This window comes from Brachyistius frenatus, unplaced genomic scaffold (assembly GCF_029030835.1).
Source record: "Brachyistius frenatus isolate BFR_SWC_R1_liver_20210118 unplaced genomic scaffold, ASM2903083v1 Contig_2, whole genome shotgun sequence".
Lineage (NCBI taxonomy): Eukaryota > Metazoa > Chordata > Actinopteri > Embiotocidae > Brachyistius > Brachyistius frenatus.
In genome coordinates, this window is record NW_027210601.1 from 3,237,260 (window position 1) to 3,374,984 (window position 137,725).

General features: G+C 41.5%; 13 protein-coding genes and 1 non-coding gene across 27 annotated transcripts in view; 8 read left to right on the forward strand and 6 right to left on the reverse strand.

Moving 5' to 3' along the window:
* The first annotated feature begins 1,718 nt into the window (after positions 1-1,718).
* Positions 1,719-19,875, forward strand: tuft1b (tuftelin 1b). Of its 2 annotated transcripts, none has more exons than XM_069693595.1 (12): positions 1,719-1,896; positions 12,468-12,545; positions 12,660-12,755; positions 12,890-12,964; positions 13,048-13,110; positions 14,098-14,172; positions 15,122-15,232; positions 16,590-16,813; positions 17,184-17,289; positions 17,664-17,747; positions 18,495-18,586; positions 18,686-19,875. In XM_069693595.1, the coding sequence occupies exons 1-12, from the start codon at positions 1,840-1,842 to the stop codon at positions 18,756-18,758; spliced, it is 1,134 nt and encodes a 377-aa protein (XP_069549696.1). In that variant the 5' UTR covers positions 1,719-1,839; the 3' UTR covers positions 18,759-19,875. The 2 variants fall into 2 exon arrangements, with proteins under 2 accessions (XP_069549696.1, XP_069549704.1); XM_069693603.1 differs by lacking the exon at positions 1,719-1,896 and adding an exon at positions 6,126-6,193.
* A 114-nt stretch (positions 19,876-19,989) lies between these two features.
* On the reverse strand, positions 19,990-22,996 carry LOC138618102 (protein C1orf43 homolog). The gene is made up of 7 exons (XM_069693615.1): positions 22,491-22,996; positions 22,293-22,394; positions 22,088-22,196; positions 21,945-21,998; positions 21,167-21,333; positions 21,019-21,077; positions 19,990-20,759 (listed from the first exon to the last, which is right to left on the reverse strand). Exons 1-7 carry the CDS (start codon positions 22,551-22,553, stop codon positions 20,552-20,554), a joined length of 762 nt encoding a protein of 253 aa, XP_069549716.1. The 5' UTR covers positions 22,554-22,996; the 3' UTR covers positions 19,990-20,551.
* Positions 22,997-23,986: 990 nt separating this feature from the next.
* ubap2l (ubiquitin associated protein 2-like) lies at positions 23,987-48,374 on the forward strand. 5 transcript variants are annotated; one of them, XM_069693636.1, is made up of 30 exons: positions 23,987-24,120; positions 25,695-25,832; positions 27,140-27,217; positions 28,339-28,449; positions 29,398-29,572; positions 30,460-30,561; positions 30,699-30,744; positions 34,626-34,670; positions 35,454-35,560; positions 35,941-36,000; positions 36,106-36,158; positions 36,352-36,437; positions 36,809-36,989; positions 37,206-37,404; positions 37,563-37,903; positions 38,122-38,294; positions 38,512-38,602; positions 38,862-38,901; positions 39,057-39,255; positions 39,390-39,456; positions 39,699-40,023; positions 41,097-41,185; positions 41,272-41,325; positions 41,437-41,518; positions 41,853-42,070; positions 42,444-42,549; positions 43,913-44,038; positions 46,498-46,565; positions 46,694-46,888; positions 47,717-48,374. In XM_069693636.1, exons 2-30 carry the CDS (start codon positions 25,737-25,739, stop codon positions 47,810-47,812), a joined length of 3,609 nt encoding a protein of 1,202 aa, XP_069549737.1. In that variant the 5' UTR covers positions 23,987-24,120; positions 25,695-25,736; the 3' UTR covers positions 47,813-48,374. The 5 variants fall into 5 exon arrangements, with proteins under 5 accessions (XP_069549737.1, XP_069549728.1, XP_069549756.1 ...); XM_069693627.1 differs by having other exon boundaries at positions 23,988-24,120; positions 38,482-38,602; XM_069693655.1 differs by lacking the exon at positions 43,913-44,038 and having other exon boundaries at positions 23,988-24,120; positions 38,482-38,602.
* A 1,990-nt stretch (positions 48,375-50,364) lies between these two features.
* hax1 (HCLS1 associated protein X-1) lies at positions 50,365-53,146 on the forward strand. 4 transcript variants are annotated; one of them, XM_069693684.1, is made up of 7 exons: positions 50,365-50,572; positions 50,952-51,217; positions 51,320-51,519; positions 51,631-51,694; positions 51,811-51,944; positions 52,162-52,283; positions 52,515-53,146. In XM_069693684.1, the coding sequence occupies exons 1-7, from the start codon at positions 50,508-50,510 to the stop codon at positions 52,516-52,518; spliced, it is 855 nt and encodes a 284-aa protein (XP_069549785.1). In that variant the 5' UTR covers positions 50,365-50,507; the 3' UTR covers positions 52,519-53,146. The 4 variants fall into 4 exon arrangements, with proteins under 4 accessions (XP_069549785.1, XP_069549775.1, XP_069549803.1 ...); XM_069693674.1 differs by having other exon boundaries at positions 50,367-50,572; positions 52,162-52,279; XM_069693702.1 differs by having other exon boundaries at positions 50,405-50,426; positions 52,162-52,279.
* A 3,447-nt stretch (positions 53,147-56,593) lies between these two features.
* On the forward strand, positions 56,594-59,918 carry aqp10b (aquaporin 10b). The gene is made up of 6 exons (XM_069693751.1): positions 56,594-56,689; positions 57,313-57,439; positions 58,353-58,490; positions 58,811-58,929; positions 59,382-59,599; positions 59,727-59,918. Exons 1-6 carry the CDS (start codon positions 56,603-56,605, stop codon positions 59,905-59,907), a joined length of 870 nt encoding a protein of 289 aa, XP_069549852.1. The 5' UTR covers positions 56,594-56,602; the 3' UTR covers positions 59,908-59,918.
* A 469-nt stretch (positions 59,919-60,387) lies between these two features.
* znf687b (zinc finger protein 687b) lies at positions 60,388-70,012 on the reverse strand. Of its 4 annotated transcripts, none has more exons than XM_069693737.1 (10): positions 69,918-70,012; positions 66,768-69,107; positions 65,972-66,237; positions 65,697-65,881; positions 65,221-65,397; positions 64,912-65,074; positions 64,197-64,550; positions 63,898-63,998; positions 63,600-63,687; positions 60,388-63,414 (listed from the first exon to the last, which is right to left on the reverse strand). In XM_069693737.1, the coding sequence occupies exons 2-10, from the start codon at positions 69,091-69,093 to the stop codon at positions 62,815-62,817; spliced, it is 4,260 nt and encodes a 1,419-aa protein (XP_069549838.1). In that variant the 5' UTR covers positions 69,094-69,107; positions 69,918-70,012; the 3' UTR covers positions 60,388-62,814. The 4 variants fall into 4 exon arrangements, with proteins under 4 accessions (XP_069549838.1, XP_069549832.1, XP_069549823.1 ...); XM_069693731.1 differs by lacking the exon at positions 69,918-70,012 and adding an exon at positions 69,428-69,633; XM_069693722.1 differs by lacking the exon at positions 69,918-70,012 and adding an exon at positions 69,207-69,378.
* Positions 64,722-64,856, reverse strand: LOC138621971 (small nucleolar RNA SNORA13). The gene has a single exon (XR_011310981.1). It is a non-coding gene; the product is annotated as a small nucleolar RNA SNORA13 (small nucleolar RNA).
* Positions 70,013-70,299: 287 nt separating the features above from the next.
* psmd4a (proteasome 26S subunit ubiquitin receptor, non-ATPase 4a) lies at positions 70,300-75,475 on the reverse strand. 2 transcript variants are annotated; one of them, XM_069693786.1, is made up of 10 exons: positions 75,405-75,475; positions 74,573-74,713; positions 74,322-74,436; positions 74,123-74,209; positions 73,919-73,987; positions 73,290-73,505; positions 72,205-72,313; positions 71,966-72,097; positions 71,811-71,863; positions 70,300-70,873 (listed from the first exon to the last, which is right to left on the reverse strand). In XM_069693786.1, exons 1-10 carry the CDS (start codon positions 75,428-75,430, stop codon positions 70,703-70,705), a joined length of 1,119 nt encoding a protein of 372 aa, XP_069549887.1. In that variant the 5' UTR covers positions 75,431-75,475; the 3' UTR covers positions 70,300-70,702. The 2 variants fall into 2 exon arrangements, with proteins under 2 accessions (XP_069549887.1, XP_069549893.1); XM_069693792.1 differs by lacking the exon at positions 75,405-75,475 and adding an exon at positions 74,825-74,933.
* A 1,484-nt stretch (positions 75,476-76,959) lies between these two features.
* LOC138618187 (phosphatidylinositol 4-phosphate 5-kinase type-1 alpha-like) lies at positions 76,960-87,507 on the reverse strand. Of its 2 annotated transcripts, XM_069693763.1 has the most exons (17): positions 87,375-87,507; positions 86,749-86,907; positions 85,091-85,132; positions 84,865-84,899; positions 84,610-84,696; positions 83,471-83,601; positions 83,205-83,322; positions 82,772-82,924; positions 82,069-82,368; positions 81,693-81,901; positions 81,486-81,569; positions 81,058-81,106; positions 80,892-80,976; positions 80,629-80,796; positions 80,242-80,458; positions 79,437-79,522; positions 76,960-79,330 (listed from the first exon to the last, which is right to left on the reverse strand). In XM_069693763.1, coding segments are annotated over exons 2-17 (1,815 nt in total). In that variant the 5' UTR covers positions 86,798-86,907; positions 87,375-87,507; the 3' UTR covers positions 76,960-79,328. The 2 variants fall into 2 exon arrangements, with proteins under 2 accessions (XP_069549864.1, XP_069549875.1); XM_069693774.1 differs by lacking the exon at positions 85,091-85,132.
* Positions 87,508-88,902: 1,395 nt separating this feature from the next.
* ecm1a (extracellular matrix protein 1a) lies at positions 88,903-93,941 on the reverse strand. Its single transcript, XM_069693802.1, has 4 exons — positions 93,863-93,941; positions 93,511-93,764; positions 89,150-89,355; positions 88,903-89,032 (listed from the first exon to the last, which is right to left on the reverse strand). Exons 1-4 carry the CDS (start codon positions 93,933-93,935, stop codon positions 89,005-89,007), a joined length of 561 nt encoding a protein of 186 aa, XP_069549903.1. The 5' UTR covers positions 93,936-93,941; the 3' UTR covers positions 88,903-89,004.
* A 9,542-nt stretch (positions 93,942-103,483) lies between these two features.
* On the forward strand, positions 103,484-113,183 carry hcn3 (hyperpolarization activated cyclic nucleotide-gated potassium channel 3). Its single transcript, XM_069699640.1, has 7 exons — positions 103,484-103,926; positions 108,358-108,787; positions 108,896-109,057; positions 110,012-110,230; positions 110,752-110,898; positions 111,787-112,027; positions 112,617-113,183. The coding sequence occupies exons 1-7, from the start codon at positions 103,484-103,486 to the stop codon at positions 112,817-112,819; spliced, it is 1,845 nt and encodes a 614-aa protein (XP_069555741.1). The 3' UTR covers positions 112,820-113,183.
* A 1,795-nt stretch (positions 113,184-114,978) lies between these two features.
* Positions 114,979-121,206, forward strand: ndufv1 (NADH:ubiquinone oxidoreductase core subunit V1). The gene is made up of 11 exons (XM_069693833.1): positions 114,979-115,027; positions 116,011-116,120; positions 116,205-116,287; positions 116,410-116,580; positions 117,630-117,813; positions 118,649-118,838; positions 119,031-119,243; positions 119,572-119,738; positions 119,820-119,901; positions 120,056-120,201; positions 120,935-121,206. Exons 2-11 carry the CDS (start codon positions 116,016-116,018, stop codon positions 121,010-121,012), a joined length of 1,419 nt encoding a protein of 472 aa, XP_069549934.1. The 5' UTR covers positions 114,979-115,027; positions 116,011-116,015; the 3' UTR covers positions 121,013-121,206.
* Positions 121,207-121,685: 479 nt separating this feature from the next.
* On the forward strand, positions 121,686-124,977 carry LOC138618245 (oocyte zinc finger protein XlCOF22-like). The gene is made up of 5 exons (XM_069693845.1): positions 121,686-121,730; positions 122,198-122,332; positions 122,481-122,596; positions 123,515-123,658; positions 123,768-124,977. The coding sequence occupies exons 2-5, from the start codon at positions 122,233-122,235 to the stop codon at positions 124,431-124,433; spliced, it is 1,026 nt and encodes a 341-aa protein (XP_069549946.1). The 5' UTR covers positions 121,686-121,730; positions 122,198-122,232; the 3' UTR covers positions 124,434-124,977.
* An 840-nt stretch (positions 124,978-125,817) lies between these two features.
* kmt2ba (lysine (K)-specific methyltransferase 2Ba) overlaps positions 125,818-137,725 on the forward strand; it is a 30,113-nt gene continuing 18,205 nt past the window's right edge. Inside the window, exons 1-7 of the mRNA XM_069693859.1 lie at positions 125,818-126,176; positions 129,538-131,008; positions 131,336-131,496; positions 132,622-132,705; positions 133,250-133,406; positions 136,199-136,526; positions 137,595-137,656. Of these exons, the coding sequence (XP_069549960.1) occupies positions 125,874-126,176; positions 129,538-131,008; positions 131,336-131,496; positions 132,622-132,705; positions 133,250-133,406; positions 136,199-136,526; positions 137,595-137,656 (2,566 nt within the window). The 5' untranslated portion in view covers positions 125,818-125,873. The remainder of the gene's footprint in view (positions 126,177-129,537; positions 131,009-131,335; positions 131,497-132,621; positions 132,706-133,249; positions 133,407-136,198; positions 136,527-137,594; positions 137,657-137,725) is intronic.

Below are 137,725 nucleotides of genomic sequence, written 5' to 3' on the forward strand. Positions count from 1 at the left end.
CCTGATTTGGAGATTAGAGTCTAGTCTTTATGTCTATGGCCCTTCATTTGATACAAGACCACACCTTCCTGATGGCAAGGAAAACCAGGAAAATAGAGAAGGTCTTTCCTTAAGTTAAAACTTGACAACAGGATGTTTCTTTAATTGCGTTTTATATGAATTTATGCTCTTAACATATTAATGGATAACTTTAATAAGTAACAACCGGATAAAATGAGTCCTCCTCTAGTAATCTATGTTTAATGCACTGCTTATCTCACACTGTTTTGATCCATTATTCAACAAACATCACAATGTTCTCACATTGTCACAGCTACATTTCCAGATGATGAAAGTAGGACACTTTTCTGGGCTGATGTGTCAGGCTTCATGTCACCAATAGTTTCTAGCCATATATGCAACCAAAGGTAACTGTGTTTAGCCGCAGGCCAAGAGGTGACAACGGAGCCACCTGACATGTGACAGGACAGTAATCAAACAGGACTCTATCCTATTTGCAGTCCTGGCCCAGAATTAGCTGCACTGCGACGAAGCAGATCACAGTTCCTCAAAAGGTTCTCTGTGCTGGTGTGTTACTATAAGGGACATTACTGGAAAATAGGTAAGAAGTTGAACAAAATTTGCTAAAACAAGACAGATGAAGAGAGACGACATATGGGATCCTTCTGGAAAAAGATCAGGCAGGTGACTGAATGCAAAATGCGGTGGTTCAGCAGCACCCACACCAAACGTCTGCCGGATGGAGGTGCCATCAACTTCTCTGAGGTCAGACACGATCTATTTCATGTGTTATCACCATTCCTGTGCTGTAAAATAAATATGACATTTGAAAGCAATTCGTGGGACTATTTAGCATGAATTTACAGCTTGTGCCATTAATGTCAACTGAGCTCTTCTGATAGACAGTCTTGTAAGACTTGTATAAGTACATTTATTTGTATAGCACATTTCAACAACTATCAAATTGCTTTACGTACGATATAAATGGCATCAAGACAAAATGTAAGCTATATAAGACAAAAAGATTTAAAACAGCATTAAATTAAATTAAATTAAATTAATGAGGGTGAAAAATTTAAGGAAAATACAAGAGTTAAAATTCATGTTCAGTGTAAGAAGTGAGCAAATATTTGATTTGATAAAAGGCTGTAGCAAACAGAAAAGTCTTCAGCTTTAGATGATAGCCTTGTTATAAACTTCAGAAATAAACTTTAAAAATTACAACAAAAAGCGGGTCGGACGTGTAGGCTTCTGTAGACAGGAAGGGTTGTAAGTAAATCATAAGTGAAAACTATGATTAGATTTTGGTTTTAAACCAAAAATGTAGATTAAAACACCTAAAAACAAAACAAATGTGCAACGATAACAATCACTATCGTCGTCGTCACCATCATCACTATAAGAGGAGGATATGTAGGCTAATACACATTAGTAGACCTATAGACTATATGGAAATTACTAAAGACGGCAACAAAAACGGACAACATTATGATTAACAAAGACACAAAAACACAGTCAAAGTGAGAATTACGAGACTTGACATGGCTTGACATGTCAGTTATGATTTGTGCGTCCTGCCTCCTGGTTAATGGTTTAGTACATTCCTCCTCTGAGGTGCGGGTTGGCAGACCGGCAGGTCTCCAGTTTACCACCTGGACAGACAGAGGAGACAGAGGACAGCTGAACCGGGCCCAGGTGTCTCTTCACTTCTCCTCAACAGTTGTTTTGCGAAGAGAAGTCGTAAGGGACACATAAGCAAAGGAAATTGTGTTCAGAAAGTTTGGGCGGCTACAGTTTCATATTCATTTTTATGCCTTGGCTTCACTTTCCTCGCAGAAGATGAGCGGAGCCGCGACGCGGACGGTGGGAAATGGAGGAGAGGACAACACCACTAATGTGAGTGATACGACACGAGCTTATTGTTTTAGAAGCCTCGTTAGAAATATAACATATGTAGTGATTTAACTTAACCGGTCTCTCCAGGGCTGACTTTGATCGCTTTGATCACACGGCTGTAATAGATAACGTTAACTAATTGAACTGTGCTTTTACTTTGCGGCATATTTTCAGTTTCCCATACGACCATATTTATCCGTAACTTTTACCGGTAAAAAAAAAAAAAAAAAAAGAACAAACATATTGTCTACACGGGACATTTTGAATTAGATATTTATGTGACATTAAAAGCCGAAAATACACTTTTCCCCAGTCACAGGACAAACCGAACGTGTCCATAAAGCGCATGCGCTGTAAAATCATCCTGCATATTTTGACCTAAAGTGGTCCTGAAGTCTGATGCTTTTAATTGTACCATTTCTCGCAGGGGCACCATGCAGTCAGCTTCCACACTCACAATCCCGTGGCATGGTCATGAACATTTTTATCACAACACATTTATTTGACATCAGGATTATATCTATATTTATTCTTTCTCCAGTTAAAAAAAAATAAAAGATCTTAAATTATTTATTGCAAATTATTGCAATATTGAACGAGAAAAAAATTAGTGAAAGACTTCGCTTCTTGACAGTATGGACAGTTTAGCTATCCAACACGGTTTAGTATTTAGGGTAAGTCACTTTTATAGGTAGATACAAGCTTTACTTAAACTACCTTTGTAAAAAAAATAATCTACTTATGTCCTTCTCCTGTACTGTAGGATTTTTTTCAATTATGTTGTGGTGTTTTTTTTTATTAACATCAAAAGCTGACAATAATGTTAGCCTACTTGTGAGTTTACCACTTATAAAGTCACCTAAATAGGAAAATACTGAAGCTATTAGTAATTTTCAATTGTATTAAAGACAGAGATTTGTTATTAATCCCCCAAACTGCTGTTAACATAACAGTTTACAACACTTTTACACTCCTGATGCTGCTGAGAGGCTTTAGAGCTCCACTGTTACTGCAGAGCTCAACGGTGGAAACAAATAGTTTAAAAATGGGGGTGGTATTTGTGCAACACCCAGACATAGATACAAATATAAACATACACAAAAGCACCTTTGATTCCTAAATTTGATCATATTAAGCTAAAATAAAGTAAGTGTTTATTACTGTGAAAATAGAATCGAATGATATCTTTAACCATCCAATTGGAAAAGTTGTATGGGGCATGTACCCCCTCAAGTTAAATGGATAGGACAACGTTTTAATCAAGTGACTGCAATTTACAAGTTAGTTAAGTTTTCTTGTTATTCTCTCAAAGTGATAAAAGTCATGCCAAACTGTCTCTAAATTCAATATTTGAAAGGACAAAAGCAAATACCTCTTGCATGTTATTTATTACATATCTTAAAAGACTGATCAAACAGCAAGTGTATTGCCCTGTTACTTGTTGGATGAGTTGAACTTAATTTACACTTCATCAGTAACTTCCCCTGGAGAGTTTACACAGAAAAGTAAGAACAGATCACTCTTTGTCAGCGAACTACACCTTGTTCTACCTTGTGATGTGTTCAAACAAGTGAAGGTTGACGCTACTTCGAACGTCATTACAAGTCAATGAACAAGCACACCCTCAAGCCATGTTTTATTGCTTAAAAATAATTGCAATGTTTTAAGTCATGCAAGATCATTACATAAATCATTTGTTAAGACACTACTCCCGGTGTTGACTGCACACCTTTGTTGCTGCATTAGCATTTCCCAGCATGCCTTAGTTATTTCTTCATAACTTTTGGGAATAAAGTAACCAAATTAAATCAAAGTGATGGGCAGAAATTACATTTAGTTTTGTTAAAACTTGCTATTTATTGATATTTCAATGAAGACATAAACTCCATGAAAAGAGTTACTTTCACTCTGCTTGAGAGTGTATTCGATGGTCTCACATGTACAAGCAAAAAGAGTTGATTTGAACTCAGAGAGTTTATTCCGAGGATGTGAATTTACTGTGTGCAGAGAATTCTGCATCAGGAGTTCTGGAACTCATTAAGAATGAGCCTCGACTTGTTAGTTTGGTAATTCAATAGAAATGACCTCATTTCATTGGGAATCAAACAATGTTTGTTTTTTTCCCCTAGCCCTCTCTTGTGCAAAAAATATTGGCAGATCTGTTATTGATTGCTGTAATGATGTGGATTGTTGTGAGGTGCTTTGAAACTAACATGGAGTAAGAAGATATCCCTACAAATAAAACTGACTTGTGTTGTTGTGACACTGTTTAAGTGGACGAAAGAGCATTTTTTTTTATTTTTTTTTTATCTCTGGTCAGAGAGGAATGTGTTGGTTTTTTGTCCATGAGTCCTGTGATCTCACTGTAAACATGAGCTTTGACTTCCTTTGCAAACTGTACATCTTGTCTGTCTCCATTGAAAACCTACTTCATCCACCTAAACACATTTAGGAGTTTAATGAGGAGTTTTCCTCCTCATCTTGACAAATGGCACTTATTGTGTGTTCTGTCATGGCGTGAGAACATGCTGGGAAGAGTGAGAACGATGCGGCCAAGTATGTTATTAAAATAGCTTAGCTGGAGTGTATATTTTGTCAACTCAACAGTATACTTAAGTGTCTCCATAAGAGACAGCCACTCTAATCCTTGTGTGTGATACAAACATTCTTAAATGGCTTGTTTAAACTACTCACATGTCAACAAAATTAAAAGCACCTACAAATATACAGCATAACATCTTCACTAATTACAGGGTAGTACACTCCGGCACAAATTGAGAGACACGCAGACACAAAAATAAATGTGACTCATAATATCATACATTTAGAATGTAATGCACTCGTACTGAAATTAACAATTTTAATAATCCATTAGCAAATGAAGTCATTAAAAATATCAATAATTGGGGATTTTACCAATTTTTACGTCATTGTGAATCTAATACGTTTTGTTAAATAAAAAGCATTTTTCATTCATTTTTTTTGATATTTTAAAGTAATTCTAGGACTGCAACTAATGGTCATTTTCACTATTACAGTGTCTTCTTGATTAAGAAAATTGTGACAAATGCCCAGTACAATCTCCTAAAGCCATCCAGCAGTCCAAAACCAAAAGACATTCAGTTTACACTCATAAAAGACTGAGGAAACCATAAAATATACAAATTTGAGAATATGGAATTGGAATTATAGAAATTTCTTCAAAAACATCAACTCAAATTGATTAAGCGGTTATCAAAATAGTTGCTAAATATTTTCTAGGGGATCCACTCACCTGCTTTTTCAGCTCTAAATCAAACATTGATTAACTCGTCCATTAAAATGGAAATAATCATCAGTTGCCATCATGCACTTAAAAGGGTGATCAAAATTAAAACTGCAAGCAGTGATATGCGGGCCCTCGCACGCTGCACGTCGAGGATCCAGCGGGTCGGGGCGGTAGTTTAAAGTTGAGACAAGTAAGCATGAACATATTTGGACTGCGCAGCATTTGACTTTTGTTTGCGCAGTTTTATTTACTCTACACACACTCAGCGCGCCAGTGACTGTTATATAAAGACCCTTCATTAATCTCTCACATAACTCACAACACACATTCCTCAGGGTGCTGCTACCTACCACTGTCATCATGTGGCAGATAAATGAGGCCTCGGCCACAGTTGTATCTGTTCTTACCGTCCTCGCTAACTTTGAGTATATTTGCACAGTTAGGCTCAGCACTCTGCGTTAACCAAGTCACTCAATTGACTGTTTGATGATCGTGATGGTTTTATTTATATCGCACATTCAAACACAACTTACGTTGACCAAAGTGCTGCACAACATCACCAAACTCATAAAAACATATTAAAGACAATTATTAAAGAATTTATAGAAACTGAATTGGTGCTCAAAGCTAAAAACAAATTATATTTCTAAAATAAAATCTGAAAACAAAATGGTAGGTGAGTCTTATTATAGCTCAGTGACAGTCAAACTGTTTAGATTCACACAAACCTTTCTTTGTCGGCGACTGTGCACAATCTAAATAGTGGAAATGTTCCCTTCAGTTCTTTCCATTGTGTATTTGGCACCACAGTCCTGCAGGGGAGGCTAACAGCTGTGTGTCTCCATGAAAGTGGCACTGTAGCTGTGTGACTAGAGGAAGGAGGGTTGGGCAGCTGGCGGAGCCTCACCCTGCCATGTAAGGCAAGACAGCCGTGGCTTCCCACACACTTAGTGTTAGACAGACTGTCTGGATCGCAGCTGGCTGATCATCACCGGGGAGAGTCCCCCACAACTTTGTCTGCAAACAAAGGTAGATACCAGAGGGATTTTTTGTGAGGTTAAGTAAAGGATTTGCTTGATGATGATGAGAGAGTGAAGAGCATGATGGTACTTGTGGTTATAGTTTTGGTTGCGAAATGAATTACAGAGAATTGTTTGGTTATGTGCTTCCTTTTTCTTTATCTTATCGTGAACTTGTCGATAAGATATTATCAGAATGAGAAAACCTTATTGATCTCTGTAGGGAAATGGCTTAAATTAACAGCTCTGTTATGTTAGCAGGCGAGGCATTAAAGAGAAAATTATTTTATTCAATCTGAATTTATGAGTTCACCTTTATCATTTATTATTTGTGACATATTTATTTTACACCTGATTATACTCACATTAAGTTAATCTCGTAAAAGCAACTTTAAAAGTGTATAAAGGCCCGTCCTATTTGTCAGTTACTTCTTGGCCATGAAAAAATGATTCCGTTTTGTCGTATTGGTGACACATACATTTGGTATTGAGCAAAGTGGACAGTTTGTTACTAACGCGTGGCGTGTAATTGGGTGGAGCAGTATTTGCAAATATCAACCGTTCAACGTGTCAAAGTGTTTTATGACTTCTCTAAGCGTTCATAAGGCATGTAGTCGAGTTGCTTGGTAATAAAAACGTATTTCTTTTGACGGCAGGTAGATATGGATGGATTTCACACATGGTATTGAACTCTGGGTGGTCCTGCAGTGGGCAAATTTACTGCCTCTGGTTCATCAGTTTCTCAGCTGGTTAGCAGGATCTAGATCTAAAGCTGTGTGGCTGATCCTTTATTCACTGTTGTTCTTTATCATCTGTCAGCCTGGACGGCTGATTATAGCAGTGACATCATCCCCAAATCAGTGAGCAGCAGTCAGGCAGGACTTTGTTGCCTGATAGCTGGGATCGGACGGTCGTATATTGATTGTGAGAGGTCACGGGCAATTTGAGGACCGTCTGGGGGCAAAGATATCACCTACATATCAGTATGGGTGAGTCAGGCTGGGCTTGTTTGAAACCAGCTGTTTTCATACCTTCTACAAGTCTCATCAAGATGACGTGATGTGCTGTGAATTTTTCTCACCTGAGTGTCGGTGATAATGACACAATCTTATGTTTTCTTAGCTTTTTATACTTAAAATCAACTCAGTTTTAAGTCCCTGCCGATTAATTGTTAAAATTATTACTTTATTCTAGTTCTAGTTAATTGTAAGGATTTACTGAAAACTCATGTCTCTTGTGTTTGGACTGTTGGTTAAAAAAAAAAAAAGACATTTAAACATGTAATGTTGGGCTTTAAAAATTAAAAAAAAAATAAAAAAGATATTATGAACAACTTTTACCATCTCTGGAAGTTTATAAATAAAATAACAGAGTTCATAAAAAAAAAAAAAAAAAAGGGAGATTGTACTTCACTTTGAATTCTTAATGGTAGTCCTGAGCAGGAGGCACGGACAAGTAGAAATGTATACAGTAGCTGTAGCACTGCTCCATCCTCCTGCTCCATTGTCTGGTACAATAAAAGCAGGACACTGGAGACAGAAAACAGATTCCCCCTTGAGGCCTCACTGCTGCTGCTCAGCTGAAAAAGCTGACCTGTACTGAATAGATGCCTTCAATGGCAAATTATTGAGCAGAGGGCTTTTTTCAACACTTTATTTACACCTTTGCTTTTTTTCCTCTACAGTGATAGTTTCACACTTGTGTTTTTTAGGTGTGAGTGTATATCTACTGGTAAATAAAAAAAAATGTATCATGGTTATAACCGGCAGCACAGAACAATACTAATAAGATCAAAATTACTTAACAAAATTGTTTAATTGTTTTTGAGTCATTTATTACCTCAAAGAAACAGTTTTAATTTCTTGCAGCGCCGAGATAGCATTAGGCTGACCAGATGTACTAGATGTGCTTTATATATTACTGCACAAACAACCGTGCTGGTGATTAGTTTGTTTTACATTTCTTTGATGTCACATGGTTTTAATACCTTGGAGGGAAAATTTTGCATCTGTAACAAAACAACACCTCAATAGGTGGAACTGATATTCTCAGTTAAGCTACTTTCATTAGATTCACTCAACCTGGAAGTTGCCTGCCCTGAAATTACTTTGTACTTAAACATGCACGATCATGCAAGAGATACCCAGAGGTACCGTTTAACTTTGCAGACTCAATTTTTTCTGTTTCAAAGTGAAATTGAGGTCAAGTCCTCTCAGGCTGGGAACCAATGCAGAAATGAAAATTAAGCATTCCCTGAGCTGCACGGACAAGCCTAGAGCAACAGCACGCACATGTTTCTCCCTCTTTGCCTTAATAATGGAGCCAGACATAAATGGATGCAGAAGATAAAAGGGTAGATCACATTATGTACAACAGAAAAGTGTGAGTTTGCGTTTGCCCGTGCCGTGGAGAGAACAAATAGATGAGGACAAAGCTAAAGAATTGTTAAGCTGTGGTGATATAACAGAATACTTTACTGTAACCTGCAGTGCAACTTCTTTACTTAGAAAAACCTCATATCGTCATGTCTCTCACTGAAGTCTGCTGCGTTTTGTCAATACCTGCATGTCTGGGTTGTGACATAAGGGCTGAACCACAGGTAACATTTGCTTACATGCAAATTGGGCGAGTCAGGGCGGCAAAAGTATGCGGTGGCACAGTATTTAATTTTATTGGGGAACAAGATCACAAAAACAGGCAATTTGGTCTGTTATGACACATAATAAGCACTTTTTCTGGGAGTGGTTTTTCATCTGTCTTGCTTTCATCCACAATCATCACATATTGGGGCTATTTTGGTGGTGTTGTTGACCTCTCCAACACATGGCCACTCCAGTTTATGCAGTCAAGTAATTTGAGGAAAGTCTCTGGAATTCAGTGACACATTTTGGTGGTGTTGGTGTTCAGTACTCTGTATATAATCTTCTTGCAGTTTCTGTAGTTTTCCTTTTTTTTGAAGAGCTGGACACGACACTACAAGGAAGGACGACACACCCCTTAAGCTTTTGAACAGCACCTGAGCAAGCCTAAACAAACTTAGATTAAGTCAAAGAAGATGGATTAATTTTGAGTACCAAAAATAACCTCCTAACAGTTTATTCTTATGAAGAAATTCTAATCATTTAGTTTATTACTGATGTATTTATTTTGAAGTCCTGTAGTTGCCAAATGTTTGAAATGTGTTTTAGAGAGTTGCTCTCTCAGAAACACAGAGGAATAGCGTGAGATGAGGTGTGGAGCAGTCATGTTTCGGTGTACTGTCATGGCCTCCCTGGGTGTGTCTGCCCAACGATCTTCTCTGGGCGTCTGGCAGAGAGAAGCCCTTGAGCTGTCGCTCCCTCTGATCACAGAGTGAAATGTTGGCTCGCCCGTCACCGCCTCGGCGCTGATGGTTTTCAGACAACGCAATTAGACACAAAGAGCTGCCAGTCACGACAAACCATTTAGCCTTTGTTACAATAGAAAAGTAGAGAACTGGTACTTACTTACGTAAGTAACCAAATGTGTTCCCCAAATTTTGCATGCTGGGTTGGCCGTATTTGTTCTTTATGTGTCTACACGGCTTATGGCAGGCATGTTCACACACACACACTCAAAAACCCCAACTCTCTTTCCACCCATTCACACACAGTTATTTTGTGACACATAAAGAACAAAACAACTGAACGCATACATTCTCTCATCAACAACATTGATCTATTTCCGTGATCAGAGTTAATAAATGCTAAACAGGAGGAGTTGACCGACATGTTGTGAAAGCATGAGGCTGTTAGGTTTCTTTCTCCAATTGATATGATCTGATGACAATTCAAATAAGCGTCTGGCACAAGTGCACCTGACTGTATTTGTCGTGGTGTTACTTGGTAGTCAGACATAGTTAATGGTTTTTCCCAGGAAAGGAGGACTGGTTGATAAATCAAATTTGGCAGTTGGTGCTCCCATCTATCAAGTGTGGAACAAAAGCTGTCAGGAAACGTTGCAAAATGTTTTCTCCCGGTCTCCTGGAGACTTTTCTACATTCTCAAAATCATTTGATTGTGATTATTTTTCATAATAATTATAAAAATTATTTCATTATTATGATTATTTTTCTTGATTCAAAGTGCCTCTTAAAGTATAAACTCTGAGTTAGATGAAGTCCATATTATGTCAGAGGTGGTGTCACAGATATGTGTGTACATTTGCATACCGTTGAAGTTATTGTTGCAGCATTGCCTTAAAGCTGACAACAGACTGTGGTATGTAGCGAACGTGCCATTGCCTCTCGGGTGTCATTCTCACAGCGAGCAATTAAAGGTGTTTAAGTTGGCTTTGTCAAGTGTGAATTTAACTTGGAGCATCACTGCACTGTGTGACAAAATGCTTCAGGAGTTCACTGGATGACCAAACAGGGTGATGTTACAGAGCAGAGAGAGTGTGAACGTTAAATATATCGCAGGTATAAGATTCATAGAAGCCGAGGAGGGAAAACATCTGGATGTTTTTCTCTCTTTTAATTTTATGTTACATGCAAGAGTCACACCTGCCTGTGAGACTTGTAAAAATACCTCGCTGACAGAAAATAAGAAGCTGCAAAACGAGATTTTATGAGTGAAGTCAGCTTCTACCAGCATGACCAACATACACAAGCTGTAGACACCTGGTATTTTACTGCACAGCTTCATTCTATACATGGAAACAAATCAACAGTCAATATTGTCATCAACTATATCTTCTCAACTAACTTCTGAGAATTTAGTGGAATTTTGCTTCTGTATTTTGGCTTATCAATGTTAATATTGGTTATCATAAAAGTAGCAGAGTAAGTAAAATCATCAAAGAACATAATTACACTAAAAACATCCACAGGGCATTTTGCTTTTATTTCTTAGGCTAATTAAATTATGTGTCCTATGTGCTTTTGTCTAAGTTACTCTGTAGCACACACCTACGCAAAGTTTGATTAAGACCACTAATGAGTCCACTCACAGCAGAATCACAACAACAACACCATTTTTCATTCATCCAGAAAAAACAATGACTGAGAACATTAGTTCAGTTTTTACCTTATTAACCCGAGGGCGGAGGCATGTTGTTCACACGAGTTACCGTATGCTGCGTTGTAAATACATAAACACGCATGTACTTATACCTGGGTACTCACAAACACCTGGCACAACACGGAGGCAGGGATTAAGCATGTTTTAGTTGGTGATAAGACGTTGTTATGCAACTCTCCTGCAGTTGGACTGTTCTCCACCTGAGAGTGGATTTCACTTGTCAAACGGCCAGGTGGTTTGTTTTCTTTGCACATTCAGAGGAAAAAGCAACACAATTAACGTGGAATCATTCCTTCGCTTACTTAAATGGGTGTTCCCCAGGAGGATTATGTGAAGTCAAAGGGATCGTATTTGTTTGCTTTTGAGGGGAGATCGAAGCGTTGAGAGTTTTTAGGGGATTTTTACTGCCATCTCTTTTTTTATTTTCATTGTACAGTCCAATCATGTCATCAAATTATTCACTATCAATTACATTATTTGTCTCTTGAACATTGTTGCACAGCGTTTTGTCTCTTTAATAAAGTAGGCTACTCATTAACAGCAACAATATAATATAATATAATAGACATGACCACAACAGAATACACATCTGCAGAATAGAATAGAATAGAATAGAATAGAATAGAATAGAATAGAATAGAATAGAATAGAATAGAATAGAATAATCAATTAGATGCCCACAAGTAAGTAAAATCATCTGGATCTTTCCAGAATTGCCACTCTGTGTGTGGCGGTGTTGCTGCTGGTTCAAACTATTTTCTATAAATACTCACTTCGAACTGAAGTTATAAAAGCGTACTTGACCAGTAACTCCCATATTGTCTGTTTTTTTTTGTTGCCATGGCAACAAAATTGAGTGCAACTAAGAATTCATGGGTGTTTTGAGTGTTGATATTTTTGGCCCTGACGGGACTGGTTTCATTTTCTCCAGTGAGCAGTTGAGTGTTTGGTCATAATCACCAGACCTGACCACGAGGACTCGTGGAAACGTCTCGTCAGTGTGGGTTGCTAGGTTTTTATAGCCAAACTGTGTGGCATCCACAGAGGAAACACAGTAATGGGGAAGTTTGATGGGAAAAACTACCCGTCTCTGTCTCTTTCTGCTCCACCCTCTTTTACTGAGGACTTTCAATTTGCGCCCCTCTCTCTCTCTCTCTCTCTCTCTTCATTGGTTGCATTTTCTCACAATCCCCAGTGATCCGTTTACTAACGTAGTTCCTTTTATCCTCTCATCTTTCATTTCAGGACCGTTGCAGGCGGCTGAGACTCACCCTTCAAGGTCAGAATCAGTCCAACTACTCGTCAGAACGGCCCAGCAGCAAGGTACAAATTCAAAGAGGAAAACCGTTTTCTTAGTTGTTTACTGTAAGAAAGACAAAAAATATGGGACGGGGCATTTGCTCATTTTATTTTTATTTTTTCCTTTTCTGAATGTAGGAGAGCAGCATAGCTGTAGTTCTGCCACAGAAACTTGAAGAGCAGGAAGAAATACTTACCATCCCTCCCACAGAGGAAAAGGTCGAAGTCATCAAGGTATGCGAGCTTTGTTTTGCTGTACTGTTTTGTTTGTATAGTTGAATGCGTGTGCGAGACACTCCACTCTTCACTCTCATGTGAACTATTCTCATCGGTATTATCTAACACACTCCTGTTGCCGTGTTACCAAGGTTTACCTGAAAGCTCGCCCAGAGCCAGCGGAGAGTGTCAGGATGCTGACGGATGAGGTGTCGCAGATTCAGGAGGTCAGTGAGTGACGGAGCTGAACATCGTCGTGTTTCTGTTTAATAAACACATTTTACCTCAATGATGTGCTTTTGTTCTTTAGGTGAGGTACTGTCTGAAGACGCTGAGAGAGCAGATGGCAGCCAGGCAGAACAGTAACAACAAGGTACATACCCTCTGCTGTAAATTTAACGAGTGTAGAGCTTCTGTAATGTGAAGATCTGCTGCTTTCCTGTTGTATTTGTTACTGTAAACTGACTATTTTGGGTTTTAGTCAGACAGAACAAGCAGTTTGAAGAAAAGGCCTTGGATTTTGAGGAAATTATGATCAATGTTTATTGAAATTTTGAGGACCAAACAGTTTGTTTGATTATTGGAAAACATGTGACAGGTACATCAATGAGTAAAATAATCTTTAGTTACTTAATTGCAGCCCTGATTGAGTTTATTTGAAAGGCTATGTATATAAAGATAATAAAGAAAATACACAAATCACGAGCAAATAAAATAAATGGCTTTATCCACTATGATAAAATATATCAATTAAAAAAAAAATGTTTTAAACCTGACAAATAATCCAAGTTAATAAAACAATGGTTACAAAAGAAAGAAAATAACAAGCAATTCAATCAATATTGAAATCAAGCAAAAGAAACTTGTCAGGGGAGGAAAGTGTCAATAAAATGCCTTGAAGAATAAATAGAGATTTGAGATGAGTTTTTAAAAGCCTCAGCAGATTTTGCTGATATCACTTCCAAATGGGGCCAGGGCAGAAAAAGCCTTAGTGGGGGCCAACCAGGAGCCCCTTCTAGTGACCAGAGAAGCCATAGTGGAATTGTATGGCCTCAGCAGCTGCATGGTGAAGCCAAATGATATAATGTCTTAAAAGTAATCAAATATACTGTAGACATGTTACAGACTCTTGGCTTAAACAAGAATACAGTGTATTATAACAGCGATTGTGTAGAACCTAAAGTGTTTCTTAATGTATGTGCTGTCGAAGGGATCTTTTCTGCATTTCCTTGTGTTTTTTCAAGTTGATCAGTTTTGAGCTTCCTCTGCCACTGTGGTGTTTTTGCACATTTCAGGAGTAAAAGGATAAATAAAGCACCAACTGCACTAATTAGTCCCTGCTTTTTTATTTTCTACACAGTATCTACCCAATGGCTTCAGAGTGGACGTGCCCAACAGCCAACCACCTATCGCCAACGGCAACACCGACCATCATGTAAGTTCATCACATTTCAGTCTTCTCTATCGTCCTCTGAAGGATGCCCGCATGGCTTTTATGATCTGGTTATTCATCCGTTTAATATGAATGAACCATGGGAAATGGCAGAAGTCGATTTCAGTTGCAGCTGGCTTGAATGAATTGAAAATCGTATTCAAATAACAGACATATAATTCATAATGGGAATAATATGTTGGACCTCCAGCTGCTCCCTAACTCACACCAGCCAGCTGCCTGCTGCTGCAAAGAAAATGTTGCCAGGCTCTCTGAAGCTCATGACAGAGCTTTACCACTCACACAGCGCCAGGGCTCACTTACTTCCTCACTAATGGCACAAACACTCTGCTCTCGTTCACACACACACACACACACACACACACACACACACACACACACACACACACACACACACACACACACACACACACACACACACACACACACACACACACACACACACACACACACACACATACAGTATTATATTTCGCATGCATTATTATAGACTCAGCACATCATAACATCGACTGTAATGCAACACCACTATCTACCAGGAAAGTAGTGTCGGAGCAGGGAGGGAATGTGCGCGCGGTCCATTCCCAGTGACTCATATGTGTGGCATATAGGTAAGCTGTGGGTCAGTTTACGCTGCCCTCCCTTCTAAGTGGTGCCAGATTATATGGCAAATTCAAAGTGAAATATTTGTCTGGGAGGGGGAACTGTTCTGTCGACCGTAGCAACAGCCCCAACATAAAAGATTATCTGTGCCACAGTTTAACAGCTTCTTGACTAGATGCTTTTGTTATCTCAGGCTGGACCAAGCAACCTTTTAAACCCCGCCAGCAAATGGCCTGTTTTATCTGTTTGTTAGGTCCTTATCTTGCCCCCACGTCCGTGAGCTTAAGCCTAATTGAGCATGTCACTTTCTGTCTGCCTGCACTCTTAGGTTGGGGATAATCAGGAGGAGAGCGTGAGGCTCAGGGAGGCGACCCGGCGCCTGTACACTCAGCTGCAGGAGCTGGAGAAGCGGCATCAGGAGGAGAGGGGCAGACTGCAGGTTCGTCTCAGGATATGAGTAACATGACACGACTTCCTGTCTGCAGCTATGACTCATCCCTCTGCTGCTCTCTCTGTTCCTTTAATCACCCCCATTATCTGTCAGTGTTGTCATTGGATTTCATCCCTCATCCTGTGATCCTCCACTGTTTGGGTCTATGCTCTGCTGTACACTCATCTGTCAGGGCATGTAGGGACACCACCCGCAGACGAACATTTTACCACAAGCTGATCTGCCATGTGTTGTCTCCATAGTCTTTGTTGTGTTGGAGGCACACACTAAAGGGATTTGATGCAACAGGCAGCATGTTGTTTGCAGCTTTACTCATCTAAAGTTATTTTGTCTTAATTTGTAGTCAACATCATGTCCTGAGTTAGACAGAATTTGGACATTTATCAGGTTAGCACTGGCAAGAGAAATTAATAAATCTCTTTACTCTGGCTGATTTTACCTCTAACGGTACCTGTGAATATTTTTTTATTTTTTTAAAGGCTTATTTTTTTCTTCTGGGGTGTCCCTGAAGCTGTTTCACTTTCATCTGAAAAAACGTCAGATTTATTTCAACTGTGAGTAGGTGGCAATCCACGGTGACGTCACCTATTGTTCTGTGAACTGCCGTTTTGAAGCCTTGTGTTCACCATCTGGGTTTTTGAAGCCAGAAGTGACCATATTTAGATGAGAGGGTGGAGCTGTGGAGGAGTGAGAGGTGGATCTGACTCAACTTGATTAAGAACCCGAGGACACTATTCCCGCCCTCCTAATTCTGGCAACATGGCTGCACTCCAGGCATGCCAGTAAAACCAAGCACACCCCCAAACATACCTCTCTTTTAGGCCTAATGTCTCAATAATGATCAAACTATTTTCAGGAGGACCACCAGAACAACACACCTCCTATCTAAGGACACCTTAATGACTTGTGGAAAAAATTTATTGACATTGTATTTCATGACAGAAGTTGATGCTTTTTGAGTGAGAGTCTAATGGAGCCAGAGGATTTTTGGTGCCAGCCCCTGGTGGCCCTTAGTGGTATTGCACTTAAAAGCACTTATACACTTTTACACTTAATGAATATGAGCTGTCCTTCTGTTTCCTTTTTGCACTGCATTCTGGGAGCACAGTGCACTAAAATGAATAGTGATTTTGATAATCTGGCTAAACTGTTAGCATATCCACTCAACAGACCACTTGTATCTTGCCCCATTGATTTTGTTTTAGCAATTTTGTTGGGTTCTCAAAAGTGTAAAAACAATAAGTCGTAGTAAAACTGGACCATCCTTAAATTGTCTATCTGTCACTAGCTAACAAATCATAATACACAAAGAAAAGCAGTTCTCACTGTGTTGTTCCCCTCGCAGGCAGAGTCAAATGAGTATCGCCTTCATCTGGCTGAGCAGTCGGAGCGGCTTCAGAAGGCCGAGAAGCAGTCGGACAAGAGAGGCCAGCAGGTGGAGGAGCTACAGAGGCTGCTGGGAAACATGGATACTGAGAGCAGCATCCTCAAAGACAAGATGGCTGCAGGCGAGGCAGAGCTGCTGCAGCTCAAAGCAGACAGAGAGGAAGGGGGGGAGAAAGAGCAAAGGTGAGATTATACACATACTGATGAGCCACAGTACAAGAAGGAAAGTAGAAGTTGTTTTTGTGTTTTTAACAGGCCAGATGATGAGGAAAAAAAAAATCAGTTTACACTATTTTATATAAACTTATTTTCTTCAATGTTAGGTGAAATTACCTTTTATATCCACTTATATAAGATTATACAAAAATAAATATAATCTTTTCAGTCAATAATAATGCAAGATCTTGCTCCCCCAGCTGCAAAATACACATGCCACGAATACCATGACCTCCTCTAGTCAAAATTGCAAAATAACCTTTTCAGTAATTATTGTGGTAGTGGATAGTTTTATGTTTAATAAGAATCTAAACAGAATTTTCTCATTTATTTCCAGGTGTACAGAGCTGGAGAAGGAGTTGGCTGTCCTGAAGGAAAAGATACATCACCTTGACGACATGTTAAAGAGTCAGCAGAGGAAAGTCCGCCACATGATTGAACAGGTATTTATGCACACGAGCAGGTCGCCTGGGAGTGCAAATTGCACACACACACACACACACACACACACACACACACACACACACACACACACACACACACACACACACACACACACACACACACGCAAACAATACAAATGAGCTCTCCAGTGCCCACAAACACGCAGGAAGCCATTAATGCGGAAATTAGATTTTGAGGAGGCGGACACATGAAGCAGAATTGATGTTCGGGGAGCAGAGCCAAGCGGAAACGTGCTGTGAAACAAAACTCACTCGCCATAAATAAGTGATGCTGCATCTGCTTCAGTTGGAAAAGTGACATGTGTTTCTCCTGGGCATCACCCACTGTTTGTTTTTGTTTGTTTTGTTTATAGCTGCAGAACTCCAGGACAGTCCTCCAAGAGAGAGATCGAGTCATCAGGGATCTGGAGGAGAAGGTGGCCTTCCTGGAAGCAGAGGTCAGCACACTCATATTCCTGCACTCATAAAAGATATGAACAAATTCATTAAAGGCTCGTTCCTACTTAGGCTTGTTATTTATCTTTCTGCATTGTCTTTTCATGATTTATTTATTCATTTGTATTTGATCTTATTTTCTAAACTCTTTTTATACCAAAACGATTAACAAATCTTCATAGACCAAAAAAGCCTGATAAAGCTTATTTTTATTAAAGCTTTATTTATTCTTATTATCTGCTGGGTGACATGTTCTTTAACCATGAGGGACATGAGCGCGCAAAAAATGTGTATTAATCTACAGGTGAAAACCAAACATGTCTTTTTTTTCTCCTGTTTGAGTAACTTTTGTTGAGAACTACAGAGCCCAGCTGTGTTACGAAACTACTTTGCCTTTTCTTTTTTTAAATGAAAGTATACATTTTTGCCATATTTTAAGATTTTCATCTTCAGTGGAATCAAATAGGCCTGAGGCAGGGAGCCTTAAATAGTCAGATGAATGTTGGGAAGAACTGAGAGATTTAAGAAAGCATTGCTGGTTTTTGTCTTTTCTTTGATGACAGTAAGAAAATATAGAATAACCCAGGGCTCATCCTTTAAGCTAAAAGCAACACACTTTTCCAAGTCGATGAAAAGCTCTAATGTTACCCTGAATACCAGATACTGTAAAACTGTACCTGCATCTGTGCCCCACAAATAGAAGTAAAGAAGAAACATAAGTGAATTATTTGACCCCTTCCTGTTTGCAGAACAGAGAAATGCATGACCACATGGAGTACTTCCTGGCAGGCCAGGAACCTCTGCCTCTGTCCACTGACAACAAACCAGAGGTTGTTTACAGGTGAGCAATCACTTCCTGATTTCCAGTTCGGCTCGTTTTTTTATTTCATTTACAACAAATCTGATTAACTTTTCATTTCTTATTTTCCCTTTTGTGCAGCAAACCATTGACACCAATGACGCACACCAACAAAGCTCTCCCGTTCATCAAAGTCATTGAGATCAAATCGTGAACAGCGCTACAGCCAAAGGATTGACCAGACATTAAAAACAACGTTTTTGAAATGAACACGATTCATTAGGTCCATATATTGACACAATATATATGTGTAAATATATATTTAACCACCTGCCATTGTGTTAAACGTAGATTTGCAGTGATTTTAAAAGCCTATTTTAATAGACTTCACACACAGAGGTCTTTTGTTAGTACCTCCTGGGGCTCTTCTGCGAACCTTTTTTGGGGGGTTTCTCAGTGTCAAACCGAATTTAAACAGGGATCCACTGGTGCGAGAAGTCCTCGAAAGGAAACAAGAAAAGAGCTGTGCAATGTACCGAATTTTACTGAAAGTCTTAGATGGTAAATCTAATCTGTGCAGTATGTATGTTGTTGTCAGCAAGTCTTCAGGATGCAATGGCAGTAGTCAGAAGTTCAGTGAAGCACCAGTTCTTTCCCGAACAGAATCTGGGTCAGTACTTTCAGCAGTTCAACGTAAAAGACGACTCGATCTAAATTATTATAACTGCAGGTCAAATGTACAAATAATCACGATGTGTGTGTGTGTGTATAGATGTTTTCAGCTATTCTTCAACTTCCGGCCTGTTTGACCACAATCCCTCAGGGTTCAAGGTCAAATTCCTCAGTGCTTTGCACCGCTTTGCCAATGGCAGGCAAGCAGTTGTTAATGTTAAAACATGATTTATGTTCAACTTAAACATATTTCTCCGAGTAGGTTAAATGTAATCAAATTCATAATGCGGTTTTATATATTAGAATTGTGACCGTCCTTGTAAAATGCTTGCTGGAGGCTTATTTAAATTCTTGTCTGCCAAGTGCCGCCTCAACATGCTTACTGTACAGCTTATCCTGCTTTGTGCTAAAATGTTATATATTTAATAACACAAATTGAACTGATAAACGTATTCAATTACATAATTATGTATTATTTACGTAGACTTTGCTGTTTCTTTCTGTAAAATACTTTGTTGCAGTCCAGGATGAATGTTTTACAAAGAATAGTACCATTTACTGTGAACATTGTAGATAAATACACTGAAGTTCAGTTTGTCCTTTTATTGTAGACTTTGTCCAGTTTTATTTAAATGTAATAAAAGAACTGGTTAATCTGACTCTTGTTGTACTTTGTTTTACAACCTAACGTTTAGCAAGTGTTGCTTCATCTTTACTCCTTGTAACCTTGTACTGCCACCTAGTGGAGATATTAATGGCAATGAATATAAGGATGAGGGTTGAAAGGTTTTTATCTCAAACCACAAAAGAGTACAACCTTCACATAAATACAAATCAAACAGTATCCATTAAATAAGTTATCATGGTCCCTATAAATATCTTACAGCTGTACAAATGCAAAATTAATCAAAAGGAACATTTGAAGTTGCATTTGGACTTGATCCAGGTGACCTACGACTAACTTTACAGATTTTACAAAAATGGCAATGAAATCTTTGCCGAGTCGGCAACAATCATATTTGTCCTCTGAACACGATTCATTGGATCCAAAAAGAGACCAAAGGCCTCGGCGTAACGTGCACATCAGGGTTTCACCATTATAAGAGAAAAATTGTAACATCTGTTATTGAAAGGGCTTTTTCTACATCAGACCAGAGTGGGTAAGTTGCTACACTAGACGGTATCCTGTCTCACCTTACTATAAGGAGTGCTTTTCCTACACTTATTTCTCTGGTTTGGACTCTGTAGGTTTTAGTTTCCCAGTAGACCGCGTAACTGTCACGCACACATGCTCACACGCCACGTCACACATTTATCGGACAGTCGGCCAGTGTTTCACAGCGTGCTCTCCAGTGTGTTGTAGTTGTCTTTGAAACTTTTGAGCTCCAGGAAGTGTTTGGGCCTCTTGCTGCGCTGGCCGGTGGAGGGCAGGTAGGTGACCTGGATGGTGGAGGGAGTGCTGCGGACCGGAGAGCCTGTCAAGTCCTTGGCTGCAGACTGGTGGTGCTGGTCCAGGCTGGTGGTGCTGGAATAGGCCTTCACACTGACAAGAGGTGAGAGAATTGTTTTGTTTTTTGTTTTTTTACAATACAGAGATCATTTTACATACAAATAATATATTCGGCTGATAAACGTATATTTACATGTACTTTTCAAAAAATGATTAATAGATAAATTTGCCAATGATTTTGTTGGAAAGGTTTTGAAAGCCTTGCCCTGTCGCTGTGCACAAAGCAGACTGGAATACTTGTTCCAACAATGTTACAAGAACTTCATGTCTGGACCGGCACGGCAGTACTTACACGTCAGCCAGCTCGTTGAGAGCTTGTTGGTATTCAAGAAACTCAGCTTCCCCAAATACCTGAAACAAAGCCAAATCACGAATGTTACAATGGCTCATGATGACATATTCCTCTTTTTTTTCTTTCTCATCAGCACACTTGTACGTACTCCGGTCCCGTGACGAGCGCTGTCGTAGCCTTCAAGCAGACGGTCGATGAGCGCGCTGCGGCTGCTCTTGATCAGAGAGTGAGAGTTACGCAGCTCCAGTAACCAGCTCCTGAAGCTGCGTCCGGTGAATGCACTGGGACTGCGACTTATCTCCTGCAGAGGGATTCCTGAGGTCCGAACAGAAAACGAAGGGTTAGAAAGGATTGCAGGAAGGGGACAGCCATAGCGAGAGCGATGGTACATCTGCCACATGCTGTCGTGATGAACTCCACAACTTAATCCCGTTGTCAAGAAGTAGAAATGGTGGAGAAACAGTCGGAGAGGATAAAACTGATAAACAATTTTTTTTTTTTTAAAGTAGTTTCTGAGGCTTTCCAACGGTGGAGAGACCCTCAAGAGGTGAAAGGCATGAAGGGTGATTGACAGGTGGTAACATTAGTTTTACTAGGCAGGTACCCGTGTCACATTTGTAATGTTAATAACCTGCCCACAGACATTCAGCTTAATATTTAGTTTGCCAGGTGTAGCACAGTTGTGATTATCGCAGTGTGTAGCTGTCCTGCCCTGGCAATGTTTGTATGTGAATATGAGGGAGCAAAATTTCAAAAGGAGCCCTGAAGGGAGGGGTGGGTTTGTTAAATTCAAACATCTCCAATGTTTCTTCACAAAAACCCCCCCCCCCCCCCCCCTTTAATGGAATCAGCCGGATGGTAATGAAAATATTAATGCCACCACTGTGAGGATCAATATGTTTGAGCCTCAAATTTTGATGTCTCACCTGAGTCACGGATGGCATCCAGAGCTTTCATTCTGTACAGGTAGTTGTAGCAACCTTTGAAACATAAACAGGTTTTTATTACATTATAAGGAGACAGAAACGGTTCAAGACATTGAACTAGATGAGTTGGAAAGGTGACTGACTGATCTGTGATGCCCGCCTGAGCCTGTCGTCCTCTTCTGACAGGAGACGAGGCTCGAAACGGATCTCCTGGACTCTGGACAGCCTGGAGTCAATCTTTTCCCTCAAACCCTGTAAATGAATTCATGAAGAGAGAACACGGGACTGGTGAGCAGCTGCTGCAGGTTTACACATAACCTGCATAATAACAGTGAGGATTAAGCCTACCTTTGGTGCATTGTGGCCAATAGGCGCATGGGGTCCCCGGCGGGATCTCATTGCAAACCTCATGATTTGCCTTTTGACAAAGATAAACAGCAGCACGAACACCTGCAAAGGAAACCAAACGTGACAGTATTGCGGTTAAAAGGCGTAATAATTACACGATTTAGCTGGCGTTATAAATCACACCTGTGGCTTACTTACCAAGCTGCCGTAGGCCATAACCAGAACAACATTAACCCCCGATAGGGGCGACGAGTCGGCCATCCTGTCTGACAGCGTGTACAGTTCATCCACAGGTCGATCAGCTCGCCAGCGACGACTCCAAAGCGTTGTGTCGCTACGTTTGCTCGGCGGCTAAATGTCGGCTGTCCATTTTCTTTCAAGGATCGCCATTCCAGCAGCACAGACGAGAAGTTGCTGATCACGTGGGATCTTTAAAAGGGTGTTGTTTTTAGAAAAATAAAAAACAACTATGCAGTGACTAAGCTGATACAAATCTTTATGTTTATCGGCAACATGCGTGATATAACGCACTTTGGCTTGTGCTAGCTTTACGCAGAGAGGACGGCAGTGAAGGCTGATTTACGGCCTTTAAATTACCGTAATAGCTGTATTATAAGGACATTAAAAGTTAAACTGTATTGTTTATTTTACCTGTGGTACACTATATACAGTTAAACCCCAAGACCTCACGAGACTCTGAAACCTGGTAAGATCTTCTTTTTTTTTTTTTATAATATAGTGGGAATTTTCACTATATACTGTTTGTGATGAGCAAAACTGGATAAAAACATGATCATTTTGAAAACTGTTTCAAAGTTTCAAAATTAACTTTACGTCCATTTAATTGCCTTTTACTTGACAATTATGACATTATTGTCATCGTAATATGTAGTAGTGACAAAAAAATTAACATGATCTTATTTTGTTATTATCAAGATATACTATTTATAGTACTTTTACTACCAGTTTCATTACGTTTTTATAAAGAAATCACAAAACTTCAATTATAAATGAATATATTACATATTATTGTATCATTACAGTATAATGTGCATATACATAATATATATATAGCATACACTACACAATTATATATTTTAATTCATTTTTGCGTATTGTATTATTATCCATACTTGTGCATGCACTTAGGCTACGTCATATTTCTAATATACATCCATATACTACATGTTATTTTAGCATTATAGGATAGTGTGTATATGCATAGTGTATATTGCATACACTATAATGTCATATAGTTTAATAGATTTTTGTCCACATTGCATTTATTATTCATAGTTGTACATGCACTTACAATATTTAAAGTACACACAACGTGGATTTCTGTTTTTATCACTTTTAACAAGCGCCTGCCTCAGTAATAATTCCAGAGTTGCACAATCGCGCAAATATTTGCACAATTCATAAAGTCTTGGGTATTTCAACGTACATAATAGCATCGGATAGTCTTCAACGTACGTGATTCCAGTTTTAAGAGGTCGATTCAATAATTCGCGCAGCTTCTTGTTATGATCTTGACTTAACCAAACAAATCTGTCGTGCCGCGTAAAGATTGAACGCGCAAATATTTACGCAATCGAACATGCAAAAATCGCTGCCTTCACATGGTTCAATCATCGCCTCGCTTTGTCTTGTGCGCTGCGCAATCCTTGGGGCCGCTGAACAACGTGCCCTTTACAGTCAGTCGGGTCGATGCTATAGAACTTGTATATGAGTGGAGCGGTCACGTGGTGCGGGTCCAGTTTCCTCGAAGCGCTGTTGTGAACCACGTGACGCAGCTCTCCGTGGTGTCAGAGTGGAAAAGAAACAGGTAAATTCAGAGTCTCTCGTTTATTGTGCGAACGAGTCCGCTCGTCTTATTTTCTTCTATTTTTAGTTGTGTAAAAAAAAAAAGAAATTTTTTTTTAGGAAGAAGGAGGAGGAGGAGGAGGAGGAGGAGGAAAGGGTTCGTGGATTATATTTCGTCCTGAATCCGACTAGAAGGCCGACAGCGAAGCCCCACTTGTCGGCCCGTTTTTTTCTTTTTTTTGTAGCAGTGTCTTAATATTGAGCCGGTTGTTTTTTTTTGTTGTTGTGGTTAGTATGTTATTTATTTTTCATTTTCTCTCGGGGGAGGGAGGGAGGGAGGGGGGGGCCCTGCGGGCCTAAACCTTTCAGCCGCGGTGTTTTCTGTGTTACCAGCCCGGGAATCAGACTCTACCGGAGGGGGGGGGGGGTTTGTTTTGTAACTCGCAGCAGAAGAAGCCGCTAATTTGCTAACAGCTATGCGTAAACGACGGTAGTTCGTTACGTTAGCATTGGCTACTAGTCGTTAGCTGCCAAACGAAAGGAGGGGGTGGGTGGGTGGGGAGGGGCGAGGGGGGCATGGGCGTTTTTGTGTGTGTGGTGGTGGTGGTGGTTCGTCTGGGGGGGTGGAAACACGAAAAGCCTCTCGTTTGCCCGTAAACTAGTTGGTGAGTTTGTTGGCTACCAAGCTAAGCTAAGTCAGCTAACACATTAGCAAACCGCAGCCCTCGTCGCTGAGTTAGCTGGCTGGCTAGCTTAGCGGGCTGTTAAAGTTAGCCTCGTCGCCATGAGGTGAAGCCGTGATAAGCGGAAGCCCGTCGAGACCTCCAAAAGCTGGAGGCTTTTTTTTTTTTTTTTTTTTTTTCTTCTTCTTCCTCTTCTTCTTCTTCCTCCCCCACCACCTCCCCTCTCAAGTGTTAGCTGGTTGGTTAGCTCTTTTTTTGGGGGGGGGGGCCATGTGGCTGTCTTTAGTGGGGTCGGTTATGTCCGACGGGCCCTTTCAGGCTTCAGGCTCGTTTGTGGGCTCGTCAAAAACAGGGTTTTACGTAACGTATGTGAGATTAAGGAAGCTGCACGATTACGAGGTTTAAACACGTTTGCAATTGAGCCGGTGTGAACTTGACAGCCTTCGCTATGTTGTTCATACCTTTCTCCATTTTTAATATTCAATTCAATGTAGATCTTGTGTGTGTTATGGGATTAGTAGTCATATCCGGATATCGGAGGTGGGGGGGGATACACGTTTAACTACACACCATCGAGGGTATTTTTTTTTAATTATTATGTGGAAAGGTTTGCATCATGTTTTGGAGAGGTAAATAAGTTGGCCAACGTTGTGTGTGTGTGTGTGTGTGTGTGTGTGTGCGTGCAGCACTCTTGTTTCCCGGGTCAAACCCGCGCCTAGCCCTGGTTTTAGACGTGGTCGTGGATAGGCCAGATAAAACACCCATTGTCAACGTGTTCAGGCGTCCAAATCTAATACCCACTGCCAGCTTCCTCACCACTACATAATTAGTGTACCAGATCACGTATATGTCAGAAATAGGTCATTGTCACAGATCTGTGTAACGCCTCTCTCCCCATCCCCTCTCTCCTCAGGTGTTATTCCTTTGTAAATACTGTTATTTGTATATACTGTAAATGATGACGTCCATGGGCGGGAATCGAGCCCGGGGCAGCTGGGAGCAGACACAGGGCCAGACACAGAGCCAGACACAGCACAAGCAGAGGCCTCAGGTACTCTCACACCCACCGCCTGTCACTTTGCCCAAATGCACTATGATTTGCACCAGGGCTGAATAAAGGCAGATACCAGCAGGCCTCTACTAAACATCACTTGGTTTGTTTTGCATAGTCTCTGGCTTCAAAATTTCATAATACACACCTCAACAGTTGGGACAATAACAGTCAATATAACTTCAAATATAATTTACATAGCTCGACATAATATTTTTTTTGTAAGGGGCTGTGATGGATGATGCCAGCCTTATTATAAAGCCTTTTTTTTTTTTTATCAAATTCAAGTTGACTAAAGTTAGGAATTTGCTACAAGATGATCACAAGTGTTGACACCATCATTTTACAGTCGTGAAGGAAATCCCTGATTTTAGGCTTAAGGCATTACAACTTCAGTCTGAACTACACTGATGAGCTCCATCAGTGATCTAAGTTTGGCAGTTAACATCACGCGAGTTTAATAGTTGCAGTAGTAAACTATTTGGGCAGTTTCTCATAAATGCACAAGACTTTTAGTAGCCCGTGCTTACTCTTTGATGAGATGTAATCATTGCTTGAAAGAGTTTTTGTAATGCTGATTATGAATACAAGTGCTGCAATAATATTATGATAAAATCTGTCCTGTTGTAAATAAAAAGCCCAACTCCTCGCTTTATGAAGAAGCCTACTCATCCAACTCCCAGAGAAAATATCTCATGTAAACTGCACCTCTCCAGCACTTGGTCCATTCGTTTGATGTTGTCCATGATTTTATTTGCCTGATATTAAGTTAATGGGTAGTTAACAGGCATAATATCAAAAATTAGTTCGTATGAGATCCATTAACCTCCTATGAGATATTAGTCAGAGGCAACATGAAACAATCAAGAGGACTGGGAATCACACACTTTTCATATTGGGCCTATTTTTGCCAGTGACAATAATTGTGATGCACTACGGTTTAAAAATTTGCAATGTTAATGAGGTTCAAAGTAGAAGATATTTTCAGTTTACAATACTAACTATATAGGGCAACAAAGCAGGTTCTTTCAGTGCTTTTATGTGCACAACGAGAATTTTTTTTTTGTTTTGATTAAAAACCAAAAACAAAGAGTAAAGTTGTAACTACTTCTGACAGCCCGAAGTGGACCCAGTGTTTGTACCAAATCTGTTATTGAATTTTGTTCTCTCATAGTTACTTTAGAGCTAGGCCGAGAGATTTTATAAATGGCTAAATATGAGTTTCTCTTCATGTTTGTACAAGAATGCAAATCTTGTGCTTCTGTTTGTCGGTGCAAATATTAAAAGTTGGCATCCTCTTGGAACAGGCTACCGCAGAGCAGATCCGGCTCGCGCAGATGATTTCGGACCACAATGATGCAGACTTTGAAGAGAAGGTCAAGCAGGTCAGCAGCTGTACATCATTGTGTCCTAAGTGTATTTTTCCTACTTCTTTGTACAGTAGCAATTTGATTTATTGGTATTGTATTACATCTGTTATGTTTTACTTTGTATGCGTATTGTGTGTCTCTTATGCTTTGTGCTTTATACTGTTTGACAAACCAGTGAACTGCTCAGTCTTAATTCTGTTGCACACTTCATTACTTATCTGCACAGCCGCCAGATAACATTTTGTTGGAAAAATTACTCAAGAGGCTTGGTTCAAAATCAAACATATCGGACATTTTATTCTTGCAAGAAGGAGCAAATACATGCACCCTCAAAGAGAGGTGTCCAGCAGTGCTCCCCCCAGCAGTCCTCTGTAGCAGGGCTCCAGAAGTTCTATACAGCAGGGCTCTCCCCAGCAGTTCTCCAGCATGGTTCTCCAGCAGTCCTCCCCCAACAGTCCTCGCCCCAGCCAGGCTCTACCCAGCCTGGTTTCCCCCAGCAGTCCTCTTTAGCAGGGCTTTCCTTAGGGCAGCTTTTATACAGTTGACAAACAGTAGACCATCACCCCCATTCCCTCTGTATCTGATTTCGTATGGTAATACAGAGTTGGTTGTAGGTCACAAGATAAGGACACAGGGGAGTCGTCAATTAGATGCAGAAAGAATCACTTGCAAATAAGACAGAAAACAAAGGAAACTTTTCGGAGCCTTATTGACAAAGAGACTTTCCGGAGCCACAATGCAAACAAGAGGAAGAGACAAATTATTTTTTTCCATCATATTTCTATCTTATTCATGTAACAAACATTTTTTTTAGATTTAGATTTTTCATAATTTAAAAGAATAGTGCTTGCTGTCACAGCCTTTATAGAAAATGATCCTCATGTTCAAACTTCTGGTTAATACTACTCTTGTTAATGTCCTTACAAAGATGCTGAAACTTCTTCACACCTGAACACACAATTTTTACATTCTTTTTCAATAGAATTACACTTTATTTGACTTATTTTCTACAAATATAATGTACTTTTTTTTTTTTTTTTTTTAAAGCTTAAAAAAAACCAACCACCAAATAAGATGTCACGAATGTGAACCAGGTATTACCTCTGTGTCTCATCTTGATACTTCTACTTTTCCAGCTGATTGACATCACAGGCAAGGACCAGGATGAGTCTATGATCGCACTGCATGATTGCAACGGGGATGTCAACAGAGCCATTAACGTGTTGCTGGAGGGGAGCCCAGACACTGTGAGTATTGGCTTTGTGTAAAGGCTTAGCGCTGTGAGGGCTAGATTCTGGAGAAATCAGTGCAAGACCGGATTAGATAACTATTATTGGACAAACTTTACAAGTTTGTTTGGAGGTATAGGATAGTATGAGCACAGAGAAGGTTCTCCTACTTAAAACAAAGCAACATGTAAATATACAAAGGTGCATGTTAATTTATTTTCTGTGCTTATCCTTTTGGTCAGTTTGTCTCTTTTGAATACCGGTTGTAGGTTTGTACTGACCCAGTAAGAAAAATGTGTGCTTTCACAAAGTTATTGTCACACATCAGTTATGTATTAGGAAGATTGATATTTTTCGTGTATGGACAGATATTAAAGTTTGCTACTGTACGAATTGGGGTTGTGACACAACTACAGCAACAACCCACCTAATAAGCCCTCGTAGTTACAGGTTTGGATATTAAAATGTAACTCGTAGAACATGGGCTGAAACTGAAACCATATAAAAGGTGAACTGCATCTTACCAGCATATTAATCACACCTGATAAGAGGTTATCAGTTCCTTCTATTGTCAAGATTGCGGCTGGTTGGAAAAAGACTTTAAAATGAGCTGATCAATACGGGAATTAACAGCAAGAGGAGCAAGATTTGCGTTCCCATAATAATTTAATGTAGCTGCGCCCACAGCTTTCCCCCTCAACTTCAGTTTGTACCGTCTGTCACAAACTAAGTAGTCAGATGTATCCTTAATAACCCATCTGGTAAGAAACCATAATCTTATCAGAAGCTTTATTTAAAAACATTTTTTTATACCAAGTTGAGTTTCCAACTGACCAATCAGTATTTCCAAATATATGGCGTATTGACTCCAGACCATCGGACAAACCTTTACTGACCTTCCCTATTTTCCATGCGTGTATTCTATCTACAAAATTAAAGGAGCCAACACTGTATTCATTTCTCCAGGACTCCTGGGAAATGGTGGGGAAGAAGAAAGGGGTGTCAGGACAGAAGGAGACCAGCCAGGCAGAAACCGGAGAGGAAGGAAAAGAGAACAGAGAGAAAGGAGGAGAGAAAGATGCGGCACGTCGTCGAGGTGGACCTCCACGTAAGGGCCGTGGAGCCAGCAGGGGACGAGAGTGTAAGTGTTCACCACATCGTTACTGTGGTTTTACTCGTGTCCTTCCAGATATAAACAGTTGATTCCCCAAACTAATTACTTATCATACTGTTTAAGAGTTATGTAATTTAATTCTTGAGTGCTATCACTATATTGTTACTCTGACTGTCATTTTGGCTCGCGTTATCTCTGAAAAGAATCAAAGTGAACACGTAGTTTGCACTCGATCACTTACCGCGGGCCCGCTTTATCAAATTGCATACTTGTGTGTGCAGCATGAGATAATATCCTCCTATAAATTTAGAGAAGTGAAAACAAAGGCTTTATTTGTGATTCATAAATGAGCAAACACTGTCCCTGCAGGGCTCATAAATTTCACTGCAATTTGTGAGTAGCCATCATTAGTTAAATTGGGCTTCTTGGTACTACTTTTAGTGACTTCAAAATAAAAGTCCCTTAGTGGTTTATCCATGCAACACTTTGAAGTAAAGAAGTGTTTGGTGTGCATGAACGATAGCCTGTTATTTTGTGCCCTCTATCTATCAGATTATCTACTGCCTTGATGCAGCTGTAGGTTGCTGCTGTCTGTGGTAGTAGCAGCCTGTTTAGTAGCTGTATGTCAAAGCTCTTGTTTCCTCACGCGTTTTTTGTTATGATTTAGTCATTCACAGAACATCAGTAGATGTTATTTTGGTCTAGCTGAAGGTTTTAGGGGGGGGGGGGACAGTGTGAGCCACTTAAGATTAGTCATTCATCTTGATTTTGAATTAAGGGCGACTTTGTTCTCATACAATATCACTGTCAACAGAATTTCTGTAAATTATTACACATTTTACTTTTAAGTGATTTATCTGCATGCAGCGGGGGGGGTCTTAATCTGATGTCATTGTTTCTCTTTGTAATTTAAGTCCGTGGCCAGGAGAATGGCTTGGATGGAGGCAAAGCTGGAATAGCTGGAAGAGGGGCAGAGCGAGGCCGAAGGGGAAGAGGCAGAGGAAGGGGAGCTGTCGGTAAGTAATCCCTTTTAGTGGAAGTGTATCTAATCAAAACGCGGGAGATCTTGTGTTTTTATTTGCTCTTAATCTGCTGCCGCTCTCTCTTGTGAAAGCAGTTGTCAAACTAAGAAACTGACTCTTATTGTCTTCAGGAGTATCTGGACGGCGAGGAGGCAGGTTTTCGGCGCAGGGCATGGGGTAAGGGAATACCTGTGTTGCCTAAATCCAGAGGGCCTTTTGTTCCACTTTTACCTGTTGCCATGGTCACCAGAGAGCAGGACCCCAGCCTATTGTTAAGGCTTAATCTAAAGGAGGGAGGACATGCGTCAGCCAATGGGATGGAACAACGTGGGCTGAATATCTCTCTTCAGAGATTGCAGAGTCTAAACATTTTATTTAGAGTTAAATTTGAATAGAACCAGTGCTTGAAGAGGGAAAAACACATTTGCCAGTACTCCCTTTATTCACATGTTAGCATGTTTATCAGGTGCTATTAGCAAGTCATTAAGTATTACATTCAGAATTTCTACCGCAAATAAAATATATGAGGAAATATTGCTGATATTTACAACACAAATCTATTTGATCAAGGGGACAGATGTTTTAATTATTAGTGTAACAGTATAAGAGTAAACCCAGTACATGGCAGGAATGTTTATTAAAACGCCAGAGGGCTTTTCATCTGAAACCGATACAGGAAGTCACAGTATTCAGTTGACTGGGTAACTAACTGTTTTCTCTTATTAATTATGAGTAAGTTCATAGGAAGCAGTAGATAAATAGGTCAGATTATCTGATATCTCATATTTGATGGCAAAATAAATTTAGCAAGCAGAGACATTTTTGGGAAGACAAATGGCACTGTTATTCCTCATAGATAAGATTTACTTATCTATTTATTTTACTTATTTATTTTATTTAATTTACTTTTAAGTTCTGAGTTAAAATTTAATATTTGATGACGCGGCCATAACATCAGCAGGCCTTTTCCTGCTAGGAGTGACGGCCTGCATTCAGTACTGGTTGGGTAAGATTTGACTTTCGAAGCTCTGCTGTGTCATCGTCTGACTCCGTTTGATTTGTCTTTGTGCCCTTTTGGAGCCAGGCCAACAATAATGTAAAGTTAATAGAACATTGTTCAGACTATCTGCCAAGAGAAAATTAGGCAGCGAGAACGGGAGCAGTTGGGCGTCACGTGGTGCTCACTGGGTAATGCAGAGCATTTAGGGTCATTATGAATCCCCCAGAAGACCCTGATATGTAGAGGGAAGGAAAGGGTATTGGCAGCTTGTGAGGGGAAAAAGAAAGAAAAAAAAAAAAGTCACAGCACACCGAAGTCTTAACATGTAGATGTGCTGCTTACTGGTGAGTATTGGCCCATTTCAAGCACTGCGTAGAACCACTGAGGGGCATCTGAGGGACCCGACAGGTTAATATTACAGTCTCTGCTCTCTGGTTTGGTGTTGTGGCATTCTTGAGTTTGTGTTTTGCCTGCTCTGTCCCATCAGTTTCTGTGTGTGTGTGTGTGTGTGTGTGTGTGTGTGCGCGTGTGTGCGTGCGTGCGCACACATGAGTGCAGTTAATTGCATGTCAGTTGATCAGTTGGCATCTTACAATGCCAGTTAGATGTCATAATAGAGGAAGTAATTTTCCTCGCCTTTTAATGGCATTATTGTCACATTTCATTGTCATTTTACAGACAACATCGCAGTAGGAAGCGTGTATTTCCTGGATTTGATAATGGGTCGTGAAGTCACCCTGCAGATACAGATTTTTAAGTCTTCTCTGGTCTGCTGAAGCGCCGCATGTGACATGGCGTGGCTTTTCGTTAGCGAGTTCAGGAGCTTAGTGACTTCCTCCCCTGAGAAGCCTGAAGTATTAAATGTGTACTTCAAAGCTTCTGCAATAATGCCATAGATATGTATTTGAATACAGAGGTTTCGAGGCTAAGGGAATAGCTAGAGAGCTTTCTTGCAATGCAGAGATGTTTGTTCAAGTTGTGGTGCAAACCGTAGCAATGAGATTACATAACCACATGCCAGATCTTTAGGGTGCGTGTTCTTTCACCCTGGGAAAATGTCTGACAACTTCAGGCATATTTATCTTGGTGTTTTAGGCATTCATATCCACTTGCATATCTCAAACGCCGTAATATGTTTTTCATACGGCTTCTAAACTGAGGTTGTTTTAGGTGAATTGAGTGATGGGAGATGTTTTCATGTTACCTAACCCCCACCCCCACCCCACATATTACGCCACACAGCAGTTCTGTTATTGCTTTTGCTTGTTGTTGCTGGCACACAGTTTACCAGCGTGGTGTCCATGTCGGTTTAACACATTGACTTAAAGGAGCAGGCGTGATTATAAAGGAAGCAGATAAGCTCCTTGGTCAGGTTTTTACTGAGTATTAGGTGATAGTGATCAGGTTGCATGTGCGTATGTGTCACTGATATTTTGTGCTTTTAAGATGAGCCAAGGCAACTCACGCTATTCACCTCACATACACATCTCCTGCTTTAAAATACATTGGCGTGTACTGAAGCAAATAAATGAATAATGTGAGCTCACAAGGGACACGAGTACCACACTTCATTACTGATGAATAAACGGATGAAAGAGATTTGTTCCAAACTTCATGTAAAACTTAAATGACTCGGATGATGGGAGCAAAATTGCCAAATGAATTCAACAGTATCCTCAAGTGTATGTCATAGCCAAATAAAGCAGGTTATGTTATTATTTTCAGAGAGAATTTTAAACGGCAACTTGCAGATGCAGAAGACTGCATTTTGCCAACAAACTCATGAACTCAGTCTTTCCTTTCAGTGAGCAGTAGGAGGAATGAGGAGATATTGGGTAATTAATCTGATGGATAGCGCTGTCACGATAACTCAGCCAAAATAGCGCACTAAATAAGAAATGGAAGTTGCAACAATATATGTCATGAATCAGTGTTATTACTACCTCACATAGGCCAAATCTAACTGTTGGTAGATTCAGACCGGATGAATTGCTGATGTAACCTGGTGTAAAGATGCTCAACACTACGAGGAGATATTGCTAAGAATGAGAGAACACGGCTCCATTCATTATGTAGCCAGTTGTTTTCATTTGTATCACAGCATTGGCTCACACTGTTTACACTGCTGCCTCTTTGAGATATCTGTGAGCTGCCTTTGTATTTGAATTCTCTTGTCGCGTTTGCGGAAAAGGAACCGAGTGAAGAGAGCATTTCTGATTGGTCAAATACTTGCAGCATTTTATATCAACTGCCATTTTAAAACATCTGCAGCCGCAAGCCAGGTTGTCTTTTTTTTGTTCATTGTGCTTGTACAAATAAACATGGAGTTAGAGAAGAACTCGTACAAACAAATGGAACAGCGATAGTCCAGGTTTTATTTTGTGCATTCATCAGCAAAATCTACCCTGCCACACCTAATGTACCTTTAAGCTGGCATGCCAACCACCATTAAAATATGAAGAAAAACACGTCCGTGTACTAATTTGCCTGATCTGTGAAAAAGCACACAACGATGAGCTGAAGCAACCTTTTAGTTCATGGAACTGGGTGGAAATGCGGCTTTATTCAGTAAATAACAGCGAGACCAAATACGAGACTGTGAGATGTAGATTTCTTTCAATGGTAGAGTTATTGAATGCTGAGTGATGCATTGACAGCAGCATCTTGAGTGCCTGTTCAGAAGTAACTTTGAGCTTTGTACCATTGAAAGTTCAGAGATTTGTTTTTTAGGCATAAACCGAATTAATGAAAAGGATTATTTCATTTAGTCTTGCAGAATTACTCTCTAGCAACAGTTTGTGTGTCTGTGGCTGCATTATTTAGGCTATAATTCTGGTTATCTTGGTTTCTCGGACCATATCTAAAAGCACATTGCCTTGCTTTGCATCGTAGAGTGAGTGATCAGTGTAGAGGGGTTATTACAGTACTGGTACAGGTAGCTTGAAGGCATTTTGCTTATGCTGCTGCTCTGGTTTGTGGTGTGAAAAACAAAAGCTTTATCTTCTACTTATGATTTGTTGTTCGTCTTGTAATTGTTGCCATTATTTTTCCTCTAAAGCCAGATTGATAAGGGGCCCAGATATGATATTGCAGGAGGTGAGAGGTGAGTGCATCGCCTCTGGTGTGTCTGTTATTCTTGCTTTCTGTAGGGAGACTTTTGAGTGCCATAAAACGGGATGATGTAATGAAAGACATTTTCAAAAAAGAAAATTCTGCTCCTCATTCGGATATGAATGACCTTCCTGGAGTTATTTGACATTAAATATGTTCAGGCAAGCCATAAACACATCTTAATTTGCACAAGAAGGATCATAGACAAATAATGAAAGTAGCTAGGCTTGGCTTGACTCAAAAGAAAAGTGTTGCACTTGATCATGTTGCTTGGTTGCATCAGCTGCAATTTTCTTAACATACATGGATGTGTCAAATTAATGAAACACATGCAGTACCAGGAAAGGGAAGTTGAGTAACTACTAAAAGAGAATTTAAATGCTTACTCCCTGCTACTTATTTGTATATACTATGCAAACTCTCAAAGAGTCATCTAAGTTTCTTCTCATTTCCTCTTCTATATTTTCCTGCTATTACTTCAGTTTTGCTGTTAAGCCTAATGATAACAGCAGTATTGAGGATTTATTCAAACTGTCTTAAAAATGCAATGTGCAAGTTGAAAACCAGCTAAATTAGTGACGGTTTGGACCCTTTACAAACTGAATGGGGCTCTGCTTCTGCCTAACGCACACAATTTGACCTGTCGTAGGTAAGTTCTAAGATTTGTTTCTCTGCCATCACCCAGCTGTGGCTAATGTTGTTGACACTCCTTCAGCTGTTTGGGAATGGTCAGTGCATGCACTCGGTTCTCAACTCTTATCTCTGTCTTTCCCAGAACATTCAACCCTGCCGACTACGCTGAGCCAGCCCAGACAGAAGAAAATTATGGAGGCGGCAGTACCTGGAACAACACAGGAAGCATGGAGCAAGAGGAGGGAGCTAGTAAGTTAATTTATTAAGACGGTTTGCCCTCCAATAAGTGAGGTTAATCTTATCCATTCAGCATCTGTTTGCCATCAAAACGGTTTTGAAAATCATGTTCAGCATCCCAAAGAAGCTCCTGCAGTAAAGAGGAAAGGACAGTTCTCTTGTGTTCAAAGGATGCATACTTTTTGATGCCTGGTGTTGGAGGTGTTCTTCTTGAACCATGCTCACCGTTTACAAATACCTGAAACCCTGAAATACTGTATTCCTTTCAGATCTTTATGTCTGGGTGAAGAATCAACACCTCTTTTTGTTACACTAGCCGTTTAGTAAAACACACTACATCAGCTCTGATTTCTCCCCCCCCCTCTCCCCCCACCTCTTGTCTTTGTCTCCAGGGTTGGAATACTCTGCAGGAGAGGGAACAAATTACCCACCCAAGTTCGACTCTGCCCCTGGTAAACCTCTCTCCACTTCCCTCTTGTTTTTATTTATTCTCTATTCTGTTTGAAGCTCTTTTTGCCCAACGTGATAGTATTGAACTGCTTCTCTTTGACTCTCAGGTGCTTGGAGGTCTGCTGCAGAGGAGTGGGGCACTGAGGACTGGAATGAGGATGTGAGTGTTTCAGGGCTTGACCTCATTCACATGTTCCAAATATAAAGTTCTTTGAGCACTTTTGGAGAATAAATTCATCTATAACATTTTATTGCTGTATTAACAATATATGACATATTTCTTTAGTTTTGCATGTTCACTTTTGTTCTTCCAAATACAATTTCTTAAATCCTCTTTATCCCTTCCTCTGCAGCTTTCAGAGACCAAGATATTCACAGCTTCCAGTGTGGCGTCGATGCCTCTTCCTCAGGAGAATGTGACCATCACCAAAGGACAGAGGTGGGTCACTTATGCAGTTTATTAGTCTGACTCTCGCTTTGCAGCAAATCGCTTCTGTGAGAATTGGTCGAGAGGAAAATTCTATTTCTTGGTTTCACCGTTTACTTTCTTTACTGTTACTGTTGGTTGGATTAAAACATACAATACCATTTGCAAGATGCCACCTTGGAAAGTTATGATTGCTATTTTTTCACAAATTTCTGATGTTTTATTGACCAAACGATCAATTGAGAAAATAAGCTGCAGAATAAGTAGTAATAAAAATGACTTGCAGCTGCCACAGTCAAATAAGAGGTTTTAACCTGAGATGCTAATAAAAAAAATAACATTTTAAATGTCTTATCATAATTCCTTTTTCCGCCTTTCTATAGGATTGACCTTGCGGTGCTGCTGGGGAAGACTCCCCCATCTTCCTCCTCTGAGACCGAAAATGCCCCCATGGACGCCACCCAGCCCCCCTCCTTGTCCCAATCACTGGTTTTCAGCAACTCCAAGCAAGGGGTGCCACTCTCCCAAACATCCTCCAGCACCCCTTATACCCAGCACAGCATGGTAAGACTCTTTTAAAATAAATATAAAAAAAAAAAAAAAACTGCATCATTCTCTAACTTGCAGCTACATACACTTTGGCTCATAGAGCGCTGACAGAGGACATCTCGACCACTTCCTAACCACATAGAAAAAGGAAGGCACTATTGACATTGTGTCAGAACTACTTCAGTACAGCACCATGGTTACAATATGTGTTGTATTCTACCAACACTGCAGGTCAGCATGCTGAGCAAGGGTTTCGGGGAAGTGGGGGATCCTAAAGGAGCGAGCACAGGGACCACTGGTTCCCAGTTCCTGGAGCAGTATAAAACGGCCCAGGCATTGGCCCAGCTGGCAGCCCAGCACTCCCAGACTGGACCTCCCAACACAACCCCTTCATCCTGGGACACCAGTGCCACCTCACTGGGACAATACGGTAAGATTACTTTTAAAATTAAAAATGCTTTTCTTTTGTCTGTAAATTGGTATATTTTATAACGGAGATCTTTTTTTTACCCATTGTAGGATAATCAATACTGCTCTCAGGGTTTTCTGTTTTTCTAACTTTAAAATGTTTCCCTCATCATGGTCCAGATATGAAGACTCAGCCGGAGTCTGCGATCCATACGCCCTTTACAAAGCGGCAGCCCTACCAGGCCGCCACTTCAACCTCGTCCATGTTGGATGTTTTCCTGCAGGACAAAGGCCTGCCTCCTTCCTCCTCTGTCTCTTCGTCTGCTTCCTTACCGCAACAAACAACATCCTCGTCCCATGTGGTGCCCCCGCCTGCTTCCTCCCTTCCCAAAATGGTAGCAGTCACTTCTCTAGGACAGCAAGTTTCCCCAAGTTCCTCAGATGCCCATGGTTCAAGTCCACTGCCTTTGCAGCAACACAAACTCAAACAGCAGAAGAAGAGGGCCTCCATTACAACAAAGGTAACATTTAGATTATTATAAATATTTTGTGTTCTAAGTGATTTTTTTTTTTTTTTTTTTTTTTTTTTTTAAGCTTTCAAATGCTACAATTTTTATTTTTGTATTATGTTGGGACCAAAGTAACATGGTTTCATGGATGCCATTTTTACGAAACAATACCAATAACGGACTCTTGAGAATTTGGGACAACTCTGACAAATCCTTACGGTCTTCCTCAGATTCCAGCATTGGCGGTGGAAATGCCCGGCTCAACAGACATCTCAGGCCTCAATCTTCAGTTTGGAGCGCTGCAGTTTGGGTCAGAACCAGTTCTGCCAGAGTACGAGTCCGCCCCTACCACCACGACACCCGGCAACCAGGTTCAGAACAGTCTCTACACCACTCCCAGCAGGTTGGTACATGCCGAAACACAACTCATTCTTATGCAGCTCCAAATACTGGGTTGCGTTGACTTGATTTTTAAATGCGTGTTCTAGTTTTTAAAAGCGATTTTAAATTCTAATTATCATCAGTATTTCAAATTTAAAAAAAAAAAAAAAAAATCAAAAGTGGTCTTGTCAATTTATTACAATCTGCAGTGAGTCGACTCCAGCTCTCTCCAACTCTAGCCAGATGGACCTGTATGATCAGAGGGCATCTCAGACACGTCGTTACCCTCCTTCAGTCTCCTCCTCCCCTCAGAAGGATATGCAGCCCAAGGTGAGGCCAAAGCTTCCTTCTTTCACTTTAGTCGATTAATTATTTAATAAGGCATTGTTAGTGTAGTGCTTAAAGGAGGACCCTTTGGGTTGTTTATATTGTAAAACACAGCTAGGATAAAAACGTTACCTGTAATTAAAACGCTCTGCAGATTAACGCTTCTTGATGATTGTTTCTAAGAGCTCAACACCCTTCAACTTTTATCAATGGCCGGTTTCTGTAGAAACCTGTGAGCTCACCTTCATTGTTGGTTTTACAGAATGGCTTCAGTTCAATACAAGCAACGCAATCTGTGGAAGGTACGCGTCTTATTTACTACTTTTTTTTTTTTTTTTTTTTCTGAAACATATTGTTCAAACTGTCAGATTATATCAGCCACATACAGTACACCTTTTTTCCTGATTATTCTTTGTTGGAATTTGTTCTTGAAATCTCTTCTCCTCCCCCTCCACAGCTGCAGCAGGCTCTGCAGTATCAGTCAAGCCGGCCACTGATTCGGTCACGCCAGCATCTGTCTCCAGCATGAGCACCATGTCGGACAGCAGCTCAGGCCCTGCTTCCTTGTTGACAACATCCAATCAGACGTCCCTCAGCGCTCTGGGTCACAATGAAGACATGCCTCCAAGCACCATCCCCCCTCCTCAGCACAACAAGTACGATGCGGCTAAATAACACACAACTATTAGTACCTGAAGTTGGGACCTGCATGTGAACCCAAGTATCGGTAAATGTGCTGATTTGGCGATAAATGAAATGTGCTCTGAATCTTCCTGTCATGTTTTTGCAGCTCTCACCCGTCACAACAGAACAGCCTTGCTCCATCTTCAGTCCGGACATCCAACTCAAGCTTACTGGTGAGCTCTTTATATGCTCATATCCGTTTCTGTATCGGAAGCAGTCAAATGGCTCTAGCAACCACTGGCATGGCAGAGTAGCATGAGTTGCTTTATGCGGGAGAGTTTATCTCCCTTCTCTGTGAGCCTTTTCAGAACTGAATTTCCTGTGGTGGAAGATGGACACATTAGATGTCCACTCAGTCTAATGGAAATGTAATCTCATCAATCTTAACCGCATCTTCCTCCCTCCGTCTCCACAGCATCCCAGCGTAGACGGTGACTCGAGCCTGCACTCGTCATCCTTCCCTTCCTCTGTCTCAGCCGTGCCATCTTCATCAGTCCCCTCCTCCTCTTCCTCCGTGGCCGCGGCACAGGTGTCCCTCGGGGCTCCTCAGGCTTCCTCGGTGGGCTCCGCCACGGTTTCAGCTCCCTCCGGCCTAGGCGCCGTCAGCAGTCTGGCCATGGGCCTCAACACCGTCTCCATGGGCGTCCCAGCTGCAGCGGGCGCCATTGTTTCAATGTCGACAACGGTATCGACCATTCCCTCTTCAGCCTCATCCACACGCAGCTCTGCAGCATCCTCAGGTTGGACAACACAAAACATATCAGTAAAATATACACTTTGTGTTTGGCATCCACTTCTCTGCAGATAGTTTTGCATCCAAATTATGCACGTGTGAATACTTTTTATTTTGTCCTTGCCCTTCACATTGTCTGCATAGCTTACTTTGAACTATGCTGTCAATATGCAGGAGATTTTACAATAACTTGCTGGTACATTTTTTTTTTAATGCGAGCCTCATTCTGTATATGAATCCACCACAGCTGAAGCTGAATTTAAGAACAAAATGTAAATGCATGAAAGCATTAAGTAGCTGACCTACAGTGTTGAAACTTCTATAATCCCTCATTTTGCATTATATTGATAAAATATGTGTTTTCAACCAGAAGACAAATGATTACCCCTCTAATTGTGTCCGATCTAGAACTGGTGGTTATGTTGGGATGTCTAACTGTTTTAACATTTTGGGTGACCTTTGTGGTCAGGTAGCAGAGGGTACTATAAATACATCCTGCCTGCAGGGGTGCAGCTATGATGAAAGATTGCTCGGAAAGTTGTGTTTTGGCTTGTGATTATCTTTTGAATTCAAAAACTAGTAACGGAATTGGACTCTGTATTTGACCTGGGTACAATCTTTTGTCTGGGGCCTAATGATTTGGTTTTCATTTCCTCACGGTCACCGGTTGGTTTCCATGAGTCTGACTCATTTGAAAAAATGTTGTGCGCGTGTAAAATAGTTTTCGTCTCTGCTCCCACTGCCGGAGCACAGTTTGTCAAGTGATGTATTGCGGGCTGGTCATTTATTGATGCGGCTCAGGGAGTAATTTGTAGCACTTAGTTTCGATGCAATAGATCTGCTCTTGCTACTTAAAATGTGGTTATATTGTGTATAAGTGAGACTGCAATGGGTATGTGCTGGTAATTGTTTGTTATGATTTCACTCTGATAAGCAGAGGGAAAGCATTTTTAGTATTTGTATTTTGCTTAAATGAATGCATTTTATATATTATATATAATTCTTATATATAATATATTATATATTAATTATATATAATTATTTATTTATTTATTTTTATACATGGTTCTGTGTTTTCAGGGAAAGCACCTCCAAACCTGCCACCTGGAGTGCCCCCTCTACTGCCCAACCCATACATCATGGCCCCAGGACTACTGCACGCCTACCCTGTAAGTTCCAGCCAAAGTCACGTTTCTCTAATCTGCGTTTAACTAGATTTAAATCAAAAGTCACACGATTTCCCTCCTCCTGTCAGCCTCAGGTGTACGGCTACGACGATCTACAGATGCTGCAGACCAGAATACCGCTGGTGAGTTTTGTTTTGTAAAGACTGTTAAACTGCTGCTACAAAAACAAAAACGCAGAAGTCCTATACAAGTTTTGTATCTTGTAATTCTTTTATAATATTTTTCTCTTCCAGGATTATTACAGCATCCCATTTGCAACTCCCACGACAGCACTGACTGGCAGAGAGGGCAGCCTGACAAACAACCCCTACTCTGGTTAGCCATCATCTCACTATTGAGTTTATTACAAAACTGACCTACTCTGTGCAGCAGTTAGCTGCGGTTTGAAAAACCTCCAGGCTTACTTGAAGGAGCTATCTGTGATCTCAGACTGAATAATGTTGGGCAAATGCCTTCATAAACAGATTCAGTTAGATATACTACCAATGAATAAGGAAGATTTAAAAGTGGTACTTGTGATACCTCACAACCAGCCAAGCGTTGAGTTTTTGTTGTTGTTGTTCTTTTTGTTTTTATTCATGATGTCGATCTCGTGTGACATTTATCTCCCGACACTCAGTAATTTGTCACCTCCTCCCTCTGTTCCCAGGCGACTTATCGAAGTTTGGTCGAGGTGACGCATCGTCCCCGGCTCCAGCCACCACATTAGCTCAGACGCAACAGAATCAGACCCAAACGCATCACACCACACAGCAGCCCTTCCTCAACCCGGCGCTACCGCCTGGCTACAGCTACACAAGCCTCCCATACTACACTGGCATGCCAGGCCTGCCCAATACCTTCCAGTACGGACCTGCTGTGTTTCCGGTGAGTGAACTTGCCAACCTGCTGGCTTCCATTACAGACCTGCTCCAACCTTGAGTCTTTTTTTTTTCTTTCTTGTTTATATTATCTTCTTATATTGGGAAAATAAGCATATTACCAACAGGAACATTGGGGGTGTTGGTGAGGGGAAGGATTGTAACCGTGACGAGCAAATCAAATTGGACGTGCGCATTAATGTTCCCCAGGGGAAGAGGAGGTTTTGTTTACCTAATACAAGATTGCATTTTGGGGTTTAAGTTGTGAGTATTTGCTGAACATTCCTGTCGTCCAATCGAAATGAGAAGAAAACTGGATTTTTAGTTCCACATGTTTGTGACTTGCTGACATTACGTGCCGTGCTTCTGTTTGTCTCCAGGTGGCTCCTACCTCTTCAAAGCAGCACGGTGTGAATGTCGGCGTCAATGCATCAGCCACACCCTTCCAGCAGGCTAGTGGCTATGGTTCCCATGGATACAGCACCGGTGAGGGAATAAACAATGTCGAAGCGGCATGTTTTTAGAGCGTCATGCAGGTCCTGCTCTATACACTTGCATACCAATAACTCTGTGCCGATTCTCACAAACGAGCCCATTGATTTCCGTTTGGTGTGGAGTGTGTATTTCATTCAAGCGCTGCAGCATCTGAAAGCATAAACACGGTGCTTGTGTAAAGGCATTTGTTATGCTCGTGTCAAGACAGTTGTTCATGGTTTACGTATCATTATTGTGTGCTGATTCTGAATTGTCGACGTCAAAGTTAAACAAAATGTTTTTGACCGCGAGCATGGTTTGTTGTGTCAGAATACTTTTAAGTGCGTCTGCATCTTGTTCAGTTTCCATAGCCCGTACACACAAGGAACATGCCCGAGTAATTCATGCCTTATAAATGTCTCTTTTTATTCAATGGCTTCTCAAGATAAAGTGAATAGGATTGCCTTTTAAACAGAATGGGAAAGGGAAAAGGGGCTTGGACAGTGGCGCCTGGCTACACTTGGCTATGATTATGAAACGGAGGGGTTAGATTATTGGTTTCCTGCTGTCTTCCATGGCTTGCTTTGCTCATTTCAGAAAGTGGAGTTTGCCCTGGGGCTTAACCATCGACCACATCACCTGCACACACCTTCATCTTAAACACATCCACAAATGAAGTCATCATCTTCCCATATTTCTCAATATGACTCTCGTTTGAGCCCATATTCTTTCAGCAGCTTCACATCCCCCCCCCCTCTCCCCTACCCTGACCTTCTGATATCACTTTATACTGTTTTTTTTTGTTGTTGTTTTTTTATTTCAGTAATGCATTTTATGTTCACACTTTATTCATCACTCGGTATCCACCTTTGGTCACACGTGCAACACCTATTTGTTCTAAGCTGCACCATCCGCTGCTTTCTGCCATCACCCAACTCAAGCTCGCTCTCCCTCCCCCATCCTCTCCCCCTCACACACACACACACACACACACACACACACACACACACACACACACACACACACACACACACACACACACCCTGCCTGCCCCCTCACTTCCCTCACTCCCCTCCCCTCAGACTTGGGTCAAATAGTACTTGCAAATGATGTTAGCGTTGATTCTGACCTGCTTGTTGGACCGGACGGACAGGCTTTGCCACACGGACAGCGCAGTTGGTGTCAGAGTTCAGATGATTACAGCAGCGAGAACCCGACTCCGTCTGCATTGTCACAGATCGGTAAAGCCTGTCCGTGTGGTGCGATTTCAAACGAACGCTATGAATTATTTGCGAATACTATCTGAGGCAGGTCTGCGTCCCCCGCCTGGTGTGTCTAACGCTGTGGGCTGCGGCTGTGTGTCTGACTGTTGCAGGCTATGAGGATGTGGGCCAGGCTTCAGGGAGTGGGGATTTCTGTAAGGGCGGATACGGCACTGCCGTGGCCGCTGCCGCTTCCGCACAAAACAAGCCAGCCAGCTCTGTCACCGGGCCTGGAGTCGGTGAGTGCCGCCACATGCCAAATTAAAACGGAAAGGAAAGGAGAAAAAAACAAACCCTGTCCCTCCCGTCTTCCTCCTTGTGTCACCAACCATTCCCCCCCCCTCCTCCACCCCCTCTTTGCTCTCGTTCCTTTGCCTCATCGCTGATGAGCTGCGCCTGTGGGAAAACCCGTCACACTACATGTGCTTTTAGATAGTTTAGCGCAGCCTGCCTCTCTTTGCAAGCCTCGTTTGCCATTCTATCCGTTACCTGTTTTCTCCCAGGGTAACTCATCATCAATCCAATCTGGTGTTCATATTTTGGACGGCTGTGTTGTGTGATTCTCGGGTTTAGAGGCAAAAGCGTGGCAGGTTACAACGACCGTGGCCGCTACGCGCTGATTATGAGTTACTCTGGTCGGGCTGTCCCGTTTTCCTCCTTCGTTGCTTGCTCTCCGCTCATGTTGTCATCGCTGGTGTGCCCCGTCTCCGGAGGAACGAGTTGGCTGTCATGTGAGTGACGTAGGTTACAACCCAGGAGAGAAAGAGGGGCAAAACAAAATGTCTGCGATACTTGGTCAAAATAAGACTGTGCTTTTTAAAAGGGCTGCGTGAACGTGACGTTTTGGAGATCTTCTCATTTGGAGCCGGCTGCATCTGCGTGAACTCGGCCACACTTGGTACCTGAATGACAATCGATTTGTCCCGTTTGAGGTTGTGAAGAGGGGTTTGATCTTCAAGTATTTCTGCACTGGCCATCTTTGGAGTGTTGCATTGTGGCATTTCCATGACTGATCAGAAATACAGAATAACGGTACAGAGAAAGAGGAACTCCGGGATGTGGGCCCATCCTAACCCACCCAAGTACTTTCAATAACCACATTAGCACCTCTATTTCTTAAGAAATGTGACATTGCAAGATCAGCTCTTCGTTTCATACTGCTATAGTGTTTAAAGGTTGAATTGTTGACTCTGAAATTTCTTGCCTTGATTGTTTGGTTCTTACCTCGTGATCGCACGGGGCAGAAACTTTGGCGGTGCTTCTTGATCCTCTTTTAAACATACGACCGTGTCGGTGTAGAAGTGACTGTTTGTAACACTTCCCTTTGACACAAATCTGAATTGAATGCTGCCAGATTAACAGAAGCTCATATAGACGAGCGTCTCTGCAGCCGACAGTGGTCGTTAAATTAAAGGCTTAAAAGCAAAATAGGGCTGAGAATCCGTCCCAGATATGGGCTTTAAAAGAACACAAAATACTCCTCTTCTGCTCTATCAATAGTTTTCACCTCTGTTGTCTTCTAGGAAGGCCAGAACTTTAGATTCTAAATATTACACAGATCTGAAGATCATTGGGTAATAAACAGCCGCTGTATGTCTGAAGGACAAAGCATCACTGGAAACGGATGAATGAATTGAGGAAAATAAATATATTCATCATTGATTAATCTGCAATTTTAGGTTTATACAATTCTGAAAATTCAAGGCGATGTCTTCAGAAGTCTTCGTTTTGACAACACAATCCAATAAGAATTGTTTTGTTTTCATGGGACAAAGAAAAACAGCAAACCATCGCCTGTGAGGAAAAAGTAACTTGGGAATTTTTAGCTGTTTGTTTGGAAAACTGACTTAAAACTATCATTAAAGTATCACAGCAGTGGCACATTGGGCCATTAACTGTTGGTTGACTGATTAATTAGCCATCGCAGGTTTAAAGTGAAGGCAGAGATGCGACACATTATATGTCCGAAAAGAACTTGGTGCAGAGCTCCTCTCTGTTTACAATTGTTGTTGTAGTTGCGATCGCACTACAAAATATGGGCTGCTGCCTCCAGGATGTGAAGAGCGATGGATAAAACATGACATCTCCTTCAGTGCTGTCACGTATGATTCCTTCACATGGTCTTACTCTCAGATTCTGACCCAACATTTAGGAAACTGATGGCGTTTCAACAGCTTAGTCATGAAAATGCCACGAGAATGAAGTCCAGTTTTATTTGACTGTCCGGTGTCTGTCACCAGTTGACCTAGTTCTGCGTCTCCATGGCGATACAGGGGGGTAAGTGTGCGCCAGAACGAGCGGAGCAGTCGCCACCAGATACAGTCGGACCCGGACCGCTGTGGCTGACTGGAACTGATTCACTGCTCCACCATCTTTCTCTCATCCCTCTTCATCTCTTCATCTCTGCTGTCCTCACTGAAGGGAAATTACACTGAAATCATCTATGAACCTACGCTGACATAGATGGCCGTACCTGGAATTTCCTTGTATTCTCTTTTATTTGGATAATTTCTCCCTCATGAATAAATTCTATTTATTAATGTCCTTGTAGTTAATTGACCCAAATAACAGTGAAGTGGGTTAGAATCTGATTAAAACCATGTGGCTGGTCATGGTTTGCGTTATGGGGGTCCCCCTTGATGTGTCCAGTTGACCTGCTTTTGGACTTAAGTTTGTGCTGTGTCCTCTGTCTCTGCAGGAGTCTCTGTGACATCAAGCAACACGGGGGTACCAGACATTTCAGGCTCTGTTTATACAAAGACGCAGGTAAATTACACGATACAAGTGCTCTTTTTTTCTTTTTCTTTTTTAATTCCTGTATTAAAATTACATCAAGTAAAAGACTTGCTCTATAGTTGACAAATACTGGCCGTCCTTGTTGCGTCCTCCCTCAGTCGTTTGAGAAGCAGGCTTTCCACGCTGGCACGCCAGCGGCTTCGTTCAGTCTGCCCTCGGCGCTCGGCAGCGGGGGTCCCATCAACCCACCGGCCGCCGCCGCCTACGCTCCGGCCCCCTTCATGCACATCCTGGCACCGCACCAACAACCCCACTCTCAGATTCTGCACCACCACCTGCAGCAAGACGGGCAGGTACTGAACATGCTTCTGTTGGGGATTCTTCTTTGTTCCCTCTTTTTTTTTTTTTTTGTACTGTTTTTCTTCCATTTACACCTCAATCAGAAATATAAGGATTCATAACTGCAACTAAATCTCATCAAAGATAATGACCGTCAATAAGGAAAAGCACAAAGGAGGCATCGTGTTCCCAAAAAATTAGGGACACCCGAGTTTCACTTTTTTTTTTTTTTTAAATGAGGTACTATCAAAGCTGCATTATGTTCCGTAAAAAAAGTTTTCCTATTGATTCTTATCAGACTGCATAAGGCTGACACTGATCATCTGTGATAGGCCAACGTCGTCCGATAATATCCGCCAACCGATAAATAGGTCGGACGCTGGTGTGTTTAGCGGTGATTTAGCTTTTGACATCGAGTCCAAAATGTAAATATCTACAATCGTGAAATCGTGTGGACGGCTTTCACCACTTTTAACAGAATTCTCTTCTGGCCAGACTTCCAGTATTTTTGCCCAGCAAACCAATCGAGTTCATTTATCATCTTTTGGGAAAGATTCAAATATCAGACCCACCGAGAGTCACGTGCCTCCAGCTGCTTGTTTACTGACGGATAAATACTGCGTCATGTAGCCGAAGCCGATTTGTAGCTCCTGGTCCGGCTTTTCAGTTCAGGTTAACACAAGTAAAAGCATCACGGTAGCTGTACATTTATGTGGCAAGTAGATCCATTTTAATACTCATTTAAATGCCTGTAAAAAAAAAATATATATATATTTGAGTAAACAACGTGGCGTGAATCGACAGCTCACAGATGACGTCTGTTCTCTCCACTGTCTCGACAGAGCGGCACCGGACAGCGCAGCCAGAACGCCTCCATTCAGCAGAAGTCTCAGATCAACAAGTCGGCGTACAACAGCTACAACTGGGGGGCAAACTAACATCCGACGGCCGCCCCTCCCCCTCCTCTCACCCGCGGTGTCGACAGCCAGGGGATGGGGGAGAGGGGCGGAGGAATGGGGGGGGGGGGGGGGGCCTCGGCTCATCACTCCTTCTGCAAAACTGTCTCCACTTGTAAACTCCCCCGTCCCTCCTGTAGAGATGTCCCTCCCCGGTCTCTGGGCCCAGCACTCCTGCAGCTCTGGCCGCAGTCAGACGAGGTGCTGTGCCGAGAGAACGAGCCGCCGTTGTGATGCATGGATGGGTGGGAGGGGCTTAGAAGCGAGGGGAGACCGAGCTATAAAGGAGGTGAAATACTGAGTGTTGGGAATTTGGATCGTGTTTAAACCCCCCACCCTCTCTCTCCTCCCCCCCCCTGACCGTTTTCTTTCACTTGTATGTAACATAGAACTGTTTTCTAAAAGAATGAACATTTCCTGTATGGTCTTTTTTTTTTTTTTTTTTTTTTTGTCTTTTTCCCCTTTTTTTTTTTTTTTGTTTTTTTTTTTTTTCTTCTTGCTGAAGTGGAGGAATGAATTAATATCCGATGGTTGGGGGAGGGGGGGGGGGGGGGGGGGGGCAGGCTGGTTTTGTATTTCTCACCCTCAACTCTCCACTCCTTCATTTTGGTGGAAACTCTTCCCTCCCACACAAAATATCCAAACACAATAAATTGCTGTTGAATGTTTTTTTTTTTTGGTTTTTTTTTTATGTCATTTTAAGTTTGAAGAAACAATTCTCTAAATTGGTAGAGTTGTGAAGTTTATTTTTTACCAAATATAGATATATTATATATAAAGACATATAAGCGAGCTCACTGGCTTGGACTGTGAGGAAAGTGTGTTTGTCATGTGACTGCGTGCATGTTTGTACACACGGGGCCGTGGTTGTGTTCTGTGCTCTGTTTTTCGCCTAGCACAGGATTTTTCATTATCCAACGCTTGTACAGTAACCGTTCCCATGGATTATAAATATGTTGCATAAGGTCCCACCTATTTTGAAAAAATGTTGAGAATGATTTCCGAGGCCAATACACACCCAATCTGCCTTCCAGTGTGTTTTATTTAGTTTGAGGTCCCGTCCCTCCTCTCCACCTGCTCCCTGCTCCACCACCTGTCTCCCCCCCCCACCCAACATTGTAAGGAAATCTGCAGCATTGAATACTGATGGACAGAATTGTACTATGGGTTGTTTTTTTTTGTTGTTTTTTTTTGTTTGTTTTTTTTTGTCAGTGATTTTTTTTTCTTTCTTTTTGTACTGTGCGTTTTAAAAGATTTAAATGGATAAACTTGTCTTGTACATATATAAAAAAAACACAAGTACTGTAGTCCCCGTTTGTTCGATGGCTTTCTCCTCTTCCTTCTCAAATCTTTGCAGACTTGTTAGCTTTTTTTTCCTCTTTTTTTTTTTTTTGTCTCTTTTTTTTTTATTTTTATTTTGTAAAAATATATAAATATTAAGTAAATAAACATGAAAAAGACATTTTCATCATTTTGGATGTGAATGTCTTTGAAGAAACTGTATTTCTCGTGGCTCGTGAATGCAGCAGCATCTCTTCTTCCAGCGGGGTTGGCGGTGACTCCCAGTGTTTGCGTTTTGATTCATCTGACGGTTTGATCATCCCACACTTGATATCGGCTCAACGTTTCTTCTTTTAAGTGTTGGGGTACAACTGAAACAATGTGATTTGGAGGTCTGACTTGTAGAGCAGACTTTAGGACAATCGGCAGCACCGAATCACACCCCAAAACACAGATCTTCTCCAGACGCTTTGTTTTTTGAATTAATATGCATGTTTGCATCCTAATAACCTTTTCGATGTAATTTTTGTTTGTTTGATAGATAGCTCGCTGAACAGGGAAGATTAGGTAAATATATAGGATGTTGCTGAAATACTGCACAAAGAATTCACATTCGTGTTAAACGTTGTTACTCGTGAAGGTTTACTTTATTTAAATATATTTATTTATTCAAAAGGAAACATTTTACTTATAAAAAAAATCCAGGTAAGTCCGATAAATAAAACCACTATAGTAGAAATAATATTTACTACTTTAGCGAAAGAAAAAACGGGGGACATTTTTCGTGCAACACCGTTGCTAGGTAACGGCAGTCCGCTTGTTACAAAACGTCCCTTAAACGTGCCGCGATAGAAAAGAGTACGAGTTAATAATACGGTGTTGAATGACTCCCGTTAGATCCTGCATTCATAACTTTAGCTGATTAAACGCGTAGAAGTATTATCAGCAGTTTAATCGACGGCAACGCATTTTTTTTTTTTTTTTTTTTGCTTTGCAAGTGCAATTATAACCTGCCGTCACCACTTTTGCTGTTTAAAATGTATTCGGGGTTCGAGTAAAACGCACCTCTTCACAGCGAGTGCGTTCATTGTCCCGAGAGGTTAAGAGGTCTTTTTAAAAAAAAAATGACAGACCGGTTTCCTATTTCCTGCTGAGCGTCCGACAGCGCGCTGACTTCGGCGGCGTGTTATTTCTATTCTTTACGGTAGCGCGTCATTACGACAACATCGCGCCACCCGGAAGCATCCAGAACATTTTACGACATTGTTGACAACTGTTGCTGCTCGTCGTCGGTTGTCCAAAACTGCTGCTGATGGTAATATCTCGAGTTATGGTGGTAGTTTTCGACCAAAGCTTGTTACTTTTTTTTCTTTCTTTTTTTTAATTGTGCTTTAAAATGAGTGTTTTTGATTTATTTCGCGGGTTTTTCGGAGTTCCCGGAGGACACTACCGCGGCCGGAGGTGAGTTTTTAAAACGGCGTCGGAGAGAGACGGAGTACGCAGCTGAGCAGAAGAGTTAGTTAGGTAATGAAACGTCTCCATCAAGGACGAGATTAGTGTATTTCTGCCAGGAAAACCACAGGGGTCCCTTTATTTTTTTTTTTTTTTTTTTTTTTTACCTAGCACGGCTGATGTTTTATTTAGACTCGGTGACCTGGAAAGCAACAACACCGAGTGAGTCCTTTTTAAAGGTCCACCACGCTGGGCTTCCTGCTGCGTCTTTTATGCTCAAAACTTGAAGCTTCACAGCTGATTGTCTGTCAAAGTGTCTTTGAAGTGATGCGTTGTCTAACGGCAACACTGCGTAACTTTTCACTCGCCTTTTGTCCACTCTTATCAGGGACCCCTTCTTTGATGCCATGACTCACGATGACGATGACGATGATGATGAGGACGGTGATGAAGATGATGGCTTCCGCTATGACGGCTTCAGGGGGGACCAGCAGCAGGACCCCTTTGACGGTGCCTGGAGGTTCGGTTTCAGCTTCGGCCCGGACGGGATGAGAATCCAGGAGCCTCCGGGTTTCGGCCACGTCTTCAGGGAGATGGAGGAGATCTTCTCCCAGCTGGGCCGCTGGGACGGACCGCCGGAGTCCCGACGCCACGGTAATCGTGTTCCTCCGACTCCTGTGCAGTTTAGCGTGATCTGTTTTACCTCCATTCTGCTGCAGCTCTGGACTCGGGTCTACCGTCTCATTTGGGTTTCAGGTGTTCCCAGCACCGTGCCGCCGCCACCTCAGGACAGAGCAGAGAGAGGTGGAGGCACATCCAGTGGGAACCCCCTGAGAGACTTCATGCTGAAAGCCGCTCGAGGTGACACTCGAGGGCCTTCCAGAGAGCCACGAAGTGACAGCTGGCCTTCGGATGAGTCACCAGAAGATCCCGGCCCGCCGTTTCATTTTTCAAAGGCAAAAAAAAACCCAACATATTTTCTTCTCCTGTTCCCAATTTGATTCTGTTTCAACATAAATTGTTTTGGTTACGTGTGAACTTTAAAGTTTCTTCTTGTGCCCCACTAGTTTAATGATATGTGGAGACAGGGGCCTCACAAGAGTCCCAAGGCGGAGCGCAAAGAAGACCAAGGTCAGTGATGTTCTCCATCTATCAGTAACAGAAACTCGGTGTTTGATTTTTTTATTTTTTTTTTCCTTTGGCCTCATCTCTGTCTAATTTTCTATGTTCACCGACATCTTTCCAAGATCTGGACTCGGCAGTGTCATCTGGTGGCCTGGATCAGATTCTGACGCCACCTGCTGGTCAGGCACCGAGCCAGCCCTGGACCCGGTCGTTCTTTCACTCGGTCATTGTCACCAAGGTGGTGAAACCTGACGGGGTGAGTTACACACAGAGTTCAAAGACAATTTAAACAGCCCAGCGAGGTCTGAAGAGTGGAGCAGGGAAGAGGTGACACTTCCAGGGTCTCTGTGGATCTTTTAACACCAAGTGTCTTACGCAATATAAGTGTATAAAATAGCTGCTGTTTAAAAGTTTTAGTTGTGAATTAATATTGTATTTTTTTTCCTCCTGTTTTCTTGGTACCCGTGTGTCAGACTGTCGAGGAGCGGCGGACAGTCAGAGACGGCCAAGGCAACGAGGAAACTACGGTGACTCGCTCAGGTGGTTCCGGGATGGTGGACGGACCAGATCATCAAACTGCACCTGTGCTAGGTAGGTAGGTAGGTAGGTAGTTCCTTTATTAATCCCCGAGGGGACTTTTTTTTTTTTTTCGCTACAGCAGCATACAGGAAGCAATAAGATAATAATAGAATAATAAAAAGGTCAGCTCATCTCCTCTCTGTGTTTCTAAACTGTCACCCGACAAAGAAATGAGAGTGTTTTTTTTTAACATGTGCAGCATCTTCTTCCGTCATGGATCTATATATTTTTATTTTTTTCATTGCAGGTGAAACACATCGCTTCTCAGACATGCGGGACGACAACTCGTTATTCTCCAGGTTCTTTGGAGGCTTTAAATAACGTGAAGCGAAGTGATCTCTCCGGACCGGCGAACCCGTAGCCTCTGTTCCCTGAAAACAAGTGTTTGTGTCCATCTGTGAGGACACGGGACAAGCCCATATGTGGACAGACAAGTGCATGATCTTGATTTGCCAAATTGAATGCGTTGGATTGAAAGACCGGCTTGTTGAGGATGAAACTGCGATTTCAAACTGACCGAAGACAAACGGAGACTCATCAGACGCGAAAAAGCTCCATGTTTTATTTTTCTCTCGTCCCGTAGACAAGCCTGTATGAATGTGTGAGGGAGGAATCGGATAAAGACTCTTAATATATCGACGTAGTTGTTTGACTCTTGTTTTTTGGGCTTAGTCAGTGCACACTCGGGAGTTTTCAAACAAAACGACTTCATGATACTTCAGTTGACACTGTTGATGGTCTCGCTGTAGCATCGTCACTGTCTGTAAAATACTGGATATTTATTTTATCAACTTTGAGTTAATTCTCTGCTTTTAAGAACCAGAATTGCTGCAGGGGTTGTTTTTCCAGAAACAAAAAGTATTAAAGGATTCAACTTCATACTACCGAGTTGTGTTTTCAGTATGTAGACTTTTGGTATTTCAAGTCAAAACTGCCTTGATAAACAAGCCTGTGTAGTAAATATGTCTGTATTAGCTTTGTTGGGATATTTGTGTCTTTTCTCCTCCTGTAGCTTTGTTTCATTAGCGTCTTTCTGGATATGGAAGGCAAAGTACATTTAAATAAGGGGAGATGAAGTGTGGACGCTCAGAGATGGACACCAGAGCTGTGAAGGATTGGTGGTTAGTTTGTGCTGAAAAAAAAATACAGTAAATACTTTGGTGTGTGCAGAACAAACAGAGCGACACTGAAAATTTAGAAAGGCATTCACTTTTAATATGTTCTAATCCTGATGATAATTTTCAATCAAACATTTCTTGGCCTTATTTTTTTTTTTTTACATCTGTCTGCAATCCACCCATCTTCTTCTCTCCCATATTTACACCGTTTCTTCTTCTCTGCTCTTCCCCAAAAATGTCTATTTAAAAAAAAAGGCCTCCAGAAAATGAACAAGTCTTGAGTTTTCAGTGAATTATTTTTTATTAAGATTAAAGGTTCTTTTTAATATGTGAAGTATCGAAAGAAAAGTGCACCGTTTTTGATGGCACGTTCCCTGAAGAGGACTCCTGCTGCTGCTACTACAACAAGTACAGTGCATCCGGAAAGTATTCACAGCGCTTCACTTTTTCCACATTTTGTTGTGTTACAGCTTTATTCCAAAATGGATTAGATTCATTTTTTTCCTCAAAATTCTACACACAATAGCCCATAATGACAAAGTGAAAAAAGTTTGCAAATCTATTAAAAATAAGGAATGAAAATATAACGTACATAAGTATTCACAGCCTTTGCTCAATACTTTGTTGAAGCACCTTTGGCTTCAATTACAGCCTCAAGTCTTTTTGAGTATGATGCTACAAGCTTGACACCTATTTTTGGGCAGTTTCTCCCATTTTTCTTTGTAGGACCTCTCAAGCTCCATCAGGTTGGATGGGGAGCGTCGGTGCACAGCCATTTTCAGATCTCTCCAGAGATGTTCAATCAGGTTCAAGTCTGGGCTCTGGCTGGGCCTCTCAAAGACATTCACAGAGTTGTCCCGAAGCCATTCCTTTGTTATCTTGGCTGTGTGCTTCGGGTCGTTGTCCTGTTGGAAGATGAACCTTCTCCCCAGTCTGAGGTCCAGAGCGCTCTGGAGAAGGTTTTCATCAACGATGTCTCTGTACATTGCTGCATTCATCTTTCCCTCCATCCTGACTAGTCTCCCAGTTCCTGTCGCTGAAAAACATCCCCACAGCATGATGCTGCCACCACCATGCTTCACTGTAGGGATGGTGTTGGCCAGGTGATGAGTGGTGCCTGGTTTCCTCCAAACATGACGCTTGGCATTCAGGCCAAAGAGTTCAATCTCTGTTTCATCAGGCCAGAGCTGAAGCTCTGTCAGAGTGACCATCGGGTTCTTGGTCACCTCCCTGACTCAGGCCCTTCTCCCCCGATCGCTCAGTTTGGCCGGGCGGCCGACTCTAGGAAGAGTCCTGGTGGTTCCAAACTTCTTCCATTTACGGATGATGGAGGCCACTGTGCTCATTGGGACCTTCAATGCTGCAGAACTTTTTCTGTACCCTTCCCCAGATCTGTGACTCGATACAATCCTGTCTCGGAGGTCTACAGACAATTCTTTGGACTTCATGGCTTGGTTTGTGCTCTGACATGCACTGTCCACTGTGGGACCTTATATAGACGGTGTGTGTCTTCCCAAATCATGTCCAATCAAATGAATTTACCAGGTGAACTCCAATCAAGTTGTAGAAACATCTCAAGGATGATCAGTGGAAACAGGATGCACCTGAGCTCAATTTTGAGTGTGTTGGCAAACTGTGAATACTTATGTACATGTGATTTTTTTTCTTTTTGTTTTCTATTTTTAATAGATTTGCAAAAATATCACCAATTTTCTTTTTCACTTTACCATTATGGGCTATTTTGTGTGTAGAATTTTGAGGAAAGAAATGAATTTAATCCATTTTGGAATAAGGCTGTAACATAACAAAATGTGGGAAAAGTGAAGCGCTGTGAATACTTTCCAGATGCACTGTAAAATCAACCTATCAGGCTGTTATTTACCCTGTTATTTATTATTTTGATTAGGTGGAAGTAAAAAAAAAAAAAAATTCTGTTTTTGCTGGGGTTGTTCAAACCTCACTGGCCTGGAGACTTATTCTATTTTTTAAAAAAATTAAAATTTAAAAAAAAAAAGATTCTCCTGAGTGCCATTTTGACCCTACAGTTGGGGAACTGTTACTGACTGAATTTGAGGATGTTTTTTTTTTATGTGGAAGTTTCAAATCGTATCTTAGGGCTGAAGAAGTTAACAGGAGAGGCCACAGTGTAAAATTCAGCTAAATTAATAGCATTTAAAAGAGATGGAAAGCAAGTTATATCTCTCTGCCTTGCTGACAGAGCTTTTTTTTATTTGTATTTTTTTAGCTTTTTCTATTTGACGTGGATATCCGAACGAAGGTCTAGTTGCCTATTTTTGACAACCTCTGGATGTGACGTCACAGACACTAATATCTGTTTGTCTGTCTGCACTTATGTACATGTCTGTGCTTCAGGAGCTTAGAAAATTATTTCATTTCGTTCAAGGGAGGTCTTTATATGACCGCGAAAGATGGTCAGAATGATGAAGAAAATAAAATGTCATCCATGGAGGATTTGAAGCCACCGGAATATAAACTCAAGATATTGTTCAGCTTCCTTCATTCACATCCTTCATCTTCACAAGGCGGCTGTGTATTATTTTCTAAACCTCACTGCACACGTTTTCAGACCACAGAACAAAAGACAAAACACCTGCTGTGAGATTATTCCATCACGCCGCACTTTGCTTTTCTATCACAACACGATCCGTTCTATTCATTTTACAGTAAATGTCACAAGTGCAAACACAGCAGAAAATGAAAATGTATTGAAATATTATTTTTTTTGTGCAAATGAATACCTCGCGGGAGAGACTTTCTCTTGTTTTAGGGAGAAGAAAGTTCAGCCGCGGTGTGACGTCACGAGTGAAATCCTGTTTATTAAGTGTGGAAAGGGATCAAACCAATCAAACAAGAGGAGCAATCAGAGCTGAGTCCACTCAGCTGGGATCGTAAAAGAACCACCTGCGTGAGCCGGCATCGAGCTCCTCCGTGGTTTGGACCTGGCGTGCTGTGTTTTTTTTTTTTTTTTTTTTTTTTTTTAGAGTAAAGACACTGAACTCCTGCCTTCAGACGCACGCGAACCAACAACCGCCTCGGCTCGGCTGGTGCTGTAAAAGTGTGGTGTGACGTCAGGCATTAAAAGGGCAAACTGCTCCGGTGAGAGCAAACGTGCAAAAGTGAGTGCCGCGTGGGTGAGAGCCACCTGATGAAAGTGTCTCCTCGTCAGCTCTGAAGAGTGCAGAAGGAAAGCCCTGCGATGGAGAGGCTGCTGAACAAGTGTCGGATCAGAAGCCAGCTGTTCAGGGAGTGCATGGCTGAATGCCTCGGAGTCTACGTCCTGATTGTAAGTGTCTTTTTTTTTTTTTTTTTTTCCATTTTTTAATGTTTTTAAAATTCACGAGGCTGCCAAACAAAAAGTTTCCTCCAAATTCTCACTCGCTCAGGTTTCCTACGTGCTGATTCTGCTGTTCCGGAGCAGCAAGGAGCCTCCTCGCAATAGATAACTTTCTGTAGGACTTTGGCCCGGCAGAGTGGCAAGAGAGTGTGACAGGGACGTGGAGGGGAGGATAAAGTACCAACAGAGTGGTGCACGAGTTCTTTTATCAGTGATTTTGGTTGGAAAACCAGGCGATGTTCCTTTTGAGCAGAGTGTGGTTGTTTTTTTTCTCTGGAATTACTATCTCTCCAGGGCAATGAAAGTTTACAGCACGAAGCATAAAACGAGTTCCTCAAAGTCCATAAAAAAAAAAAAGAAAAAAGGAGATGATTACTCCAAGGCAATATTGTGTTGTTTATGACGTGTCAGGAAATCTGTGGTCTGAACTGTACGATGAAAATATAAACACCAAAGGTTGTTTTTGTTGTTGTTGCTTTCTGCACGTTAAATGGATTTCATCAGTGAAATAGACTGTACAGTGTCTCTTTTGCACTATTCTGATACACCTCTTTTATCTCGCGTAATTGCAGCTGTTTGGATGTGGCACCGTTGCCCAGGTGACCACAAGTCGAGAGAAGAAGGGCCAGTACCTGTCAATCAATCTGGGTTTTGCTCTGGGAGTAACATTTGGGGTCTATGTGTCTCGTGGAGTTTCAGGTAAGAGACTGTACAGAGTTATTGGAGGGAATGGTTAAACCTTATGTTCCACTTAATGAAGTGATAAGTGTCCCCTCCTCACCCCCAGGATTACTGTCGTCACTGATTCCTCTTTTGAAGCTTAACACCTTAAAGGAGAACTCCACTTATTTACACATCATAGTCTGTCTACAGGTCATTGGGAGTATTACTTCGCATGTGAAAATACAATTTCAGTCCGTGTTGCTGAGGGCTACGAGTTATATAAACTCTGCCAAATTACAATTCGATATACTTTACGATATGGCATTAAAAACAGCCGAATGGGAGCAAAATATTGGTGGTTGAGCTGTTTTGTGGGTAAATTAGGCATCATGTTTTGTCACGGAGAAAGAATCATTGGTACAAAAATGACATGCATCAGCTCTAGTTTATTTATTTATTTATTTTTATTTTTTTGAGGACCAGTGCTCAGGATTGTGGTGCCACTAATCTGTGCAGAACTGTTGCTCTCCGTATGTAGTGAAGTGAAGCCTTTTCATCCATGGCAACCAACTGAAAGCTTTCTTTTTTTCATACAACTATTTATGTAACTGTAAAGTTTGTTCAATTTAAGATTATAATACAAAAGTAAACTGTCTCCTGCTCTCGCAAAGAAGTCATACCCCCTCAGCCTTTTCTGGGCCCTTTTCCACACACGATGATTTTTTTTTTTCTGCAGAGAAAGAACATTGCCTGTATAATGGTAATAATAATATCACCTTTATTTGTTGTGCAGGAAGCATTTAAAACTTCCTGACAGTACATTATACCTGAATGCAAAGGGTATTAATAATGATTTTATATAACGATTATGAGACAAAATAAATGTGAAATGTGTCATTTCAGACCTGAACAACTGATTTGTTATATATTATTATTATTATTTTTTAAGGAGCTCATCTGAACCCTGCTGTGTCTCTGAGCTTGTGTGTTTTGGGAAGACATCCATGGATGAAACTACCTTTCTACATCTTCTTCCAAGTGCTTGGAGCCTTTCTGGCTGCAGCCACGGTTGGTCTGCAGTACTACGGTGAGCCTTTAGCAGCGATCTCTGCACTTCACACTCTCCGAGTACTTGAATACTTTGCAGTCCATTCATTCCCTGGGAACTATCTCACTTGTTGACTGACGCATATTTGGTGCTCCAGTAAGTGTATCTGGCAGGAGGATGGTGTATGTGGAATAGACCCAAAGTAAAGTACAGTGTCGTATGTCACCCCGTGTTAACAGTGTGGCTCCAGAGGTTTGACTTTTACGGTTTGATTGATGGTTTTTTTGTTTTGTTTTGTTTTTTTACAACATTGGAGCTTCATGTCAACTGATGATGCCTATTCGATGATATGTTTGCAGACGCCATCCGGGCATATGGTGCAGGTGAGCTGACAGTGACGGGTCCTACAGCCACAGCAGGAATATTCTCCACATATCCAGCCCACTACCTCAGTGCGTGGGGAGGTGTGGTGGACCAGGTCAGACAGGCTCGCCGTTCTTTCTTTCTTTTTCTTTTTTATCATGCAATGACCTGACATCATCGTCATAAACATCAAGGTGGAAGATAAGCCTGTTAATCGTTCAACAATATCACCAAGAATCAGTCAGGCTGTTTTTAATTATATAGAGATATGTATATGTCAAGCTCATCGAACTTTATGCCACAACTAAATATTGAGACACGTTTTATTTACATGCTGATATTGTTGAGGGCATTTCTTCTAATTTGGATTTACCACTTTGTCTACCATTTGGAAACAGAACAGACTCTCGCTGCAGTAGATATTGCCTTCATTTTCATCGAGGTACATAAGTACTGAAAAAAAAAAAAAAAAAAAGGTTCTACTCCACCAGGAGATGATGGGGTTTTTCTTTTCTTCAGTCCAGTAAACTCGCCCTGCATTTATCTCGCTACTTCCATGTTATCCAGGTGATAGGTACAGCTGCACTGCTGCTGTGTGTCCTGGCTCTGGGGGACCAGAAGAACAGCCCCGTCCCTGATGGTCTTCAGCCTGTCCTGGTGGGAGCAGCGGTGATGGTTATTGGCGTCTCAATGGGTTCGAACAGCGGATACGCCCTCAACCCGGCCCGGGATTTTGGACCTCGATTGTTCACGTACATCGCCGGCTGGGGAGCGAATGTTTTCAAGTTAGTACTTTTACTCGGGATGGCTTTTTTTTTGTTTTGTCTGGATAATCTTAAACCCGTTACTATTTCCCACTTTATTTGTATGAATTACTGAAATGTAAGTTTTTGTTTTTGTGAACTGTTACAGTGCTGGAAATTGCTGGTGGTGGGTGCCCATAGTGGCTCCCTGTGTTGGGGCGCTGCTGGGAACACTGATCTATGAGCTGATGGTTGAAGTCCACCATCCTCCCGACGCCACTGAGGGCCGGCCGGCGGCGCCGGAGCCGGAGCCGGAGCTCAGGGAACCAGAAGGTGAAAAATCCACTTAGTGGTAAAATGAAGCCATGTTAAAGAAGAAGAAAACTGTCTGTATACGGTAAAGGATATTTAAGATGATGCTGTCTGTGACTGTTTATTTTAGAACAAGTAGATTCTGATTGCTAAAATCTGTTTTTGTGGCATAATTAGACATGCAAGGACAACTAAATCTAACTTCCACCATTTTGGTAAACCATTCTTGGATGGATTGCTTTAAAAAATGATGTTAATTGTTGGCTGAATCAGCGAGTTAGCCAATGACATTTTGTAACTTCCACTGAAAGGATAAGAAAAACATTTTGTACGGATGTTCATTTACAGATGTTGGCATTCTAACAAACTTAACTACTGCAAGATATCACATAAACATTACATTGGCTGATCGTCGCGATGTTAGCGTTTAGCTCAAATCATGCCTCAGCAACAAAACAAAAAAAAAACCCACTGCTCTGAATGGAAGTCTAAACTCTGCAGATGAACCGAGTCAGTCGTCTCTTTTACACATTTATTTTGAAACGGCACAAAAGTGTATGGCATTTCAGCAAGCAGACCACAACCATGGAAAAGAAAATGACATGAGATGTCCACTATTGAGCTATATAAATATGATATGACATATATATATATATATATATATATATATATATATTTAAAAAAGATACAAACAACAAAAAATTCCACTCGTAGGCCTCCATCACGTGACCATGAAGGCTGTTTTTGAAACGTACAAAAAGAAATGTGAGGACAGCAAGCACGGGTTTCTGTCGATTTAAAAAAAAAAAGAGAAAGAACCGTCTCCAAGAGATAAACATTTGTTTTCATACACATTAAGACAACACAGCCCCCACAATCTCCCTCTGCTTTGTAATTACAAGGTATAGCTAACTCTGGGGGACGGGGGGAGGATTCTTTTTTTTCCTTTTAAACTTCAAATTGTTTTGGGGGAAAAAAAAAAAAAAAAAGGGGAACAGTACAAGTACAAATACTATACGTATTCACATTATCATAGCAAGTTACTAAAACCAGAACGCTTTCTTTTTAGTGTAATTGTATGTATTTACATGGCAAAACTCATACACATATACTACTGGCAGGAAGCCTGACCTCTCTTCTTCTAGCTTAACGATTAACAACATCACACATTATTCACACTACACAGGTTACGGGCCTCCAGCAACCTCGCCTCCTACTCAAAAGCCTTCTCGTGTCGTAAATCGCACCACGTCCAGTAAGATTTGACGCAACCGACTCGCACAAATACCAACAGCAGTAACGCGTTTTCGTATAAATAAATATTATAGCAACATAAAAAAAAAATCTGTGTCAAAATTCCCCCCAAACGCTCCCCTTCATGCTTCACGATGTCCTGGATTGAGATCAGTTTTCAATGCCCTCCGGAGGTGTTAAAAGAGCTGGACTTTGAGGCGTGTGAGTTATCACGAACAATGTGGATCTAGGATATCAGCACGACAGCTGTCGGGGGTACAGCGGGAGGTGTTTGTATTTATGTGCGCAGGGCTGGGTATGGTTCAATGTTTTTTTTTTTTGGTACCATTTCAATACCTTGAAATCCATTTTGGCAAAAAGAGAATTACTTTCACGATAGTTTTCATGCAGTTTATAGGGGGAAGAGGGGAACCCAGGTTTTATCCTGTAGCTACAATTTACAGATGGCCCCTAAAACCAAGCTACCGCTAGACCGTTGGTTCCCAACTGGTGGGTCCCAATCCAAAAGTGGGTCGTGGGGCCGTTTTGAGTTGAGTCGACTCTACAGGGAAAAAAAAAAAAAAAAAAAGTTTTATTTTGAAGTCTACTGAATTTTTGCTGCTGCGCTTATTTTAGGGATATACGTTTACCAAAACACAGAGTGCGCGCCTCAGCTGTTTGCTATCAGCGTCGTCGTGACGACAACCAAAATTTTCACATCGGTAGTTAGCTCTAATCTTTGTAGACGGGGTGATAGGATGAGATAAACGTATTCCTATTTCATTGGGTTTTTATACCTGCAGTTGCACTTATTTGGGTTTTTCTGTGTGTGTGTGTGTGTGTGTGTGTGTGTATGACAGCACATGAAGGCATTGTGTATTATTGCACTATTGGCACAAAAATCTGGGTCGCGAATCTAAAATAAAGGACAAATGTGGGTCCTGACTCTGGATCAGTGGAGACCCAATTTACCAACGCCCCCCTAAAACACCTCTCGTAAGCTAAAGGTAGATGCTAGTGTGTCCGTCGCCAAAATTCACTTTCGAAATGGTGAAATGAGGCGCTCTGATGTAAGCTTTACCAAAGTTGGCGCAGATTTCTCCTCTACATGGGCGGGCCGTCGACTTGGGAGGCTGTGTGTGGTAAACGCCGTGGCTCGCGGATTTCCTCCCGTGATAACGTAGCAAAAGATATGCATTTTAAAGCGGGAACATTAGTGTTGTCGTAGCCTCGGTGTGGAAGTTTGGTACGAGAATGACGAGCGTTTCTTCCCAACTAAACGCGACCAAAAGCAAGTTGGTGCCCTAACAGTTTTGAGGTCCGGGTATCCAGCCCTGTGAATGTGTTAACATTTAAGAAACAGGCAGGTAGCTGCAGTCAGTGCGGAGTGAGAGTGGTTGAAAATGGAAGGACCAAGTGTTGTAGACACAGTACGGCTGATATATAAATGCTTTACTCTGGGAACTGTTCCACACTAGAGTCTATCACAGGTGAGTTCAGTTAAGTGACGTAATCAAACATGCAATTACAATCGCACAGAAGAGGTGCCATAGAGAGTAAAACTGTTTGCGGTGGCTTTTAAAAAAAAAAAAACCAAAAAAAACCCCAACTGCGCAGGGGCAGCTCCGTTTCATCGACATTCATATTCTACAGCCGCGACCCTCGACGACTCCTTGTAGATGATCCGTCGGGTCTCGGAACCGCCCCCTCCTCTACTGGGGCTTGTCCGTCTTGTGCGCGGTGAGGAAGGCCATACCGTGGGTCCTGAAGTGGGTGTTGAGGTCCGAGGCCTTGTCGAAACGCCGGCCGCACACCTTGCAGCTCAGATTGCCGTCGCCGTCCTCGCCCAGCGTCTGCGGGGAGGAGGCGGGGGAGCCGTCCGGGGAGCCGTGAGCGCGGGGGGTGCCGCGGTCGGCGTCGCCCTGGTTGTCCCGCACTCGGTGAGTGATGAACCGGTGCCTGCTGAGGGAGCCGGCTGACGCGAAGCACACGCCGCACTGCAGGCACTGGAAGGAGGCGGTGTCGCCCCGGTGCTGGGGGATGTGGCGCTGAAACTCCGCCCCGTCCTCGGTGGAGAAGCCGCAGGGGACGCAGCGGAAGACGTTGTCTTCCTCCTCCAACTCGTTGGGTCCCAACGACGTCGACGCAACGGCTCCCCTGGTTCTCTTTGCCGGACCGACGCCCTCCTCTGTGGCGTTTTCTTCCTCGTCTCCTGCCCTGCCGACGGGAGGGCCAACTTCACCGTCTTGTTCTGAGGAGCTGCCCGGTCCCTCTCCGCCTGTGGCTGCACGCTTCCTGGTCATGGGGGGACCCTGAGGACAGGGGAGGACGGAGAGAGGCTGAACGGCTGAATTTATACCATCGCAAATTACGACCGGCAAGTAGCATCCGGCAAATTCAAACTTATTTAGTACGCAAAAGAACTTTTGAAATAAACGTGCGCTACGCAGTACGGGAACGCTGCGGGACGACAACTCCTGGTGTGGTCTCGACTCACCTGTCCATCTGTAGTTCTGTGATGGAGCCGAATATGTTTGTCCAGCAGGAAGCGACTGCCAAAGGTGCGTTTGCCTTCTGTGCAATATCTGAAAAATAATTCCAGAGGATTGAAGTCACTTCACCCATCAGACGACTTACTCGTCAAGTGATTCTTAAATAAAAATGAATTTTTTTTTTGTTTGTTTGTTTTTTGTTGTATTATTTGTTATAATACAAATTCTTTTTAGCAAAAAAATTAAAAAGACAAAAACAGTATAAACTAAAACAGGTCTATCACGAAAGCTCGCGTGACTCACTGGCAATGGAAGACTCGTTTGTTTCCCTCGTGAATGACGCGCTCGTGACGTCTCAGGCTGGAGGACGTGCTGAACGTTCCTCCACAGATACGACAGGGGAACTTTTCAAGTTGGCAGCAGTAGACGAGTAGACGCCCGGGGGGGAGAGAGGGGAGGGTGGTAGAAAAGATAACACATTAAATCTCGGCTCTCTTCGAATCAGGGTGGATCTTTTTCTGCTTTAAATCAGCCATCAATCTTCGTTTCCTCCCCGAAGGCAATAACCTGATTCGGTACGATCCGATGTAAAAAAGACCCACCTTGCCGTGCTCGATCTTCACGTGACTCTGATAGTCGTCGTTGTCGGTGAAGGTGGTCTGGCACTGAGGGCAGGTCCACTCGGTCGGGGCGCTCGGATGGCCGCTGCCGCCCGCGTTGGCCGCGTGACTCCCCGGCGCTTCGTAGTCCTCGTCGGCGTCGTCGTCTTCCTCCTCCTCCTCCTCCTCTTCCTCCTCCTCCTGTTCCCGCCCCCAGTCCTCTCCGTCGGAGTTGTCGGGTTTTCCAGACGGTTTTGACTTGAGGCCGGAAGGGCCGGACGTGTTGGCCGGGGCCGCGGGCGGGTTCGAGGCGTCGGACTGAGACTCCTGTTTGGCCGACGGGCCTCTGTGAGCCGTCTGAGAGGCACAACAAGTGGATTCGTTAACCGTTGAAAATAATAGTCACTCCACGTTGCGCAGGAGAACGAGCTCGCAGCTGCGCTTTGATTTAATTTAATAAAATGGCATTATTTTGACGGCACGAGCGCTAACGTGCTGCTTTTCAACAGGCTCGTTACAATACTAAGAGATTGTACTTGGTACCGAGCTTAGGACGAGGTCACCGGACGGGAACCTCGCAAAGGCCGATCCAAGAATTGCCGCGTGCCTTCGTTGACACCTAATTCGCCGTAGACGGCAACGAATGGGCAACACGTAAAGGCAAAACACCCGTCGCATGACACCGTATCTATTGCACTTAATTCATCCAGAAACACACCTTGATGTGCTCCATCATGGAACCTTTCTGGGCGTAGAGCTTGGTGCAGTCGGGGCACTTGAACACGTGCACTTTTTGCTTGGCTAAATGCGTGTCAAAGTGCATGTACAGCAAGGGCTTTTGGGTGAAAACCGTATCACACATCACACACTTGTAGATCATTCTGCAGAGGAAGGGGGAAGGGGGGGGAAAGAAAGAAGAACGAATTTAGATGTCGTGGATCTATTTACAAAAATATGACCCAAATTTTCCGACGTGTTCTGAGGATATTTGTCTCCGCGTGGGCTGAAAATGTTCCCTCGAGCGTACTTGGCCTGTCCCCCGGTGAGCGTCGGATGCTGGGTGCTGATGTGGCTCTGGGCGCTGGGGGAAGACTTGAAGGCCATGGGGCAGCTGGGGCACTTGTGGAAGACCTCGCAGTGAGCAGTCTGAATGTGGGACTTGATGGAGTTCAGCCCCCCGAACACGACCTGGCAGCTCGAGCACCTTGACGAAGCAAAACGGGACAAATTACAACTCCACAACCGAAAACGGGATTACGTTTTTTTTTTTTTTTCTTTTTAACTGTACACCGCCTCCCCTGCATGCCGAATGCATGACGGCTACCTCGCTGGACCGCCCGGCGAAGAGACACTCGCTTTTGTCTGTTATGAAAGTCTCTCGACTTCCTGCGCTGTGAAACTGAAGCCCGGACATTAGCGGGGGCAGTTTTCTTGAGACCTTTCGGCAACAATTCCCCGTAGCAGTCACGTGACGCGTTAACATTCTGGATAGAGTCTCCGCACCTGTAACCGATGCGCCGGGCGAAGTGCAGACAGGCCTCCTCCAGGTGGGTCTGGAAGCTGGCCTGCCGCGCGATCCCGCCGCACTCGGGGCAGACATGAGGCGCCCTGTGTTTGTGGATCCTCTGGTGGGCGGACACGGCGCACGAGTTGGGGAGCATCATGGGAGGCGAGCACTGCGTACATGTCTGAAAGAGGAAAATCAACGATCGGCAGCTGTTCGTGACGGCGCGCGCCGGTCGCGGCGCACGCGCCCCGTACTCGTCCTCGACACTCACCGAGTTGGGAGCGGCTCTGATCTGCTGGAAATGGGTGACCAGCTCGGCCTTGCCGGAGAATTGCGTTTGGCACTCTGGGCATTTGAAGTTGTTGTACTGCAGCCCCTCGGCCTTCTTGCAGGGCAGAGGCATCAGCGCTTGGGGGCCCTGGGGAGCGCGGCGGACGGGTCGGGGCTGAGACGCCGCCGGGGACGAGGCGTCCTTCATCGGGCTGGAGTTGGCCGAGGCGGCGGCGGCGCCCCCCGTGGTGGTCGAGGGAGAGGAGACTGGAGGAGAGGAGGACGAAGAGGAGAGCAGGCCTGGTCAGCCGAAGGTGGAAAACAGAATGGGGCGCGTTCGATGAAGACGAGTCGCGAATTGTTCTCCAGACTGATCTAGTTTTGTGGTCGTTATGGCGTCGAGTAATCGACACAAAATGAAATCGACAACAATTCTGATAATTGAGTCTTGTTCTTATTTTTATTATTTGCTTCTTTTTGTTTTTGTTACTTTTTTTCACCGTTTTTTTTTGGACATTTTACAGGCCAAACAATTAATTTATTTGTTGATTGACCAAAAAGTATTTCTTTGCAAATTTGATATATTTAATTGTTGGCCAATTATAAAAAGAAAAAGCCAAATATCCTGTTTCCGACCTTTCAAAATGTGAGGCTTTTGTGCTTTTCTCCACCTTATCTAAATTCAAATTGAAGATAGTTTGAGCTTTTGGACTTTCATTTGGAGAAACAATTCATTTTAAAAACCGATAATTGACGAAATGATAATCAAAATAATCGTCAGCTGCACCTCTACTTACCCCCAATAGGTGTTATGTCCTGCTGTCCAATCATCTGCTCCACAGTGACCGGCCTCATGACGAGGTGTGAGCACTGCATGACCAGCCCACGCTCCTTATGTTCCCTGGCGTGCAGCAGCAGGCTGCACTTATTGAAGAAGGCCAGCCTTTTAGCACAGTGGTTGCAGGTCACCTCGATGCGGAGGGATCGCCGGTCGTAGTGTCGTGCCAGGCTGCGCTCCAGGGCGAACGCGTCCCCGCATTCCAGGCAGCGGTATCCTGTGGCCGGGAGCGGAAGACCCCACTCGGGCGGCGGCGGAGCCGAGAGGTCAGGCTTGTAGCTCGGCAAAAGGTTCTTGCTGTTGAGGATTTTGTTGAAAGCCTCCACCAGGCTGGACTGACTCCGGGAGATGACGGCTCCTGTGCTGTTGACGATGGAGGCGGGCTTGTTTGGCTGCAGGCCGCCGCCGCCTCCGTTGGCCGTTTTGTTGGTGGCTGTGCGAACGCTGATCCCGCCAGCGGCGACCGAGAACTTTGGGGAGGAAGTGACGGCGGGGGTTGCCGGCAGCGCAGCGGATTTAGTGATGCTGACGGCAGTGGCAGAAACCTTCGCCTTGTCGGATGCAGCCATTTTATTTTGGACCTTTGTGGCTGCGGCGAGCATGACGCTGCTGGCTGCGAGGGTGGACACGGGCAGGGCGTTGAGAGCACTTACTTTCTGGGAAGTTGTTGTCATGTGACCGGTGGACGCGTCGAGTTTTTGGGCCTTGTTTCCAATGACCTTACGTTCCCCGGTTTGACCTTTAGGGTCCAAACCTTTCCCTGCAGCACCGCCTTTAGGTGCTACCCTTGTGACAGTTCTGGTGATTCCACCGGTGGAGGTTTTAATGGTTTTTATTCGGACTTTGAGGGGACGGGATGGAGCTCCGGAAGCAGCGGGTGCAGCGACGCCTGCTTCCCCTCCGTCGGCGGACGGAGGTTTGGACTTGCCGTCACCCACCTCCGTATTTTCCTCACCTGTTCTCGCATTTTCTCCCTTGTCAGCTTTGCCATCAGCGACCCTGTCGATCCCATTCCCCACCTCCATCTCTTCCTCCTCCTCTTTAGGCTCCCGCAGTTCAGAGGGAGGTGGGGTCGAGGCCACTGCAGGGCTGGAGCACCTCTTAGCTGAGACTTGAGCTGTCGATTTTGGCATCTCTGGTTCAGGACTCTCTGGCGAGTCTCTCTCCTCGATGACGTGTTCCGGATGTCTGTCCTCCACCTGGGGACTCTCTGTAGATCCGAGCTGGGGGGTTGACGAAGTCAGAGACGCCCCTGAAGGAGTGTCCCCAGGTTTAGGCTGAGACGCAGTCGAGGATGTGGGCTGCGCCGAGACGGAGTCGGACTTGTAACGTCGGCTCAGCTGAGTGCAGGTCGGAGAGTCTGGGTTCTCCTGGATCACCAGCGGACTCCCCAAATCGGGGTCGGAGTCGTCCTCCTCCATCTGCTGGTGTTGAAATCCAACGGGGCCACCTTTGGGAGCTCCGTTGAAAGGCTGAGATGAGTGCAGTGGGTGCGACGAGGGCGCAGAGGGTGGAGTCGAAAGCAGAGGCTTGGAAGGTGGAAAAAAAGGCGAGGTTAGTCCGACGGGGCCGGCGGCGGCCAGAGGAGACGACTCGGCCGACAGAGAGGAAGACGAAGGTAACGAAGCTTTGACCCCGTCTGCCCTCTCCTGTCCCGTATCCTGCTGCTGCTGGTGTTGCTGCTGTAAAAGCTGCATCTTCCTGGCCCGACCCACCGGATCTCCAGATCCCTGGGCCACAAGCGGTTTAAGTCTGTTGAAAATGTTGCCCCCTTGCTTGTGAGACTTGGCCGTGCTGGCACCTACTGCTTCTGAAGACACTTTCGGGGTGTTCATGGACCACGGCGCACCGTTTGACTGAACCTGACTCAGGGGAAGCGGCGTGGAAACGCCAGAGGCCCCGAAACCGTTGTGGTTGAGAGCCTCGGATTCAGCAATCCCCGGAGCGCACGCGCCGAGCCTCGGCCCCACATCCACCCCGGCGATCACATCGATGGGGTCCTGGTCTGCGTCCCCCTCCCCTCCATCTGCGGCCTCCAGACGGACTTTATTCTTCACGATGACACTCACGATCGAGGTGTCCGCCTGGGGGTCCGAGGGGCTCGGGGCTCTCAGGGACGACCCGACGCCCACCACGCCATCGGGCTTTCCCAGGGGTGCGCCCGTGGCTCCGTGGGGCCCCTCGGCCTCATCCGGGGCGGACTGGATGGCCTCTTTGGCATCGATGTCAGGAATGTCAAATGCCGCCAACAGGTCATCAAAATCTGGGGTCTTCATGTCCCCCATACCGGGATTAACTCCTGCAAAAACATGAAAGGACATGGTGGTAGAAAGCAACAAAATACAAAGAGCATGAATCTGACTGTGCTGTTGCCTGTAAACATTTGCTCCTGCCTTACATGCAAAAATGTAAAAGGCCCTTAATATGTTTATATTCTCCAGGTAAAGTCAGCGTGTACATGTCTCCCAGCGTGTTATCAGGGAAGCCAGACAGTCCAGCTATAAGGGATCCAGAGTTAGCACTTAGCCAGCTAGCGCGCTAGCGACGGCGTTTGTGCAGCTCTCCTCTCCCCCCCCAAAAACAAAACCCCCACACACACACACAAAAAAAAAACACCACCTTTTCCTTGGAAACGGGTTCACCACTAATTCACTATGAATGGAAAACACCGCCGCGGCCGCGCTTGTTAAAGCGCATGCTAGTCTCTGCAGCGGTGACCACGTACGACAAGCCGAGAGGGCGTTTCGTTGCAGCGACCTCGGTTATTTATTTTGGAGCTAACGATGTTCCTTCCCCCCGACCGAGGCTGGCGAGCCAAGACACAGAGATGGGGGAGAGATGAGGGGGGGGGGGAGAGAGAGGTGGGGAGAGACAGGTCTTTTTTTTTTTTTTAGCTTACTAGCTTAGCGCTCGCCATTAAGAAAAAGAAGAAGAAAAAAAAAAAAAGCATCCGGCGCTGTTTGCTGAGGTTTTTTTTTTTTTTGACAGCAGTAAACAACCCGGTGCTCGCAGGATCGACGACATCACAGAAAACTGTAGCCGAGATGTGGATTTTTTTTTTTTTTAAATTTTTTTACTTTAATATTTCCACGTATTTTGATTTGTTTACCTGGATATGCGATTCCCGACTATCCTTAGCTCGTTTTTCAGCTGAAAAAAAAAAAATTGCTAACGCTTCCCGTCACGTGACCGCAGACCATCCTATCAGAGCGCTGGGAAGAGAGAGAGAGAAAAAAATTAAAAAAAAAATGCACGGACGGACGGAGGGATGCTGCAGACGACACGTACGGGATTTTTATTTTTATTTTTTTAATTTTTTTTATATATTTCTACTGGGAATGATATAAAACATTAAAAGAGCGTCCGGGACGAGTTTTTTTTTGGACATCGGGTAAAGCCGGTGTGAAGTCGGGACGGTGGACTGTGAAGAGAGCTCGTGGTCAACGATGAGGCTCCGGGAGCAGCAAAATAAACGCACCGAAAAGGGCCAAATATTTACATATAGCTTTTATTGCAAAAAAAAAAAACATAAAGACATGGCAGGAGTGGGGCTTTTCTTCTGGCGGGTCAATTACCATTAATCATACCATTGGAAAGAAATGTAGGGTGAATTTGAGAATAGACTTTTGTATTGCATTTTTTTTTATATATATAATTTATGTTTCTGGGCAAATTATGCAGTCCAAAAAAATACACTTAATAGACATTTGCTACTGTAGTTTTTTTTTTTTTAATTTTCTTCAGCAGTGGTGCCTTTGAGTGTCTTGACGGAGAGGGGTTGTATCAAATGCAAGAGTGCTGTCATGCAGGGCAGTGCATCAGCAATCTTTTCATATAGTATTAAAGAAATCCTGCATTTGTCTGTAATTGTTCATTTCTCTCTAGCTATGCTCCTCATTTCTTCTTCTCTTCGTCCTTTTTTCCGTCCGGCTTGTTTCCTGTCTGGGAGGCCAGGGAGCCCATGGCGTTGCGGATGGCCTCGTTGTTTGGGTCGACACCGGGCAGGTTCTCCAAGACGCTCTGGAGGAACTCCGGGTCCTGCATCACGTCGTAGTCATCTTCTTCCTATTGAATTGCAATGAAAAAGACAAAATCGGTTGTGATCGGGTCGGTCTTCATTATATACACTATATGAACGATATCGGCACCAGTTTGTCACATTTGACACCCCGAAGTGTTCCTGCCTGTCTTCTCTAACACCGTTAAGAAAAGTATTTTGTCCCACTTTTCATTTCAACATTTTCTTCAAGCATCACGAGACCCCACTGGCTAATTTAACAATACCAATGCTGTGGTTGTCACTTTTAATTATTTCTCCTTTGTTAGCAAGAAATCATGTTTTTTTCCCCCATCAGTTTGGTATAGCGGGTGGCTGTAAATACCCGTGAGCTTTAGCAGGGGTTGCTATGGAGAAGAAGCTGGTGTGAATGAACACATTCAAAAGACAAGTATTCATTCAAAAACAATAATGGAAGCTCCTACAGAGGTTTCGAGTAGATCACCTGTATAAAAATTGTCTATGACACGCTAACTAGCTATCTTCAGGCTACAACTTTTCATTGTTTCCTCGTTGGCGCTCTCCTACTTCGTCATATCGTTCGACAATCTGATTGGTCGAAGTTGATGTTGATCAAATCAGCTGCCAAGTATTTTTTGAAAGTGTCTGACCTTTTCCAAACGGTGTCTGATGACGACTTCTCAGATGGTTGTGTAACAAACAATCTGGCACATCAGCTTAGGCTGTACGTTGACTTTTTAATATGACGGCTGCGTGATATTTTCTAATTAAGATGTTCATCCTTTATACTGATCATTTTACTGGGAGCATCGTTCCCATCCAGACCTTTAAAGGGCTCCGACTGTCAGTCAGCTCAAGCTGTCGATGCAGAAATAAGTCAGAATAACTCCTCACTTTACAACACTAGGCAGAGAAAAGCCTGTCGATTTCTCATTCAGTTCTTTTGGTCTGCAGCTCCATCTAAAACATTATACGACGACTCACCTTGGCTGATTCTGCCGTGTCCATGGGGGCCCCCGTTTCCATTTCACCATACTCTGTTCACAGAGAGGACAATACTTATTAATCAGAAAAACACAACAGTGACTTCGAATAATAGCACGAGAATATATTTGCGCGACAATCAAATGAAAACTCACCTCCTCCAGCAAGAGACATCTGCATGGCGTAGGCTATCTGCTCCTCCTCAGTCATGCTGCTGAAGTCAGGAAGCACTGCTGCGCCGCTCTCAGGCTGAGATACCGACATCTTCAATAAGGCTTCCTCTGATTCTGAGATAAAAGACCCCAAAAAAATAAATAAATAATTGACCAAATCCTAACAAACTGTCATGGTGTTGTCTCAAGTGAATTGAACTATTTGTCAAGTGCTCAGTTACCGTCGGCGCTGGGTGTGGGCACGCCTGCCTCCGCAGCAGAAGCAGCAGCAGCTCGGCGGGCCTCTTCCTCCTGCCTCTGTCGCTGCTCCTCCATTGAGACACGCAGGGCCTGAAGCAGAGTACGGAGACAGCACAGTGAGAAACAAAGGCAGAGAGCATCTCTGCTTTTACATCTGACGAGTTAGATTCGTTTATTCTGGCAAAGCCACTCACCAAGTACTTGAGAACTGACTAAATTCACCCAAATGTATGCATGTATGGGGCGAAGCAGCATAATGCATACTGGACACAAGGACGAGAGGTAAAAATACAAAAGGAAATTTAAGGGATAGCCTTTTAAGTTCGCATGCAGAAAAATGGTTCGTCTAAAACATCCACGACAGCCTCACGTGTTCCAGGAAGAAACAGCATGAATAATATGTCCAATTAATTATTTAATTTTCATACACACAAATGAACTACTCCATTGGAAAACTGAGAGAAGAAAGGCTGTCTTTTGCATTCTTCGGCTGTTTCAAGGAAGCCCAGTGCTTCATCATGATCTTTATCAAGGCCTCTCTTGGCAGCAATGAGATCTAATCTATAAAAGTAATGCATTGCTTTATTCCCATTTTATTCCCACCGCAATAAAACTGTAAAATAGCTCATCCCTGGCCAAATCCATCCTACATCATTAGCACCGTTGCACTGTTGTTTAATGTAATATTATTAAATTTGTATCTATATATAATGTGCATTATATATTATATATTTTGACTAAATCCATCCATCTATCTATCTTCAATACTCTGCTGTGCAGTATCATACTGGTTTCCTACGAGTATATCAGTAGTTTCTAACCTCAGACTGAGGCCACATCTACGCTAATGCATAACTTTTACAACATTAATGCCTTACGTGTGCACCACTAAGGCATTTTTGAACTCTTAAAACTGGGTTTTCAGGGGGGTCAAAGACACCTTTTTGGTGCCATAATAACAAACACGCATTTTTACCTGAAAAGACAAGTGGACTTTCTCTATAAAATGGAACTCATAATGTCTTTGTATGTTATCCAACACCCGGCACGTCTATATATTGCTTACCAGGGCCAGCTCTGGATCAGCACTGGGATCCACACCAAACTCGAAGTCGCTGGCACCGAGACCCATCATAGAACCTCCTTCACCGGCCAGGATGGGAGAGGACAGCAGCGCATCAGCCAGACTGGGCCCTGGAGGGACTGTGACCAAGTGGGAGCCCGTCCCCTCTTTCCCGTTCAGGGTGTTTATAAATGCAGTCAGCTTTTCTGTGTTCAACTCCTGGATAAAAAGTTTGAGACAGATGGCAAAGGCAACTGAAGATTCTACTTGTATATAGGGATGTTTGTTTGTTTGTTTATTTAGATCCCCGTTAAGCTTTGCATCACAGCAGCTATTATTCCTGGGGGGTCCTTATAGTTGACCCGGTGGCAATACAAAATACACTCACATAACACATTGATGCACATGTCTGAATAAAATAGTAATGGTTCTATATATTGAGCCGACAGTCTTGGATTTTTGATAAAAGAAAAACAATCGTCAGTAGCATGTCTAGTTAAATAAGTGTGTATCTGCACTAAAAAAAAAAAAAATAGATATGCAAACAAAAAAAACAACCTTAGAAATGTATCAGATTTTTGTTTACTCTGCATTTTAGCAGTACAGCGGATAATAAACCAAAAATTCCTCACCTCTTCTCCAAAGTTGATAATATCCACATTCACTTTCTCTTTTTTCAAGCGCTTTGCCATCTTGACGAGCTGTAGAATCAGCAGGTCGGGACGAAAGCAAGAAAATATAGAAAAAGACGTGAAAGTTTAAAGCCATCGCACGTTCTCGGTTGTAAAACAATATTTCTTTCATTGGGACAACGTGATAAAAGACTTCAAACGTACATCTTTTTCATTATCCTCCACGGGACTCCCAACAAAGGCAATGATCCTCATCTTGTGGTTCTTTCCTTGTCTGTGCTTCAGGGCCAGCTACACAGGAGAGACACTCGAATTATTGGAAACCAAAACCTCTCAATTTTACCAGCCACTCTTCTTTTTAAATTTATTTTCGCGTGGTGTCTGAAACGGCAGGTTTACACACATGAGCCACTCTGATGCCGGTGCAGAAGCAGATCTTTCCTTTGGGCTGGACAGCGTGGAGTTTGGACAGGATGCGGCCAGTGTCTGGAGTCAGTGTGGTGAGGACCTCACAGTTACTGCAGGAACACACACAAAACAGTTAAGACAACCACGGTACAACACACGACCCGGGCCCCGAGGAAGACTTTATCAACTTTGTTTGATTGTTTGTTTGTTTGTTTGTTTGTTTTTAACAACAGTAGAAAGGCTCACTTCGCCATGGTGATGAGGCCCACGTTGTTTTCCGGATTGCTGCGCGTCTTTGAGTGGCAGACGATGTTGACGGCATCCTGCTGAGCCTGTAGCCTGGTTGGTAGGAAGTCTCCGTTCCTCATGTATTCACTGTTGTCCACACTGAGAGGGGGGAGAAAAAAAACAAAAAACATCAAGTTTAATTTGGCACTGAAACGTCAACTTAGCTCACCGGCTAGTTTCGCGTTTACGTGTTCTCATATCTGGACAGGCCTCGGAAGTAGTTTCCATTAGCGAGACATCCGAGCTCCTCTTCGCGGTCAGCTCTCTGCGGAAATGTCCCGTCTTCACCGGGGAAGGAGCTGGCCACGTTAAACAGCGTTTCCAAGATATATAAATATATTAAAAAATCTTTTTAAATAAATCACCATCAACTAGCACGGCTGAGCTAACGTTAGCGAGTGATGACATCAAATCCGTCCGCGGTAAAAAAAAAAAAAAAAACACAAATAAAAGACTAAAATAATCGGTGTTGTCAGTTCATAACTTGGGAGAGAACCGACTAAATTACAAGCGGTGATCGTTAACATTGAGGTCGCATCTGTTACAGGTGAACAAATACTTTTTATTAAAACATCAAATCTGAGCCAACTTCGGCTGCGATGACTCAGCCAGTCGACACTCGGTTAGCCGGCTAACCCGTCATCGGTCGATTAATCGGCCTCCCGGACCGCAACACGTCCTCCGTGTTCGGGTTTGCGAGCGACCCCGTCGAGCGGTGAACGACCGCGTCTTTGTTTGAACCGCTAATAGATGAACGAGTAAATAAAAAAGATATCCGTAGAGCTCTTACCAGACCATTGTACTTTCGAGCCCCATTTTGGAAACTTCTTGTTGCTTTCCGTCGTGATCCTACAAGCTGCCACGCTATTGGATAAAAAAAAAATACTGAGCAACGCGAGATGTGATTGGCCAAGGCTTCGTCAGCAGCAGTTTATTGACAGCGTACAATAGCGTCAAATATTTAATCGATATAATTATTAATTTATGGTCCACTTACTAGCAGTTCCCCCTGAACCTCCCTGTAGTTTATTTTTTAAATCATATTTATAGTCTTTATCTTATGTGGCTTTGCCTAAAAAAAAGGTGTTAATGCTATTACTCCATTGTCATCGAGATGGTTCTGAAGATAAAGAATATATTGAAGAGTACATGATCAAAAATATTTTAAAAGGAAACCTTACTAGGTGTTTTCTGGAGAATTTAACTACTTTTCCCAGGTTTAAAACTTCCTGAGGTATCATTGCCAAAGCCCAGAATAAAATATAATTAAAGTAATGTTTATTGATCTGCAATATTGCAAAGGTGTAAAACACCAAGAAATAAAAGGAAAGCTACCTTATTATAAAAACACAAAAAAGGCCAGGCAAGTTCTTTCTTGTCAACAATATGTATCATCATATCACATGACAATATAGAGGCATAAAAAGATAAAAAGACAATTTGTGTAATGCAATATAATCAAACAAAAGCAGCATGTCTATTTTTTTTCTTTAATAACTTAAGGTTCAAGAGTACAAAACATGACATCCCGAAAAGAGAAAGAGATAGAAAATGTGTAAATCCATATTGTGTGAAAAGGCTTTGTATCGATTCTGGAATACAGGTGTGTACACGTTTATTATACACAATTCAAAGGCAAGTTAAGACAAAAGACAGAGAGAAAATACAGGATGATTTCAAAGTTATCATAAGAATAATAATAGATTTTTACTCTTCAAGAGCTGTATAACTAAGAGACAGGCACATTTTCAATTAATCAGTTGACAAATGTTTTGGAAATCAGATCAATACATACAGAAATAAATACTACAATAAATACAACTATTTACATGTTTGGTTTATAGGCTGCATGTGTAATGGCTTTTGAGTTTTTACAATAAGGCACCATTTCACTTTCAAATGTTGGGATAGTTTGATGTAACAGCCAAGACACTAAAATAATCTCCACATATCATTTACAAGGGGTATAAAAATGCCCAAATAATGCATATTGAAAATTGTTAATCAATTTTATATATATTGCACAGTTTTTTGGCACATACACGATATAAACAAAACAAATTGTTGCATATTGAAACATCTTTTAAAATGACATGTCAGACTAAAAATCTATTCCAATACATTTCTGCATTTTCAAATATCAAACCACTTGGTAAGCATTTCATGTGAGCCAGCCAAGTTAAGACATATTCATAAAGCCCGCCTTGAGCGCTAAAACCATTTTTAATTGAGCCGCTGTCTGACAGTTTTAGTTTACAAAGAGTAGACAAACTGTTTTGTCTCGTTCACTTTTTACACACCAGGCAGCCATCACCATGTTTTCCGGGTAAAAAAAAAAACAACAATTTATACCACAGCAGGGGGCCCGTCTCAAAAATCTGTCTGGAAGTTACCAGCCTCACTGCACCTAACACCAATTTCAAAGAGCTTATACAAGTAGATCAATTAACCCTGGGTAAGAACGGTTATATTATGACTATAATCAATATAACGGATTAATACGAGTATTGTTTGCTAAATACACCAATAAAAAGCAAGCAACCAAATGCTAAAGACAATACATCATAAATCAGTCTGAAAATGTAAAAGTTTTCATACGTATTTGCAGTCTATTTCATACTGAGCAGACACACTGCAGCTAACAAATGCAAATAGTGGAAAAGTGTAAATAAAATACTTTAAGAAAATGCATTACCACCCTAGTTTATAATTTTTCAGTAGCAAAATTACTGAAGGACCCAAACAAGTCCTTCTACTCCATCCTGCGATACATGTAGTTTATAAAACTATTTTTGTATGCTTAAAATGTAAAATGTAAATATACACCATTCATAAAACAAAGTCTAACATAGATCAACAGTCAGGGAGCAACCATGTCTGAACTGCTGAAATAGCTGCAGGTCTGAAACTGGCTGACTTTATTGAGGCCTGGTTTCAGGTGTTATGGCTCATAACAAGACATTGTGTGTCCTTGTTATAGACACTCGGTTGCAGTTATCCTATTTAGCCTGGTCTCACTGATATAAATGCGGTGGACAAAATAGAAACACCCGTCAGTATAACAGACTAATAATAAAATGGCACAAACTGCCCCCAAAAATCATCATAAAGCTGAGTCAACACCTCGCTAAAACAGTTTCAATAAAAACTCAAAATCATAACCTTCACAAAGGGAGGATTTAGTGCAGAACTGTTTGCCTGTATACCCTCAGCTAGGTATACCTAATAATCCAGAGTGTATATGACAGCTTCATATTTTTACATGTTCTAATAATAGCTCATGTTCTCCAGAAGAAAAAAAAAAAGAAAAGAGAGCAGTAAAGAGTTAATTTTTTAAATTGGTATTTACACTTAAAAAACCTCTGGAGTTTCTCTATTTGTTGCCAGCGTGGGTCAATAGTTTAACATTTACCACAACTTGACTTGAATAATACTATTTCCATTATGGTGAATTGTAATGGAAAACAAAGTGATTGTACCAGTTTGTAATAATGTGACACTGTGCTCTTTGGTGCCCGATTAGTGAGGAGGTGATTCCTATGTTCATGTTTTTCTTGAATATTTTTGATTTGCAAGCTTTAACACAAACTACTCTATGCAGGTTTGATCAGTTAGTAATAATAGTAGTTAGTAATAAGTTAGTATTGCAACAACTAAGTTTTCACTCAAGCTTGCGACACCGAAAAGATCAGATTCAATCCAAACATGGCTGGCTAACTCATGAGTGTTGCTTCATGAGACAGGCCCCAGGTCACTGTTTGTTGTGGTCCTTTGACAACAACTGTTCGACTATCAGTATCAGTCACATTTGATCATAAGCTAGACGAAACCAAAGACTGACATCAGATCATAAAATATACAAATATAAAAGAAGAGCCTCTTAAAATAACCCTTTGACCTGAACATTAGCGGTGACGTTTAGGATTCACAGTCTGTGCAGGTCCTTTAAAACACTTGGTTAAATAAAAACCACAAGCTGAGGGTCACGTTCTCCAGCATAATTTGCATTCAGAGTAAGCTTTAAAAAAAACAGCAGCTTACCATGTGTGAAAACAGTATTTTCTTTAAAAATAAACCCTTTAATTTAAAACTCTTTTCCCCAATTCAAATAATATGGTTTTGTGTTTAAGCGCCTTGGTCAAAGACATGTCAGGAACAGTCTCTGGGTGCTGGGACAGACAGAGTGAAGTTTGTATGAGGATGTGCTGCAGCAATTTGGTGAACATGAAAGGGGAAATCATTTTTAATAGGGACAGTGAATTTGAAATAACCAGGCCAGAATTATTAATTTCTTTTTCTCAAATAAGGAAGAGTCCTCATGTTTCACTTCACATCAAATGCTGGTTGAACTGAGCACATCAGTGCCAAGAACAAACTTTAGTTTTGAGTGCAAGCGTTCCTATGAGATCAATAATAGTGTTCAATAACCACAACATTAATGTACCTGCAATTACTAGTGTCAGAACACAAATGCCCACATACATACATACTCATACCGTGTCAAGATTCAGAAATCCCAGTGCAACAAACAAGAACAACAAAAAACATTTAATATCCCACTTATCTTGATGATAACTTCTTTTTTTGTTGTTTTTATTCCGGTACCTCAAACCCCACCAAGCGGGGAGTCGTAACCTTTCAGCCACGCTCAGAACATCCTCCAAGTTTTTTCCAGGCTACGAGAGTCCAGTTATTTTTTTTTTTACACCTACACCTGTAAACCAAAAGCAAAAGACCTGGTTAAAAAAAAACAACAACACACAAAGCAGAAGAGAAAAAATGTGACAGAAGAACTTGAGACATTTAAGAAATCAACTTGCAGAGCATTTGCTGGCGTTGGGAACGATGTCGCTGAGTGAGATCACATCGTCAGCACCGATACTTTCTTCAAGACTCACAAACTGAGCTCTGAAAACAACAGAAGAGCAGAACACAATATAAAACACTGGGGTTGTATGCATTGAAATATATCATCTGAATATAGACACGTGTTTCCTTAAAAGAACTGACGTTCTCATGACATGTTTTCGTACATTTGCATACAGGCAGCAAAGACTTCAACTTTCCTGTGGTTCGGTCTTTAGCTCACACTCATTCACAACCTGTGTATCAACACTTCTACCAGTGGAGCTCCATTTTGGTTACAGATGGTTTGGCATGGGTCAAGTCAATTGAACTGCGTACACAATCAAAAGGGAAGCTCTGCCTGAGGCTCAATTTTGGTTTGTTTGCATGGGTTGGAAAGATGTGTGAACTTTATGGTCATTTTGGAATATGCAGTTAACAGTGCTGTTGAAATAATTTTGCTTTATCTTGACAGATGTTTCTAATATTTTGTCCAGTCCATTTGTATATTTTTTTTTTTACCAAACATCCAAACCACCGCAGTCGTTTCTGCTGTTGGTATGCGCATGAATTTTTAACTGATCTCTAAAGTAGAAAATCAATAAACCAGTTGGACCTGGTCGCGCTGTTTCACACATGTGACTAGACCCGATTCAGTGCCGTCTGCCAACACTGACATGCTGTCGGAAAACACGCCTGAATCGGAGTTTTGGAATCCGGATATACTGTGGAGGATCACTCATGTTGAAATAATAATCTTCATGTGTCTTTTCACCTCTCACCTGTTAGGGGTGCTGTGCTCCTCATCTTGGCTTGATTGGTTGTTTAACTTGGAGGTATCCTCAGAGTGAGGCAGAGGCCGATTTGCAGAAGTGAATCCAGGGTCTCCCAAGGAGGAGGAGGAGGAGGAGGCTGCTGCTGCTGCTCCAGGAGCTCTGCCAACAGCGTCGCTGGGCGGTAAGGTCTTTGGGAGGAGGTCAGGACGACCTGACTGCATGCCTGGGTTGGAGGGGAGGGGAAAAAAAAAACAACTTGTAAAACTCGCAATATACTTGCAGGGGAAGCACTTCACATGCTGGTACATGTAGGAAGACTGAATGTTTGTGGTTATTAGTAAACATAACTCATTTCCCACACTACAGTGGAAGACTGAATTCCTCTTTCCTTACCACTATCTCCTTCACTGTCTTCTCTGGTGTCAGAGCTCAGTTGAGTTTGGAGTGAAGGTATCTGGCTGTTGCTACTGGTTTGGGTCATCAGAAGAGCCCCAGAGCCAGCAGCTCTTTTCATCGGACCATGAGCCACAGCACGGCGCTTCTTAGACGGGGAGGTCTTTACTAGACACAACAGAAGAAAAAAAAAAGTGTTCAGACTCCAGACTGTGAAATGGACATTATGTATCCATACTTGGACTATTTTAAAAACCACTTACATGAAATCTTTTTGAAGACTGTGCTGCACATGAACTTCTGAAATCGTTCTGCATAGAAACCCGGTCTGTGCACTGACACAGTGTCCTGAAGAAAAAGAGAGATTACAAGTTAGCATTGATCTTTTTAAAAACACTACAAGCCAACAAGGTAGGAGAGGAACCTTACCCCATCATGAACCAGAGCTTTCCAGGAGTGTTCAAGCCTCTTTACTAATCTGAAAAACAATACACACAGCCCAGTTTGATCATAGAGGTTACATAATCCATCATGTGCAGTTTCACATGACACAGAGCAGAAACATTAAACAAATCATTGTCTGCTTTTTATTTTTTTTTAGAACAAATAAAGCTTAGCTTTGACTCAGTCTCATTCATGTCATGGGAACCCTGTTTTTCTGTCAGTTGTCTACATGGGCTGCGTGAAAGTTATATATTTGTAAAAACACGACCCAACGTTTTACGCTTCACGTACGACTACAGTGAACTTAGTTCTGTGCTTGAACGCATCCCGTGTAGACACAGATATAGACCTGGAACTACTCCTGCTCTGCAAGCTGTGTCGACATGCATATATACAAACATGTGCACGGTTACCTATAAGACTGCAGTATGTCGATGATACCAATGTAGACCAGCAGCCTCTCGCCTTTTGAGTTCCGTGCAGGGATTCCTCCCGTTCTGTAAAATAAAAACACATTTCGTGATTCATCTTTCTTCTCAGTAAACCCATCATTGTGAGGACAGACAAGGAAGCTGCCCCACACATGACCACTCTGTGGCCGCAGACACACTGTCACTCACTTGTCCTCCGTGTCCAGTGATCCCACGCTTCCTGTGTCTGCCTGGATGGCCTCTATAGCCGTGCTGTACAAGGACTTTTGGCCTTGCGGTCTCCTTTGGTCCGCGGCTGCAGCCACCGCCTCCTCGCTGGCTTGCTCTCGACAGGCCTGATCGACGTTATGAATTCCCACCAGGAGGCTGTAGTCCATAATCTTGAAACTCTGCAGGAGCTGAACAGAAGACAAGAAAAGTACTGCAAGACCAAAAACTGAATTATAAGCTAATTTAATTTTTGTGAAAGTTTGTTGTGTGTTTGTCATAATTTTATCTCAAATGAATTCAACGATATCCCACTTGTAGCATCCTGTTTAGAAAGGCATTTGTCCATAGTTCTCACCAAACAGTCTCTCTGGAGGGTCTTGCAAACAGCACTGTGCTTGTCCCCCTCCAGTAACAGCCCCTCAGACATGTCCTGCATGAAGTCCAGGTCCTTGTACGCGGGTACGGCCTTTTCCCTCTCTTTAGCCGAGGCCCGTCGCTTATAGGTGGAGCCCTTTAGGTCGTACTTGAGGTGCATCCGTACAGCACTCGGTAGCAGATTGTTCATGACTGCAATGCGGATGTTCTTGCCGCCTGCCTGGACGCAGTACAGCCCGTAAAACTTTGGTAATAAGGTCCGCTTGTTCTGGTTCAGGTTCTCAAGAAGAAACAGAGAGGATGGAAGAGTAAGGCAAAACTAAAATAATGAAAAATATCCATTTTACAGACAATAAAGTGACAAATTCAAAATGCTTGTTTTGTCCAACCAACAGCATACAAGTCCAGAGCTCTGGAAATGAAAGTCAAATGTTTAAAATTGTTTAAGAAGTTTTAAGTTTTTGATGGAAAAAATGTACAAACTAGTTACCAATTAATTAAACTAATTACAGATTCATTTTCAATCAATAAACTAATCCATTAATTGAAAAATCATTTCAGCTTCCAAAGTTTCACTGTGACAGCAGCAGTGGTTTCCAAGGCTTGTCACTTGATGGCTACAGGAATTCAGATTTACGCAGTGTCATGAGCACATGATTTCTGCAGATACCATCAGGTCTTACCATGAAGTAACCTGGAAGCAGTTTTTGTAGAAATTCTGCTTCTTTGTGCTGCACCGTCTTAATGATGTACTCATCATCACGAGAGACATAGAAGAGAGATCCACTGGCCCCGGAGTTCGACAGCTCGATCAGCGGCTCGTTACACAAAGAGTACTGAAAAAAAGACCAGAACAAAGTGGTTAGATATTTGATAAAACAACAACAACAGGCTTACAGGTTCAGAAAACAGGAAAATCCGCAGTCGTCATCAGCTACGCCTCTCCTGTGTCAACATTACACTATTCACACTTCCCCAGTTTCCGTCTTTCTGGTTGCTCAATCCCTCCTTTCTTCTCGTAGTTCACAGCACTTTTTTTTCTTTTTTTTTTCCCTGTATGGGCTAGCTGTTTTGCACATTTTCCAAGTCGAACACATGCCGAGTAAACAAGTGTACCATGTAGTCATCTGGCCGGATGCCAAACATCTCCCTGAAGTAGCGAAAGGCGATTGGGGCGTATGTTTTGAACCTGAAGTCTCCATAGTGGTGCGCTGGTGTCAGGTTGCTGCCCTCGCTGCCAGAAAAACACAGAGGTGGCACAAGATTACCTTCCTGTAAAGGAGTACAGTTATTCTACAGGCAAATTGTCCCGACACAGAAATGAAAGCCTCCATTTATTCATCGTTCAAACACATCCTTAATTGATCGTTTTAAAGACTCACCTGGGAAAGAAGATGCTTTCCACCACCTCAAAATCCTGCAGGAGCACGTCTCTCTCAGGTTTTCGACTTAAGCTGCCGACCGTGTGCGTGATGCCCAACTGGATAGCACCTTTCAGAGCTGATGATGTCGTCTGGAAGAAAGAGAAAACCGGCTTATATCGGATGAAAAACGAAGTTTGAAATGATTAATGAAAGATGCCACAGAGGCTGGTAACATTTGCCAGTTGCCACTTGGTGATCCAGATTTTTTTAAATCTTCACATGTAATCTGAATTAGACTGCACATAAACAAGAATTATGGATTTTTATACAAAGCATTAAATCAACAGACATAAACTGCCACTGCTAGATGAGCTCCACGTTTTAACTCCAACCAGTTCAACTCCAAAATAATTGTCATTTAATTAATTTTTTTTATCACAAACAACAGTTGTTCATCAGTCAAGTAGTTATAGAAATAAAAGTTGCCTTTGCTCAGCCACGTAGGGTAACATCACAGCCGACATAAAATAAAACTAACGGTAGCTTAACAGATTCGGACCCCCGAGTCGCTGATTTTAGCTAAAAAAAAGTGGAATTGTAAAATGTCTATGATTAAAATCTAAAAAAAAACAAAAAAACAGTAGAGAGTAAAGTGATAACACTGGACCTAACAGATCAGAAGAACCTTTTAATGCTGAGGAGGAATCGGAGCGGCGCCTTTTTAATTAAGAGAGCCGAATGTACTCTGAATTTAAAACGATAGCCTTGTGTTATTGTTTTTTTTTTGTATTTGTGAGACTATTTCATGGTTAAATCTGTGAATCTTATCTGAAAGTAAAAAACTGTCTGTAGCTGCAGTGTGAAGTGGCACTTTGTTTTGGCTCGTAGTGGTACATTGAAAAGTTTGGCGAATCCCTGGCTTAAATTTGGGGGTTTTGAGCATTTATTTATTATTGTTCTTTAATTGAACAATTGTTTTGACAGTTAATGGAGGTATATAGAGACTCCTGTGAGATTAGAAGTCCAGTACAGCGAGTTGACTGCTGGTCAGATAAAACAAGATACAGGGTGATGAATATTTACTTTGAGGTCTTGAAAATCATGATGGACAGTTTTCAGTGAAAATGTACTTCAGACTGCAATGGCTGATCTCCCACCTTTTTGTATGTTGTCTCCCCAGTTTGATCAATTCCGCGATGGCCGATCGTTTTCTTCATGGCCGGAGTCATGGTGGTGCTCGGACCCTGTCAGAACAAATTGGGTTACAAAAGGAAAACGAGTCACATGGAACACTCATCTTTCACAAGGATAAATAGACGTCATGTCAGCAAGCATATTGGGGAAGTCCAAATCGTTTAAGCAGCAGTTTCCTCACTGATTACACATTTCCTACCAACAAATGTATTTCTCACCTCTGTTGAAGCATTTTTTTGAATCCCAGTCGAATCTGGGGTGAGAAACGTACAAGTTACACAAGAAATACACACCGAGGAAAGGAAATGAGTTGATCAAGCAAATGCAGTTATTACAGTGGGTGCAGGAAAATCGAGCAACACAGCTTCCAGCATTCCCTACTACTGGACACGGAGAGCGCAGCTGAGCTCTGACACAGGCATGCAGACGCACCACGTTCATTACCTCTGAGAGAAGCCAGTGTCCTCCAGAACTGACTCTGCAGGTCTTTGAGTGCAATGGGAGGAATTCAGATTAGTATGCTATTAAAGGGAGTTCACAACGGGCCAATGAATGTCCTGATGAATGTCCTGATAATAGCAAGTTGCATTGCCAGGAGTCTAAAGTCAACATTAAGTAGTTCATTTTTGAATTTCAAGGAAATACACTCTTGAAAGTGAAAGGGCATAATGGTGTCTGCTATTCAGATTGATTTCATTTTGTGAACTTGCAACCTAAAGGTCAACAGAAAATAGAGATGTCATCAGGGTCATCCCATCATGGAGACTACACATTTTAAACAGCATGCGTTTCAAACTGCAGATGTGGAGTTAGAAAGTCGTGGGTGTGTACAGAGCTAGAAGTTTCTGATGAAAAAGATGTTGGTTGGATTATGGGAAATTGGAAAGGAAGTATTTGCCGAGTTTGATGTTTAGAATATCTTGTCCTCGGCGTCTTGTTTTGACCTTTCTCTTTTAAATCGCTGTATTAGGGGCCTCCACCCTAAAAAATTATTAATATCCAACCACATGTTTTAAAAGTAAATACATTTTTTTCAAAATAAACATTCCCAAACAAAGTAACGCAAGATAGTTTTAGGTTCACCCTACAATTTATAGTATTTTGCTCAAATAAATAGTTGACTCAGCAAAAGGATGATATTCTGGAAATATTGTAATTCTTTGATCAAAACCACTCAAATATGAATCTTATTTTAATCCGACCATTATGAATCATCCAAATTTACTGAAGAGCATACTGAGTAAATCAGCCAGTATCTCTTTCAAACCTTTACTGTGCTCAGGTTTATTTTGTATGTTCTCAGTTTATTAGGCACATCCTTTTTATATCAGTAGAGGTTGACTTAATATTTGAAACGTCTCACAGTACAACAGGTCGAAACCAATCTAAGTAGGGTGTGCATGCACACGTGTGATTTCTGTTTAGAAATGATCATTTTGAAATGATAAGAATAAGTTAATAAATGAGTTCATGTTAAAAGAGACAGATAGCTGTAGGTATGTCCTTTGGAAATCTAAAGTCAAATTGATTCATTCAGCATTTCCTTCCATGGTTGAGATTTTTTGGTTTTAAGGATTGCAGGGGTTGTATCGTTATGTTACTGCAATCTGAGAGACCATCCGTTGAATAAATAATAATCAAGATGATGGCATGTGGAATCATTTACTCTTTTGGGAGATGTCGTCGACAAGAATTGAGCCCGAATCTTAAACCAGCCCTCCCGAGGTGAAAGTGGGGAAATCTCCACTACGTGACACAATTCAACAGACCCAGAAAGTATAGTCTCAAAAATGACAAAATGCTGAGTCAACACTTCTCTTACAGTTTCAACAAAAACTGAGAGTAACGCCCCAAACAATTTTATATCCACCAAAAGTTCCATCACGCATAATAAATAAACTATCAATCTCTGTCTAATGAGCCGCTGAGACATGTCAATCCACAGGATCAATAACCTGAGCTGTGTATCTGTATCACTCAAGTGATTAGAAGTAAAAAAAAACAACAACAACAACAACTGATCAAGCACGTCTGATCTGTCACTTTAAATGAGAGGTGGGGAATAATAATAATAATAATAATAATAATAACGCAGTACTTACTGGCAGTGTGGCCCTGCAGCCCGGGAGGCTCCTCTGCAGCTGTGGCCATTCAGACCAGAAACTTATCTCACACTTAGTATTGATGAAAACTCAAGGTCCTGATTCACCTCAGGGGAGTATCAGATCTCTCGATGCGAGCAGGGTCAAGGAAGCGTGGATCTGGGTAGGAAAGCAGCACGCACACACACACACACACACACACACACACACACACACACACACACACACACACACACACACACACACACACACACACCAGAGTGACTTCATACCACAAATATCGACCGCAGCCACGTTGGCCGACGGCAGAATGGACGTTTCAACGGCAACCTCCCCGCTAATGGCACCTCAAGCTGCCGCTAACTGTCTGTTAAATAATGTCATTCAGCAAAAAAAACAAAAAAAAACCGGTGATGAATGGGAAGGCCGGCGCGTGTTGTAACAGGATAACACAACAGCTGGGTTGCGAAATTGAAGCCGACTGACTACGTGAAAGCTAGCTGCTAACTCTGCTTTAACTTTTTTTTTTTTTTTTTTAACTTTAACCAAACGAGTCACGCTAATAAATACCGAAAATCACCACGGGGAAAAAAAAAAAAAACAACAAAAACAAAACGTCAACTTACTCGTAAATACTGCGGAGGAGTTCTGGAAGTTTCCGCAGAAAGACAAGCAAACTTTTCTCCTGTAAAAGTGCTTGTTTGCCCGAAAACACATAAACAAGGAAACAGTGCAGGAAGCGGCCAGTTTGTGCTCGGCTCTTTTAGCCGGAGCAAGAATCACACTTCCGGGTTTTTTTCCTTTCAAAATAAAACAAAATGTCACTATAAAATCAGCTCCACCCAAAAACGGACCTACTGAGACCTTTAATGTTTACCAACTACTTTAAATTTGCCTAAGTTAATGGATAAAATTAACAGAAAAGGCAAAAAAAAAATATATATACTGCTGTACCGCAGCCCTCGCTTTTGAAATGCTTATTACTTTGCGTTTTGTGCTTGCTCGTTTAATTAGGCTACGTGACTGTTCCTCTTTTTGTTGTTGTCTTTTTGTTTTTGAACTCCGTTGTTTCCTTTTCAGTATTATGTTACCTTTATTGCTTAATGACCGTTTTAGTTTGTGCCATAACATCTCTACCATTGTTGTTTTAAGTCTATTGTCCTTGTTCAGGATTTGGGAACATCTACTTGCCTGATTTTCATAAAACTTGGTGTAGGGCTGTAGCCTGGGCCAAGGAAGAGCCCCAAATTTTGGCATGCATCCAATGACGCTGCTGATACACAAACCATTTCTAACCAAAAATAGGCCTGTCAAATACAATGACTCATATAAACACTTTATCAATCCACATTTACAGGTACCAACAATCCCCTGGATACACACGGGGACATCTTTTCATAAGGGAGAACTGTAACTGGTACCACAGCTGAGACGTGAGGTTTTAGTGAGGCATTAGGATATTTTGACGTCATTCAAATAGTTTTGGAAATACAGACTTGTATAAGTAGCCTGGTGCGAACACATTTTCACTACGCAATTTTCAAAGTGAAGAAAATTGAAGCTGTGAGCAGTTTCAGGCACTTTCAGATTTGCATATCATAGAGGAGTGGACTATTGGCTTTAGTGGAGGTGTACCGAATGACCTTCAATTAATCAAAACATTTCCCTCTCTGAAATATTTATATGGACTGCATTTCTACTGATTTTAATTTTTAGAATTCTGCTTTTATTGTGAATGGAAAAGACTCAAACAGGAAGTGTGTTGACTGCTGATTAAATTATTAATGTGGCCTGGGTTATTTTTTTAGTTCTCACATTCTTGGGCAGCAAGCTCAAACCTATATTATTCATTACCAATATTTGAATGTCATATTCAACCCAACCGTGACCCCTGGTGAACAATTGTTTCATTACATAGCCTGTGATTTTGTGTATTTGCTACAACAAAGTGTGGACGTTTAAACACTGATAACTTATTTCATTTTCCTTTTTGAGGCTGTTACATGAGGTCCACTGTAACTTCCATCAATGACAAAAAAACAATAAGGCAATGACCCTTTAGGCTGTGTCTTTATTTCACGTAGAATAAGAATAAAAAGGTCAAACATTTTGAAATTCAAGACAGAGTTATATTGGTGAGAATTTGATAAAAAAAAAAAAAAATTAAATGTATTTTCAGTTTTTGTGACAAATCTTGGTGAAAATACAGAGATGAAAAAAATAAAAGCTGAGTTTTATTGACTTTAATAAACCAAACTAGCATTCCGTGTCGTCTTCTAAGAGCCTGAAACAAAGACCAAATATAGATAAAGTATTAGATAAGCATTATACTGCACATATTTTCACTTCACAATGAACTCTTTTCATACTTTATTTATGTATGACGTTGTGTTCTTTTCACCTCAAGCAAGCATTTGGGTTGAAGGTGAATCCTGGCTGCCCGGGGACTACGGGGGCAGTGTAGCCTGGTGAGGCGTCGTAGTTTGGGTTTGGCAGCTCGCTGTTGAAGCACGTCCACCGAGCATCCGGTGTGCCCTCACAGCACTCATATGGGAGAGTCATGGTGGAATATTCATCCACACAGAACTGGGACAGGGCTTGTTTCCACTGTAAGAAAAGCACAAATCATCCTCACAAACTCTCACCGGCCGTCGTTCACTCAATTAATCCTGCTTGTTTGCTTACGTGAGCACAAAACAACTCTTTTTGTGTAAAATACAGGAATTCCTTTTAGATTTGTCTCTCCCACTGATGCTAATTCTTTGAGATATGACACAGTAAGGGAAAATATATTTTTCTTTTTGTCACCACTTATCTATCACTATGAGTATTGAAAAAGGTACAAATTTATATTGTCATTTAAATAAATTATTTCCTGTACATTGTTAAATACAATGAAATTCTCTTCAAAATCCTTATAGTTGTATATTAGCTGACTGACACTGACAGTTGACCACTGACAGTAAAATGATCTTTGCGAATCCTCTTGAAGATTAGTAATCACAGATGATACTTTTTGGTCTGTTTTTGAAGAAGAAAATCACAAAATAGTATGTACATAAGGAAAGTTATACATTTGATGTATTTTGTTACCCTGCATAAAAACAGAAAATAACTAAACTCATTTTGAATTATAAATTGTGTTTGTACTTTTGTATAAAAAAAAAGGAGTACAGAGCACACTATATGCAATACAGCAGCATACTATTATTGTGAAAACATTTTGTATTATCCCCTCACAATTATACTTTATTAATAAACTGATATTGCACTTTAATTAAGTAGCCTATGATAAATAATAACAGTATCATGCATAATAATATGCATTTTTCTAAGATGGCGCCGCACCAGCGGCAGCCTGTTGCGGCAGCTCCCCTCCCCTTGTTATTAGTATTATTAGTATTTTTTAAGCCTTTCTCCTCTCTTCGGAGTTGATGTTTTTTTTCTTTCTCTCGTGTTAAGTTAATTTTTCCACGTTTCTGGCTGGGGGCTCTGTTATTGTTTACTCTTGTGATCAGCTGATCGCGCTGAGTAGACCCCTACTGCTGCTGCCCGGAGCGAGGCCTGAGATCCCCGTTGAACTTCGGAGAAGACGGCGGGGTTGCAGAGCCGGAGCTCAGCTAAAGGCGGAAAGGAGGAAATACAAACCATCGGTACCGGAGATCTTAATGGGGAACGTGAGGTCGTTGGCCAACAAGACGGACGAGCTCGGCGCGCTGGTAAAGACCCAGCGGGAGTACCGGGAGTGCAGCATCACGTGTTTCACCGAGACATGGCTGCACTCACATCTCCCGGACCACAGCGCGGCCGTACCCGGCTTCAGGACTGTTCGGGCGGACAGAGACGTTGTTCGGAGCGGCAAGAAGAAAGGTGGAGGGATTGCAGTCTATGTGAACGAGAGGTGGTGCAATCCCGACCACGTGTGTGTGAAGGAACGTTTTTGTAGCCGGGACATTGAACTTCTCGCCGTGGGGATGCGCCCTTATTATTTGCCGAGGGAGTTCACGTCCTCCATTGTTATCGTTGTTTACATTCCTCCATCAGCTGACGCAGAGGCAGCAGTGGACACCATTCACTCCACTGTGGCTAAACTACAGACTAAGCATCCCGGTGCATTTCTGTTAGTTACTGGAGACTTTAACCACACCAGTCTGGATAAAGTACTGCCAACTTTGCACCAGTATGTTAACTGCCCCACCCTGAACAATAAAACCCTGGACTTACTGTATGCTAATGCCATGGATGCATACAGTGCTACTGCCCTTCCCCCCCTTGGTAGATCAGACCACAACCTGGTCCTGCTGACTCCCAGGTATGTCCCCCTGGTGCAGAGGCAGCCTGTGTCCACCAGGACTGTGAGGAGGTGGACACAGGAGGCTAAAGATGCCCTACAGGACTGCTTTGAGTCCACGGACTGGAATGTGCTGTTTGGACCACATGGGGAGGACATCAACAGCATGAGGACTACATCAAATTCTGTGAACACACCACCATACCATCCCGGACTGTAAAATGCTTCCCCAACAATAAGCCTTGGATCACCAGTGACCTGAAAGTTCTTCTTAATAAGAAGAAAGCAGCCTTCAGGTCTGGGGACAGGGAGGAGCTCAGGAGAGTGCAGCGCCACCTGAAGGAGAAGATGAGGGAGTGCAAGGACTCCTACAGGAGGAAGCTGGAGGCCAAACTCCAGCAGAACAACGTGAGGGAGGTGTGGACCGGTATGAAGGAGATTACTGGGTTCAAGGGGCGAGAGAGACAACCAGGGGGCTCCCTGGAGAGATCAAATGAACTAAACTGTTTCTTCAACAGGTTTAGTTCACCACCCTCATCTGTCTCCTCCACACCTCCAAAACACCTCTGCTGCCTTCCCCCCTCCCCCCTCTGCGCCCCCTGGTGAACTGCATAGAGCCCTCAATCACAAAGGGCTCTTCCTCCATTGACACCTCGACCCCCCCCCCCACACACACACACACACCCCCCCCCACACCCACACACACACACACACACAGGCTGCACCTGACGGCATCAGCCCCGTGGTCCTGAAGACCTGTGCCGTCCAGCTGGCTGAGGTCCTACAACACCTCTTCAACCTGAGCCTGAAGCAGGAGGAGGTCCCGGTGCTGTGGAAGACGTCCTGTCTGGTTCCTGTACCGAAGAAGACGACTCCATCTGGCCTCAACGACTACCGACCGGTTGCCCTCACATCTCATGTGATGAAGGTGCTGGAGAGGCTGGTCTTGGCCCACCTCAGGCCGCTGGTGAAATCTTCTCTGGACCCTCTGCAATTTGCCTACCAGCCTCATGTGGGAGTGGACGACGCCATCATCTACCTGCTGCAATGAGCTCAGTCTCACCTGGATGGAACCGGTGAATCTGTGAGAATCACCTTTGATTTCTCCAGTGCATTCAACACCATCCAACCACTGCTACTGAGTGAGAAGCTGCGGGTGGTGGGGGTGGATGCGCCCACCGTCTCCTGGATCAATGACTACCTGACAGGCAGACCACAGTTTGTCCGTCTGGGCAGTGTGCTGTCTGATACGGTGGTCAGTGGTACTGGAGCTCCACAGGGAACTGTTCTGTCTCCCTTCCTGTTCACCTTGTACACAACTGACTTCCAGTACAACTCAGAGTCCTGCCATCTGCAGAAGTTCTCTGATGACTCTGCAGTGGTAGGATGTATAAGAGATGGACGGGAGGATGAGTACAGGGCAGTAGTGGAGGACTTTGTGGAGTGGGCGGGAAGAAATCACCTGCTCCTGAACGTGGCCAAGACCAGAGAGATGGTGGTCGACTTCAGGAGGAAGACGACGGCTCCACAACCGCTGAGAGTTCTGGGAGAGGAGGTGGACATGGTTGAGGAGTACAAGTACCTGGGTGTGTCCATTGATAACAGACTGAAATGGAAGACCAACATCAATGCTGTCTACAAGAAGGTGATGAGTCGACTCTTTTTCTTGAGGAAACTTCGATCCTTCAATGTGTGCAGCGAGATGTTGGAGATGTTTTACCAGTCTGTTGTGGCCAGTGCATTGTACTTCGCTGGGGTTTGCTGGGGGAGCAGCATTGGAGCCGGAGACACCAACAGACTTAACAAACTGGTTAAGAAGGCCGGCTCCATCATCGGCTACAAACTAGATAGTCTGGAAAAGGTGGTGGAGAGGAGGACGCTGAACAAACTATTGTCCATCTTGGATAATCCTGTCCACCCTCTCAACCACCTACTGCAGGGACAGCGGAGCACTTTCTCTAAAAGATTCCTCCAGCTCCGCTGTCACAAGGACAGATACAGGAGATCATTCCTGCCCACTGCCATAAGACTTTACAATAACTCACCTCTGGCAAAATCCATCACAGTACAATAACACTGTTGACTGTGTTTCTGGGTTGCTTGTATATTATATATATATAGATATATACTGTACTGTATGGGTATATATATACATATATATATATATGTTGACTGTGTTTATTGGTTTGTTGTATATAATATATATAGATATATAATGTACTGTATATATACTGCATATACTGTGCATTTTATATTTTATATTTTTTACTGCTATTTACTGCTATTTTATTTTATTGCTTTTCTATTATATTATTCTATTCTATTATTTTATTCTATTGTTTCTATTATTGCTTCAGTATGTATGCTGCTGTGGCGAAAAAATTTCCCCTCGGGGATTAATAAAGTATATACCTACCTACCTACCTACCTACCTACCTAATGTGTTGTCCTGTTTATTCTCGGAGACTCACAGCTTGCTCGGCGCAGCAGAGGATCTGGTTGCTCCGTGCCACTTGTCCAAAGCAACACATGCTGTACCACGACTCCAGGAGGTTGATGGCGTTTCCACGGCGACGGAAATGACTGTTACCAGAGTGCGGGAAGAAGCTGTCTGGGTATCTGGGACGACCCTGACCCTGAAGACAAATGGCATCCAGGTTGTGAGCGGTGGGTAGAGCAGGCGGAAAAGGGACATCTGGCTCATTGCGGAAGTACTTGTGGGTCTCTGTGGAAATCAGACATAAAGCAACACAGAGGTTAACAGCGTTTGCAGTTTGAACAGTGAAGTGAGTGTAAATGCACAAGTGATCTAGAAGAAATTACCTCCCAGATTTGCACCATGAAGAGTCATCAGTACAATTATCCAAAAGCCTGTGCAGCCTCCAACTGAAGTCATGGCTGTATGGTGGTATGGTGGGAACTGATCTCTGAAAAGGCAGATTTCTCTCTAAAATGCACTGTGACAGTTTATATGAATGAGAGATGGTGAGGGGCAGACGTGTGGGCGTGAAATGCTTGGAAATGAGGGGTGGGTGTGGGAGTGGGGGGATATGATGGTTTGTGTGGGGGGTAACATAGCTGTCAAGATAAACACAGGATGGGTTTGAACTTGAGTGATATCTGCTGATCCATTCAAGGTTGGTGGAAAAAGTCTGCAGTCATAGTGGAAACAATTCCACCAAGTTCAGGATGATATATACTGGTATAATAACATACATCTTTAGAGTAGATATTTTGACTTTTCACAGCAGAAAAAGCACTACGTCATCACTAACTAACAATAACGATGGCTTCATTGTATTTGCATGATTGAATCTGCAGAGCCTTTTTTTTTTTTTTAACTTTCTTTCAGGATGTGATGAACTTGAATATTACATATATTTTATAATGTTCTTTTTATTTAACTAAATAGTAGTAAAAAAATCTGTCCCAGCTTATCTGATCTTTGCTGACTGGATAAAGCTACGGAGAAACGTGGATCAAACTGATATCTTTTTCAAAACCTTTCTGGTTTCTTACCCAAAACTCCACAGAGTTTACGACAAACTCCCTCATCCCTGTTATTAAAAACTAGATGAACGTGCGTTCTGTTGGCATAGTTTACACTCTGCAAAAATGCTAAACATTTTGTCATGTTGTTTTGTACAAACTGTTTTTGTAGCATGTGACTTAAATGAAGGATGGACCTTCTCATAGTGACTAAATCACTTTAACAGTCTTTTACTCCATAAAATTCAAACAGTTGTCAAAGAGTTATTTTTAATCTACTGAATAAGTGTTGTTCTACTGTAAAACAAACTTTTTTTTTTCTATTATTTGTTTGGTTATTTGTTGTTTTGGGTTTGATATTTTTTTTTAGGAATTAAGTCACTCTATTAAAGTTATCAAACTTTTACATTAATCTACCCAGTTAAGGAATAAGGCACTTTTAGAGTAATGTTTCTCATTTAGAGTATCTTATTATGTTTTTCTAGTAATCTATCACCCAATTAAAATAATTTATCACCCCTTAAGAGTATCTATTACACAGCAAAAAAAATAAGTATTCATTAGAGTTTAAGAGTAATCTATTACTAATTTAAATTGATCTATTTCCCTATCAGTGTAGTATATTACCCAGTTAAAGTCCTTTATTATAGTTTTATAGTAATCTCCTTATTTAGTCATTTAAACATCTTTTGTAAAGCCTTTCCTGACTGGAAAAGAAATGTTAATGAAATCTAGTTAATGTTATATAATACTTAACCACAAGTGATTTCAGTGGGAAAAAAAGGTGAAAGGGGTCAAGGAGAAACCCAAAACGGTTTTAAAGATTAAAATGAAAACAGGATATCACAGGATGTAAGACTACAAACAAATAAAAAATGATTTGTCTTCAGTCTTTGTGCCCTGCCATTTGATTTCTCTGTTCCACTAAAACATTTATCAGCTATAATTTGTTGACACTGTAAGCATTCTGTCCCCACCCACAAAGAAAATGAGTGGCTGCCAATAGTTCAAATGCACAATTCTTCAGAGCTGTTCCTTATTTTCAAAAGGATTGTGTGGAGCTCTTTACTGTTGTCCGGAGAGCACTGGACACACAGTGACGTTGTGGAGTTGAGCCTCTGGGTTTTTGTTTTTATTCTTTGTGTGTTCCAGGTAAAGATTTTATCTAATTGTTTTATTCCATTTATAGGAACACAATGCAGCAGATAGAAGTGTATTTGTTTTCACATGTACTAATTGTAATATTCACACACAACTCACGCATTTCTCATACATGACTGTCTTGTGAAAACTGTTTATCTGCAAAATGGCATCTGTAAATGTAGACAAACCTGTTTTTAGGTTTTAATGGTAAATTACACAACTTACATGGTACACAACTAGTAGAATGAACAAAATGAAAAGTAAAAAAAAAAAGATCAGCCAAAGTCTGTTTTATAATGCTTATAACAAAAAAAAAAGAGAAGAGAAATGATATTAAACTTCATACACTGTATTATAATGATATTAGATCTTTGCAAATATTGACACAAGGGATTCTCTTCTGATTGTGGGCAGTCAGCTATATTTTTCATTCCTCTCCAGTGAAAACCGAAAGACCAGTCAGACCAGAGTTGACAATGTAACATTGTGAAGTATGTGGGCATGGCTGCAAACAATATATGCTAGAGACAACTTGCACAGCAGGATAGAGAAGTATAAACTTATTTGTAATCACGTTTCTGGCCTTGTCATAAATGTCAGCCTAACATTCATTCTTTTTTTTTTTTTAATCTCTGCTTTTGGTCACTAACTCTCTGCTGGTTGGTGCTGAGCAGCTTCTTTTTTTTGCTGAAAACAGCAGCTGCTGACAAAGTTTCGTTCCACCTGTTTTTATGCTTATTTTCAACTTGCTCATAAAAAAATGCTTGAAAGTTTAAAGAATATTAGTTTTAATGCTTCAGTGAGGTAGAAAAGCTAATGACTCAATAAAAATAAAATGTGATTGCGAGCAATGAAAATAAACTCATGAAACACAAGTCAAATCACGATTTATTTGCCAAGTCTATTTGCTAAGTCTTGAATGCCCACTAAGGCTTCACTACAATTGCAGCACATGAAAACATCGGATTTGTAGATCAGTGACGTCCTCAAATTAATCCATGAAACAAAAATAAGTTTCTGTATTTTTTTTTCTCTTTTTCTGCAAGTCTTAAGAGAGTTCTGGGGAACTGTTTATGCTACAGCTGTGCAAATGACACCAAAAACTTAAACAATGAGCCGAAAGTCCCTAAAACGTTCTACAGGGACAGCAGAGTTGGCTGTTAACTATTGGTGCAAGCGATATTGATTACAGCTGCTTCAAAGAATACCTTTATTATGAGACACAATGCATTTCTCATGATTAAATTGTTCTTTAAGCTACCAGCGATCATAGAATTGGGACCTTTCAAGTTGCATCACAGTGTTTTGACTATACAATTTTATTAGGAGTTATTTGAATATTTAATACTTCCTGGTTTTGAATCATTTTCTGGCGTGGAGCTACCTGAAAAAAACACTAGAATTTGATACATAGAAATAGAAATATCTGCACGTGTCACAACACCTGCTTTGAAAAGGTTCCAGCTCCTGCAGCACTTTTCATAGTTACTTGGCTCGGCCCCTCTCGTACAATCGCTAACAGTCCTGATTGGCTCCAGGTGTGATCAATGAGCTCCATTGAGCACAGATCCCGTCCCTGACGCATTCAAATCACTTTGTTTGCATACACTCAGGCGCAGGTACACCTTTATACTTCATCATATTATGCAAACGAGTGCAAAGTGCAACGCTCAACCTGTTTGCGGGTTCAACTTTAGCAGTCAAACAGATAGCTAAGTAAAAGAGGAACCAATGAACCATTTACTGCTGGCAGTGAAGTGAAAGGCTGCACCTTCTCTGTTGAGCTGTCTGCCTGAGGCAAATTAATGAGCACAAGTGAGCAGGGACTAAAGGGAACTATATACAGATAAGGTAAGAAGACATTTGTAAGTAGGATGTTTTAATTCAAATGACTTGTTATCAGAGTGGTGAGAGTGTGTCTTTAAGAAACCTGTCATCCCTGTTTCTTTATCTCTCTCTGTGTTTCCTCATAGCAACCCAAACGGCATCGATGCGACATCTGTGGGTCATTGTCATTTTACCCATCTTGCTGTCCATGGGACTGCTGATAGTTGTTATTGGCCAACATCAAGTGATGGACAGATTCGGCAAGAGGACAGACAACTTGAGAGCGGAGTTGGAGCAGCTTTATATTCGATGTGTAGAACAGGAACTCGTTAAAGTCTCGCTGGAAAACCTATTTGCTGGGGCGGTAAATGGGCTGCGGGATATGAAGATTGCGGTGATCCGACTCGAATCAGAGCTAGAGAAGAAGAAATCAGAAAGTGAAACCTGTCAAGAGGAAGAGGTGAAAATGTTTTCTTCTCTTTTGATGTGGTTTCAGCGTCTGTCTTTCTACTCTGGAAGTGGAACATGTCACCAATGATTTCTTCATATTCATCATGAGAATGAAGCCATTACCGAGGCAGGGTAACATGTTTAAGCAGCACAGAGCATGAATGGTAAAATTCAGGAGGAAGGGTGGAGTTGAAGAAAAATCAACAATTTTCAGATTTGCTATTTTGTATTTCATGTGGCAGTGATGATCCAGTGAAACATGGATCTTTTAGAAAACATTTGAGATATGCACTTTGAGCACATTCACTCTGGTTCTGGACTTAAAATTGTAAGGCTTCTGCAGTAATTTCACCGGTTGCCACTTTATATTTTTTACTGAAATACATTTGAGAGGAAAAAAAAAACTTTTTTTTTTCTTTCTCTATTACCCTCCACTGTTTGACAATTGCAGTATAAGTTATGCTTGACAGGTTTTCAGAATATAACACATTGAAGAAGTGGTTACTGACCTTTTTATCTTGACAGTTTACTCTCTAAATGATGTAAATTTAAATTACTGTCCAAGGGCCAAAAGGGTCAAATTAGCCAACATTTAAAAAAAAAAAAAACGGTTAAAAAAAAAAAAAAAGGGCAATTGTGCAGCATGACTGCCATTAATCACAAGCCTTCAGGTTAGAAACCCCTGGACTAAACTAATTGTATGTGATGTAGTTAAAACCAGTTCCTTCTTTTGCGGTCACAGCGAATGCCTCATGCGTCAGCGTTATTTATCTGCTAATGTACTGCAAAATATGCAGCAGCCATTTTTCTTCACTTCTGATGCTTTCAGTACATTTTACTGCTAAAACTTAAACTTAAATACAATACTTTTACTTGTGTTGCCATATTTTTACATATTGTTGTTATTATTATTATTATTAATTGTATTTTTACTACACTGAAATATCTGAGTACTCATTTTAAATACCTTGGCTGAATGACCTCCTGCTGTAGTGGTTGTCACCAGTTTTACAGGTTTAAGGCAGTTGCAGAGGATTAAGAAAAAGACTGTTAGACAGACATTTCTCCCACTTTATTGCAGAAAACACGAAAAGAAGAGCTTGGTTACACACAGCAGAGCTTCAGCGAGATGAAAGGTACAACGCACAACTGATATGATAAATGCTCAGCTAAGTTGCCAGCGCCACTATGTGGTGTCATACATGAATGACCGTCAAAGGCTGAAATTTTCTTTCTTTCTTCGTCACTAAGTGAACCTGGAGAGAGACAGTGGTGCCTGGAAACAGGAGATCAGTACTCTGAAAACACAGCTGACAGAGTACAGACCAATATGTGACCATGTGAAGAAGGACACGCAAGCTGTGTAAGTCACAACTCGCACGATCAACAAAAATGTATCAATGCAGCAGTTTTGTTTTCACACCTCTTTTTAACGAGTTGCAGTAAAAGATCTGGTGTCCCACCTGTCAGGTGGATGGATTATCTTGGTTAGCTAACTAACATGGATTTAAAAAAATTGGTGAACAAAATTTTAGAGAAAATAAACCTTTTGTGTGCATAAAAGAAGTCTCAGATGTTTTACTTTAACTAAACATAATTTTTACGTTTTGTTTTTGTTAAGTGTAAGTTTCACAACAAATCAAGCTTTTCTGTTAAAAGGGGACATACAGAGCGTAATAATAATAATAATAATATGATTGTGTTTTTCAGGAAGTTATGTGGCACCAAAACTAGCGCTACTGAAGAGAAGTCCAATGTATAAAGAAGACTGCAACTCCACAATACATGTTTTTTGTAAGTACCAGAGGTGTTTTGATATTCAGTGTCATTCTGGTAATTGATATGAAAGTTGAGTTGGTGAGCTTAGTTGTGTGTGACAGTTTCCCTTGCCTCTTTAAAAAAAAAAAAAAAAAAAAGTTAAAACATTTTTTCATTTTTAGTATTTTATGAAGGCACGACATGATACTAAAACTTGTATTGAAGTAAATCGCTGAAATATCACAAGTATTATGCTGTATAGATCTCCCCCACCACCTCCTAAATAGGATTTTTTTTAAAATAGCCCACAGCTTTTTCGGTTTAATTATATCAACACTTTAAAGAATCTTTTTTTTCCACCAAGTCTGGGTTTGAAATATTCGATTTATCTTAAAGTATTTTGAAAATTTGCAGATGAATGGGTTTGATTGGACAGTAAACTATGGATTATAATAACTGACTGACTACAAACTACTGAATATTGCAATGAAAAGCTTTGAGAATTATCAGACGGCATGATGCGTATCCAACATCTCTTAAAATGAGTTAAAACCAGTGAAGCTGTTTGAGCTACGATGTCATTTTCTTCTGTTGCAGGACTCCCGTTTCTCACCGCCTGAGTGTCGACTTTTATCACTCCTTAAAAAAACCTGGAGACCCGGTTCTTTTTCTTTTTGTGTTTGTCCTTGGTGTCACATATCCTCAACTGACATTATCAGTGTATGATGTCGCCATGTGTGGAAAAAGGTCAATACACTGGTAATTTTACACTAGATGGGCAGGGAAAGCATATAAACAACCAACAGAAACTGTGTCTATAGAAGTATTAAAATTCTTCTCCAAAATATAGCAGGGCCATGATTGTGATTAGACTGAATACAAACTAGTGCCCCCCCCCCCCTTAACTGTTGCTATTATTGCACTTTTCATTCATAGACAACATGATTTATAATCATTTTAGAAACGATTTCAGAAAACGGGAGGTAACATCAAACGTATCATTTTGAGTCTGTGACTTTCCAGTTTGGAAATGCTACATCCAGCTCTGCTCTGTTGGTGCACCCCGGCTAAGGGGAAACCTTGTTGCACTATGAGAAGGGACCTCCCACTTCCCATTAAACACCACCTTGCCACTTCTGCCCTCTCTGTTTTTATTATTTACAATGAGGACATTGTATATCCAAAAGTCACCTTCATTGTGACATCAAAATGGTATGTAAAAATGCTGGTCATCCTCATTTTCCTCAATGTTTAAGGACATCCTCGCGTGCTCGTGAACCCACTGTTTTTAAAGAGTCTCTTCAAATTTGACTAAAATGTTCACTGGGACTTGAGGATGAACTGTTTATATTTTGGTGGTCAAGGTCATTGTGAATAGATCTGTGCTGTCTGGTTGAATGTGTGTGTGATGCATCCACGTTTTAAAATTGGTAGCTTCTTTGCAGCAACATCCATATTTGCATTTGGAAGCATTGTCTACTGTTATGGTCACAACTTTGTTTTATCAGAGTCTGTTTTACTGGCCAAATTCCTTCAAATCTTCACTACATATCTTATGAGCTGGGACAAACATGAATGTAATAAGCCGGTACTTCTGGTTCTTCTTCTCTGAGCTGTGTTTTTTTTTTTTTTTTTTTAAGTGTGTCTAATGAAAAATGTGTTCATGTTACTGTCATGTACTGGATTTTTCCATCTATCACAATTTCTCCCTTATTACCACTGATGTTTACTCGCCATTCAACCAGATGATGCATTAAAGAGCTCTACCCGTAACATGTTTAGTTCATTTTAAAAAGCAACTGTTAACTGATAGACGAGCTTTGATATTTGAAACTTAAGAAAAGAGCAGGTCGCCGCAGTGACCCAGTAACTTTAACTGCAGCTTCTCAAGTGTGCCTTTTAGTGTGTGAGTACAGGACACTTACCACTTTAGAGAGTACCTGGTCAACAACGGTGAAATGTGAGTCCAGGGGACAACAATACAATTGGGGGACTGACCTGGTCAGAGACAGCAAATTAACAGGAGAGGGTCTTTTATCTCTGTTGTAACCTTAATCACTATTCAATTATCATTAAAAAAACATTTTTTTAATAAAAGCTTTAATTTTTTACTGCAATTTAGAGTAGCTTTTGTTAATATACTTTTAAAAAGTTATTCATTTCCATCAGGAATATCCTAATTTTCTTTTATAGATTAATTAAAAATATATTATAGTAATTCTCTAACAAGTGGAGAAACAGAATAAACATTTCCATGGTAGCTCCACAAGAAACAGAACGTTTGCCCCTTTTTGTATCAAAATGTGAGTGTCAGCATCAGCTCAGTCATCCAAAAAATTTAATGTACTCTAAATGACTAAGTAAAAGGAATGAATTGCATTTAAAAAAATTAATCAAACTTAAGGCCTGTGGATTTTTGTTGTTCTTATTTGGTCAAAACAAGCAATTTGAAGACATCAAATTGGCTGCAGGTAAATTAGCTGGACATTAAAAAAAAAAAAAAAAACTTGTATTATTGACTGAAGAGCTGCAGCTTTATGGACAGATATGAGAAGGGTTTCAATCTTGGTTAAATCTTGGCAAGAAGACAAATGTATTTCCCAAAATGTAGAGCTTTCTTTTCAGAAACTTATTAATGGATTTTAATTAATGGATTCTCGATAAATTGACCATTAAAAAGACTTGTTTAACGCTATTTGTTTATGGTTAATATTTGAAATTAAAGCCTTTGATATAATATTAAAAGTAGTTAATGTTTTTTTACAGTCATAAAAAAAGGTCTATTAAACTTAAACTTTTATCAATTTAACTAAGAATTTTAAAAAATAACTTACGTTTTAATGGCCTTTAGCAAAACTTGTGCTATAAAAAGTATTATTATTATTATTATTATTATTATTATTATTATAACTCGTAACTTATTGAAAAATGACAGTGTGACTTTGACTAATGAAGGGATTTGTGGGTTTTGGAAGGACATAAGTGGTGGTAATATCGACTTGATACAGGTGTGGACGCTTGTGGTTTCCCCGCTGAAACCTGCTGACCGGTAATCCGTAATTCATTATGTTTCGTTTTCTGCTGACCCGGAGGCTCCTCGTTTTAAATGCGCAACATGACCTGCAACCGCATCGCTGCTCCGGGACTCGCCTGACCAGGAGAGGGAGGAGGGGGAGGAGGGCGCTCCCACTGCTTGCAGAGGGGGTGGGGAGGTGGGGGGACGCAGTTATGCCAACAAGCCGATTATTGAAGGCTACTGAGCCCTCTCTGTCAATTTGTGTCCGTCCTCTTATGATCAGTAGGGAGGCGGACGTCTGCGGCTGAAGTTTTGCGTTTTGCGTGGAGCTGAATTCATTCAGTACAGGAAATAACTTTTTCATGGACGCTGCAACTTTTTATGGATGCATGTTTGAGAACTCCTGTTTGGAAGATCTATTATTGTATTAGCCTTTATAAGAATTTGAAGCTATCAATTTGTCTGTGACTGGTTATCAATGCTATTATTTACAGAATAGCCAATATGCTGTTACATATTTTTAACCTGTAGCAGCTGCATGGTGTTTTAAAGTTTTACTGTTCTTTTGTAAAGTTGTCCATCTTGTTACTTTGGTTATTATTATAAAGTAAGTTAACATTAGAGGAAAAATCCAATGGAAAATGGCATCTGCAGTCAACTTTTTTAGTAAGTGAACTTTAAAATCAGGCCCCAGCAAGCCAAATCACACGGACAGTGAAGCCCCCTCTGCTTTGCTCGGTTTCAAGTGCTTGGTGTAAAAGATGAGCAGCCCCTCCAGGAGTATAGACGGCCACAAAGGCATCAGTGAAAGCCCAACTCACAAACAGGAGACGCCCAGGTTCCGCAGCTGGAGCAACCTCCGCTTCGCCAGATGGAGGACGAGCCCCCCTGGTACCCCCTCTCTGAAGGCAGACAAGAGAGCCGATGTGACCAAGACGCTCTTCTCTCTGGTTAAGACTCACAATGATGACTACACGGCAGATCCTGATGGCCTGCACGACACCATCGGAGAGGACGATGGAGGCGTCGAAGAGATATCTCCGGACCATTCCAACTACTTCCAGAAGAAGTTTGACTCCATGCTGCAGCCCGGGGTCAACAAATTCTCCCTACGTGTTTTTGGCAGCCACAAGGGTGTTGCTGCTGAGCAGGCGAGGGTGAAGAGCTTTGGAGTGTGGATCATCCACCCCTACAGTGACTTCAGGTAATAATGAGTTTCGGTCATCGTCAGAATTTCCACACCTTTAACTCGGTGTTGTTTGTGGGGAAGTTTTAGTGACATTATTTGTGCTAGTCCAGACAGAAATGCAGAATGGGTCTGTGTCATTGTCCCAGTACAAGACTCTCCAATTCATCAATGTTGTCTATAAAGTTCCCTTGAAAGCATTTAGATTTCATCCCACCAAACAGCCTGTCACTGATCGCCCACATCCAGTTTTTCCAAGGACAGACTACAACAGCTGATGTCATATAGTACATGATAAGAAGATGAAGGGATTTAATTAGTGATACAGTACATGGGACAAGATCATCTGGATTAATAATGATACCACTCCCTGGTGACTGTCTTCCTTCCTGTCCAAAAGGAGGGAGAACTGCCTTCTTTGACCCTGTATACTCAGCGTACTCCAATTTAAAAACCTCCAATAATTTCCTACTCTGCTCTGGCTTCACTTTTGGACGATTTGTCGCATCATTCAGCTTTTGGGGCCAAACGGCATTTTAACAAGGATGCCCAATCAATTTGTCTGAGATCACTAATAGTAACCGCCATCAAATTTAAAAAATGTTTAAACATCAGGCCTATGCCAGACAGAGAGGATAAAGCCGTGCATGGGGATTATTGCCCATAAGAATCCCTATAATTCCCATCTTGCTCTATTATGCAATAATACACAGACAGCTGAGGGGGGATTACTGGAGGCCTGCTTTCCTTAAACCTTATGCTCAACCTTCCCTTTTTAAAATGGATGAGTTGAAACAGCACATTTTAGACCAGCCGTCCTTAAGGTTTAAGGTCAGATAGTTGTTTCCCTTTTGAATGGTAGATCTAAACTGATTTGAGTGAAGTTGGTTGGTGATGCTCAAAACTGTAATGTTAGACATGCTCATGTTTAGTGGCGGTAGCATTTACTGTCTTACATGCTAATATTTGCTAATTAGCACTAAATGCAACATACAGCTGAGGCCAATGGAAACATCTTTAGTTTGCAGGTGTTTTGTTGTAAATAAATAGTGAAATTATTTGTTTGTCGCTCCAATCCATCCAGTGGTTGATGAAATAATCGCAGTGTAGAAAAAGTGGTTGACCGACCGACAGAAAGAGCAGGAAACATGGCAAAAACAGCAGAAAAATGGCACATAGCTGTTTATTTTAGTAGGAAATATGTAACCTAGGCTATCTTCCAAATAATTTTAGTTTTTTGTCACTTTAAAAAAGTAGGCCTCCAAAATAAATTTAGCTAAACTAAACTAAACTAGCTAAGTAAGCTAAAAAAAACAACAACTCCTGGATGCAGACGCAACATAAAATGCATTCGAACCACATGCACATTATTGTTCCACTCTCACTCTTAAGAATAGCAGAAGAACTACAGATCTTTTCTGCTTTTCTTCCTCACACCGACGCTGCACCTATAAGTTAACAGCTCATGTTTGACGGCGTTATTAGCGGCAAACAGACACTAATCTGCTGTAACACGAGAAGTGATGATGATAAGGCATGAAACCGGCCTGTCGACTCAGAGGATGTGAGAGATTGACGGCGGGATAAACGTGATTGGCACTGAAGAGCCCATCAATCAGTTCCGTGTCTCCGCTCTGACTGGCTAAAGGAAAAAGGTCGTTTTCTCGCAGGGTTAATATTGCAGTCACAGGAGGGTGACGGTAATCAAAAGTAGGCTGAGTAATATTCTCTTACTGCGCCTCGGTAATGACAGAGGGACCCAAAGTGATTGACAGTTGATGGAAACAATCTGTAAGGAAATCCAAACCGTGTAGCGGTGGCGTATAACGAGACACTGGAGACCTGCAGGAAAATGGAACGTGTATGACATGAAGCAGACAGTGATGAGCGCAGACGTGAGCAGCACGGACGTCCGGGCCTCAGTGCTCCAGCCACACATCACAGGCCGCACATTTCCAGTGGTGGCAGTGATTTAATTTCTTCAATGCTTTCTTCATAGTGAATTGAGCCTGAGGAGGCGAACACCATGCATTTTTAATAGAAGGGGTTCCTCTTGTGACTGAAGCTGTTATGATAGTAAGGGTCACTCTGAAATGGGTCATTTCCTCTACAGCACACTGTCCTCCTTACTGAATGACTTCACTTGGTCTTGGTAGATGTTTCAGATTCTGCAGCTTTAAAGGCCTTTACACACCCGAGGCATGATGAGTAAACTACACGAAGATGCAAACTACTCGCCTGCAAATACATTGTATTTCACATCAAAAATCTTTATCCTGGCTGTGATACAAATTTGCGACAGTTGTTCAAAAAATATTTAAATAGATTCGTGTCTGCTCATTCTTTAAAAAAAAATTATGGATTCAACATCATCCAGTGATGAAGATCTTGTCCTGCTCCTCCTCACTCGATAAAAATTGGAGGTTTTGGTACGTTAGACAAACCTGCTGTGGCATTGTTGCCTGCTCACTAACAACCGTACTACATCTAAACTACTCACTATCCTGGTAGCCTCGTTGTTTGGCGATGGTACTGAATGGCTAGAGACACAAACAATCAACCTGGTGAACAGGAGTTGTGATGACACGTCTCTTCCACTTCAATACATTGTGATTGCCTTTACTTGTAGATAGATAGATAGATAGTTACTTTATTAATCCCTCAAAGGGAAATTTTTTCGCTACAGCAGCATTATAGATACAGGTAAAGCAGAAAAATTGACCTCCTTCCAAAAATAAATGCATCTTTTTGCTCTCTAATATTCGCATTCTGTGTGAAAGTCCTTATGACACAAACAAAAGTCAGAAAAAATATATTGGCATGTGAATTAATTGCATGAAAAGAAACCCCCCAGTATGTAAAGACAAATTCAAATTCTGTAGCTTTTGGACCCAATTTATACCCACTTTTAATATGCAATGCCTTATCTGGATCTGCAACGGTGCATGCAAGCTGTAAATGCAACAAAATGACCGGAATTGGGTCAACTAGCCCACATTGGGAGATGGTCCAGATTGGGACTGCATCTCAGCTGGGCGCAAATGCAGTCTGTGCAGTGTGACCACATCCTTGAGAAAAACAGTGGCCAGCTAGTTAAAAAGCTGACCAGGAAAAGCTACAAGTTGTGATATAAAAATGAATGACATTCTTACAGTGCATTATAATCCCTTGACCTGGGAAGCCTCCATCTTGTTGACAAATCCAGGGAGTAAATGCAAAGACTGGATGTCTTTATCCAGATGATGTTTTTAGATACAGAATACATGTGGCAGGTGTAAATGAGGCCATCAGTAACAACCTTTCCTTAAATGAGAGAGCATTGTCTCTATTGAGGGAATATTATGTAAGTGCTATTCACAGCAAAACAGATGCTTTGGTTGACACCACTGACCCTAAAACTCCATTCATTATGTGAACAGAATTTGAGTATCTCGTACTTAAATTCTGTTCACTTTGTGCACTTTCTATAATATAAAGATCATTTTTAATTAATAGAATCCATGTTTTTTTCCCTATGATCTAGACTCAATAACCCATAAAAATTTCTTTAGAAATCTCTCATTTACAAAAGTATTCAGACCCTTAATTCAGATCTGTGTAGAAGCCTGTTTGGCAACCAGTCTCCGTGGGTACTGTAAGTCTTTACAGGCTTTGGAAACCTGCATTTGGGCAGTTTATCTCATTATTCTTGCCAGATCCTGTCAAGCTTTGTCAGATTGTATAGCAAGTGTCTGTGAGCTGCCGTATTCAGGTCTTTCCACAGTTGTTCTGTGAGCTTGAAGTCTGGACTTTGGCTGAACCTCTAAAGGACAGACAGAGATTTGTCCTGAAAGGACAGACCGATCTGTCCTGAAGCATCTCCAGTGTTGTCTTGGCTCTTTACTTCAGGTCATCGCCTTGCTGAAAGGTGAACTGGAGCCTCAGTCTCAGGTTGCAGGCACTCGAGTAGGTTTTCCTCAAGGCCTTAATCTATAATGCAAAAAAGTGTGAGAAAGTGAAGGGATCTAAACACTTTCTGAAATGACTGTAGGTATAAAGTTTTTAACCTTGTCGAAAGGCGGCGTCATGTCAGTAGAACACCTTTGCCAGGCAAAACCGTGACACTGACACGCTATTCTCTAGCGGACTGGAAGGGGATTACATGCTTTGAGTAGATTTTTTTTTGTCATTGAACATTTGGGTCTTACACACCTTTCAGTGTTTGTTTAGACCTTCAAGCACTGTAAACCTCAACTTTTGAGTTAACTTTTCTGGTTAGAAACACAAGATTTTGTCACACGGGGTGGAAATATGTAGTTGCATCTTTGTTTAATACTGCTGAAAAAACGTTTTTAATTTAGTTGATCAAGCAAATAAAAACAAAATACAAGTGTAAATCTGCGCAGGTTAAAGGTCATAGTCAAATGTTTGGTGCTAAACCCAGCTTTCCACCCCACCTGTTCTTTCCAGGTTTTACTGGGACATAGTGATGCTCCTGTTGATGATGAGTAATCTGGTGATTTTGCCCTGGGGAATCACCTTCTTTGAGGACCAGAACACCATGCCCTGGATCACCTTCAATGTCCTGTCCGACACACTCTTCCTCATGGACCTGGTTTTCAACTTCCGCACGGGCATCTTGGAAGAGGACAGCCAAATCATCCTGAACCCCAAGGAGATCCGCATACAATACCTCCGCACCTGGTTCTTGGTGGACTTCATCTCTTCCATCCCTGTCGACTACATCTTTCTCATCGTCGACCTGGAGTCTCTGCACGACTCATCTGACGTGTACCGCACCGCTCGGGCACTTCGCATCGTGCGATTCACCAAGATTCTCAGTCTGCTGCGTCTTCTCCGACTGTCTCGCCTCATCCGTTACATCCACCAGTGGGAGGAGGTAAAGGATGGGCAGGGAAAGAGCACAGATCCGAAATAAGATTTACAACAGACAGTTAGCAGGAACAGTTAAATATTGTTTGCTCCCTATCACTTCTCCCTCTCTCAGATTTTCCACATGACTTATGATCTGGCCAGTGCTGCGGTGCGCATAGTGAACTTGATTGGCATGATGCTGCTGCTGTGCCACTGGGATGGCTGCATGACCTTCATGGTGCCTATGCTGCAAGACTTTCCTCCAGATTGCTGGGTATATAAAAACAATATGGTGGTGAGTACAGTTTCATAAACATTAATATGTACTCAAATTTTATATTCAGGGAGTAGTCTAACATTTTGAGAAATTCACTTTTTTGTTTACTTGCAGACACTTTCATGTATTAGAATCAAAACCAGAGATCATATTAACTAACGTTCAGCAGCAAGACAACACTTCAAACATCCCAATTCCTGTCATACATCTAGGAATGCCTTCCTGCCATGCTCACCGATTTGTTTCATTTTCTGTACCCCACCTGCTCTCAACTGAGACATTTTAGGGGTCAAAGGTCAAAAGTCAAGATGACTGTGACCGCACGTCTTTCCCATTCTTGTGAATGCGATAGCTCAGGAATTTCTTTAAATCAGGCACAAACCTTCACTTGAACTCGAGGGGGAAACTGATGAGAAGTTGAAAGGTCAAAGGTCATTTTGACCTTATAAAAATGCCGTGTCTACTGTCATGGCTACAACTCTGTCTTCTATCAAAATCAGCTTTATTGGCCAAATTTATTCAAAGTTGTCACACTAAATATATTCTATAAGTCTTGGAAGAAGAATTGGCAGATGCATACAAATGCAAGGATGTAATTCAAATTTGTACCTCTAAAGAAAGCCAGCTAACTGTCAGTCACTGAAGCTAATCAGCTGCTGGCTAGCTTTAACAGAGATATATGTCTCCTGTGTTGGTCCTCTTGTCTAACTCATGGCAAGAAAGCAAATTAGTGTATTTCCCATAATGTCAAACCTTTAAATCGCAGTGACACAATTGGCAACCGTCTCTATTTTCTCCTCTCTACTGAAATTACAAAGCTATTTCCAGAAATATAGAAACCAGGAAAATAAAATGAGACCAAAAAAAGATGCATTTTCAGGCCTTTCTAATTTCCATTATTGCCCTGTACAGTATTTTTTTTCATTGCTGTAGCCTATCAATCTCCCATTGTTTTCATTCTATCCTTCTCAGAATGCTACATGGCACATACAGTACTCCTACTCCCTGTTCATGGCCATGAGTCACATGCTGTGTATTGGATACGGTGCGCACCCTCCACAGGGTACGAGTGACGTTTGGCTCACCATGGCCAGTATGGTCATTGGGGCCACCTGCTATGCAATGTTCCTCGGCCATGCAACCAACCTCGTCCAATCCTTGGACGCATCACATCGCCAGTATCAAGAGAAGGTAATCATCTCTGCCCTGGCTTGAAAGGTTTAACAAACTCAAAGCTTTTCCCCCACAGCTTCAGTTGTTTGTGGACAATGTGACCCCAGGAGCCTCACGTGGATGCTAATGTGATTCCAGCTTTGAAGTTTTAATATCACAGCCATGTTTTTATATCATAGGCTTGCTTGTACTTTATTTGTGGATATTGTGCCAAATGCCTAGAGAATATGTGTATTATCTAATGGATTTTGTGGCCTTACTGTGACCCTTGCTAGGGGATTTTCACAAGATAAAGCAGAGCGGATAATAGACAAATGGTGGCACCTTTGTTTTGGATCACTATTTGCTAATGCCCATCACAAATGAGACTGTAATCCACTTAAAATGGGAGAAAAAGCCTGTAAAACAAATAGAATGAATAATTATTGAGCTTTGGACTAATTCAGCAAACACATGGTAGAAAATGTGACTAATTATTATATTAGAGACTTTCAACTGGACCCTCATGAAGGTCAAATCGCCATGTGTTTTGTTTCCAGTACAAGCAAGTGGAGCAGTACATGTCTTTCCATAAACTGCCAGCGGATGTAAGACAGAGGATCCATGATTATTATGAGCAGCGATTCCAAGGCAAGATGTTTGACGAGGACAGCATCCTTGGAGAGCTCAGTGATCCACTCAAGGAGGTGCGTTATTCATTAAACCACTGACCTCCTGTTTCTCACCTTTTCTTTTGTTGTCTCTCTATTATTGACATGTGCCCTCACGGATGGGTGTGGACGATGAGGCTGAATTTAGAAAAAGCCAGCAACTAATAAATATTTTTACTATTGACTGATCTGAGATGTTGGAAAATAGTGGAAAGTCCAAGGTGATCTCTTCAAATTTCTTGTTTTGTCCAACTGACAGTCCAAAACCTGAAGATATTCAGTTTACAATTTCATAAAAGAAAAGCAGTAAATCCTCAATTGGATACGGTAGAAGTTTTATTTATCTATTTAAAAAAAATAAAAATTAATGTGAAAATGGATCAAACAGTGAATCATTTATTTTAAAAAGTTTATTTTGCCCCTGTTTTTGTCAACTTATCAATTAATCGGCAAATTGTTTCAGCTCAAAGACAATTTTTCCAAAAAGTATATATTGCATATCACAATATGGAACATTTTATTGAGTTATCTGCCAATCATTTTAAATAAGATTCAATGTAGAGTTGGTTCCATAAATTGTCAGAAAATGGTGAAAAATGCCCATCACTATTGTCTAAAGCCAGTCTTCACATGTCTTGTTCAGAATTGTTTATTCAAATATTTTAACTTTACAAAACTCCTCATAAAACACAGTCCAACACAGTAACTTAAATGAGAAATTTGCTCAGACTCATTAACTTGGACGACAAACTATAATAAAATGGAACTATATGTTTATTTAATCATGATGAAGTCAATAAACATACCAGCACAAATCCCTGTCAGTCTGTGTTGAATAAACTGCATCAATATGGACAGTACAAAAAGTGTCACTTTGGCCTTTCACTGAATGTCTTCTATCTTCTCTGTCTCCCCACCATGCAGGAGATTGTCAGCTATAACTGTCGTGGGCTGGTAGCCAACATGCCACTGTTTGCCAACACTGACCCTCACTTTGTGACGGTGATCCTGACCAAGCTGCGTTTCGAAGTCTTCCAACCTGCAGACTTTATCATACGAGAAGGAACGCTGGGCCGCAAAATGTACTTTATCCAGCACGGCACCGTCACTGTTGTCCCACGTGGCAGTAAGGAGATTAAGCTCAGCGATGGAGCGTATTTTGGAGGTAAATCACTTGACACTGACTCAAACCTTCACAAACTAATTGTTTGCACAGTCACATCACAACAATTTTTAGTATACCACTTTCTAAAGGGCCCCAGTATCAATTCCATTTTCATTAGAACTGGGGCTGAAAGTAACAATTATGGTTGTTATCACCGGGACCTTTTGGGACATGTGCTTATTGCTGTCGCACATCTGGCTGGTATTTTCTAATGGAATCTGACTGACAGCTTGTTACTGGTCTGTGCTGGTTTCCTGACAACCATATGGTAACAGTGCTGACCAAAAATGAATCCCCATGAAGCCACAACCTCTCATTTTTACTTTTTGGATTTTGTACTTCTGAAAAACAAGATGTATCATGCTGGATGATGTATGTTGTTTGGACAGAGTCAGACTAGCTGTATCCTCCTGTTTTCAGCCTTTATGCTAAGCAAAGCAAATCAGATGCTTTAGCTTCCTGTTCACTATACACACACATGCAGAATCATATGTGTGTTTACTATTCACAGAAAGCTAAATAGCGTATTTTCTAAAATATCAAACCATTGCTTTGATGCTAAACTGACTCTCTCTCTTTCTTGGTTCAGAGATCTGTCTGCTAACTCAGGGACGACGCACCGCCACCGTTACTGCTGACACCTACTGCCGTCTCTACTCCCTGAGTGTGAACAGTTTCAACGAGGTCCTGGAGGAGCACCCTCTGATGAGGAGGGCGTTTGAGAGTGTGGCTGTGGACCGACTGGACCGGGTTTCACGCAGACCCAGTTATGAGCCTCCCACAACGGAGTGACGCCCCCTTTGCAACAACAGAGAGACTCTCCACCCAGAAATGTGGAGCCCTTTTTTGTAAATTTTTGACTGAACAAAAGAAATTTTCTTTATAAATTTGACTGATTGCTGTTGACTTTAGTGCACAGTGATGGACAACCAGATGGAGACCCTCAGTTTATGTATTAACACATTATTGCTGCTCTTGATTGAAAATATTCTACCTTCAATTAATTTCATTTTGTAACTTGAGTCTCAATAATCTGTCTGCTTATGTTTGTGTTAGATGTTTGTATATTCTTCATGTTAGAGTCACCATACATTTCAGTTACACTGTATTCTTGTTACGTGAGCTTTTTTTTTTTTTTTAAACCAGTGTCACAATATTTTCCCGCTGTAAATACTGCTTAAAGAGTACTTTTCAACGTCCTGCATGTTTCCTGAAACTGCAGTCTGATTATCCATCACATCAGTCATACAGAATATTGAAAGCGTACAGGAGCACCAGCTGGTGATACAATCGTACAGCTTTCTGTGCTCCGATTCCAATGGTCCCTCAGGCCTACAGGTTACATGAAGTGAGGGTTTAGAACAGATGTATGCTGAAGATAAACTGTGATGCAATACCTCCAAATGTAGAGAGCCAGGGTGCACACAGTTACACATCACTGATTAAATTACCAAATTTCACAGTTCTCACATTTGAAGAGGTTTATTTACATGTAAAAGACAAAAATCAGCAGCTGCAGATGACATATGACCAATCTACCCATGTATTTCTATAATTTAATATAAAGTATTATCAGGTGTCATTTTTTTCCCACATATTATCAATAATTGTCCTCTTAAAATGCAGGCAATTTATTAGAAAAAAAAAATCATTCATGAAAATAAACTTCCAGGTGCTTATAGTGTAGATACATGTGAGGAGGTGATTTATAATGTAGAATTACATTTATGCAAAAAAGTGTAGGCCTATGGTTAGTTTGAACTGCTTATTGGTAAACAAAACAATGTAGACAGATAACTTAAGTGAGGTTATACATATATATATATACATGTATACTGTATATATAAAATTACATTATCTAATTACATTAATGACGTTTCCATTACATTTAGGTGTTCCACTAGGACATGCCAGTAACCAACAATCATCAATTAATGTTATTAGTAATTTTAGCAGCTGAAAAGACCATTTATGAGCTATTTATTTTCTGCTCTTTGCTTCAACAAAGAATTGATTCAACAAGATTTGACATATTTTTATTCTACAGACACTGATTAACATTTAGATCATCAAAGAGTACTAGTACTAGTTCTCGGGTAGATTTCAAATGACCTGTTTTTGGTACATTTGATACACAGGAAAAATACTACCTTTTGGAAAGAGCTGCACCCATCACTGGGTTTGTTCATAAATGTCATTAATGTGTTCAAATTTAAGCAAAATGCTTACATCCATTTTATTTATTCTGACTCTCCAGCTAATAAACCTCATACTGATGATGTCATGTAAATATAAATGTTTCTACTTTTGAGGCATAAATATAAAACAATTATTTTTGCCTTTGTAATTGCTTTTAAAGATGTCATTTGTAATTGTGAGCGCAGACACACACACCTCTGCTGAAAGACATGTTAAAATCTCTTACTCAAGTCAAAACTGTAAGACAGCATTGTAAAACAAACAAACAAAAAAAGCTACTTGATCTTTAAAAAAAATAAATCAGTATTGTTGGAAAATTTAACTATTTTATTAATATTGTGTGTACTAGTACTGAAAGCAAAAGTAGGCTGGTCACTGCCCAGGACCTTCAAAATAAAAGTTAATAATTACAGGGTTTGATTAATAAACAGTAAAAAAGATAACGACTAGTTATTATATTATATTATATTATATGATATTATATTATATTATAAACATGAAAGCATTATTTGACTAAAGTGCTACTTTTAACTATTGCAAATAGTAAGTATGTAGAGAATACATAACGGTGCATTAAGCCTGTCTTTTTCGACAAACTTTTAGAGGACATTTTTAGATTTGAACATATGCAAACACACTGACGGAGCTTTCAAAAGCTCTTTCTGACGTTATGAAAGTGTGTGTTTTTTTTTTCGATAAGCCTCCGTGGCGCTGCAGCGGGTGTTCGTCATGGTCGCATCCGGGCTCGACGCTCCACTTCCGGTCTGACTGTGTTTCATAAACTCTGGACCCAGAGAGAAGGTAAGGAGGACCGATTGTTTTGTTGATTAACAGCGCCTCATTTGGAGTTTGATTTCCGTTCTTTCGTCATCCGATATGAATTCACAATCTGGTCAACGTGAGGTTGTTTACGTCGCCCCGTGAATCTGCTGCTTTCAGTCTGACATCACAAGGTTAACTGCAGGCTAACTTAGTTTAGCAGCTACGTGAGCATTGAGGTCAGTGTGCGTACTGCACACTCCAATCAACACATGTAAGCAAGGCAAAAGAGCTCAGATTGAGACACAATTATAAAACTTCTCCACTAGTCTGTTGGCCTGAAACAACCCCCCGCTGGACTGTTGTTTGACATTGGACGTTTGATAACATGTCGGCATTCACCTCACCTTCGTCAACTAACTCTGACATAACAACATGATGATTGGCTTCTTTATTAAACGCCAGAATGTTTTGTTTTTAGTTTACAGGGCCATCAAAAATACTTATTTGGTTATTTAGAAAGCTTTTTAATGCCTGCCATTGAAGATTATTTTAATTATTGATGAAGCCCTCGATATCTTTCTCGAATAATTGATTAGTTGTTTGGCTTTTAAAATGCCATAAAATGTTTTTTTGTTGTTGTTGTTGACATTTTTATTCTGTGAAACTAAATTGTGTGTGAGTACTGGCATATTTACAGTCAATTCTCTTCAGTGTTTCAAATATCATCAATATAAAGACATGTTTTTGGGTGTCCTCAATGTTTTTAATGTGCAAATATTAAATGTTGTCAAAACACAAGCAGCTGATCTTTGCCTGAAAACGATTGTCTAAAATGATGTGTGATTTTGAAAATAATCACACTGTATTATAAGCAATAGCTTTGTGTACCTGTGTTACTGCGGTCTTCCTGCGTACGCTATGTTTGAAAAATGACTTACATTTCTTCTTCATCTAAAGTAGCCTAAACTATCTTGTGCAGCCTCAGTTTAACATTTTATGTTTATGGTCTCCTGTCCCCACAGGAAGGATGCTGTCCTTGTCTCGATCGGTGGTGAGCGTGGTGGCTCGTGCCCCGGCTGCTGTCAGTCAAGGCGGCGTGACCGCTATCACCCGATACAACAGCACAGCACAGGTATCTGAACTGTGTCTTGTTAAAACTACAATAATATCATTTCAAAGCCAACAATAAGTTTAACATTTTGCCTTATTTTTCCAGAGTGCTCCCAAGAAAACAACATTTGGTCCGCTGGCAGATGAGGACAGAATTTTCACAAACCTTTATGGTCGTCATGAGTGGAGGTGACACCACTGATGTTATTCTCATGTGATCTAAAACATAATATCTGTTGATTTGATCAGCAGGAGAAGGTAAAAACAAAAATAAAGAATACAGTCCTGACCTATTCTTATTTGTGCTTCAGGCTGAATGGGGCATTGAAGCGTGGCGACTGGTACAAAACAAAGGAGATCCTTTTGAAGGGAGTCGACTGGATCATCAATGAGATCAAGGTTTCTGGTCTGCGGGGCAGAGGAGGAGCCGGTTTCCCTACCGGCATGAAGTGGAGCTTCATGAACAAACCCAGTGATGGCCGGTCAGTGTGAAGACAGACACACACACACACACACACACACACACACACACACACACACACACACACACACACACACACACACACACACACACACACACACACACAAAAAAAAAAAAAATGTTATGACTAAACTTAAAAACATTGAAGGGTCTTACTTCACTTGCCCCAAAGTATTGGCACAAGTCTTTAAACAATATTTAAAGTGCTTTTAATGGTTATCTGGAAAATCTGGAAGGTGATAAATCCAAACACTAATGTTAAAGACTATAACTGACTACCATTCACAAAAGAAAATTTTGGTAAAAGGTAAAGATTTATTAGTCTTCTTTTAACATCTTTATATTTCAAACTGCTTGATGTTTGAAGTTTTTCTCAAATGTAGCACTTTTGTTTTTATCAGTTCCATCCCTGTAAGACATTTAGATGTATTCATTAAGATCTAATTATGCTGAATTGATTTATATTTATCTTTCTGCTGTTTTTTGTTTTATGCCACTGATTTTTATTGCATGTGGCTGGAGCTAAAAAGTCATATAGAAAGCAGAGTGCTTACAGATGTGCATTAATCTTCATTTCAGTTTTTGACTGATTTAGTTTCATCGTTTGGAAGTATTTCCATTTTTGATCTTTATGGGAATATATAAGACCTTCCATTTAATTGATATTGAAGATGAATCAGAGATCCCTGAGAGTTTGTGGAATCATTCGTTGAATGGAAAATGTTGTGGACATGAGTGATGCCGAAGCCTCAGACTAACCCCGATAACGTCAGTGACATTTTTAAACACTGAAGCAAGTAGAAATTGTCGCAACAATTTGTTAAGGGCATGAAAGCCAGAAATGTAATAGCGTACTTTAAAACCAGCTGCTTATAAAGCCTCAGTTGTCTACTGCTGAATTAATCTGGCATGTTGTCAAAATGTTCCTCGAAGCTTTTCTGGAGCCAAACACTTTAATAGAATTTAAAATACTGTTGGAACTCATCCACCTCTGTGGCTGCTCTGAGGATAAATGAAATGATTTAAAACCCTTGTAATTCCTTATTTTAGGCCCAAGTATCTGGTGGTGAATGCAGATGAGGGCGAACCGGGCACCTGTAAGGACAGGGAGATCATGCGGAACGACCCACACAAGCTGGTGGAGGGCTGCCTGGTTGCCGGCCGGGCCATGGGGGCGCGCGCTGCTTACATCTACATCAGAGGAGAGTTCTACAATGAGTCGTCCAACCTGCAGGTGAAAATGGACTGAGTGAGACCTGAGATTGAAACTTAGACATAATATAGTTTTAAGATATTGTACGTTTCTCAATTCATGGAGAAAGATAGTTGAAAAACACCCACTATACTTTGATTTAAACTTCACTGTAAGCATGTCTAAATACACTCAGTAAATAAGTAAATGCAGGTTGAAGCAAATTGTTTGACTGAAAGGTTGTATTGTAGACGAAACTGTAGTGGATTAAAGTCAGCCTTCCATTTTATTATTTGTTCAGTGACATACTGTACTTCATCATTACTCCGCAGGTGCGTCATATGGAGTAGATAATCGGATTTGATTTTGAAGCTTCTTTCCGCACACATTTGCATATTAATTGACAGCATAGCATTGAAAAAAATTTAAAGATTTCTCTTAAAAAAGCAAAAGTTTCTGACTTTTGGCTTAAATCCGAGATCAGTTCCTTGAATGGCACAATGCTGATGTCATCGCAAAGAAAAATGTTGTTTAATTGAACTGTTAACATGCAGTATTTTTTTTTTTATAGAATCTTTAATGTTTCCTATATTCCTCAATAATTCCCCCTGAGGTATGATATATTCAAACAATGACTCCCAATGACTACAATACATGTTTTGTTCCACTATTTAACCTCAATTCTTATTTTTTTTTCCCCACTGGTATATTCCCATAGCTATCTGAATCATTTTTATGGCGGTAAATGAGAGAAATATGAGTGATAACAGACAACATACTTCAAAATAGGTACAAATGAGACCTTTAAAATGAATAAGAACTAGTGACTTTTTTCAGGTTCAGACTTTATTATGATATTTTCCCTATTGGTCCTCAGGTGGCTATCAATGAGGCCTACGCTGCTGGGCTGATCGGAAAGAACGCATGTGGCTCAGATTATGACTTTGATGTGTTTGTGATGCGTGGAGCTGGAGCGTACATCTGTGGAGAGGAGACCGCTCTGATTGAGTCCCTGGAGGGGAAGCAGGGGAAACCCCGCCTGAAGCCCCCCTTTCCTGCTGATGTTGGTGAGTTTCAGTGCACAGATGGGCTTTATAGCTGTGGGATACAAAAACATGTATCCCCTGCTGCATTCCCACACTGGCCATATTTTCTACAAAATAACAGTAATTATCAGATTACAGAGGAGTACTCTTGTGATTATTGCCAAACGAAAGCAATTCTCAAATGTCAGCGTCGCTCCCTCTGCTGTGTTAAAGGCGTGTTTGGTTGCCCAACAACCGTTGCCAACGTGGAGACGGTATCCGTGGCGCCCACCATCTGTCGTCGTGGGGGCTCCTGGTTTCTAGGCTTCGGCAGAGAGAGAAACTCCGGCACAAAGCTCTTCAACATCTCCGGCCATGTTAACCACCCCTGCACTGTAGAGGAGGAGATGTCTGTCCCTCTGAAGGACCTCATCGAGAGACATGCAGGTACATGTCACTCTAAGAATGTGACACATTATTATTGAGTTATTGATAAAACCGTAGGTCTCGATCTCACAGCTTACTATGAAATGTTTGTGATGTTCTGTCAGGAGTTTTGGCATTTGGCCCAAAAAAAAAAGTAGTGAGTGAATAAATTTGTCTCGTAAATAATTAATTGAAGCTGTAGGAAGACCCCAATGCATCTTACTGCATTTCCACACACCAAGGGGATCATGGACCAAAAAGATCAGGACAGTTTAGCGTAGACACAACCGAAGTGCTGTTTTTTTTGTTTTTTTTCTCAACTTAATTGAAACGAACATCTGTCTGGTAGGTGGCGTTCGTGGGGGTTGGGATAACCTGCTGGCTGTAATCCCCGGTGGCTCCTCGACACCCCTCATTCCCAAAAATGTGTGTGAAGAGGTGCTGATGGACTTTGATGGACTTATTCAAGCTCAGACTGGGCTGGGCACAGCTGCTCTTATCGTCATGGACAAATCTGTAAGTTTCTCAGCGTATTTCATCATGCATATAGATATCATCAAACGTCTGTTACAGTGATTGGTTGGTTATTTTTTTTAGACTGACATCATTAGAGCCATCGCCCGCCTGATCGAGTTCTACAAGCATGAGAGTTGTGGCCAGTGCACACCATGCAGAGAAGGTAAGCGCTGCCTCAGTGTTATTCTGTGCATTTACAGAGCCAGCCTTAATATCTCTACATCAGGTCTCATAAAGAAGTTTCTTGAAACACCATTAACAAACTTCAAAATATGATTTTGTTTCCCCCCCCCCCCCCCATTTTGTCTATTCTGCAGGAGTGGACTGGATGAATAACATGATGTGGCGTTTTGTGCGTGGTGATGCACGGTCAGCAGAGATCGACATGATCTGGGAGCTCAGTAAGCAGATTGAAGGACACACTATTTGTGCCCTGGGCGATGGTGCGGCATGGCCTGTGCAGGTAAATATAAGTGCTGTTGTCGTGCATTTGCACACTGAAGGGATCACTGAAAGAATTATTGGGAAGCTGCCAATAACTCCCTGAGATACCAATTTACTTAGTCTACAGCGAGTTGTAATGTGATGGGCTGCAGGTTGTGGTACTGCTGAAACAGCATGACACTGAAAGACGTTTCCATTGTTTTGTCCTACTATTGACTTTAATTAAAACCTCTCTACACTGTCTTAACAAAAGTGGAACATAATTAATATAGGTAGACTATTGTTGGGCTATTTTTCTTGCATAAGATTCAGCTAGGTGTGACTTTTAATCAGCAAACTCACAAACTATACAACATATGCAGGAACAAAACATGTTCAAATTTCTTTCCTCTTTTTTAGTTACAATTGTTCAATAAAAAAAAGGACTAAATACATGAAGAGAAAAAAAAATATAATTTCTCTATTTTAAACCTATCCTGTCCAAGAGGAACACTTTCAGACTAAAAACAGAACTCACACATTTACATGTAATCCATCCTTTTAAGATTCCCATCCTGTTTTAAATATCAGTGTACCAAATATGAATAAACAAAGTGTCTTTAGTTTTCCCCCAGTAATTAAACTTTCTATGTTTTTTTTTTTATTTTTGTGATTACATAGTGTTATTGGTTTATTTTACAAACCCGCCCATCTTTTTCTGCTTTAATTCAAACATGATAACTCATTTATTTCCTCTTCCTTTGTTTTCCCAGGGATTGATCAGGCACTTTAGACCTGTGATGGAATGCCGAATTGCTGAATATCAACAGCACCAACAGGCCAGGGCTTAAATGGCTCCTTCAACTCCTTCAACTCCTTCAAGTCATTATTTTTGCCTCATATGCCCTTAAACCTGTGTTTGTGTCATTCATGTATTATTTAAAAAAAAAAAAAAAGTGCTGTCTTATCACCTCATCATCAAGTTTTGCATTGATGTGTTTGCCTTGTAGGAGGAAATTCCCAATAAATTCTATGAACCGTAAAATGTTAACTTTTTCATGTTTGTACCTTGTGGCATTTCACTTGTTTGTTTTTTTTTCTTATTTTTTATGTTTAGAAAAAAGTAAAAAGACATTCCCAGCAATCATACTTTTGTTCATATTTTTCAATGGCTAGTTTTAGGGTTAGGGTGCTAATTTTATAATCCTTTGAGCTACAGAGATTGGTAACAATGGAGGCCTGGGATGCCACTATCAATGTACTTTATCTTAGAAACATAACACAAAATACACAAAATGTTCATATACATTATTAAAAGACGAAAGTCAAAAAATGATTGCGGCTTTGAGATAGATAAAGTGCCTTATTATTTTCCCTTTCAAACCCACAGAAACCATAGTATTTCCCCGGTTGAGAGTTCAGTGGAATTCTAATCTCCTCTGCAAACACTGCAGTGGTACATTCCCGGCTAATATGCATTTTCATGATCTCGCGATAACATCCTTTCCCGTGTCACGTGACGTGGGCAGCGTAGTCTCCGTGGCTTCATTTCGGTGGACGCGTCGAATGGTAAGGATGATTTTGAATTGTTTACAAAGACTGAAGTCCAACTTATTCGGAATTGCCCGCATGTATGTTGCTTTAAAGTACCTAGGTACGACACTTAAGTAGGCAGGAGGTAATACAGATTAAAATACTGTTAAAATATGTGACGACACTCGTCTCGCTTTCATTTGTAGCCGTGTATGTCAACCACCGTCCTTCTCCTCCATCCTTCTGTCAGCTAGTTCGCTCAGGCCTGATGTGAGCTGTTTGGTTTATATTTGTTGCATATCCAATCGCTCTGACGCGCATAAGACTCTCTCCTCAAATATGTATTTACTTGAAACACACCGATGCTTTTTGCGCGGGTCAATTTAACGCCGACCTGTCACTGCAGTCCTCTTCCAGTCGGTTTAGCATCACCGGTTAACATAACAATCAGTTGTAACTCTTATCCAGTGTGTTTGCAGTAATGGTGCGTTCTTATATTACAGCTGTATGTGGCTGAGTGGTGTGTGAAATCATCAGCATGGAAATGATGAAGATAGAGCAAGTCATTGTTGGAAGTGAAATGAGGCCCACCTCAACGGAGATCAAGGCTGAGCCCGTGGTCACTCCCCTGCCGACCTGTAAGCTTTCATGTACAGTATATTCACAAATGACGGGACCGTGTTTACCTAATTATGACCAAGTCCCATCTCACGCTGCCCCGCAGTTATATCAGTCCATTCATATTGAGCAAATCATCAAACAACCTGTCATCTCATTGGGATGCAGATCAGCACGAGAGTCTGCAGTGTTTTCAGTGCTTCATCACTTTCTGTGATGCCAAGGCCAAGGAGAGACACATGAGGAAGAGTCATCGGGACCAGTACAAACAGCAGCTTCAGCAGGTAGGGAAAACCACACTTAGAATGCAAATACCAAAACTCTTTAAGTATACAAACTCAGTAATTCATATGCAAGTGTGATTATTTGGGTGATAAGTGCAAGTGCTGTGTCTGTAATTGAAATCTGTTTTCATTGTGGATTCATCTTTAGAATATTTTGTTGATACCTTTTTTGTTTTTTTAAATATGAGTAGAAATGGTAAATGGTTTGTACTTGTAAAGCGCTTTATCACCTTTCGGTCTCAAAGCGCTTTAACATAGTTTTCCCATTCACACACTAATGAGACAGATCACCATGCAAGGTGCTGCCATCAGGAGCACATTCACACCATCGGGAGCAACTTAGGGTTCAGTGTCTTGCTCAAGGACACTTAGGCATGTGGATCGAACCACCAACCTTCCGATTAGTGTTTAACCCACTCTACCGTCTGAGCCACAGCCTCCCTAAATGCTCACTACATTTGAATTTAGAGCAAATTGTCCCAAATGCAATTATATTTACTTCAGATTATGAAAAAAAAAAAAAGCAGTAAATTGTCACATTTAGACAAGCTGGAACCAAAAATTACAAACAATTAAATTATTTTCCATATTATTATTGATTATGTGTATGGGACATTTAACAACGGAAAAACTTGCTCTCTCTTTGACAAGCTGTAAGGGGAACATTATCTTAAGAATTTCAAGAATTTATATTTTGCAGTTTCATTCATATACTTAATATCTCTGAAAAGCCATTGTTGGCTGAGCTGATGTATCGGGTATCAGTCAAGCTCATGTAAGGATGGAATTTTACTTTTAGCCTTTTGTACATTTTGTTTTGGGTAAAAATGGAGATGGGTAAGTTGGTTCACTTGTCTTCAATGAAGAAAGTCTTGAGTTGGGATGTTTTTAACCAATTTTCTTCTCATCATTTTGCAGAGTGACACACTCTTCACTTGCTACAAGTGTGACAAGAGCTTTTCCTCGTCTGACGAGCTCAGTCAGCACCAGTCCACCCACAGCAGCGAGGAGAAGGCCTTCCGCTGCCCTTACTGCTGGAAAAGCTTCTTTACCTTTACTGAGGTGAGGGAACAGCAGGTTTTGTGGAAGTCTGTTTTTATTTATTTTTTTGTGCTGTAGCTGAACAATAAAGTTTGTTTACTGTCCATGATAACTGTTTGATATCTTGCAGCTGAACAAACACAGACGACATGAATGCATAGAACGACGGTGTCCCTGCAGGGACTGCGGCGCTTTGTTCCCCAGTCCCTCACGACTTCGCAGCCATCGGATCGCAGTGCACCCACAGCGCCCGGTAGTGGCTGATGACATCAACACCTTCCAGTGCTGCAAATGTAGTCGTGGTTTCCAGACAGAAGAAGAGCTCCTGCAGCACCAGGAGAGATTTGCTAATACTCTAAACTGTGAGATTAAGCCACAAGGCAAAAAGCGTGGCCGAAAACCCAAGTATGTAGATCAAGGATGGATAGTTGACAGCAAGAAGATAAAACAAGAAGAGGAAGCAGACGGATACAATAACTCTCTGACAGAGGGCTCCTCCTCCACTGAGCTCAAGATTCCCTGTCCTGAAGCAACTTGTGATCTCGTATTCCCTTCTGTTGCAGCTCTGAGAGCACACAAGAAGGAGGTGCATGGGCCCGTCCCTCGCAAGGCTTACATATGCACACAGTGTGATGACAGTTTTGCTCGGGCTGAGCAGCTCAAATCACATGTGGAGAAGGCTCACAACTCTGGATACACCTGTCCCACCGGTGGGAAGAGCTTTGCGAGCGAGAGCGCCCTAAAGGCTCACCAGGACACCCACACTGAGGCAGAGGAGGTAGCAGAAAAGAGATAATATACGGAGAAAAGACTGCTACTTTACTAAATGATTGTCAGTGAGTGTAGGAAGATTTTTTTATGTGAATATTTCAGGGTGAAACTTTTCAAAGCAAGGTTATGCAACACAACTGAAGTACGGAGGTTGTTTCTGGGACACATTTTTTACATTGCATTTAAAAAAAACACCGTACGCTTGTGAATAAAACTATCTGTACATAATTATTATTTACTGTTTGGCCATTATGAAGTCATATTACAAGGCCCTTTTTGCTGTCCGTATTACCTCTATTCTACATAATTTGTTTTATATTCACTGCAGATTAACAAATGAGTTCTCCCTTAATTCTGGGAATGTTTGTTCTTCACCGGAATCAATTTATGTTCAGGAAACCTCATTAATGTGATAATTGCACAGAGAATGTAAATCCTAAACATAATATAATCTGATAAATGGGCCAATTTAGAAGATTCTCTTCTACACTTAAAGTATGTAGTCTCGAGGTCTTATTTTTCACTTTCCAAAAGTAGATAGTCGTTGCATTAAACAATACTTAGATTTCTGTGGTGTCCTTGTCACTTTGTGTGAAAGTGTGAATGGGAGAATGAGAAACAAGTTGTCAAGCACTTTTTTTCCATTTTAATTTCTGTCTGATGTAGATTTAAATTGTTTTAAAGATAGTTTTTGGGCCTTTATTTGTATTGATTATTTTATGGAAGAATGTGATTTTGCTCTCTAAAGAATAATAACACTTTTTTTTTTCCATTAACAGCTCTTAATTGTAAACCACTCATATTGGAACACCGTGTATATACTACCCCACAAACACTTGCTATTCTGTACAACAAATATGGGAGAAAATTTAACCTAACACGTGGACATTTATTGTCTTTATTCACAAAATTGTTTAAGCTCTCGCATGAATTAATATCGACAAGAATGACTGTCAATGCATTTTGTCTGTATTTTCCAATTGTTGTGAGTAACTAAGCGTACTTACTCAAGTGCTGCACCTCGAGTATTTCCATTTTATAATAATAATATTGTCTTATTTTACACCACTACATTACTTTCCAGTTTGTGATTAGTTACGTTTCACAGAAATACACATGCAAAACACATCAGTTCTTAAAATGTGCTGCATTGGAATAGATTTAAATAGTACATAACACAACACTGCTGAAATGGCGCTACGTTTTTAACACTTTAAGTACATTTTGTTGGTTATTTGCTTTTGAATGTAGGACTTTTACTTTTGATGAAAGAAAGCGGCTCTATTGAAGCGACGTTGCCCCGTATGTCGAACAGCGGGCGCTCTACACCGGAGAAGTTCGTTTTCCCATGATGCATCTGTGGTTCTTTCTATCTCGCGCCTTTGCCTCGGAGCAGTCCATCTTGCCTCTCATACCGCTGCAGTCACCCTCCGCCTGCGCGCCGTCCGTGTTGTTGTAGTAAATAATGGCGGCATCGGGAGGCGGATTATCATCCCCCGCCACCGTCGCGGGTTTGAACGCCCAAACGCCGGCCCGGGCTCGCTTCCCGGGCCGGCCGTGCGCGGCTCGCAGCAGGCTGCGGTCGGACAAACGCTCCCGACGCGGAAGGTTGGGCTCGGACGACGGCGAGCTGGCTGCCGGAGGGCCGAGGCCCGTCAACATCGGCCTGGCGTTGAGCGAGGACCCGTCCCTGCTGCGCCTGCTCGGGGTGGCGGATAAGCACAGTCGGCGGAGAGATGCGGGCTTCGACTCCAGCACCAGTGAGGAGGTGAATAAGCGAACCGTAGCGCGGAAGCTAGACGGGGAAACATTACGCTTAATGGGCCGAATAAAGACAGTTTTCTTCAAATACACATTTAAAACATCTGTTTGTTGCTTACAAAGAGCATTTAGCTGACGTACAGCTAGTTAGCAACAACTTAGCTCACAAACCCTAAACTGTCGTTGTAGCTGAGCTTGTTTACCTACAAGGTGTATTTTAAGACTGGTTTGGAAACGTATATTCCAGTCTAGTTAATTTTGCGCACGGTAACAGTCGATTTTTCTGTTTTAAAATCGCCTTTTCGATGCTGCGAGTTTGCAGCAGCCCCACGTACACAAGAGACCAGTGTCCGTGCAGCTGAGTTTGTTTGCATGAAACGGACATTAGGCGGAAACTTTGGCGGCGCGATAACACTTCGTGGACGCGTTTTGTCATAGAAAACCACGAGATGTCTTTGTGTGATCACATCCCCCTTCGCTACGGTTCGGCGAGCTGAAGTTCCCACCCAGTGGTAACATCCTCTGGATGCTAAGCCTTTTTTTTGGTTTTTTTTTTTTTTTTTTTTTTTTTTTTTTTTGTCGTCGTATTTATAACGTTGCTAACTTGGGGACCGACAACTCTCCACGCTGGAGCTGTCAGCTGACTGCTGACTGGTGTTTTGAGCGTCTGCTTTAACTTAGGATGCAACAGGAAGGGAAGCAAACGTTATCTGCACGATCTAATTTGAATAAAAAGAGAAAAGTAGAACAGAGACTACATACTTTTGCCCAGTTCCTTGTGTAAACAGTGTCTGAAATTGTTTTGTTTACAAGGCACCTCCCATCTTCCCGGCATTACATGTTTAGATGGTAACGAATCTGCTGCAGCAGAAATTCTGCCAGCAAAATCACAATGTCTGCATAGGCTTTGATAAAAGTAAAAAAAAAAAAAAAGTAACCGCTACGTTTACTTTAACATACAGAGATTTGCTTGATTTCAGGTGAAGGCACAGCATGGGAGATGTTCCCAATTTAATAGTCACCAGTGTCCTGTCACGTTTTATTTACTTCAATAATTAAGGTTCAGCGTGGGTGATTTTAGTGGTATCTATTGGCAGAAAAGGTCTATGATATTCATAGTTATGTTGTCATTTGTGTGTAATCACCTGAAACATATGGTGTGTTTGGATTGACCCCCCCCCTCTACTGTGTAGTCACAAGTGGTTTGGCTTGTCCACTTGAGTCATCCGTGTTTTCATTACCTTTGCGTGAGCTGCTCATATCTATGTAGGGAGTGGGTGCCTCCCATCGAGCCCACCATGTTGCAACACCATGTTTCTACTGTAACGGAGAACAGATTAACCCAACACTGGCTCCAGACACAGGTTTTTTTTTTTTTTTTTCTTGATTTTTTTTTTTACATGTTTTATCAGTTTCATGGCCATTGTAGATTCTCCTACACGCTTGGAAAGGGAGGTTTTTTGGTTCGTTGAAATCTGCAATTTTACTTCTAGATACCACAAAATCCTGTACACCTTTTAAAACGGACCCACAAAATTTAGCCAGAACATCTTTAAAACAAATGGCACAGCAGAAAGACAGGTTTCCTGGATTATTTGTTGTACATGCCCTGACCAGTCTTCATCTAATTTGAAGGTGTGCGCACAGGATAAAGGCTACAAGATAAAGTGTACTGGTCTCACAGTTAGGTTGTTCTTTACATTAAAGTTTGTCTGGAGTATTGACTGTTTAAAGATGCACACTGTTTGGCAGTTCCTAACCACTACTGAAACAATTATAAATAAAATACGAGTAAAGTAGCTTAAATAAATAGAACTCCAGTCTCTCGTATTGTGTCCGTATTTTCAGTGTCAGGTATCATTTGATATAGTGGTCTGCTTTTAGCCCCAGCCTGGAAGGATGGTTAGATGATAATAATATAATGCCATAATGGATCTAATCATATTATTCAATCTCCAAAGCAGGAGCTTTAGTGTCTGACATCAGCTGGACTTCACTGATGCAATCCCTTTAGAGTGGACTGTAACAGGGTCACATGGCTCATGCTAAAGCTTGTGGGTGCTGCTCAACTGGAGTATTGCACGTCACTCATGTGCTCTGCAGTGATGTGGAACAGATCATTGGGGGAGTTTCGCTCATGACAAATCTGTGGAGTTGTTATTTCATGTGAAGATGGATGTAAGTAATTGGCATGCCTGAACTGAAGCATGCTGTGAGTGTATTTTTAGAGGTTCCTCTTAAACTTTGGTTGTAAAGAGGGTTTCAGTGCAAACGTTCATTTATTTGGCTATAACGAAGTGTCACTCTTTCCAGTAAGAATTTGGCTAAAATTGACAATATTTTAATATCCCTGTATTGCTCAGGTTGTAAATTGATTGCTAAAAAAATATTGCGATGTATCTGCATGTAAATTAGATGGGCACATTGCTGGTGTGGAGCAGGAAAAATCTGCCAAGTCAATACAATAGATTTAATACGAACGCTGTTTCATTTGTTGCCTCATATCTGTACTGATGCAATACTGGAGTAAGGTAGAGAGCAGTGCTGGTGCTAAATCAGCAGCGTCAATACCTGATAATCAAATGATGAACACAGTAGTGGGTGGAAGTTATTGTAGTTCACACTCAAAGAAACTCAACCCCTTTAGTTATCACCATTTGAAACTGAATACTGGGCAGTACAGCCCAGCCAATTTACTGGTGGGCTGATATTGACCCATCACAGATATGTCTCTATCGACGTATATGTTGCCCTATATGAAAACTTTTTTTATACAACATATTGCAGAAAAAGATGCTCAGTGTAAATTAGAAGTTACATTACATTTCATTGAGCTGACACTTTTATCCAAAGCGACTTACAATGAGTGCATTTCAACCATGAGGGTACAAAACCCAGAACAACAAGAATCAAGAAGTTATTCTGTTTTTTATTTATAATTATTATATTCCTAGTGAAGTTCACTTTTTGTAATGCCCTGATGTCTTTTGGACAATAAAGTTTACTGTTTTAATTGTAAAATACCCTGCCTCCATCACATATCTTTTTCACAAGTTTTTAATTACACAAGATATCAAACCAGAATACAACAGGCTTTGGAAAATTGATCAAGCATTTTTTATATTTTACTGAGATTGAGAAAAATAATCTACCGACTAGTCAATAAGGAAAGTGTTATTTTTTTTTTATCCCACGGACATAAAAATCCTTTTTCTAACCTTCAGTTAGACTGTAACTGGTGTTGCATTGTAACTAATGAATATATGCATCGTCTGTAGCAGGTTCGGGTAAAGCAGATCTGTTCTCATTTCGCTTCTTAATATAGTATTATACTGTCTTAAACACAGGTTTTGTTTGTTTTCCTCCAGGAGGAAGATTTCACTGGATTCGGGACAACAACAGTTCGTCCACAGAAAACCTCTGGCACTGTTCCTCAGTTGTCCCCTCAAGCTTCAAAAGCTCTTATTGGGAAAATGGCACCCAAGACACAGAAACCGTCTCAAATTGGAAAAATAGCACCAAGGAACGAAGAACAAGAGGACGATAAGGAGAGCTCAGTACAAGACAAAGAAATACCAAAGGTGGTAATTAAACTACAAGGCAAGCAGGTGGCTCTCACTAGTAAAGCCAAACATGCAGAAAAGCAGGCCTCAGGTACACAGAGCAGTGCGACATCCACTGACGTTATCAGGAAAGCAGGAGGGACCTCATATTCAGGCAGCACGCAAAACCAAACCGCCGCCACGTCTGCTGATGGCAACAAGCAAGATAAGATGGTGAGTGCTCTGACATCAGGCCAAAGAAGGGTCAAAGAGGAAGGCGAGGTGTCGGAGGACTCAGACACAGACCGATCCCAGACACAGAGATCTGTGAGACGCATCAGGGGTTTTCGGATTGGGCACACCAGAGGCACATCTCAAGCAGTCGCCCTGTCGTTTACATCCTTTCACAAAAGGCAGAGGAAGAGAATTGCTAAGGGTATGGGTGCCTCTCCAGAGGCTGGAGCCGAGGCTGGTGCTCAGAGCGGAGAAGAGGCGGCGATGCCCCTCGAGTGTAAAGCTACAGTTTCCTCTGAAAAAAGAGCACACAAACGACAAACACGCAAATCTTTGTTCGGGCACAGGCGAAAGCAATCAAAGAATATTCCAGTCTGCAAACGTCCAAAACTGGTTCATAATCGCCAGAGGCGTATTTTTTACACGTATGTCACAGAGCCCATTCCAGCCACAACTACGCAGGAAGGGAATCAGCAGCAGATCCAAGCTCAGACTGTAACTCCAGCAGATCCAACGTCATTTTCTGAGCAAGTGCACAAGAGCGCCAACAACTCCTCCATTCCTGTAACGAGTGCACGATCCTCTCGGGTTATTAAAACTCCGAAGAGGTTCTTGGATGAGGAAATGATCCCCTTTCCAAAGGGCTCCCTGTCAACATGGCTGAAAAGTCAACAGAGAGAAGAAGGGAAACTGAGCTCATTCCACGGGTCAGGTTACGATGGCAACTCGCTGCAATCAGACAGCGACTCTGTTTTTGGCAGCCCACCTGCTGCGACAAAAATCTCCTCGAAGCCCAGTCCAGGCACGAGCCACGTAGAGATCTACCAGAACCTCAAGAAACTGACCTTAAAACTGGCAGAGAAAAAGAGAGTCCAGTCCGACGTTCAGGGGGATTTCACACATCATGGCGACAGCCTGACCTCCCACGTCAGGAAGAGACGGAGGTCCAAGCTCATGATGGAGGAGATGGACTCTCCTGGGGTCGTGAGGAAACTAGCCGTGGTGGTGAACACGGATGTGGAAGTGCCCTCACAGACACCGTCAGAAGATACAGGCAGCAACAGTAAGGACAACTTCATTTTTGAGTGATTATTTATCAAGATCTTGTGGCTTAATTTCAGCGTGGCGTTGTGTGGTTGCTCTCTGTAGAATGGGAAACAAAATATTTTTAATGTTATTGGGTGAAGTTCAGGTGAAACGAAAAGAAAATAGAAAAAATAAAATGGAAAGCTTTTTTTCTTCATCTCTATTCGACCGTTCAAATGAGAAAAAAAGAGATAATTTAACAAATAACTGTGGTTGCTTCTCCATTCAGTTTATATGCGTGTCCTTTGGTTGTAAATAATCCAACTGGTGTCATTTCATGCATGCTGTTTTGTAAAAAATGAAGCACCGAGCAAGACTGAGGAAAGTCATGAGGCGCTGGAAGTCAGCGGGCCCAGCCATCGAATTGGTCTCAGTGGAGCTAATAAGAGGATGCTCCACCTGCTGAAGAAAGCCAAAGTCCAGCTCATTAAGATTGATCAGCAGAAGCAGCTCAAGTTGTCTCAGGTAAGGTTTTTGTGGATATAGTTTGTGTGTGTGTATGTGTGTGTGTGTGTGTGTGTGTGTGTGTGTGTGTGTGTGTGTGTGTGTGTGTGTGTGTGTGTGTGTGTGTGTGTGTGTGTGTGTGTGTGTGTGTGTGTGTGTGTGTGTATTTATTCATTAGGGCCCGAGCACCGATGGTGCGAAAGCCTTATTGTTATTGGTCTTACTTTTTCGAAAACATTCTATTTATCTATCTTATTTGATTGTATAGGTTTTTGCAATTTCTTTCTTATTGTGTGCACCTTTTTTGGTTTTTTTTTTCCCCCTAACTGCGTTTCTATGCTGCTGTGACAACTAAATTTCCCCACTGTGGGATAAATAAAGTCTAAGTCTAAAGTCTAAGAATTATTTCCTGGTCTTAAAAATGATCATAATTAAAAATAAAAGTTTTTAAAGAACGATTAAATTCACATTCTCCAGTCTGGTGTTTATTTAGTTCATTGTTCATAGTTCTAAAAGCATTATGTATACAATCTCTAGGGCTTAAATGAAAGGTTGATTAATTCATCAGCTATTCTACCTGATTATTGACTAATTGGTAAAGTCATCTTTTTCAAAGAAAATATCTACTGTTTCCGGGCTCTCATTCCATTATGATAATTTGTGGCTTTTCTGTATTTAAACATTACTGTGAACTGAATATGCTTTGTTCGGGACTGTTAGTCAGACAAAATGACACTTTTTTTAAGACGTTAATTATGATGGGCACTTTATAACCTTTTTCTGACGTTGACAAAAACTATAAAAGTTTATATTTAGGAAATGTTATGAAATGAAAAATTGGCCTCATTGTTCAAATAATCTACTGAATAATCAGCAGTGGGAAAAAAAAAATCCTTGAAGTTGGATCCCCAATATTTGTACAAATGTACAAATTTCCACTTGTGACAGATAATCACTAGCTAAGGGACCATCCAGTTTACTAACTAATATCAGAGTTCGAAACGTTTGTTTTTCTTTCCTTTTTTAGTCTGAACTCATCAGATTGCAGATGAACATGTCTGATTATTTAAAAAGGAGTAGTAACATAACAGTGTTATCGCATCTCTTACGTTAAAGATTGTTCTTCTCTCTTGTCTGGGCCAATAGTTGGGCTCCAAAGAATCGCGGGTGCCAGTGAGTGGAAGGAGGAGAAGGAGAGTTGGGCTGTCTCCTAAAGATATCTGTCCTCAGGTAAAACCTTGAAAATGTATCGTTGTATATTGCTTATCTGTGTTTACTGAAATCCAGACAGCATCAGTTCATTTGTTGTCATTACTGATTATTTATTACACGTCTCTTCTAAACCACCGTGCTGGTTTGTTAGTTTGTTTGAGTTTACTGCTTTCTGCAATGACATAAAAACAGTTAAAAACAGGTTGTAAAATGGATATGAATATGCAATATGAGTGCATAAGGAAACTAACTTACTATGTACACATACCAGGAAATAGATTCATGTCCAGCTGTACTTGTGGAGCGCACTCAAAATAAATTGATTCGCCAGCCAGTCAATAAATAGTGATAAAGACAGTAATAGAAATATATTGATTTTCTCTGTTTTTTTTTTTTATTATTATTATTAAAGGATTTGTTTTTATCCTTTGTGCTCAAGTCTTTAATATCAGCAGTAGAGTATTACGTTGATATCACAATAGGGAGTCTATATTCCAGTGGGAGCTTTATTCTACATTTCTCGTAGTGTTCATTGTTTGTGTTTTTTTTTTTTTTGGTGCAGGAGCAGCCTCTCGGTGGGCCGCGGATCAAACACGTGTGCCGGGCAGCAGCTGTGGCTTTGGGGCAGCCTCGTGCCATGGTGCCGGATGATATTCCCAGACTCAGCGCTCTGCCTCTTCACGAGAGAGAAGGCATCACCTTTTCTCCCGCAGCAGAAGGTACAGTCGTCTCCACACGTGTGCTTTTCATGCAGAGTGGAGAAATTGGATTGCGATGCGCTGTCTATGTGCAGTGGTTTTAAGTGAGGCATAATTAGCGAGGACGTTTTACATTTTGAGCAAGATAACTGTCAATCAACGTGGTTTTGATTTACAATCAGTGCTTTATCCATCATGGAAATGTTCTGAGTGACCCATAGAATTAAATATGGACTATCACTTTAAATTAAATTACAAAAAATGAAGCGTAAGCTACACTTTTATTTGGATCTCAAAAGTGCGTGCTCTGTACTTTGGACAAGCAAAGTATACCAGTAAGACAAGAAAGAAGGCAGTGCTGTCATTGTTTATAATGGCATGAAGAGAATAAACAGAAGCTGCTGATGTGCCTACTCAGTGTTTAACTCCCTCTTCCTGGTTGGGATTGATTAAAATTCCCAGAAAGAGAAGCACAACACAAAGGAGGGATCTCAGCCAAAGAGGACTTTGAGTTTAATTCAGTATATCTGCAAATATCTGCTTTGAAACCAGTTTTCTCCAAAAACACCTTCGATTGACACGATTAAATTCTGAAGTCTGAAAGACTTAAAGTGAATTTTATTTAAAAAGGCCGTTTACATGTTATAATATTTTGCTTGCTTTAATATAAAATGTTTTTGAATCAGTGGAGTTGCAGTAGAGCCGACCTGTAGCAGAACTCTCTCTGGTGCCAGTTTTAGGAGCCAGCAAAGTCTATTTTATGACATGTTGCATCATTCAGTATTATTGTATACTGCTGCTCAAACAATAAATCAGGCTGGTTATATGGTCCAAAAGGATCTCGTATCAGATGTTCGAGTGTCTGCGTATCTGCCAGCTCATAAATTACAAGTAATTAAAGGACATAAGTATCATGGATAAGTTTTGAAACAGAGCCACATTCCTGTCCTTTGCTCACAGGAGAGGAGTGTCAAGTTGATTTAAATATTTAGCACAGCACAGAACAAAAATGCACAACAGATTTACTACGACATAAATCGGACTTCTTTCTGTGTAGTTGTTGTTACTACAACTTTTGAATAGTCAGAATCACTTGACGATGGATGATTTATTACATCTTTCTGTAATAAGATATATTGACTTGATCCCGTATGTAATTGAGCTCTCTGGTAGGTCCACGGTTTTTCAATCCAATTTATCCAGAATGCTTCGTCGGTGTTATCCAAACTTTAAATATATTTCTGCCATTTTCTTTATGTTTGACACAGCTGCTCTGCTAGTGTATTATCATGAAATCACTGACGAGCTAAAATATGTATTTAAACTGACTAAACACACAACCTAAAAAAATAACAAATATGTTTAAAAAAAAAAAAGAAGCACAATTTTGATAGCTTCTGGCAAACCTATCATGCTGAGCAAAAAAAAAAACTGCTTTGTTAGCTCATTGTAGTTGTAATTAAAATATTTGCCAGCAAAAATATCTTTTGTCACACACAGATTAGCCACCGCTGTTGGAAAGCTATACCCAACACTGGTCAAGTGAGCATCACTCAGTATGAGGTGAGGAAGTGCTGTTTGACAAATAGACTCACTGAACACATCTAGTGCCAAGCGCAAAAAGTAATTCTTCCACAAAGTTACTCCACTTGCATTTATTTAAAATCATGACAATGTTTTTTTGTCCAATCAGTGCTGGTGGTAAATGTAGTCAATGCAGCTATAAATTCCTCAGTGCAAAGCTGTATTCGCCAAGAAAGCTGAGTCTTTCTGAATTGTGCAGTGTCGCCGACATGTACCAAGGTACATTGCGCATTGACAGTCTTCCATTGTAGCACCTATTCAACAAAAAAACCAAAAACAATAAGCAACCAGACCACATTGCTCGCGGAGACAAAAAATACAGGACAAAAAGGTGTTTATTGTTTAGGAAACTAGTTGTACTGATCATAACCCTTTCTTTTGGCATCGAAGGGCGATTTGAGTAAAGGAACCAGCAATTGCTGTTTGCTCTCGGCAGCTCAGCTTCTTGGAAGTCCACCCTGGCCAGATCTTCTTGAGTGGCCACAGCCTCCCCCTCTCTCCACTGCATTTCTATAGTCATGTGCTCAGGATAAAATCAATTTGATTTGTCAACTAATTACTAAAAAGAAAGGTATCCCTGACTATAACATCCTCTGCACTCCTATTTTTGCAGTTGTAAATGCAGCTAGCTGCAGTACAAACAGAGACATTAAAGGTTTTGTTTTGATTTTGAGTGGCATCGAGAGCGTCCTCCGGCAGACAGCTCAATTTGTCTGTCGTTCTTCTGGCGCTGATGGAAGCACTGCAGATCTTTCAGCTGCTTCTCAGAGACGCACAGAGTTTGACAAATTCTTTCCCTTAAATGACTACATTTACCGTCAACACCGATCGGACGTACACACAAAAAGTGCTGAATTTTCTCTTTAAAATATTACCACTGGGGGATTCATTTAAAAAGGGTTAGGGAGTTTGTCAGAGACTCAAGTTTTCATCCAGTGAATGAACTTTATTGTAGAGCATCTCTAGATTTGCATCACTTCAGGCAGGCAGTCGTAACGTGTAGCTGTAGAAAACCAAGCTTACTTATTGGGCAACAGTCCAGTAAATGCGTATACAGGCATCTGGACTCACAGCAGGCAGATCTGTATCGTCTCCAGCAGACTGAATAGTAAGTTTTGGCATCCAAAGATGTCGCCTCCCCCCCTCCCCCCCAACATCACATGTACCTAATGATGTTTCAAATGTGTATTGTGGCTCTTTGGCCCATCCTTTCTGTCTCTCGCCTGCAGATGTGGCTGATGATGATGATGATGATGATGATGATGATGATGGTGATGATGATGATGATGATGATGATGAGGAGGAGGACAACTCTGATCAGGGCAGAGCCCAGTGGGTTGTCTCTCAAGAAAACATCCAGCGCAGGAGGAGGGGGAGGGGGAAGGGCCGCAAATTCAGAAAACGGAAGATATTGACTCAATATCTACCTGGGGGAGTCCGTTCCCGGCGCTGTGGACACTGCAAGGGCTGCTTGGTGGAGAAGGACTGCGCAAAGTGTATGAACTGCCTGGACAAGCCCAAGTTTGGGGGGCCGAACACCAAGCGACAGTGTTGCATGTAAGTTGAATCAATCATAAATGAAGGTTATTTTGTTTTCTTGAAGACAGGCTGGTGAATCGTCTAACTCCACGCTGCATAGGATTTCTACATTGCATAGACATTTCTCGCATGCTGATGAGCTTTTGATACATTTTTGGAAATGTTAAAAATGCAAAATTGAAAAGGCTCATAAAAAGCTTAGAAGAAGAGCTGGCAGCCGTATAAATGAACCGACTTTACTCTTTCCTGCTTTGTCATTGATGGCATTTCGTGGCAAGTAAGGAAATGTTGCAAGACTGAACCATGTATTAGCTTCTTATCTAACTGTTGGGTTAACTGGTAGCACCAAATGCTCTTAGTTTGCAAGTACAGTTCAACGTTTAGGGAAATATGTTTTCCTTTTATGCCTCCGGTTGAACTGAATAGATTTTGGAAGTCAAAGGTCAACGTCGCAGTGACTTCACGTCGTATCTAAACGGCGCATCTAAGGAACACCTTGAGGGGGGTGTCTTCAAATTTGCCACAAACGTTCACTTGGACTCAAGGATGAAGAGATTAGATTCTGGTTGTCACGGTGACCTCACGTCTGTCCCCAATTTAGTGAATGAAGTATCTCAGGAAGGGCTTGAGGCTGGACTAACACGGATGTGAGCTGCAACGCGACTCGTTCGCAGACGCATACAACCGCAAGGCCGTGTAGTTTGACCCGAGTTCGATGAGAAGATCGATTCCATTCTCGTGTTTGGATGGTGAATGAAAGCAAACGAGCGTGAATCCGAACGTCTGCTTTTTTAGACAATCATCCAGCCAACGTGTTTGTGAAAAGTCATTTGCATTTTTGAATGAGTTTTACAGAGCTAAACCAAATTCAGAAATCTTTTAAGTGGTGCCTAAAATACTGTTTGACTTTTAGGGTAGGACATTTTTGTACATGAAAATACTTTTTATTTCTTTCCTGTAATACATATTAAACAATCGAGTTAATGAAGGCAAGTTGACTTTTACAGTTAAAAACAAACATAGATGGGTACAGGTAAATTTGACCTCGGATGTATACTAACAATTGGCAATTTCCTCTGCCCTTAGATATAAGAAATGTGATCGGATTGAAAAGGTGAAGAGTGAGCGCGTTGTCAGAACATTGAAAGGTATGTCTCTCATTAGATGATGCTCCTGCTCTTGTTTTTATTCCTGAATTAGTATCTCTTGTTCAGTCT

Bases quoted from the DNA above. Each gene is read 5' to 3' on its own strand.
- tuft1b (XM_069693595.1), top strand. From the start codon at position 1,840: ATGAGCGGAGCCGCGACGCGGACGGTGGGAAATGGAGGAGAGGACAAC. The intron at 14,173-15,121 runs GTAAGTTCATCA...CTGCACTCTTAG, and splicing joins ACGGCAACACCGACCATCAT to GTTGGGGATAATCAGGAGGA. The intron at 17,748-18,494 runs GTCAGCACACTC...TCCTGTTTGCAG, and splicing joins TGGCCTTCCTGGAAGCAGAG to AACAGAGAAATGCATGACCA.
- LOC138618102 (XM_069693615.1), bottom strand. From the start codon at position 22,553: ATGGCCGACTCGTCGCCCCTATCGGGGGTTAATGTTGTTCTGGTTATG. The intron at 22,197-22,292 runs GTAGGCTTAATC...ATTCATTTACAG, and splicing joins TTGGCCACAATGCACCAAAG to GGTTTGAGGGAAAAGATTGA. The intron at 21,078-21,166 runs GTACGTACAAGT...GCTTTGTTTCAG, and splicing joins GCGCTCGTCACGGGACCGGA to GTATTTGGGGAAGCTGAGTT.
- ubap2l (XM_069693627.1), top strand. From the start codon at position 25,737: ATGATGACGTCCATGGGCGGGAATCGAGCCCGGGGCAGCTGGGAGCAG. The intron at 36,990-37,205 runs GTAAGACTCTTT...CCAACACTGCAG, and splicing joins CTTATACCCAGCACAGCATG to GTCAGCATGCTGAGCAAGGG. The intron at 46,566-46,693 runs GTAAATTACACG...GTCCTCCCTCAG, and splicing joins CTGTTTATACAAAGACGCAG to TCGTTTGAGAAGCAGGCTTT.
- hax1 (XM_069693674.1), top strand. From the start codon at position 50,508: ATGAGTGTTTTTGATTTATTTCGCGGGTTTTTCGGAGTTCCCGGAGGA. The intron at 51,218-51,319 runs GTAATCGTGTTC...TTTGGGTTTCAG, and splicing joins GCCGGAGTCCCGACGCCACG to GTGTTCCCAGCACCGTGCCG. The intron at 52,280-52,514 runs GTAGGTAGGTAG...TTTTCATTGCAG, and splicing joins TCAAACTGCACCTGTGCTAG to GTGAAACACATCGCTTCTCA.
- aqp10b (XM_069693751.1), top strand. From the start codon at position 56,603: ATGGAGAGGCTGCTGAACAAGTGTCGGATCAGAAGCCAGCTGTTCAGG. The intron at 58,930-59,381 runs GTCAGACAGGCT...CATGTTATCCAG, and splicing joins GGGGAGGTGTGGTGGACCAG to GTGATAGGTACAGCTGCACT. The intron at 59,600-59,726 runs GTTAGTACTTTT...GAACTGTTACAG, and splicing joins TGGGGAGCGAATGTTTTCAA to TGCTGGAAATTGCTGGTGGT.
- znf687b (XM_069693713.1), bottom strand. From the start codon at position 69,129: ATGTCCTTTCATGTTTTTGCAGGAGTTAATCCCGGTATGGGGGACATG. The intron at 66,238-66,767 runs GTAAGTAGAGGT...CCTCTCCTCCAG, and splicing joins GGACATAACACCTATTGGGG to TCTCCTCTCCCTCGACCACC. The intron at 63,688-63,897 runs GTGAGTCACGCG...ATTATTTTTCAG, and splicing joins AAACGAGTCTTCCATTGCCA to ATATTGCACAGAAGGCAAAC.
- psmd4a (XM_069693786.1), bottom strand. From the start codon at position 75,430: ATGGGGCTCGAAAGTACAATGGTCTG. The intron at 74,210-74,321 runs GTGTGTAAACCT...TCTCCTGTGTAG, and splicing joins CCGGCATCAGAGTGGCTCAT to CTGGCCCTGAAGCACAGACA. The intron at 71,864-71,965 runs GTGAGTTTTCAT...CTCTGTGAACAG, and splicing joins GATGTCTCTTGCTGGAGGAG to AGTATGGTGAAATGGAAACG.
- LOC138618187 (XM_069693763.1), bottom strand. From the start codon at position 86,797: ATGGCCACAGCTGCAGAGGAGCCTCCCGGGCTGCAGGGCCACACTGCC. The intron at 85,133-86,748 runs GTAAGTACTGCG...TTGCACTCAAAG, and splicing joins GCTGCAGGGCCACACTGCCA to ACCTGCAGAGTCAGTTCTGG. The intron at 82,369-82,771 runs GTAAGACCTGAT...TTTCTTCTTGAG, and splicing joins TGCTTCCAGGTTACTTCATG to AACCTGAACCAGAACAAGCG.
- ecm1a (XM_069693802.1), bottom strand. From the start codon at position 93,935: ATGACTTCAGTTGGAGGCTGCACAGGCTTTTGGATAATTGTACTGATG. The intron at 93,765-93,862 runs GTAATTTCTTCT...TGATTTCCACAG, and splicing joins TCATGGTGCAAATCTGGGAG to AGACCCACAAGTACTTCCGC. The intron at 89,033-89,149 runs GTGAAAAGAACA...TCTTTGTTTCAG, and splicing joins AACCCAAATGCTTGCTTGAG to GCTCTTAGAAGACGACACGG.
- hcn3 (XM_069699640.1), top strand. From the start codon at position 103,484: ATGAGCAGCCCCTCCAGGAGTATAGACGGCCACAAAGGCATCAGTGAA. The intron at 108,788-108,895 runs GTAAAGGATGGG...TCCCTCTCTCAG, and splicing joins ACATCCACCAGTGGGAGGAG to ATTTTCCACATGACTTATGA. The intron at 110,899-111,786 runs GTGCGTTATTCA...CCCACCATGCAG, and splicing joins TCAGTGATCCACTCAAGGAG to GAGATTGTCAGCTATAACTG.
- ndufv1 (XM_069693833.1), top strand. From the start codon at position 116,016: ATGCTGTCCTTGTCTCGATCGGTGGTGAGCGTGGTGGCTCGTGCCCCG. The intron at 116,121-116,204 runs GTATCTGAACTG...TTATTTTTCCAG, and splicing joins GATACAACAGCACAGCACAG to AGTGCTCCCAAGAAAACAAC. The intron at 119,902-120,055 runs GTAAGCGCTGCC...TCTATTCTGCAG, and splicing joins GTGCACACCATGCAGAGAAG to GAGTGGACTGGATGAATAAC.
- LOC138618245 (XM_069693845.1), top strand. From the start codon at position 122,233: ATGGAAATGATGAAGATAGAGCAAGTCATTGTTGGAAGTGAAATGAGG. The intron at 122,333-122,480 runs GTAAGCTTTCAT...ATTGGGATGCAG, and splicing joins GGTCACTCCCCTGCCGACCT to ATCAGCACGAGAGTCTGCAG. The intron at 122,597-123,514 runs GTAGGGAAAACC...ATCATTTTGCAG, and splicing joins ACAAACAGCAGCTTCAGCAG to AGTGACACACTCTTCACTTG.